Below are 117,950 nucleotides of genomic sequence, written 5' to 3' on the forward strand. Positions count from 1 at the left end.
CTGCTTCGGAGGGGGCTGCGCCTACGTCTCTCACACTTTATATTTGTGTAACCACTCGTTTCCCGCCTTCTTCTGCACGTCACCAATCAACATAAAAGGCCCTGTCTATCTTAGCGGCACAAACCCTGAACAGATGTCGTCTCTGAGCGTGTGGCCTCATGCTGTTGCAACCTTCCAAATCACACAAGTTATCTAATAAACTTAGAACATAGCAGATTCCACTATAACTGCCACTAATCTTGGTGTCTGACTCAGACTGCGCCTCTGCTTTGTGCAGTGCCACAAAATTAACCTGAACTTTTAAATATGTAGTCTGGAAACATCTCTCTCTACTATGATCTATTCTCGTGATGTGGTTCAAACTTCGTCTGTTCGCATCTTCTATCAATAACATGCACACATCTTCTAACTGCAGCTCTTCTCCCACTTTCTCATCCACACTTGTTACGTGTAATTCATGACTGACTATTTCGTTCTTGTGAACCTCATCTTGAACATCTTCTATGGACCTGCCGCTACCTACGACTGTAAGCTCAGATGCACTCTGCATGTTGTGCGTTTGAGCATCTGGTCTCTCATTAGGTTCGTCACGTTTCTCAACTGCGCTGTCAGGATTCTCTATTCTACTCTCAAATACTTACTTTTGAATATGTTCCACAGTGCAGTGGCTTCCTGCCATCAAAGATACTGAATTGCTTAACATGCCTTCAGCTTGCTCATTAATTTCCTCATGTCACTCGTCACATACCACAGATTGGTCACCACTGTTACGAGTTCCTATGAAGCAACTCCTTTTTGTTCCTGAATCATCCGTCACATTAGTGCGAGCATGTTGGTTTCCATGTGTGCCAGTATGGCCCACATCTCAATTGTACCAATCTGGGTTGGTTGACCCCACAATAACATTGTCCACTCTGGGCTCCAGACACACGTTTGTGCTTACCAGGGACGTGGAATGGGTCGTTAAACCTAAACGCCTCTCTTGTTTCGTCTGGAAGGTCGTTCGCACTACCCAGCATTGCGGTTCCTGCGAATTCTTCTGCCTGCAACTATTCACCTTCTCCTGGCTTGCTAAGCCGGCTCCACTATCTAGCACATCTCGTTCAGACACCATGTCCTGCACTTCACTAGTGATTAACAAACTCTTTGCCCTAGAATGAATAATGATAATTCCTCTTGTTTTATGAAAACTTCCTCTTGTCAAATGAACTTCCTTGAGGCATGAAACAAAGACAAGCAGTTCTGTTACTAAGTACAAAAGAAAAACCTAATGACCTGTTCAAAAATTATGAACATGATAACACCCGTTCTTTGACACATACAAGAGAACACATACACTCACACACACAGACACACACACACACACACACACACACACACACACACACACACACACATACACACACACACACACACACACACATTTCCCCAAAATAAACAGAACATTTTACAAAGCGGACACAATATTGTTGCACGCTGCCGATCCAAAACACAAAAATTGTGGAACCACTGAAAAAGTAACACTACTCAACAGCTATTTGGTATCTGGAATGTGATGTACTAATTATAGCTTATTTCTGTATGTAGAATCCGAATCTACCTTTCAAAAGTATTCTACCATAAGGTTTTTGACTGTTTGAAGGTTTTTATTGTTTATTTTCCGTATTTTGTTGTTTGCTGTTCTTTTGTTTGTGTGTCTAATTTTTAATTTTTTTATACAGGAATGCTAGGAGATCTGCAAATCATTACGAGATGGCAGACTGATAAAAATTCTAAACTTCGTTCACTTTAATGTTTCTTGTGAGAGATAGTAAAAAGTTGTGATGTTTCAAACGTAGCCGTAGCACATTTGCTCATCCTCACGTCAGGTTGGGGCTTATGAAGAATTTTGTAAAACGTATGGATGAAGAAAGAAAAATTTGCTACACTCGCCGAATCAAACCTGAAAGAAGGTATATTTGTTGAACCAAAAGTAAGAAAATTGATAAAAAGATCCAACTTTTAATACCAAACTCAAAAATATCGAATTAGCTATTTGGTCCTCTTTCAAAAGAGTTGAGACTGGGCCTTTTGGGCAACAGGAAGATGATACCTATGTTTCCATTGTGAATGATCTGTTACGTAGTTACAAGAATATGGGTGTAGAATGTCGCTTAAAATTCACTTTTTACATTCCCACCTTGATTTCTTCCCGGAAAATTTGGGAGCCGTAAGTAATGATCAGAGTGAACGCTTCTACCAAAATATCCGTGCGGTGAAGCACCGTTATCAAAGTGACTGGAACACCTCGTTGATGGGCGATGACTGCTAGGGTATTACTAGGGAGAGTGATGAAACGAATATCGGAGATTGAAGCTGTAAATATGTTGTGGACTAATTTAGACTTCCTATTGGCGTCATGTCCATATTAAGTAGTACTGAGTTCTTTATTTCTGAACGCGCATTTATTGTCCGTTTTAAGTTTATCAGTGTTCGCCAGTACTTTTTTGTGATTATACTGTGTATCTGGGAAATGTGATATGATAGAGAAAAACTGATTTTCCCAGTGAATTTAGCTCTCCAAAACTGAACATATCCACCAATTAACAAAGTACACGAAGAAAAAGTGTTTGTTTGTTGACTAGTGTAATTATCGGTAAAATATTTCTAAAAAAGTATATGGAAAATATTAAAATCTTCTCAAAAACTATTCTGTAGCTGCATTAACTGTTAGTAGTTCCCTTATTACAGGATCATACACGACCGATTTCGCGATAGATAATCACATTCTCAGATGTATACATCTATGAAAAAAATTTAATGTCAATTAGAAGTTATAAAAATGCTAAAAATAAAGCAATTAACAAGAAACACAGTCCTGCAGATACTGACATAACTAATTTAACATTGGTTCGTTGAATACACGGTCTCCCAACCGTTCGATTGCCATTCGAATTGCCAGAATCGTCTAAACTGTATGATTACAAGATGAAACATCGAAAGTTGCAGTGGGTAGCAGGCGCAGGTCATGTACATGAGCACTGTGAGCTACAAGTATGAACCTAAAAAGGAGTAGCAATAAGACTGCAGAGGAAACCGTACGGAATAAACCCGTGTTTGGGTAGAAAAATATAACGACTCACCAGTGATGAAACCTCAACAGATGCCTGAAAAGCCACATGATGGAGACGTGACTATGCCTAAAAGATTACAAAGTCACCTATGAAAATAGATAAGATTGCAACAAAACCCATTACAGTAACATATGAAGTAGAGACAATTAATCGCTCTACAGTCATAAAATAATACTAGACAAACTGAAGGTAGTTCAAATACATACGATGGTAGGCTGTGGAAGAGAACTAAAATTTCCTGTAATACAACATGAGTAATTTGAAGTCGCAGAGTGATTCATTAACCGGTTCAAACACATTAGGGCAACGGTTAAATGGAGAGAAATAACCGCTCCATAGTCATACATTAATGCTAGGCGTAGATAGTATAAATGCATATATAGCAGGGTGTCAAAGAAAACTTAAACTTCTTGTAGTGAAACATGAATAAAGGAGATTGCATAGTTATATATAGGTAAATGGTTAAACTGTAACAAAACCCATTATGGAACAATTAAATGGAGACAAGTAACCGCTCCATAGTCACACCTTAAGTCCAGACTAGGTAGTGCAATAGATACAGAGGTAGATTGACAACTGAACTAAAAACTGCAACGACTAGTATGCAAAAAGAAAAAGAAAACCGGAGGAGGGGGGAGGGCACAGGCAATCAGAGTTGAGAGCATGCTACGATGTCTGAGTTCCAACTGGTCATTCAGAGTACGTTGAAGACATTTTCTTTGTTACCGTTACATAAAATTCTTAGATTATTGGCCGGGTCGGGAATAGTACGCTCGGTTTCACCTAGGTGAATGATAAGCGATGATTTAGAACACTTAAGGCTCAAACGTTTCCCATACGGAATTCGGAAACTACGCTGTGTTTGCCCAATGTAGGGCGCCAGACAGTCATTACAAAAAACGGAATAGTTACCTGTAGAATGAAATTTATTGAGACTGAACTGAGAAACCTGTTATGTATGATCCAGTAATAAAGGATACGCTAACAGCTAATGTGGCTACCAAAAAATTTTTAGAAGATTTTAATAGTATTTTTCAAAAAATTTAAAATATTTTACCGTGTATCTAAGCTGTGGAGGACAGTCGCAAAAGTCACATAGTGTAATTAGCATTATACGCCGAAGAGCCGAAGAAACTGGTACACCTGGCTAATTCGCGTAGGGCCCACTCGAACAAGCAGAAGTGCCGCAACACTACGTGGCATGGACTCGTCTAATGTCTGAAGTAGTGCTAGAGGGAACTTACACCATGAATCCTGCAGGGCTACCCATAAATCCGTAATAGTACGAGGGAGCGGAGATCTCTTCTGCAAGGCATCCCAGACATGCTCAATCGTGCCTGGAGAGTTGGTTGCCAGCGGAAGTGTTATAAGAGCGTTCCTGGAGCCTCTCTGTAGCAATTCTGGACGTGTGGGGTGTAGCATTGTCCTGCTGAAATTTCCCAAGTCCGTCTGAATGCACAATAAACCTGAATGGATGCAGGTGATCAGCCAGCAGGTGCTTACGTACGTGTCACCTGTCATAGTCGTATCTAGACGTATCAGGGGATCCGTATCATTCCAATTGCACAAGCCCCACACCATTACAGAGCCTCCACCAGCTTCAACAGTCTCCTGCTGACATGCATGGTCCATGGATCCATTCGGTTGTTCTCATACCCGTACACGTCCATCCGCTCGATACGATTTGACACGAGAAATGTAAACAGGCAGAATACGGCAGTGCGGTCGGCAACGCCTATATAAGAGAACAAGTGTATGGCGCAGCTGTTAGCGATTACTGCTGCTACAGTGGCAGGTTATCAAGATTTAAGTGAGTTTGAATGTGGTGTTACAGTCGGGGCGCGAGCGAAGGGAAACAGCATCTACGAGGTAGCGACGAAATGGGTTCAAATGGTTCAAATGGCTATGAGCACTATGGGACTTAACATCTGAGGTCATCAGTCCCCTATAACTTAGAACTACTTAAACCTACCTAACCTAAGGACATCAAACACATCCATGCCCCAGGCAGGATACGAACCTGTGACGTAGCAGTCGTACGGTTCCGAACTGAAGCGCCTAGAACCGCTCGGCCACCGCGGCCGGCGACGAAATGGGGATTTTATCTATGACTATTTCATGAGTGTACCGTGAATATCTTGAATCCGGTAAAACATCAAATCTGCGACATCGCTGCGGCCGGAAAAATATCCTGCAAGAATGGGACCAACGACGACTGACGGGAATCTTTCAACGTGACAGAAGTGCGACCCTTCTGCAAATTGCTGCAGATTTCAATGCTAGGCCATCAACAAGTGTCAGCGTGAGAATCATTCAATGAAACATCATCGATTTGTGTACCCTTAATGAATAATGAACGTATGGCATTGGTGGCCGGGAGACCCCTCGCAGGGCGGTTGGGCAGCCGCTCCACAAGTTCTTTAACGCCACTACGGCGACTTGCAAGTGAATGAGGATGAAATGATGATGAAAGACACACAACACTCAGTCATCTCGAGGAAGAGAAAATCCCTGATCCCGGGACCTTGTGCGCGGGAAGCGAGAACGCTACCGCAAGACCACGAGCCGCGGACTGTGTACCCTTGATTATGCTTTACGCCTCGCATGGGCCTATTAACACTGACATTGGACTGTTGATAATTGGAAACATGTTGCCTGGTCGGACGAGTCTCGTTTCAAATTGTATCGAGCGGATGACAACCTCATGAATCCATGGACGCTGCATGTCAGCTGCGGACTGTTCAAGATGATGGAGGCTCTGTAACGGTGTGGGTCGTGTGCAGTTCAAGTGATGTGGAACGTCTAGATACGACTCTGACAGGTGACATGTACGTAAGCATCCTGTCTGATCACCTGCATCCATTGGCGTACCTCGTGCTTTCTGACGGACGTAGGCAATTCCAGCAGAAAAATGTTACACCCCATACGTACAGAATTGTTACAGAGTGGCTCCATAGACACCCTTCTGAGTTTAAAACACTTCCGCTGGCCACCAAACTCTCCACACACGAACGTGCAAATCTAAGATGCCTCGCAACGTGCTCTTCAGAAGAGATCTCCACTACCTCGTACTCTTACGGATTCATGGTGTCACTTACCTCCAGCACTACTTCAGACATTAATCGAGTCCACCAGTCCATACCACGTTGTGTTGCGGCACTTGTGCGTGCTCGCATATGCCCTACACGATATTAGGCAGGTGTGCCAGTTTCTTTGGATCTTCATTGTATGTGAACACGGTACATTCACTGGTCAATGTTATTATGACGCTGTACTCCTTCCCCATGTTGGTCTATCCTGGTTGCATTCGGCCCTGCCTTCATTCTTATCGATGACCGAGCGGGACCGCATCGAAATGTGCTGGTGGTGAGTCTCTTGGAACGAGACGAAATTTGACGAATGGACTAGCCTGCCCGTTACCCCGTCGTAGATCCCAACGAGCTCGTGTGGGGTATATAGGGGAGACATGTCGCAGCACGTCCAGTTGCACCAAAGACCATCCAGGAATTGTCAACCGCGCTGATGGAGGAATGGAGCGCTCTACCATAAGAACTCCCCACCAACCTTGCAGCCAGCATGGTAGCACGTTTCACAGCATGCGCTGTCGTCCTTGGTGATCACACAGGCTATTAAGAACCGTGTCCCGCCTTTTGCAATGTCCAGGGGGCAATAATAAATCACGGTGGCTTCACTGTAACTATTGTTCTTGAGTAAAAGTGTCATCCGATGTTATTCAGTCTGTATATTGAGCAAGCAGTAAAGAAAACGAAAGAACAATTCGGAATAGGAATTAAAATCCATGGAGAAGAAATCAAAACTTTGAGGTTTGCCGATGACATTGTGATTCTGTCAGAGACAGCAAATGACTTGGAAGAGCAGCTGAACGGAATGGACAGTGTCTTGAAAGGAGGGTATAAGATGAACATCAACAAAAGAAAAACGAGGATAATGGAATGTAGTCGAATTAAATCGGGTGATGCCGAGGGTATTAGATTACGAAATGAGACGCTTAAAGTAGTAAATTAGTTTTGCTGATGATGGTCGAAGTAGAGAGGATACAAAATGTAGACTGGCAATGGCAAGGAAAGAGTGTCTGAAGAAGAGAAATTTGTTAACATCGAGTATTTGTATGGAGTGTAGCCATGTATGGAAGTGAAACGTGAACGGTAAACAGTTTAGACAAAAAGAGAATAGAAGCTTTCGAAATGTGGTGCTACAGAAGAATGATGTAGATTAGATGGGTAGATCACATAACTAATGAGGAGGTATTGAATAGAATTAGGGAGAAGAGAAATTTGCGGCAGAACTTGACTAGAAGAAGGAATCGGTTGGTAGGATATATTCTGAGGCATCAAGGGATCACTAATTTAGTATTGGAGGGCAGCGCGGAGGGTAAAAATTCGTAGAGGGAGACCAAGAGATGAATACACTAAACAGATTCAGAAGGATGTAGGTTGCAGTAGGTACTGGGAGATGAAGAAGCTTGCACAGGATAGAGTAGCATGGAGAGCTGCATCAAACCAGTCTCTGGACTGAAGACCACAACAACAACAACATCTGTTCGTCGCATTGGCTACTTCTTTCAGTTACCTTCTGGATTTACTGCAGTAGTTCTTTCTGCGTATAGTCCAAATATCATCGAGTCATGTTACTTGACAGAGCCACATCACGTGAAAGATACTTTCTTCCTTAAGCTTTGCTCTCCAGCGCAGTTATGATGTTTGTCACACAGCGAGCCATTGACTCCATCGTTTACCAGTCATCAGCCTTTCAACTTCTTTGATGGCGTTCTCAATATCTTCATCTCCTACAATCACAACGAGCAACACTGGTAGCTTGTCTTCAATTTTCTAATCATCTTCTCACGCAAATAACTTTACTTCTGTGTTTACATGACCAGCCAATTTCACTATTCCTACAGAACTCTACGTTAGGATAACCGTTTTTTGCAGCAGCTTTCGTATGCTACATGTTCGTCTGCAATTAATATATCTATTATTTCCGTTCTGGAAAGCAGTTAATGTTAATGCCGATACGTTTCATCTTTTGTGTGTAAGGAATCTTTAGTGGTTTTCTCAACACTGCGCTTTCTTTTTGGTTTCATGAAATTAATTATACGGTACTTTACAAAATTTCTTATCTTAATTCATGAATAGAAATATGTAATTTATTTTATTCTGACACGCCCTGAAAATTTTTATGTATATTACAAGTACACCTGTGGTCACAGTGATAAAAATTGCCAAAGTCATCGGGACAAACACAAACATATTAACGTGATAAGATGCACTGAAATCGTCGAATCATGCTTATTCGCTTCGCGTTTCTAGAAAGTTCCCAACTTGCCTCTCCACTTCCAGCGTCATTCTTGTTACGAGGTGTCACTGATCCTATTGTTTTCCGGTCACCAACCAGTCAAATTTTTTGAATGTCCTCCATCTCTACACCGACTACCATACATTCACGCCAAGCGAAACTGATTAATTATTTTACTTTTTCTAATCATTTTCTTGCGCTCTTTCTTTGCTTCTACAATCATTTCCACGGCCAATTACACTGTTCCTAAAGAACAACTGAAACGGTACTGTTATTCTGTTTCATTGGATTTGTCACTTGGCATTAACGAGCGTGTTATTAACGTGTGAGTCACACCAATCTCACTGTTTTACTGTAGTGACGAGCCTATGGAGGAAGAATGAGGACGAAACTAATTTCTTATGTTTCATCCACTTCTCTTCCTGTGTACCCTTCTGACTGTCTGAACGAGTGAATGGAGCTGTCCATTCCAAGGGGAAAAAATGGTTTAAATGGCTCTGAGCACTATGGGACTTAACTTCTGAGGTCATCAGTCCCCTAGAACTTAGAACTACTTAAACCTAACTAACCTAAGGACATCAAACACATCCATGCCCGAGGCAGGATTCGAACCTGCGACCGTGGCGGTCGCACGGTTCCAGACTGTAGGGCCTAGAACCACGCGGCCACTCTGGCCGGCCTAAGGGGAAAAAAAGACGTACTATGCAGAAAGTATGCAAACTGGTCACGTACTGATATTCATACAGGTATCGACGGAAAATGCAAAAACGTAAACTTTGGCGGCCGATGGATGAATGTGTAACGCTTCAACGTAGTTTCACCGCATAGTAACTGTGCCTCGTAGACAGGTGCGTGAATAACATGGACTGATGTCAACGTTTTAGAGAGGACGTTTAGTTGGACCCTCTGCCAGGCACTTAATTATAAATTGCAGAGCCGTCATTTAGATGTATTTGGAAGAAGCTGAATGGAGAATTCAGCGAAGCGCCCGACATCGGAATAGGAGCGATGCCACTGTTTACGATGTTGGCAGGAATGGGTGACTCATGGCCGAAAAAAGCATCAAGAAGGGAGCGGCCGACCTAGAGGTACGACATAAACTGAGGATCGAATAATTGCCAGAGAGACACTCAGAGACCCGGATTCATTATTATCATCGATCCGACGTGCAGCTAGTGCTTCAGTTGCCTCAATAACCATTAATAGGCGACCAACAAAAAAATGTTTCAAATGGCTCTAAGCACTATGGGACTTCACATCTGAGGTCATCAGTCCCCTCGACTTAGAACTACTTAAACCTAACTAACCTATCACACACATCCATACCTGAGGCAGGATTCGAACCTGCGACCACAGCAGAAGCGCGGTTCCGGACTGAAGCGCCGAGAACCGCTCGGCCACAGCGGTCGGCGGGCGGCCCAGAGAAAGGCGGCTGAGCTCACAGTACCCCTTGCGGCGGCTACCTTTGACCTCTGTACACCAACAAGCCCGTTTGCAGTGGTATCGGGTACATTCGGCATAGAATCTCATTGAATGGAGTAGAATTGTCTCCAGTGAAGAGTCCCGCTTCGAACAGAGCTCAGATGACAAGCGAAGACGCGTCTGGAGATGTCCCGGACATCTGTGGAACATAAACCTGGCTGTCGCCAACACATACAGTCCTGCAACCAGGAATGATGGTCTGGTATACATATCATTTCATAGCAGGACCCCTTTCATTCTCATCCGCGGCACTCTTATGAAACAGTTGTAACTAGATAACAGTTTACGCCCTGTTTTATTGCCCTTCTGGGCTTACATTTCAGCAAGATAATGCTCGCCTGCAAACGGCGACAGTTTCTACTGCTTGTCTTCGTGCATTCCAATCGCTTATTTGGTCAACAAGGTCGCCGGATCTCTCCCCAATTGAGAACGTTTCGAACATTATGGGCAGGCCCTCCAACCAGTTCGGGCTTTTGACGATCTGACGCACCATTTGGACAGAATCTGGCATGATATCGCTCAGTGGGACATCCAACACCGCTACCAATCAATGTCAAGCCGAATAACTGTTTCCATTAGGGCCAGAGGAGAACCAGTGCGTTATTAGTTTGCTCAATTTGTGAAGGTGTTTCTGTTGAATAAATAATCCATTTTTTCTGAAATTTTAATCATTTGTTTGTCTGTACATGTACATCTCATCCACCTATTTCGGTTCCATTCGTATAATTCCTTCGTAGTGTGTCATTTTCTGTCTTTTTTATGAGTTCCACGCTGTGGCATAGAGGTAACCACTGTATGTGCCTGAGATTTTTGAACATAACTTATTTATGGTAGTTGGGGACAGCAATGAACGCAGGGCAAACCCACAGAGACTCCGTTTTTCCTTAAGCGCCCCTGAGCTGTGGCTGGCATTGACGAAAGATACTGTGCGCCCATCCACTCTTCCGAGAGGACGCGGACGGCCGAAATTCGCGAGTGAGGCGACAGGTTTGCTTCTGGGACAGGTGAGTATAAGACGGTGGCTCTTTTGACAATACTGGTACAGTTCGGTTTGATTCATTTCAAGACGTAACGGGTTTCCATCTATTACGATCGGAATTGTAATTGAATAGATAAATTTACGATAGTATTTCTTGGTTATTTATATTCAGATACTATGAGTAGAGTGCAGTTTCGCGTAGCAAGCTTTGTCCGTGCTGAGACGTAATTAGAAGTGCCTACAGATCTGCAAATATGGTCTCTCGTGAGCTGCTTCATTTGTAATTTAAACGCGCGTTTATTCAAATGCTTTTGGTCATTTTACTTTCGGAATTCGTTCGATTTGTAGTCATGCTACGTGGCACCACAGTCAGTCAAAGTTAATTCTGAACTAAGTAAGTGATTTGAACTAATTAAGTGAAAAGATTACACCTTCAGCGATGGAGTTCAGTGATTTCGCGCCTCTATTCCTCTGAGTTTTATATGTGGGCTAAGCTATGTTGGATACAGTCGTGGTGAACAGACTGTACCAAGTGTCCGTTGTTTTGTGGCCAGGAAGTAATGATGTATTCCATGTTGAAATACGTTAAGTTACAGGCAGAACGAGTAGCGGCACATGTTAAGAAGTTTTCGCCTTGTTCAGTTACAGCATTTAATGTTTGTTTTGTCACTATGGCGTCTTACTTGCGTTAAGAGACTGTTTAATTAAGACTGCATCATTACTCTTGTTAACAGTGTATTCATATGCTGAAGATGTTTTCCTTCTTCTTTGTGAATGTCCATGGCAACCCTGTACTTTAACTGTAAATACACTGCCATTTTCTGTGATTACCGATCCTCATCTTTATATGATACCTATATGTGCAATCCATTCCAACATAAGTTTTAGACTGGGAATGAAGTCAATTTATAATAATACCTATTGTACCGGTGCAAGTGTTTCTGCGTATCACTGAGCTTGTGCGCAAACCTTGAAGTTGTCCTTTGTGCATGGCATCCTGGTATCGACACGTCCCCTGTTTACTATCCTTGCCAACTGTGCTGCAGCGTTATACGTTCATCCATCGGCCGCCAACGTTTACAGTTTTGCATTTTCCGTCGACACCTGTATGAATATCAGTATGTGACCAATCTGCGCATCTCCTTCGTGGTGAGTCGTATTTTTTTATCTTACAGTGGAGATCCATTTATTCGTTCGGACACTCAGAAGGGTACACAGAAAGAGGTGGGGATCGAACAAGTACTTGTGGTTCGGCACACTTCCTATGCAGGTGGAACAATACTGTGAGCTATACAAAAGTCCTGGGCTACGCACGGGGCACTTCGTCCTTCTTCCAGTTTCCAGATGATTCATCCCCTTGTGAAAACATCTAAATATTGTCTCCACCCCGTGTAATGGAGAACATCACCACAGCGAATTGCAAACGCTCGCTGATTGACACACGCTGTCTTTTCCCGTTCCTTCTATTGCATCACGTTGAGAGACCAGCCCAATTTGACGCTACAGTGACGCTGACATCATGCCGTGTGACGTCCAACATGACTGCAAAACGTCTGGTAACATGCTGCCGCACTTACAATCACTTTTTTACCGAGTTCTTAATATGTTATGTAACGTCACCTATCTCGTCCTTATGTTTTGCAGAGCCTTCTAAAATGATGGTGTAAATGACGAGACAAGTTACTAACTTTCTAGAAACGTGAAGCGAGTCAGTATGAGTCGGCGGTATCGACACGTCTTATCTCGTCAGTGTGTTTTTTGTTTGCTCTCAACATGACGCAACTCCTGCAGAGTTACAAAACTGGCTGTAGCCGCCCATTCCGATACAGACACGTGCGATTCGCCCAGCAGCGTTACGCCCCGCTCATTGCGACTGTACTCCACATCTGGTATGTAATGCACCGACACTAATACTCTCTACCGCATGATATGAATAACTGTGTGCCTGGATAGCAGCTAGTCTCGGAGTTGTGGCAGATCTTTTATTTACGGGAATATCCTTGCGGGTTCAGTAACCAGAAAAGCATACTCAACTTTCAACTTTATTTTTGTTTTTTGTTTTTTTTTGGTCATCAGTCTACTGACTGGTTTGATGCGGCCCGCCACGAATTCCTTTCCTGTGCTAACCTCCTCATCTCAGAGTAGCACTTGCAACCTACGTCCTCAATTATTTGCTTGATGTATTCCAATCTCTGTCTTCCTCCACAGTTTTTCCCTCTACAGCTCTCTCTAGTACCATGGAAGTCATTCCCTCATGTCTTAGCAGATGTCCTATCATCCTGTCCCTTCTCCTTATCAGTATTTTCCACATATTCCTTTCCTCTCCGATTCTGTGTATAACCTCCTCATTCCTTCCCTTATCAGCCCTCCTAATTTTCAACATTCGTCTATAGCACCACATCTCAAATGCTTCGATTCTCTTCCGTTCCGGTTTTCCCACAGTCCATGTTTCACTACCATACAATGCTGTACTCCAGACGTACATCCTCAGAATTTTCTTCCTCAAATTAAGGCCGGTATTTGATATTAGTAGACTTCTCTTGGCCAGAAATGCCTTTTTTGCCATAGCGAGTCTGCTTTTGATGTCCTCCTTGCTCCGTCCGTCATTGGTTATTTACTACCTAGGTAGCAGAATTCCTTAACTTCATTGACTTCGTGACCATCAATCCTGATGTTAAGTTTCTCGCTGTTCTCATTTCTACTACTTCTCATTACCTTCGTCTTACTCCGATTTACTCTCAAACCATACTGTATACTCATTAGACTGTTCATTCCGTTCAGCAGATCATTTAGTTCTTCTTCACTTTCACTCTGGATAGCAATGTCATCAGCGAATCGTATCATTGATATCCTTCCACCTTGTATTTTAATTCCACTCCTGAACCTTTCTTTTATTTCCATCATTGCTTCCTCGATGTACAGATTGAAGAGTAGGGGCGAAAGGCTACAGCCTTGTCTTACGCCCTTCTTAATACGAGCACTTCGTTCTTGATCGTCCACTCTTATGATTCCCTCTTGGTTGTTGTACACATTGTATATGACCCGTCTCTTCCTATAGCTTACCCCTACTGTTTTCAGAATCTCGAACAGCTTGCACCATTTTATACTGTCGAACGCTTTTTCCAGGTCGACAAATCCTATGAAAGTGTCTTGATTTTTCTTTAGCCTTGCTTCCATTATTAGCCGTAACGTCAGAATTGCCTCTCTCGTCCCTTTACTTTTCCTAAAGCCAAACTGATCGTCACCTAGCGCATTCTCAATTTTCTTTTCCATTCTTCTGTATATTATTCTTATAAGCAGCTTCGATGCATGAGCTGTTAAGCTGATTGTGCGATAATTCTCGCACTTGTCAGCTCTTGCCGTCTTCGGAATTGTGCGGATGATGCTTTTCCGAAAGTCAGATGGTATATCTCCAGACTCATATATTCTACACACCAACGTCAATAGTCGTTTTGTTGCCACTTCCCCCAATGATTTTAGAAATTCTGATGGAATGTTATCTATCCCTTCTGCCTTATTTGACCGTAAGTCCTCCAAAGATCTTTTAAATTCCGATTCTAATACTGGATCCCCTATCTCTTCTAAATCGACTCCTGTTTCTTCTTCTATCACATCAGACAAATCTTCACCCTCATAGAGGCGTTCAATGTATTCTTTCCACCTATCTGCTCTCTCCTCTGCATTTAACAGTGGAATTTTCGTTGCACTGTTAATGTTACCACCGTTGCTTTTAATGTCACCAAAGGTTGTTTTGACTTTCCTGTATGCTGAGTTTGTCCTTCCGACAATCATATCTTTTTCGATGTCTTCACATTTTTCCTGCAGCCATTTCGTCTTAGCTTCCCTGCACTTCCTATTTATTTCATTCCTCAGTTACCTGTATTTCTGTATTCCTGATTTTCCCGGAACGTGTTTGTACTTCCTCCTTTCATCAATCAACTGAAGTATTTCTTCTGTTACCCATGTTTTCTTCGCAGCTACCTTCTTTGTACCTATGTTTTTCTTCCCAACTTCTGTGATGGCCATTTTTAGAGATGTCCATTCCTCTTCAACTGTACTGCCTACTGCGCTATTCCTTGTTGCTGTATCTATAGTGTTAGAGAACTTCAAACGTATCTCGTCATTCCTTAGTACTTCCGTATCCCACTTCTTTGCGTATTGATTCTTCCTGACTAATGTCTTTAACTTCAGCCTACTCTTCATCACTACTATATTGCGATCTGAGTCTATATCTGCTCCTGGGTACGCCTTACAATCCAGTATCTGATTTCGGAATCTCTGTCTGACCATGATGTAATCTAATTGAAATCTTCCCGTATCTCCCGGCCTTTTCCAGGTATACCTCCTCCTCCCGTGATTCTTGAACAGGGTATTCGCTATTACTAGCTGAAACTTGTTACAGAACTCAATTAGCCTTTCTCCTCTTTCATTCCTTGTCCCAAGCGCATATTCTCCTGTAACCTTTTCTTCTACTCCTTCCCCTACAACTGCATTCCAGTCACCCGTGACTATTAGATTTTCGTCCCCATGTACATACTGCATTACCCTTTCAATATCCTCATACACTTTCTCTATCTGTTCATCTTCAGCTTGCGACGTCGCCATGTATACCTGAACTATCGCTGTCGGTGTTGGTCTGCTGTCGATTCTGATTAGAACAACACGGTCACTGAACTGTTCACAGTAACACACCCTCTGCCCTACTTTCCTATTCATAACGAATCCTACACCTGTTATACCATTTTCTGCTGCTGTTGATATTACCCGATACTCATCTGACCAGAAATCCTTGTCTTCCTTCCACTTCACTTCACTGACCCCTACTATATATAGATTGAGCCTTTGCATTTCCCTTTTCAGATTTTCTAGTTTCCCTATCACGTTCAAGCTTCTTACATTCCACGCCCCGACTCGTAGAACGTTATCCTTTCGTTGATTATTCAATCTTTTTCTCATGGTAACGTCCCCCTCGGCAGTCGCCTCCCGGAGATCCGAATGGGGGACTATTCCGGAATCTTTTGCCAATGGAGAGATCATAACACTTCTTCAATTACAGGCCACATGTCCTGTGGATACACGTTACGTGTCTGTAATACAGTGGTTTCCATTGCCTTCTGCATCCTCATGTCGTTGATCATTGCTGATTCTTCCGCCTTTAGGGGCAATTTCCCACCCCAAGGACAAGAGAGTGCCCTGAACCTCTATCCGCTCCTCCGCCCTCTTTGACAAGGCCGTTGGCAGAATGAGGCTGACTTCTTATGCCGGAAGTCTTCGGCCGCCAATGCTGATTATTTATCAAAATTTAGGCAGTGGCGGGGATCCAACCCGGGACCGAAGACGTTTTGATTATGAATCAAAGACGCTACCTCTTCTTTTTTTTTTTTAATCTCATTTTGTTCGCTTTCGTTCGTTGCATCTGCTCGGTGCGGACGCCGTAAGACATCCGTTTAAGTTCGTTGCTGACCGATTAACTCAGTGTTTTTATTACAGAGGGCAACTAACCCTCTCACCGAACACGCTGAGCTACCGTGCCGGCGTCCCTAGACCACGGGTCTCATTAGAGATGGAAATATTGAGCCATCGTATTTAGGAGATCAAAAATGGTTAAATGGTTCAAATGGCTCTGAGCACTACGGGACTTAACTTCTGAGGTCATCAGTCCCCTAGAACTTAGAACTAGTTAAACCTAACTAATCTAAGGACGTCACACACATCCATGCCCGAGGCAGGATTCGAATCTGCGACCGTAGCGGTCACGCGGTTCCAGATTATAGCGCCTAGAACCGCTCGGCCACCCCGGTAGGCATTTAGGAGATCTTTTACAGAAAAATGCCCTGAATAGGAAAGAAAATCCTTGCAAAATTGAAATCGCCAGACGAAATTGTAATTCTCTCAGCAAGAGATCTAGGTAGGACTCACTTCCCAAATGACTAAATCGTCGCATTTTTATCGCTCATTGGCAGAATGTAATTCATTGCAGGTGCACTGCAGTTTGGAAGTCGAACTTCTGCAGTTATTCACTCCGGTAGAATCTTGAGAGTGGATTGACCAACTTTATTATTATTTTTTTTAAAAAAAAGAAAAGGATTTTCAGCCTAAACCTCGAGGATCTCAGTTCGTTCGATATAACAGGAGTCCGTTATCTGCGTTCCGGTAGACAAGAAATGTGTTTCTAACTCTGCGTATTACTTCTCTTCTGTGAACAAAACTTACCATCCCAATCACCCATGTGTGGACAGGCTCAGTATCCCGGACCGAGAAATGCCACCCACCCCTACGCATTATGCAATTAACCCTAGAGCTTTGATCAATGATAGCTAGTCAACTTTTGTCCAAGTGCCCATAAAAGAAGAGAAACAATTGCCATTACTTTCCCCTGTTTTCCCACTACTTCCGTATATTTTGCACGACCACCAACGACTTGACACTTTTTTCTTCTGGATGTATAACGGTGGTTCCACGAATCATCGTCACATAATAACCCCAGACGTACAACAGATTATGCTTGAACTAATAAACACTATGTAGGAATGTCCTTCTTACAGCGATTTCGGTCTGGAGTGGACAACCGCACATTCGGCTTCTTTACATGTAGATCTTCACTCCCGAAAGTGTGTGTCCGTGATTCGACTTATTACAACACAAAAATGGAAATGAGCTTATGGCGTCGTTGGCCGGGAGTTCCCAGACAGGAATTTCGGCCACCAAGTGCAATTCTTAGTGAGTGCGACTCCACAGTGGGCGACTTGCGCGTCGGTAATGGGGATGAATTGATGGGAGGACAGCACACACACAGTCCCTGAGGGGAAAAATTCTCCCCCCCCCCCCAACCGGGAATCGAACCCGGCATTCCAACGCGCTGACCATTCAGGTATCGGAGCGGACATTACAACATCCAAAAAAGAAGCTTAATACAAGAATCTCTTGATTAATTTTCTTTTTTCTTCTTTTTTGCGAGAATTTTCTGCCATTTGACTGTTAATTGTTAATTTAGTTTGCACACTCATGTTTTCGGCGTCATGACCATTCTGAAGTGCATGTTGAAAAGTTAAAATATGTCTGCGACACGTCATGGTTAAGAAAATATGTTTCCTGACGATGACGATGACATGTCAGAGACGGGTCAGATATATTTTAACTTTTCAACATGCACTTCAGAATAACTATAAAGCAGATATCATGACTGTGTAAGAAACTTCCTGGCAGATTAAAACTGTGTGCCCGCCCGAGACTCGAACTCGGGACCTTTGCCTTTCGCGGGCAAGTGCTCTACCAACTGAGCTACCGAAGCACGACTCACGCCCGGTACTCACAGCTTTACTTCTGCCAGTACCTCGTCTCCTACCTTCCAAACCAAGGTCCCGAGTTCGAGTCTCGGTCGGGCACACAGTTTTAATCTGCCAGGAAGTTTCATATCAGCGCACACTCCGCTGCAGAGTGAAAATCTCATTCTATGACTGTGTAAAATAAATGAACAATTGACAGTCAAATGGCCGAAATTTCTTTCAAAAAATTATATATGACTGTCTCGTTAACCAATGTATCATATAAAGTGAGGTAACAAAAGTCATAGGATATCGTACTGGACCTCCTTTTGTCCGGCGAAATTCAGGAATTCGACATGGCATGGATTCAGAAAGTCGTAGGAAGTCTCCTGCAGAAATATGAAGCCGTATTGCCTCTACAGCTTTGCGTAATTGGAAAGATTTTCTGCGTGGACTGACCTCTCGATTATGTCCCATGAATGTTCGATGGGATTCATGTCACTCCAATTATCCAGAACGTTCTTCAGACTAATGGCCAGCAGTTGTAGCCCGGTAACATGCCGCATTGTCCATCTATGTTTGGGAACATGAACTCCATGAATGGGTACAAGTGGTCTCCAAGAACCAGAGCATAACAATTTCCAGTCAATGATGGGTTCAGATGGACCAGAGGACCCAGACCTTTCCACGAAAAGACAGTCCACACCATTATGGAGCCACCTCCAGCTTGCACAGTGCGTTGTTGACAACTTGAATCCATTGCTTCGTGGGGTCTGCGCCACATTCAAACCCTATCTTCAGCTATTACCAACTGAAATAGGGACTCATTTGACCGTGCCAGTCCTCTAGAGTCCAACCGATGTGGTCACGAGCCCAGAAGAGGCGCTGCAGGAGATATCGTGTTGTTATCGAAGCCACTCGCGTCGCTCGTCTGCTGCTGTAGCCCATTGATGCCATCCCCGCGCTATTCTAACGGATACATTCGTCCCACATTGATTTCCACCGCTAAGAAACGCCGCTGCTCTCAGTCACTAAGTGAAGGTTGTTGGCCACTGCATTTCTGTGGTGAGATGTGATGCCTGAAATTTGGTATTCTCAGCACACTCTTGACACCGTGGACCTCGGAATATTTAATTCCCCAACGATTTCCTAAATGGAGTGTCTCATGCATCTAGTTCCATCCCGCGTTCGAAGTCTGTTAATTCCCATCGTGGGACCATAACACCTCGGAAAACTTTTCACAAGAATCACGTGACTGCTAATGGCAGCTTCACCAGTGTACTGCACTTTATACCTTAAGTACGCGATACTACCACCGTTTGTATGTGTATATATCGCTATCACACGACTATTGTCAACTCAATGCATATCATGAACGGAAATGCAGGAATACTCCTTTTACACTCCATTGGGATATGCCCTAAGCAACTTTCATATCTGAAGAGGTAACCTCACGCAGATAGACCATTTTTAATATTTTTATCAAATATAATACGTGATAATATTCTTCTCGGGTATGCAGCCGGATCATAACGTCTTCATGACACAATATTTCCGCGGTCCAACTGGCCGCCATCTTCAGTTGAGAGCGCTTGTGCACAATCTCGCCGGAACTGACTTCCCAGCGCAAGCGGCAGCCCCTATATAGGCCGCAGAAGACCCACAACGCGTGCGCGAGAAGGTGCCGTAGCTGCCCTCTAGCGCAGTAAACATGCCGCGCCGCCAGCGGTGGAAAGAGGCGAAATCGAGATATCGCTGTCAAAAATAAAAGAAAAAATTTTTTATTCCGACGATTGAAACACAGACCGTTGTTTTTTAATGTCAGATAACACCGGGTCCCAAGTCTTTCTTAAAAGATAACCCTTGTCTCTATTAATAAGATTGTCAGATAAACGAATCTCTATGGATTCTTTTAAAACACAGTCCCAATAGCGAGATGCTGGGGCAACCATTTGTGTCGCATCATATACCATTCTGTGTCCCTCGGTGAGACAGTGCTCCGCCACTGCGGATTTCTCAGGTTGAAGCAGCCGTGTGTGCCACTGATGCTCAACACATCGGTCCTGAATGGTCCGGATTGTCTGACCAATATAACCCTTCCCACAGTGGCAAGGGATCTTGTACACACCGGGCTTCCTCAAACCCAAGTCATCCTTAACAGAGCCAAGAAGCGCTCTAATCTTGGCTGGCGGACGAAAAATATTTTTGATCTGATATCTTTTTAGAATTCTTCCTATCTTCGAGGAAATGCTCCCAGCGAAAGGCAGAAAAGCCACCGATTTGCAGGTATCTTCTGGTGGTTCAGGCGATGGTCCAAACTGGAAAGCACGACGGATCTGTTTATCTGTATAGCCATTCTGCTTGAACACAACCTTAAGGTGGTCCAATTCTTGCGCTTGCACTGCGCTGGGAAGTCAGTTCCGGCGAGATTGTGCACCAGCGCTCTCACCTGAAGATGGCGGCCAGTTGGACCGCGGAAATATCGTGTCATGAAGACGTTATGATCCGGCTGCATACCCGAGAAGAATATTATCAATTATTACGCCGGGAAAGCCTTCGTAGTCACAAATATAATACGTTCTCAACGTAATACATTTTAGAGAAAAATAATAGTACAAAAGAAGTACAATACTCTGACGTGATAAAAGTTCTTGTTACTAATTTGAATTATAAAAGGCAGTATCAGAAACCTAAATTTTATTTTCGCTAACAGTCGTTGCATTTCCCCACAGCATTTGTCGCTATGAAGGCAAAAATTCTTGTACGCTTATCCCAAACACGCAGTTCCTTCGGAGGCTCAAGAAATGCCATAGCCGAGCGGGATAGCCGCACGGTTTAAGGCACCTTGTCACGGTCCATGCCGCTGCCCCCGTCGGAGGTTCGAGTCTTCCTTCATGCATGGGTGTGTTTGTTGCCCATACCCTAAGTTAGTTTAAGTTAGATTAAGTAGTGTGTAGGCTTAGAGGCCGACGACCTCAGAAGTTTGGTCCCATAAGACCTTTCCACAAATTTCCAAATTTTCCAAAATGTCATTAGTTGTCCTAATCAGATATGCGATTAAATACTTTCCTTAATCTCCTAACGCCTTTAAAGCAGAGCACGAAAATCGGGAGACGCAAAGACAGACTAGACACCCCTGACACACGTGATATTCTATAGGTTATTTATCAGGTTCAGTGGGACCATGAGAGGCAAAGTTAATTGGTAATGGAACAAGACAGTGCGCAACTTACAAAATATATATAAACAAAGATTAAAATATATATAAACAAAGATTTAAATAACCTGTCAACAACGTAGAAACAGACTATACTAATAAAAAAACCATTATAGTGAAAGGCTTTTAAGTAATGCGTTGAACTTCTGTACAGAACCGGAGTGGCTCAAATGGTTCAAATGGCTCTGACCACTATGGGACTTAACATCTATGGTCATCAGTCCCCTAGAACTTAGACCTACTTAAACCTAACTAACCTAAGGACAGCACACAACACCCAGTCATCACGAGGCAGAGAAAATCCCTGACCCCGCCGGGAATCGAACCCGGGAACCCGGGCGTGGGAAGATCCGGAGTGAGCCTCAACGAAACTTTCGACTTGGATTTGAGTATTTCCGGTTTATCACGCAGTGTTATCATTCTTACGGAAGACTATTGAACGTGAAACCTGTTGACTACTGCAAACTTTTATTCAGGAAGTGTGATCCAAGTACATATCATTTATCAGTCTAGTCTTCACGGCATGTAAGTTGCAGTTTCTTCTGAAGAGTCAATATTGTCAACAACAAATCTGGAAGATGTAATATATGTACAGGGACGGCAGCGTTAGATTTCAGAGACACTTGAACGACAGTGTACACAAAGTACACGAATTGACACCGTATATCAGTCTGAACATTCTTTTCTGGGCTAAGAATGTTCTTGGTCAATGTACAGAATTGCCCCAAAATATAAAATAAAGTCAAAGTGAGCAGAGTAAACATGTGTTTGTGTTTCAGTGTCAGAGACAGGAGAGAGCTCCCTTATACTGAAGATAGCAGCTTTCGGTTTTTGCACAAGATCTTGAATGTGATACTTCCAGGAATGCCGTCCGTCTACACTCAGTCCTAAGAATTTAAGATAACCGATTTCACTGACTGACCACATTTCGGACTACAAAATTTCGATTTTACAAGAGTTCCGTGTCCGAAACCTTATGCATTGTGTTCTGTTGCAATTAAGCGTTAATCTGTTCTCGAATGCCACGTGCAGATGTCACTGAAGTCGTATGAGCTACATCACTTATATTACGCCCCATGTCTTTCACAACAATATTTGTGTCCAGTGGCGGCTGTTGTGTAAGAGCACAAGAGCACTTACACACTCAAGCTTTTATACATTGCCGGCCGGTGTGGCTGAGCGGTTCTAGGCGCTTCAGTCTGGAACCGCGCGACTGAATCCTGCTTCGGGCATGGATGTGTGTGAAGTCCTTAGGTTAGTTAGGTTTAAGTAGTTCTAAGTTCTAGGAGACTGATGACCTCAGATGTTAAGTCCCATAGTGCTCAGAGCCATTTTTAATACATTGCGGATGTATTGGCTATTTTTCTTTGAATGCCATAAAACGTAATGCTGTTCTACATTGCTCCTGTAGACTATTTGCATAAGTGGAACTTGGCATCAGGGTCGCAAGCACATCTTCCGCTGTGAACGTTTTAAGGAGCTTCTGCCCATGCGCAACTGGTGTGACGTAATTGCCTTACAGGCCAAATACATACGGGTTTGATAAACAATGTGCACGGTTCACAGCTCAGCGTTACCACTCAACCACAAGTTTACGTCAACGCCACCAGGTGATAGCACACTGCAGCAGGCTGTTACCTACGTCTGTTTGGCATAAATCCTGCTAGGCGGCAGCACACTCCACATATACGCCGATTCACTCACTATATTGTACAATTAAATCGGATATCAGTATATGTTACAGTTAGAGTGATAGGAAAACCTGTCTTGTGCGATTGTGAATGAGATATCGTTCACTAAGATCTGAATTTACTCATACAGTCATCCAGTTGAGGCACTGAGAACCATAAAGCACATCACCATCGATTATGAGACTGTAGCGTTTATCGATGCTTCTGACATCTGTTGATCTGGCGATGGGTCAGATTTAGTGATGGGCTAAACTGCGATTTTCCGATATCAGTGATTTCTGTGAATGCTACTTTTCAGTATCTGTTATTCTTAACTGTGATTTGTCGCAGTTAAGAGTCGCAGTTAAGGAACCTAGGTCGTGTATCCCTCCGCCACTGCTATTTCTGCGATTTCTGCTACTTCCGCGATTTCTGCGACTTCTGCTACTTCTGTGATTTCTGCTACTTCTGCGACTTCTGTGATTTCTGCTACTTCTGCGATTTCTGCGACTTCTGCGATTTCTGCGACTTACCACCGTATGAAAAAGTTACATCTGTCCACACAGAAAATTGCATCTCAACAAACCTGTCATTGGTAAGTATGTTTTACGTTCGTTCTTTCGTTGGCTTTAATTTTTTATTGAAGAAACAACTGTGAAAATATTAATAGTGTAATTAATATGTAAGTGGCCATACAGTAGTGTAATAGTTCATGTTTATAAAATGAATTCTGCCATATTGTTATGTTCACAGGTACGCGAACTACATTTTAGTCACTCAGTAAAGTGATAACTCAAAATATCATTGTCAACAGAACTGGAGAAATTGCCACTGCGTCTTTAGACCGTTTTCGTCAGACGAGAGGTTAGTTTCTAAGTGTTTCGATGGACTTAATTACTCCAGTGAGATCGTTCTTGCAAATGTGAAATATACACCATTGAGTGGCATTCATTAGAGCAAATTTTAGCAATCTACTCTGTCAATTATATTACTTGTAATTAGTGACAGCAAAAATTGTTTAATAATCCTTGTGATATTGCAGACACAGTTCTGATTCTGATTACTGGTTGCTGTACGTATCTATCCACATCAAGGCTGTTGAGAGAGACTCGTGAAGATTCAAGACAGCTCTTAGAAGATTTTGCAGTTTAAAAGTGACATAATTGTGAAATAAGTGTGCAGATGAGTGATTAAACTGTGTTTTATTGAAGTTGTTGTGCGATTTTAAAGGAATAATAAATGTTAAATACAGTGAGTGAATAATGAAAATCTCATTTTCCACATGTTTAAGCCGTCCTATACCCGTAATTTTCCGCCACTTATTTACTGGTAAACACTAGTTGAAGAGTGACATGCCGCCCCCCCCCCCCCCCCTCCCCATCTCCACAATCTCGGTGTGACACTGACCTGTAACATATCCCAAAGTCTGCAATATGCATTTTGAGGCTGTTGATATGAAAGTGGGAAGTACAGATCTTCCATTTAAATCAGGAATAGGTTAAGTGCATTACTTGAAAGTAACACAGGAAAAGCTTACTTATGTAGGTGGTAGTAGTGTCGGCAAAAAGTTCTTGTGTGTGAAGTGGCCATGTAGAACACCAGGTGTAAAACTTTTATCCCGAGTCTTGAACTGTGTTGGAACAAAAGTGAGGCATTCATATGACCCAATAATACTGTTTTCATTTCACTACACTTATACAGATGTCTGAGTTCCTCTGTGTTAACATTGCAAAGTCCTGTAGGCATGTGGAGTATTAAGCAAAACTGTCATATTGGAAGCAGAATCAAACACATTTGTTACGTTACTTGATATTTTCGGGAGAAAAAGGCAATGTTGCTTCTTATTAATATAATACTTTCAGAGTCACAGCTGTGTTTGACCAACCATAACTGATGCGTAATGTGCATGTCGTCATATAATGTGAAGGGCTTATTTCAATAGTGGTACAAGTCCATTCCCTCCACTTTTCTGTCTATAATGCTTCTGAAATTAATGATCCAAACAAACATAAATAAAGGTTCATCTCTAGCAAGAAGCCATATGCTTCAATATTTCTGGTATCTCAACTGCAAATTTTTCAGCGCTCATTTAACTTTATGACTCTGTATCTCAAAATGAACAAAAATGGACTTGTACCACTAATGAAATAAGTTAGTGGTGGGCAGGAAATCGCGTATCTGTTAGAAATCACAGTGACTGAGAAGTCGCAGATATCACAATAACAACTTTACAGAATGTAACTGCGATTTCATTCACAGTTAGTAGTCGCAAGTAGTATTTCACATTCAAAGACGTGAGCCGTCTATTGGTCGAATTTTCACTGCTTTCTGCGATTTCAGTGACAAGTCGCAACTAAGGGTCGCAAGTAGCAACTGAAAAGCGCAGTTAACAGTACCACCTGTTGCCAAAAGTTCGTACTACGTCCATCTCTGCGGTACGCTATCGAGTCCAACTGCGATTTCCGTGAGAAGTCGCAACTAAGAGTCGCAAGTAGCAACTAAAAAGCGCAGTTAACAGTCCCATCTGTTGGCTAAAGTTCGTACTAGGTCTATCTCTGCATTACGATATCGAGTCTAACTGCGACAAGTCGCAACTGAGAGTCGCAAGTAGCAACTAAAAAGCGCAGTTAACATTCTTTTCCTATTGCCATCTGTTGACCGACGTACGTACTTCGTTATGAGAGCCTTATGCCTCACGAGATCTGTGTGCTGTGTGTGCATATGGAGGACTTATTTCATTAGTGGTACAAGTCCATTTTTTTTCATTTTGAGATACAGAGTCGTAAAGTTAAATGAGCGCTGAAAAATCTGCAGTTGAGATACCAGAAATATTGAAGCATATGGCTTCTTGCTAGAGATGAACCTTTATTTATGTTTGTTTGGATCATTAATTTCAGAAGAATTATAGGCAGAAAAGTGGAGGTAATGGACTTGTACCACTATTGAAATAAGCCCTTCACATTATATGACGACATGCACATTCAGCATCAGTTATGGTTGGTCAAACACAGCTGTGACTCTGAAAGTATTATATTAACAAGAAGCAACATTGCCTTTTTCTCCCGAAAATATCAAGTAACGTAACAAATGTGTTTGATTCAGCTTCCAATATGACAGTTTTGCTTAATACTCCACATGCCTACAGGACTTTGCAATGTTAACACAGAGGAACTCAGACATCTGTATAAGTGTAGTGAAATAAAAACAGTTTTATTAGGTCATATGAATGCCTCACTTTTGTTCCGACACAGTTCAAGACTCGGGATAAAAGTTTTACACCTGGTGTTCTACATGGCAACTTCACACACAAGAACTTTTTGCCGACACTACTACCACCTACATAAGTAAGCTTTTCCTGTGTTACTTTCAAGTAATGCACTTAACATATTCCTGATTTAAATGGAAGATCTGTACTTCCCACATTCATATCAACAACCTCAAAATGCATATTGTAGACTTTGGGATATGTTACAGGTCAGTGTCACACCAAGATTGTGGAGACAGGGAGGCGGGGGGGGGGGGGGGGGGCATGTCACTCTCCAACTAGTGTTTACCAGTAAATAAGTGGCGGAAAATTACGGGTATAGGACGCCTTAAACATGTGGAAAATGAGATTTTCATTATTCACTCACTGTATTTAACATTTATTATTCCTTTAAAATCGCACAACAACTTCAATAAAACACAGTTTAATCACTCATCTGCACACTTATTTCACAATTATGTCACTTTTAAACTGCAAAATCTTCTAAGAGCTGTCTTGAATCTTCACGAGTCTCTCTCAACAGCCTTGATGTGGATAGATACGTACAGCAACCAGTAATCAGAATCAGAACTGTGTCTGCAAAATCACAAGGATTATTAAACAATTTTTGCTGTCACTAATTACAAGTAATATAATTGACAGAGTAGATTGCTAAAATTTGCTCTAATGAATGCCACTCAATGGTGTATATTTCACATTTGCAAGAACGATCTCACTGAAGTAATTAAGTCCATCGAAACACTTAGAAACTAACCTCTCGTCTGACGAAAACGGTCTAAAGACGCAGTGGCAATTTCTCCAGATCTGTTGACAATGATATTTTGAGTTATCACTTTACTGAGTGACTAAAATGTAGTTCGCGTACCTGTGAACATAACAATATGGCAGAATTCATTTTATAAATACGAACTATTACACTACTGTATGGCCACTTACATATTAATTACACTATTAATATTTTCACAGTTGTTTCTTCAATACAAAATTAAAGCCAACGAAAGAACAAACGTAAAACATACTTACCAATGACAGGTTTGTTGAGATGCAATTTTCTGTGTGGACAGATGTAACTTTTTCATACGGTGGTAAGTCGCAGAAATCGCAGGAGTCACACAAATCGCAGAAGTAGCAGAAGTCGCAGAAATCGCAGAAGTCGCAGAAATCGCAGAAGTAGCAGAAATCACAGAAGTAGCAGAAATCACAGGAGTAGCAGAAGTCGCAGAAATCGCGGAAGTAGCAGAAATCGCAGAAATAGCAGTGGCGGAGGGATACACGACCTAGGTTCCTTAACTGCGACTCTTAACTGCGACAAATCACAGTTAAGAATAACAGATACTGAAAAGTAGCATTCACAGAAATCACTGATATCGGAAAATCGCAGTTTAGCCCATCACTAAAATAAGTCCTTCATATGCACACACAGCACAACGATCGCGTGAGGCACAAGGCTCTCATAACGAAGTATGTACGTCGGTCAACAGATGGCACTAGGAAAAGAATGTTAACTGCGCTTTTTAGTTGCTACTTGCGACTCTTAGTTGCGATTTGTCACAGAAATCGCAGTTTCTCGGTAGCGAATAGCGTAGTATGAACTTTGCTCAACAGATGGCACTGCTAACTGCGCTTTTTAGTTGCTACTTGCGACTCTTAGTTGCGACTTGTCACGGAAATCGCAGTTAGACTCGATATCGTAATGCAGAGATAGACCTAGTACGAACTTTAGCCAACAGATGGCACTGTTAACTGCGCTTTTTAGTTGCTACTTGCGACTCTTAGTTGCGACTTGTCACTGAAATCGCAGAAAGCAGTGCTAAATTCGACCAATAGACGCCTCACGTCTTTGAATGTGAAATACTACTTCGGACTGCTAACTATGAAATCACAAATTCTGTAAAGTTGTTATTGTGATATCTGCGACTTCTCAGTCACTGTGATTTCTAACAGATACGCGATTTCCTGCCCACCACTAGTCAGATTTATCTGTGCTGTAGGCTCGCACTGTATACGTGAACATTCACGAAAAGCTGGCTCACTGATTTCTCTGATACATGTGGGATTGAAGTCGGTGTGCTTTTGGCCCTCAGCTCCACATTTGTATTCTAGTCAAGTGACCTTGTTGGTAGATAGGACTACCTGAATTTGATAATTTCACAAAAGGCTGTTTGTGTTTGTAGTTGGTTGCCTACTGTGGCTTTGCTACGCAGTGTCAACATGAACTCTGTTGAATCTGCATTAAGCGCTAACAGGAAAGAAAATCACCGGGAAAAGTAAGCCACGAAGGAAGTAGGGCCTCCCAGACCAGATCTTTTGTCTGAGAAAGCGACGAAATCAATTAAGCGTGACTGCAAGCGAAAATGTAACCAAGAAATATATAATAAGCGTAAGCTGTCTTGTTGGTGCAAAGTAAGAATGCCTGATTTTCAGCTCAGAGGTCAATTTGTTAACTAATACATGAATATTATGGATCTTGTAAATTTGTCCAAAAAGATAAAAAAAAGCATGAGAGATCCCACTTACACAAAAATGCGGAACACAGAGTAGCGAAAGCTTAAACATTATTTCGTTCTTGCCATAAACTGTAAGTAATTATGTGCAAAACAACAAAATTTCTCAAAAACAAATCTTCTTTCTTTCAGGCAAGTTGTGCATATGATTATTATTATTATTATTATTATTGACGATGGCTGAAGTTGTATAAATAAGCTGATAAGCATAACTGTTTTACAGCAGATGCTATTAATTTCGCGCTCTTACATTTATCTGAATTTAAAAATTTTTGAACACCCATAATCATGGGGGTACCCAGCGAGGGGCAGGAGGGGGGGGGGGCTGCCCTTCCCTAGAAGAAATTCGCAGTTTTTCTCTAGTTTACTGTTTTATTTAATAAGAAATGCTGCATGTTTTCTCGGATTGTACAAGGGCATTCTTGTATTTAAAATGTTTATTAAAAGCAGTTTTTCACTGGTTTACTGTTTTATTTAATAAGAAGTGCTGTATGTTGTCTCGAGTCCTTGTTTCCTGAGACTAGTATGACCTGATTTAATCAGAATTCCTCGACCGCGCTCGGGAATGCGTTTAGATTCTTGTCGGCTTTCTGATTCTTAAAAAATAACTCGGTTTATCGTTATGGATCTCTGACTGCCAGCTTAAGAAATAGACGTCGAAACGCCAACTCCACACCCTAGCGCAAAAGGCTTGCCTCCTACATCCACACGAGGGCTACTGGTCGACGATATTTGGTTTCACGAGTTCCACGTAGCTCCACGAAATTACTTTTAACCTCTGGCTCTTTCAACCAGCCAGTCTCAGACTGAGGACGGCTCTAAGAGCGATCACTAGCAGTAGAATATTGTAGACGCCATACTCTTCCTTTACCACACTACCAGCGTAAAATTACAGTACTATACACAACCACATCATCTGTGTCTTCTTAGTCACACAAGGAGAAACTGTTCTTCCTTTACCCACTATCACACATCTGTCAAGCATATGGCTGACAGGACATATGTGGATCACGTCAACTCTTCGACTATGCCTTTAGTCTCTCTCAGCAGTAACAATGAAAAGAAGATTTAAAAATAAGGGAAGCATACGGCCAACGGGTCACTGATTTTCACAACTTTCTCACGTCTTCAGTATGCAGTTTGTTTTGTTTCAGGGCACAAAAAACAACTGGGGTCATACGCGCCCAAGTCAAAACTATAGAACACAAACACAGACACGAGAGAAACGACGATATGTCAGTCCCAATGGACGGAATGGGAGACAGCTAAAAAACACACGTGGAAAAAGGGCTAAAAAAACACCTCACAAAAATGGAGGTCCAAAACTGAAGAAAATGTTTCAAATGGCTCTGAGCACTATGAGACTTAACATCTGAGGTCATCAGTCCCCTAGAACTTAGAACTACTTAAACCTAACTAACCTAAGAACATCACACACATCCATGCCCGAGGCAGGATTCGAACCTGCGACCGTAGCGGTCGCGCGGTTCCAGACTGAAGCGCCTAGAACCTCTCGGCCACACTGGCCGGCCCAAAACTGAAAATTAAATGGCCTTCGCCATATTGCTTCGGCGGATAAAAAATAAAATGTGGTCGACAGCCCGCGCCTCATTCGCTAAAACGGTTGATGAATCAGATGGCAAACTCAAGCTGGAACGTAAATTGCTAAAAAAAGAAGGGTATTCCAGCAGGAAGTGGAGGACAGTTAAAATTTGGGCGCAATGCGTACAAGGTGGTGGGGCAGCGCCACTGAGCAAATGACTACGGTTAAAAAAGCAGTGTCCAATACGCAGCCGAGTTACAGTAATTTCCTCCCGGCGGGAGGGCCGAGAGGAGATTGTCTAAGCCTTATTCCCATGAAGGGAGGACCATTGGCGATGCCAAAATGACACCGCTTCCTGACAGATGGCAACGCAGAGATCATCGGAGGCAATAGAGGTACTCGCGGGCTGAGATACGAGGACTGCAGCCTTGGCAGCAGTGTCAGCAGCCTCGCTTCCTGGCAGACCGTCGTGACCAGGGACCCACAGAAACATGACACTGGCTCCACCAAGAGGGAGCAAGTGACAGTTTTCCTGAACCCGCTGCACTAAGGGATGAGCAACTGGATGTAACAAATGCTACAGAGTCACAGAGTCTTAATGCAGGCTTAGAACGATGTTTCTCGAGCATTTTTGGGAAACAGAGGTTCTAAGTATTATGAGCCTGTTGAATTACTTACTAGAGCACCAACCGTCGAGCCGTGGCGTTGGTATAACGGGCCAATATGCATTTCTTTCCTACCCTACCATCAAGCACTAGTGTCATTATTGTTCAATCCCCGTCGAAGGTCTCGGTAACATTTCCATTTCAAAAACACATAAACATACAGCAATGAAAGCAGGTCTTGACCGATTATGACCTATTGATTAACAACTCGATCACTTCTGCTATCGAAATTTGGCTATTTTTAACGCAGCAGATAAGAACCATGGCCCATCACACAAATAGGAAACACAGCTACTTTCTGTTAATGCTTCAAAATCAATATAATTACAATTTACATTATTTGAAGGAGGCGTAGGTCGGTATGACCTCACTGCGATGCTTGCATAAATGTCTTGATAATAAATATTCCATTCATCACGATTCGTTATCGTATCTTGCCTCATACTTAGCACTATGATTATTGTGATTATTACTATCGCTTTCTGAAGCAAGATAATTCATTGTAATGATACCAATCTTTGATGGATGATTAGAAAAAATTAATGACGAAACTTGAACGCAAAATCGTCATACATGATCTGTTGCTGACGCCACAGCTCACGCTTGACATTCAACGACTCGTAAAACTTTGAACCTAGAGTTCTCGGAAACCCTTGACAAACACATCGTACTGAGCAGCATTTTTTAAGTATGTCCAGGGTTGGGTGAGGTTGTTTTTGGGGGAGGAGACCAAACAGCGAGGTCATCGGTCTCGCTGGCCGCTGTAGCCGAGCAGTTCTAGGCGCTGCAGTCTGGAACCGCACGACCGCTACGGTCGCAGGTTCGAATCCTGCCTCGGGCATAGATGTGTGTGATGTCCTTAGGTCAGTTAGGTTTAAGTAGTTCTAAGTTCTAGGGGACTGATGACCTTAGAAGTTAAGTCCCATAGTGCTCAGAGCTATTTGAACCACTTGGTCATCGGTCTCATCGGATTGGGAAGGACGGGGAAGGAAGTCGGCCGTTCCCTTTCAAAGGGACCATTCCGGCATTAGCCTGGAACGATTTAGGGAAATCACGAAAAACCTAAATCAGGATGGCCGGACGCGGGATTGAACCATCGTCCTCCCGAATGCGAGTCCAGTTTGCTAATCACGCGCCACCTCGCTCGGTGAGTACGTCCAGGTACTACGCTCTCACGAAAGATGAGCATTAGTTAGATAGCAGTTCCTGGGAAGTTCTGCATCTCAAACATAACAACTGTTCGTTTGATTCTATTTTTTGAATTATACATCTCACAATCAGCCTTGATTAAGTAATCATATTGATCAGAGAATGTGTGTGTGTGTAGTTATTTTCCTCTTCGTTAATCCCTCGCTTACCCTTTCTCGCTATTTTTCAGTCTTCTGTTATATCACTGTTTCTTCTGTAACTCTGTTAATTCTGTCAGTTCCATTTCCATTGCAAAACCATATGCTATTTCTTTACCAGTGACTGCTGTTCCGAGACCGATATTAACTGTTAATGGCACTACTGATCGAAGCCCTCCGGGCATATGGGCCGTATTGTTCTTAAGAAGCTGTTATGGAAACGGTCACAACAGAGATAAATCGATAGGAATTCAGCTTAACGGAAGAACTTAATAAGCGCCGCAAGAGGCCATTTCTCACTTAAAGACGATAACAGCAAAGTACATCAGAACATGTGGTTGGTTTTCTGGACTCTCCTTCATCCTATCAGGCTACCCTTGGCACTCGAAGAAAAAAAGAGTTCACTAAATGTGAAGAAAATGTGGAAACAGTAAAATCGAGCAGTTAAGAGAAATCTTCCACGATGTTAAAATAATCAAAGACTTCTGGAAATCCATCAGAGGTGCGAATCGTTTAACTTCTTTAACCAGGTCAGAGGCAGTCTGCATTAAGACTCTGTGATTCTGTAGAATTAAAAGGATTACCTATAAAATATGTCTCGGCAAAGGCTAAGACGGAACACACGTTGTGAGTGGCGAATCAGTGGAGTGTAAAAAAGAATCAAGTGAGATGAGGTAGCCATATATGAGGGGAGACTGTTTCCCACTTCATGTATTTGAATCATGATTCCATGACTATAGTTATGCCCCTCAGCTGAGCATCACGACTTAACAACTGAGATCATCAGTCCCCTAGACTTAGAACTACTTAAACCTAACTAACCTAAGAACATCAAACACATCCATGCCCGAGTCAGGATTCGAACTTACAACCGTAGCAGCCGCGTGGTTCCAGACTGAAGCGCCTAGAACCGCTCGGCCACAGTGGCCGGCAACATAATGTATACTGGTACGCAAAATAAAACGTTTCTGCGCAAGATCTGCTGAAGTCAGCTGCTTTGGATACGTACTGCATCGGGAGGTCAGTGCGTTGTCTCTAAAGGGTACGTTTCTGAATAAAGCACATTCAACGAATTAAACAGATCTCTATAGGGACCGTTTGGATTAAAACACCTTCTAAGAATTAAACAGTTACATCAGAGTTTAATTGTCATATGCAAGTGCGTCTTGTTCTATTTGCGCAAATCCAATTCACACTATCCACGAAGGCTCATACGAGCGATCGTATAATATATTTTCCATTCACAGTCACTCCCATTAGTCATCATGACGAATGTCAAACTGGTTAATAATTGGGTCAATCCACATCAAGTGGGCAAATTTTAGGTATCATCAAAACTTTACTTAAAACTGAAGTTTTATAATAGTAAAACTTGGAGCTGCGCGGGATTAGCCGAGCGGTCTAAAGGCGCTACAGTCATGGACTGTGTGTGCGGCTGGTTCCGGCGGAGGTTCGAGTCATCCCTCGGCCATGGGTGTGTGTGTTTGTCCTTAGGCTAATTGAGGTTAAGTAGTGTGTAAGCTTAGGGACTGATGACCTTAGCAGTTAAGTCCCATAAGATTTCACACACATTTGAATTTGAAGTAAAACTTGGAAATTTGTTGTAAGGTCTTATGGGACCAAACTGCTGAGGTCATAGGTCCCTAAGCCCACACATTACGTAATCTAACTTAAACTAACTCACGATAAGGACGACGCATACACCCACGCCCGAGGGAGGACTCGAACCTCCGACGGGGCAAGCCGTGCGGACCGTGACTGCTGTTCCGAGACCGATATTAACTGTTAATGGCACTACTGATCGAAGCCCTCCGGGCATATGGGCCGTATTGTTCTTAAGAAGCTGTTATGGAAACGGTCACAACAGAGATAAATCGATAGGAATTCAGCTTCTAGTTATTAGTCACGGTGGTGGGTAAGAAACGTAATTAGGCTAATATACGTACGACTGATACAGATGACGATTTACTATCGAGCGTAAGAGCATACGTGAAATGCGATCGACACGTTACAAGTCATTGAGCAGACTGTTAAACCAAAGAGTTCACACAACAGTCTGCTGCCGAAAACCAGATACGTATTTTTCCGTAATGGCAGCAGGCCTAATCCAAAGGAGATCTCTGAATCTGATGCACAACTTACTGTGTGATTCACCATTTCCGTGCTTTCTTAGGTCAAAGCTGTGTATAAAATCAATTGTGACGATTTTTCAACCATTTTGTTATTGTAATAATGTTTGCACAAACGTAGTATTAGGTAGCGCCCCTTAGTAGTTCCACAGAGATGTCATTGTCGCTAGTTCTCTAGAACTGCACTTGATAAGTGTATTTTAGATGTAATGAATATGTACACATACCATCAATATTGTGCATATATTGGTGTCATGTGCTATACTTCTATCTATTTATTTTTATTTCATGAGAAAGTGCAAATTTTTTTCTCATAGAAAAGATTTTTTTTGTCTTGGAGACCCTATGGACAAGACTAAAAAATAATCTTGAAAATACTACTGCCAGAAACTCAGAAACCATCAATCAAAAAATTATATTTCGTATAACAAACTTAGTAATAGTGTTTTTGCGTGCAGCAGTGCACTTGATCGATTTCCATCACGACTAACTTCCCTTATTCTCAACAAAACACAAACCCTTCTTTCTATGCTTGCAGAAATAACTTGTTCTTCTTCCTGCCAGGCATCGCTAATTTGATGCCTTACTGTTTAAGTTTTTAGCTTGTTTTGACCATTCTGACTGAAATTGTGAAGTCAGAAGAAACCTGCGGTACCTGCCAACTTTTTGGAGCGAGTATTAATATTTTCAAATCTCAGTACTTGAAAAAACAAATATTTTTCTTTAACTCACTTAGCAGTAGGTCTTCATAATCTGCCCAGCATTGGAGTTGTTGATCATTAGAATTTTTCTGTACAGATGTTTTGTCTCAACCCCACCAGCAACTGAAAACTGTCTACAAATTTCAGGATGTACCGGACAAAACTTAAGCTTTATGTAAATTTCTGAATCTAATTTCGAAACTTTCTCTTATTTTAAAAGCGAATGGCCAAGATTTGACAAACTTGAATTAAAATTCTCTGCAATTTCCAGTTATTCATGACCATCAGCATCTGAAACCTTTGATAAGAATAACAGAATATTGAATTTCTTACGAATTTCTGACCTATTGACTACTTCTTTGAAATATTTCTAATTCAGCTGCTGTTCCTTTTTCTGGTGCATGTAAATCCTTTTTAATGCAAAATGATTCCAACAGTGATTTTGCAAATAAAAAAAACTGAGAATTAAGACTCCATGAAAACAACTAATTGTGTGATGTAGTAAATAAGGGCCAACATGTGGGTCCAACTGTCTAACTGTCTTGCAAACAATAATTTAAGGACATCATACACTACAAAGCCTTTAAGGTACCCAGTAAACAAACCAATTCCATTTTATTGCATGCTTGGGAAATAAGTTGGCAACAGATTGACCAGTATCTCCTTGGAGTTCAAGGTATATCACTGCAGTCTTGCTACACACTGAAATCCGCACTGCTGTAGCTTTTTGCTAGACGAGCCAGAATAACATGGCGCATCCCATTGATAGAGTAGAGTATCATGTAGCAATTTGTTTTCCACATATTGAGGGGGAACAATACTGGGACAATCCATGCTCAGTTGGCGAAGGTGTATTGCAACAATCCACCATCCAATGCAACAGTGCTTAGGTAGCGCAAACAATTCCAGTGTAGCAGAACAAGTCTGAATGACAAAGAACGAAGCGGCCGAGGAGGGCAAAGACCCAACCATCAATGGGCAAGGTGATGAGTGTTTGTTGTGACTGCCATTGGGGTAAAGTCTGAGTGGAGCGTACTACCAAAATCAGCTGATGAGGTTGTGGGAGGTTGCCAAGATGAAATGCAAGAAACTTTCCAACGGGGTATATTTGCTCCATGAAACATACCAGCTCATTAAACACTGGAATTCATCATACATGTTGCTTCTTTATGCTGTACAATTCTGCCTCACTTCCCTGTGTTCTTCCGACATGGCAGCCAGTGACTTCTTCCGTTTCCTTCAGATGAAGGAACCATTGCGTTCAGGCATTTCCAGAACGACAAAGAGGTGATTTTCATGCTGGAACATTTCCTGAACACGAAAGTGCAGACACCTTCAGCTGTTGGGAACAATGTGTTTCATTGGAGGATGAATTTGTAAAGAAGGGCTAACACTCACAACAATTATACCCCTAACGACCTGCCTTCGACAATTGAAACACAATGGGGGGGTCTGGAAACTAATGTGTGTGATATTTGAAGAAGTACGTCTGTACAATTATCTACGGGTGAGTGGAAGCTTGCTCTCCTTTGAGAATTGGCCGACCGGAGTGGAGGAACGGTTCTAGGCGCTACAGTCTGGAACCGCGCGACCGCTACGGTCGCAGGTTCGAATCCTACCTCGGGAATGGATGTGTGTGATATCCTCAGGTTAGTTAGGTTTAAGTAGTTCTTAGTTCTAGGGGACTGATGACCTCAGAAGTTAAGTCGCATAGTGCTCAGAGCCATTTGAACCATTTGAACCTTCGACAATTATAACCAAAATATTTGTCGCTTTTTAACCAAATAACATACTGACAGATGCTAACTTTTGGTGGGTGTAACCTACCTCTAAACTTCATGCATCCAGCCAGAGTATGTCTTGAGATATGTAATTCACTACATATGTATGTCCAGTACTTAAAGAAGTATATTTGTATAATCCTCTGTTAGTGAGTGATAGCCCGTTCTTTTTTAACTATTTCCATCCTGGATGCCCATTGCCTTAATACACTCTCCAGTCACACTAATGTCACCACTTGTCAGAAGCCTGGGTATTGTCCCCAAGGATAGATGCACACATGTGTTGATCCATTGTGGCTTCTAAAATAACGAGATCACCCAGGAAATGCCATGAAAACATTCCCCATACCATAACGCACCCATCTCCGACCTGGACCCTTGCGACGAATGTTGCAGAGGGTTTGCTTCCAGACGTTTCACGCCGTACACGACAACGGCCATCTGTCTGACGGAGCACGAAACGTGATTCGTCTGAAAATGCCACCTGTCGCGATTCAGTCGATGTCCTGTTGCTGTTGTTGAGGAGACATTGCTGGCGGTCCCAGGGCTCATATGGGCTGTCACGTCTATTCGTCCTAACGCATCGCAGTCATCATTCACCCCTGCCATCCGTGGCCCGTAGTGCATCACAGTTACTTGGCGCTGGTTTTCGATAGCGCCATTTTGCTGTGCACGGTATACTTTAACCACGGCGGCACACGAACAGTTTAAAAACTTAGCCACTTCAGACATTCTTCCACGCTTGGTCCAAAAGCCAATTATCATGCACTTTTGGACGTTGGCCACAGTATGACAACGACCTCACTGATTTACGCATCCCCCTGACACATACCCTCCACTGATAGTGCTGCCACCAGTCGTCTGTGACCGATTACTGTATGGCACACTGATGTCGAACATAGGCGACGGTCACATTAATGTGACTGGACAGTGTAATATTTTGGTTATGAACAGATGCAAATGAAAAGTAAAAATACTAGCAAACAAACAAAATTACAAAATCTAAAAACACTCGGGACCCGAGTTCGAGTCTCTGTCTGGTACACAGTTTTAATCTGCGAGGAAGTTTCGTATCAGCACACACTCCGCTGCCGAGTGAAAATCTCATTTTGGAGTATTTGACCGATTTACTTCAAATTTTTATACCATGCTCTAATAAATTGTCGGACGGACGTCAGCTACTTATTTTTTGAAGGTATATGATATTTAAATGTATATATAATAGATAAATGTGGAACACTGTCAACAAAAATCATGAAAGATTCTTGGCTAATTTACTTCGGTTTTTTTAAACCGTACTCTAATAATCGTTCAGATGGACATGGACTACATATTTTTAGGATTGCGTACCTCAGTCGGTAGAAACGGAACGCATGTAGGATCACTTTTTTGTCCGTCTGTCTGCCTGTCTGTCTGTCCTACCCTTTTTCCTAGAAATCCTTAGACGTATTACGTTCAAATTTACGTTACTTACTAAGGTCTATGGTCCCTTGGCGGTGTAAAATATTGATGCTTCTTAGTCAATGCAATAAAAAGCCAGACTATTTATGTCACGTATTATACTCGCAAACTCACTCATCAAAAACCTACAAGGTACTTCCCGTTGGCCTAGAATCATAAAATTTGGCAAGAAGCAAGGTTTCACAGTAAACTCAAAGGAAAAATCCAGAAACTGTGAATTTGTAGTTATATCGCACGGAAAATTTTTTTTGTTATTTGTTATCGTGCTGTCTGTCTGTCCGTCTGTTTGCTAAAACCCCTTTCTCTCAGGAACGATTAAAAGTATCACGTTGAAATTTGTGTCACGTACTAAGGTCTATTGGTCCCTTGGCGAAGTAAAACATTGCAGCTTCTAAGTCAATACAATCAAACGATACGGCCATGTACGTCACATATTTTGTTACTCACAAACTTACTCGTCAAAACCTGTAGGGTACTTGCCGTTGACCTACAATGATGAAGTTCGGCAAGAAGCAAGGTGTCACATCACAAGTAAAGGAAAAAAATTCGAAAATTGTTAATTTGTAAGTATATCACACGAAAAAAGTTTCTATCGTCGTTTATTATTCAGCGTCAAGCTTGAAATCTAATCAATAGTAGTTCTCCATCCAAGTTGACTGGGTCGCAGTGCTAAAAGTCAAACGTCGGGCAAGGAATGGTTTTATTGCTCATATGGCGCGTTTGGGAAATTATCCATCGTCACATAACCAGGCGCGATTAATGCACATAGATACGGCGTTTCAAGTCGTGTGTGAAACATACATTCACAGACAGCTTGAAACGCTATATCTACGTGTAGCAATCGCTCCTGTATATCTGACGATAAATAAAGTCCAAAGCGCTTCACATGAGCGATAAAGTCATTCCTTGACTGATGTTTGACTTTTGTCATTGCCATCCAGTCAGCCTGAATTCACAACTATTGATTATTATAATAAAGGTCGCCTGCGTCCTTTGTCACATTTATGTTATTGACATTAAAACATTCTCCAAAATCTTGGAATCCCTTGGACTGATATCTTGCAAGTATCAATGTCGATAACAGGCAAAAATTATCGAGGGCCTCGATTCTCGAAATGGACGAACTGTCTATATACACTGATCAGCCAGAACGTTATGACCACCGACCTACTGTCGATATAAACGCTTCTACGGGAAAGCGGCGTCACTTGTCGAGGAATGATTACTAGTCAGACACGTACAGTGCATTTTGTATCAGTGAGCGTGCTGTCCATGTGTAGAATGGGGAAGGAGCGGGATCCATTTGAGTTTGACCGAGAGCAGATTGTGAAGGCCACAGGCTCGGCATGAGCGTTTGGGAAACTGCACGATTTGTCTGGCGTTCGAGGAGTGCTGTGATGAGTGTCTTCAACACCTAGCGAAACCAAGGTGAAACCACGTCCAGACGTTGCGGGATTGGCCGGGCACCCCTCACTACAGATGTCGGACGTCGTAGGCTGGGCAGACTGGTAAAAAAGGACAGGTGGCGAACTGTGGTGGAACTAACACCGACTTTAATGCTGGGAAGAGCACGTGTGTGTACACACAGTACACCGAACACTCCTAACAATGAGCCTCCGCAGCCGACGACCCATGCGTGACAACTACGACTGAAATGAGCACGTGACCACTGGCATTGGACGTCGTCGGCGCAGTGGCAGAGCGTTGCAAGCCCTGATAAACCTCAATACTTTCTTCATAATACTGGTAGAAGGGCGCGAATCCGTTGAGGGGAACAGCTCCTTGACTCCTGTACTGCAGGAAGGACAGAAGCTGGCGGCAGCTCCATTAGGCTCTGGGAAACATTCACATGGGCATCCAATGGTCCAGTAAAGCTCCTGCAAGGCACTATGACTGACAATAAGTATTGTATACTGGTTGAAGACCGCGTACAGCCCTTCATGACGATCATGTTTTCCTATGGCAGTGGCATTTTTCAACAAGATAAAGGGCTACGTCACAAGGACAGGAGCATGATGGAGTGGTTCGAGGAGCACAGTGGCGAGTTCCAGTTGCAATGCATGTAAACCATTAGACAAATTGTTTCTCCCATATACATTCTTTCTCCTTGCATTTAATTTCAACACAGAGTGTATACAAAATAATGTTCTGTTTTGTTTTTTTCATCACCATCAGTTTTACAGAAAACGGGAAAGTTGTATTTATGGCTTATGGGCTTTTGATTAGACTTTGAAATTCTACCCATTTTTAGATTAAAACTAAGCGATATACTGTCATTGAAGTTACTATCCACTGAGAGTCATCAGCTGGCGGGGTCTCTCTCATATCCTGTATATCAGTGATCCCAACTTCTGTTCCCAATCAACAACAAACAAGGCTCATCATAGAGAGGAGAGAAGAGGAGAAGGACAAGAAGGGTCAAGGAAATGGACATGGAGGAGAAGGACAGAGAAATGTAGGGGGGAGGAGTGATAGGGTGGGGGGAGGGAAGTGGCACACAGAGAGACGGGTGGAGGAGGAGATGGAGAAATGGGGGGGGGGGGGGGGGCCGGGGGGAGGAGATGGACAGAGATTCGGAGAAGGTGTTTGGGTTGTATATCTAGTTCCCATACGTATTTAGCAATTGTGAAGCACTGTCGCGTTTGATAGCATTAAATATGGAAACAATTTGCAAGTATCTGACATTAGTATTTTATAGTTCATTTTATGAAATGGTACCCGTGGTCTAGGGGTGCTGGCACGGTAGCTCAGCGTTTTATGTCTATGGGGCGGTTGGCCTCTGTAGTAAAAAAAACAAGTGAGGTATTTAGCAATCAACTCGAATCAGTGTCATGCGACGTCTCTCCATACCAAATGCCAGCAAATACGATAAAAATGAAGGAAGAAAAAGGGGTATCGTCTTTAACTAGTAATGAAAATGTTTTTGAGACTCAGGTTCGAAACCCGCCACTGGCTAAATTCTGAATAAAAGTTATCAGCAGTGGCAGCGGAATACTTAAGAAGTTACCCTCATTCTGCCAACGGTCTTGTCAAAGAGAACGGAAGAGCAGACAGAGATTCAGGGCACTCTCTTGCCTTTGGGGTGGGAAAACTGCCCCTAAAAGGCGGAAGAATAAGCAATGATCAACGGCATGATGATGCAGAAGGCAATGGAAACCACTGCATTAAAGACACACACTATGTATCTACAGGACATGTGGAGTGAAACTGAAAAAGTGTCATGATGATCTCTCCATTGGCAAAAGATTCAAGACTAGCCCTCATTCGGTTCTCCAGGAGGATACTGCCAAGGGGAAGGTGACCTTGATAAAAAGATTGAATAACCATCAAAAGGGTAACGTTCCATGGTCCGGCGCGTGAAATGTAACGAGTTTGAACCTGATAGATAACCTAGAAAATATGAAAAGGGAAATGCAGATGCTCAATCTACATTTAGTGCGGTCAGTGAAGTGAAACGTAAAGGAGATGAGGATTTCTGGTGAGACGAATATGTGGTAACATCAATAGCAGCAGAAAATGAGGTAAGAGGAGTAGGTTTCGTTATGAATGGGAAAGTAGGCCAGAGAGCGAGTTACTGTGAACATATCAGTGATAGGGTTGTTCTCATCAGAATCGACAGCAAGCATACACTTACAATTACAGTTCAGGTATACATTCAGAGGTTGCAAGCAGAGGATGAGTAATACAGAAAATGTAGGAGGATACTGAACAGGTACTTCAGTAACTAAAGGGATATGAAAATCTTATAGTCATGAGGGCCTGGAATGTAGTTGCAGGAGAGGGAGTAGAAGAAAGAGTTCGGGAGAACATGGGCCTGGTAGAAGGAACGAGAGGGGGCTAAAACAGAGTTCTGCAACAAATATCAGTAATAGCGAATTCTCTATTCAAGAATCACAAGAGGAGGAGGTAACTTGGCAAAGGCTGGGAGATACGGGAAGATTTAATTTAGATTACATCATGGTCAGGCAGAGATTCCAAAATAAGATATTGGATTGTAAGGAATACCCAAGAGTACATATAAACTCAGATCTAAATTTAGTAATGATGAAGAGTAGGCTGAAGTTTCAGAGGAGATTCAGGAAGAATCAGTGAGCAAAGAAGTGGTATATGGAAGGACCAAGGAATGAACGGTTACGCTTGAAGTTCCCTGATACTACAGTAACGAATTGCTCAACAGGCAGTTCAGCTGCAGAGGAATGGATATCTCGAAAAATGGAAATCACAGAAGTTGGACAGAAAAACACGGGTACAAGTAGGGTAACTGCAAAGAATACATAGGTAACAGAACAAATAATTCAGCTGATCGACGAAAGAAGGAAGTAAAAAAAAAAGATGCATGGAAATTCAGGAATACAGAAATGCAAGTCACTTAGGAATGAAGTACCGGGAAATAAGAAGTGCAGGAAAGCCAAGGAAAATTGGCTGCACGAAAAATGTGAATAAATCAAAACAGAAATGGTGCTTGGAAGGACTGAATAAACATATTAAAAACTCAGAACAACCTTCGATGAAATGAAAAGCAATGGCAGTAACATTAAGAGTCCAAAGGGAATTCCACTGTTAAATGCAGAGGAGAGAGTGGATAGGTGAAAAGAGAACATTGAAGGCCTCTACGTGGGATGTCGTTACATCGTTACAGAAGAAGAAACAAGAGTCGACAGAGGAGAGAGAGGGGATCCGGTATTAGAATAAGAATTTGAAAGAGCTTTGTACAATTTAAGATCAAATAAGGCATAAAAGATAGATGAAATTCCCTCGTAATTTGTAAAACAATTGGGGGAATTGGTAATAAAATGACTATTCGCGTTGGTGTAAAATGTGTGAGACTGACGATACATCATCAGACTTTCGGAGAAACATCATACACTCAATTCCTAAGGCTGCAAAAGCCAACAAATGGGAGAATTATCGTACCGTCAAATTAAGAGCTCCTTCATCCAAGTTGATGACATGAAAAATATACAGAAAAATGGAAAAGAAAATTGAGGATCTGTTAGATTACCATCAGTTTGGCTTTAGGAAAGGTAATCGCACTAGAGAGGCAGTTCAGCCGTTGTGACTATTAGTAAAAAGGAAGACTGAAGAAAAATCAAGACAAATTCATAGAATTTCCCGACCTGGTGAAAGTATTCGACAGTGTACTCATGAAATAGTGCAAGATGGTCGAAATTATAAAAAAATAGGGGCAAGTTTTACGGAAAGATAATATACAGCACAACATGTGAAAGAACCAGGAGGAAACAGTAAGACTGGAAGAACAAGAACTAAGTGCTCAGATTCAAAGCAATGTAAGACAGGGATACAGTTTTTCGCTCCGACTATTCAAGCTATAAATCTAAGAAATAGTGACGGAAATAAAAGAAAGGTTCATTAGCCTGATTAAAATTTTAGATTAAACGATATCAATGATAAAATGTGCTGATTACATTGCTATCCTCAGTGAAAATGAAGAAGAATTACAGAATTTTTTGAATGGAATGAAGAGCCTAATGAGTACAGAATATGGATTGAGAGAAAATTAATGATAGACGAATAGTAGCAGAAATGAGAAAAGTGAGAAAGTTAACATCAGAAATGATCTTGAAGCAGATGAATTTAAGGAATTCTACTACTGAGGCAACAAAAAACACATGATGGACGGAGCAAGGAGGGAATAGTAGGCTAGCACTGGCAAAAACGGTATTCCTGGCCAATAGAAACCCTCTAGTATCAAACATGAGCCTTAATTTGAGGAAAACGTTCTGAGAATGTGGGTTTGGAGCACAGCGTAGTAATTAATCATGGACTGTGAGGAAACTGGAATGGAAAAGAAGTGAAGCATTTGTGAAGTGTGCTACAGAAGAATTTTGAAAACTGGGTGGACTGATAAGGTAAATAATGAGAAGATTCACTGCTATATATATGTATAGGGAGGTCCATTGACTTTATGCATTGAAGCAAATGGGGACAATTTTGAACAATTTCTTCGTGGCTGATTTCATTAATTAAGCACCCCAAAAGTATGATAGGCTAGGGAACTCATTCTAATGAAGAACCCCAACATGTTAAAGGCAAGGGGATTAACACTAATGAAGCACCCCAACATGTGAGATGCAAGGGGAATCACATTAATGAAGCACCCCATAGGAACATCATTCTACTGCGTCCATATCGTTGTTCCTGGGTAACGCGAAAGTGGGATACAGTAAATTTTGTACAAAAATAGCTTAATTTGGCGTAACGAAAGAATTGGTGCACATTTTGTACCATTTTGATGCGTCCGTCTCGGATCATTCTAAATAAATATGAGTTCTTCCCCAATTTTAATTTTTCTCAACTTCAACGCCACCTGTCAATCGTTTAAAAAAATGTTTCAGACACAATTTGATTTCTTTTTTTATGGAGAATCCGAATCTGCAATAAAAAATATGTGTTTCCGTTTAAGATTTAAAAGTTACTCCCCGCCCCACCCAAGGGGGCGGGCGCTAGAGGTCACATGTAGTATCATTTGATGTACCCCTCTGAGCTTACGAACTTGTCTTACCCACTATTTAGACCCAGCGTATAGTTTTCGAGATAATCTCATCCGAAACTTCAGATGAACCACCCTGTGTATGTTGTTGTTGTCTTCAGGCTAGAGACTAGTTTGATGCATCTCTCCATACTACTCTATACTGTGCAAGCTTCTTCATCTCCCACTACCTACAGCAACCTATATCCTTCTGAATCTGCTTAGTGTATTCATTCCTTGGTCTCCCTCTACGATTTTTACCCTCCACGCTGCCCTCCAATACTAAACTGGTGATCCCTTGATGCCTCAACACGTGTCCTACCAACCGATCCCTTCTTCTAGTGAAGTTGTGCCACAAATTCCTTTTCTCCCCAATTCCATTCAGTATCCCCTCATTAGTTACGTGATCTACCCGTCTAATCCTCAGCATTCTTCTATAGCACCAAATTTCGAAGGCTTCTATTCTTTTGTCGTCTAAACTATTTATCGTCCATGTTTCACTTCTATACATGGATACACTCCACAAAAATACTTTCAGAAACGACTTCCTGAGATTTAAATCTATACTCGAAGTTAACAAATTTCTCTTCTTCAGAAACGCTTTCCTTGCCATTGCCAGTCTACATTTTACATCATCTCTACGTCTCTACTTCGAACATCATTTGCTCGCCAAATAGCAAAACTCATTTACTACCTTAAGTGTCTCATTGCATAATCTAAATCCCACAGCATCACCCAATTTAATTTGACTACGTTCCATTATCGTCGTTTTGCTTTTGTTGATGTTTATCTTATATCGTCTTTTCAAGACACCGTCCATTCCGTTCAGCTGCTCTTCCAGGTCCTTTACCGTCTCTGACGTAATTACAATGTCATCGGCGAACCAAAAAAGTTTTTATTTCGTCTCCATGTATTTTAATTCCTACTACGAATTTTTCTTTTGTTTCCTTTACTGCTTGCTCAATATACAGGTTGAATAACCTCGGGGATAGGCTACAGCCCTGCCTGATTCCCTTCTCAAACAGTGCTTCCCGCTCATGCCCCTCGACTCTTATAACTGCCATCTGGTTTCTGTACGAACTGTAAATAGCCTTTCCCTCCCTGTATTTTACCCCTGCCAACTTCGAAAAAGAGTATTCCAGTCAACATTGTCAAAAGCTTTCTCTAAGTCTACAATTGCTAGAAACGTAGGTTTTCCTTTCCTTAATCTATCTTCTAACATAAGTCGTAGAGTCAGTACTGCCTCACGTGTTCCAACATTTCTATGGAATCCAAACTGATCTTCCCCGAGGTCGGTTTCTACCAGTTTTTCCATTCGTCTATAAAGAATTCGTGTTAGTATTTTGCAGCCATGATTTATTAAACTGATAGTTCGGTAATTTCCACATCTGTCAGCACCAGCTTTGATTGGGATTGGAATCATTATATTCTTCTTGAAGCCTGAGGGTATTTCGTCTGCCACATACATCTTGCTCACCAGATAGTAGAGTTTTGTCAGGGCTGGCTCTCCCAATGCTATCAGAACTTCTAATGGAATGTTGTCTACTCCCGGGGCCTTGTTTCGACTTAGATCTTTCAGTGCTCTGTCAAACTCCTCTCCCATTTCATCTTCATCTACATGCTCTTCCATTTCCATAATATTGTCCTCAAGTACATCGCTCTTGTGTAGACTCTCTATATACTGCTTCCACCTTTTTGCTTTCCCTTCTTTGCTTAAAACTGGGTTTCCATCTGAGCTCTTGATATTCATACGAGAGGTTCTCTTTTCCACGAAGGTCTTTTTAATTTTCCTGTAGGTCGTATCTATCTTACCCCTAGTGATATATGCCTCTACATCCGTAGATTTGTCCTCTAGCCATCCCTGCTTAGTCATTTTGCAGTTCCCGTTTATCTAATTTTTGAGACGCTTGTATTCCTTTTGCCAGCTTCGTTTACTGCATTTTTATATTTTCTCCTTTCATCGATTAAATTCAATATTTCGTCTGTTACCCAAGGATGTCTACTAACCCTTGTCTTTTTACCTACGTGATCCTGTGCTGCTATTACTATTTCATCTCTGAAAGCTACCCATTCTTCATCTACTGTATTTATTTTCCCCAGTCTTGTCAATCGTTCCCTAATGCTCTCCTTGAAACTCTCTACACCCTCTGGTTCTGACAGTTTATCCAAGTCCCATCTTCTTAAATTACCAACTTTTTGCAGTCTCTTCAGTTTTAATCTACAGTTTATAACCATTAGATGGTGGTCAGACTCCACATCTGCCCCTGGAAATGTCTTACAATTTAAAACCTGGTTCCTAAATCTCTGTCTCACCATTATAAAATTTATCTGAAACCCTCCAGTATCCTCAGGCCTCTGCCATGCATACAATCGTCTTTCATGATTGTTGAACCAAGTGTTAGGTATGATTTACGCTCTGTGCAAAATTCTACCAGGCAGCTTCCTCTTTCGTTCCTTACCCCTATTCCATATTCATCTACTACGTTTCCATATCTTCCTTTTCCTACTATCGAATTCCAGTTACCCATGACTATTAAATTTTCGTCTCCCTTCACTATCTGAATAATTTCTTTGATCTCATCACACATTTCATTAATATCTTCGTCATCTGCGGAGCTAGTTGGCGTATAAACTTGTACTACTGTGGTAGGGTGAGCTTCGTGTCTATCTTGGTCACAATAATGCATTCACTATGCAGTTTGTAGTAGCTTACCCGCACTACTATTTTTTTATTCGTTATTAAACCTACTCCTGCATTACCCCTATTTGATTTTGTATTTATAATCCTGTAGTCATCTGACGAGAAGTCTTGTTCCTCCTGCAATCAAACGTCACTAATTCCCACTATATCTAACTTTAACCTATCCATTTCCCTTTTTAAATTTTCTAATCGACCTGCCCGATTAAGGGATCTGACATTCCACACTCCAATCCGTAAAACACCAGTTTTATTTCTACTGATAACGATGTCCTCCTGAGTAGTCCCCACCTGGAGATCCGAATGGGGGACTATTTTGCCTCCAGAGGAAGCCATCATCATTTAACCATACAGTAAATTGTATGCCCCCGGGAAAAATTATCCCCCTTGCTTTCAGCTGTTCGCAGTACCAGCACAGTTAGGCCGTTTTGGTTAGTGTTATAAGGCCAGATCAGTCTATCATCCAGACTGTTGCCCCTGCATCTACTGAAAAGGCTGCTGCCCTTCTTCAGGAACCACACGTTTGTCTGGCCTCTCATCAGATTGTGGTTGTACATACAGTACGGTTATCTGTATCACTGAGGCATGCATACCTCCCCACCAACGGCAAGGTCCATGGTTCACAGGGGGTATATATATTATCTCTTTTAAAAAAAGTGTTGGTACCAGTTAGCAATACAACATCAAATTATGTACACATTTTATGTGGTTTTTACATTTTAATTTCTAGCATACTCATGCATACGTTTTGGCAGAATTGATAGCAAGCAGCTTTCTCTACAGAACTATTAAATAGTGCTCAATGTACGTTGTTTATTTAATAATTATGCAACCACAACATGTTTAACAAAATCGTCACAACTGCTTTACCCAAATTTTGAACTCTTGCAGCACAAAAACGGTATATGACACAAACTTGAAACTCTAACAGTGCGAAGAGCTCAAAACGTTGTCCACTTACTCCAGATATCTCGTTTACATTGCTTCTAGTTTCAGTTTTAAGCTCTCTTAAAGTTTGCCGAAAATATTATTGAGATCGCATGACCTTAACAGCCCTCCATCGAAGCCCTGAGTTAGTTGCATTTGGAACTTAAAATTTAGTTTTATAATATAGGTACCATCTATGCAAGATAACATTCAGATTTGAAATAATTGGATCCATTTGATCTGAGCTGGCCCAATAAGAATAAATGCCATACCATGTCGCATGAAATTGTTTCTAGGGGATACAACAAGTGAAGATCCTCATAAATTTTCGAGCAGGCATTAACAAAATTTATCATATTATTTTCAACCAATTTTTTACTTATTATTTATTTTATTTTCAACAATTTTTTGGACTGGAAATGTTCTTTGGAATACTGTACTTTTTATTTACATTTCGTTTTGCGTACAGTCATCAAGTGAGGAGTTTTGGAAATGTCATATTGTGCACTAAGGTTTAGCATGTATCATTGTTTCCCTCCCTTTTCAGTAACTAACTTTCTATGAAGTATTTACAAAACTGCTTTTTATTACTGACTGTGGTAATAATGAAATCTGTTACTCACAATTAATAATACGTATGATAAGGTTGTGAATAGCTGTAACTAATGGAAGGCGCCATTTGTCTTTAATCGGTTGGATATTATAAGCATTTAAAAAAATTCGTTAGCTGATAGTGGCCACATAACACAGGGAATATCTTTTATTCTACGTCTCCAAAATCAGGTCATGCTAATGGTGCCATTACAAGTTTGACTTCTTAGAAATTTATTAGCAGATTTTTAGAATATGCTATATAGTAACGCAATATTTCGGTAAACATGCAAGTCTGATTTTGGCTTTCTAAGAAGTCAAAACCAGTAATAATATAGTTTGTGTGGTCTGAGATTGGGAAGATACAATAAAATAATTTTGTTTACAAGGTGATCACTTAGGCAGTATCCTTATAGTTGAGTCAGTGTAAGAAGACGCCTTAACTGTTGGCAGTTTCAGCAGCAAACTGCAAGTTGCTGCAGGTGAAAACAGCGCACAACTATAGAGCTGCCCCCAACACTGTGGCAGTGCCATAGACACATTTACAAAATTTTGTTGCACAGCTGGTTAAGGTACATTTGCAAAGCTACCATGCCCAGCCCATTGTATTTGCCAGGGACCTTCGTGTACTGTCTTGACTACAGTCTATGTAACTGAAATATATTTTCACTTTGCTTCAGGTAACAAAATATAGTTATTGTAGAACATGAATGTCCATGATCATAAGTATGATAGTGAGTCAGTTTGAGTAATTTTTAAAAAAAGGTGTTTTAAACAATGCAAATAGGTATTCAGAAACAGCTATGATGAAGAAGAATATCAATCGTTTTTGCATATTATGTTCGTCATTGTTATGTTTTGAATTATGTCTCTCATTAAGATAGGTGAGGTAGATAGTATATGGAGAGATATGAATTATAGCCAATGTAAATAACAATAAATATTACTATGTTTTTTATTTATGTTAAATGCTCATACAATCGTCTGTTTCAGTTTTTTATTTTTAAATACGAATTAGTTCCAGATGGCACCAAAATGTAAATTAACTTACTTCAATGGCAAGGGAACTGCTGAACCAATACGTTTTCTTTTGTTCTACGGAAAGATAGAGTTTGAGGATGTCCGTATTGAATCTCCAGAGAAGTGGAGCTCTATGAAAACTTGTAAGTATGATATCTGAATTAATGCATCCATCATTTGCAACATTTCTTTTCTGTGTTCATATAGTCATACAAAGCAAACACATCCCATTTAATCAAATGTATCTAAGCAACTTACATATGCTGAAATTATTGGAGAAAGGAGAAATATTCACAATCAGAGCAAGTCATCAAGCAGCATACTGTCTCACAAAACACTCTTAATCCTTGTAACGAAGATACTGAACACACAAGATTGTGTTAGTGCATGCTCTGATGAAGAATTTTAGTTCTATGGCTCAGCTACATCCGTATTTTGATGCTCAGCATGTTGCCTGTATAGATAATGGTTACCTTTCCCATTTCTAGTTATATAAAAAGCTAAAAATAGCATTTTTATATGAAACAGATGCCTCATATGTAACAGTCGTTAAGCTGTTGATATGAGTTGTACTGTAGATTTTGGTTTTCGAGGATTAGCAGTATTGCATGAAGCAGTTCAAAGAGTCTTCTAATATTTATTGCCATATCGACTGAATAATATGGCTGAATTTTACTAACCAAAAGAGCTTTTTAAAGAAATGCCAGAACCAGAGTGAAGAAGTATTAAACCTTGCTAGTCCTTGTACTTTATATGTGTAGCTAATCTGGCTTTGTAACATCTTCATAAAAACCAGGTTAAGATCAGACTGTGTTTAACGGTGAACTACTTAATGAAATCTAGCAATATTATTTTCCTTATTTTTATCAATCTCACTCTCTTTATTTCTACTGGACCTAATGTAATGATTCCCATAGGAGCAATGTAGTAGAACAGTTGGCAGTAAACATTAATGATGATACAAACTAACTCATTTTATGTATTTATTATATAATAAATCATAGATAGCTCAGAAATCATCAATATTTGCATTTTACTTGTAGTATCACTTTTTTTCCATGGGCTTTCTTACAGAGTGTAGCCCTTTCACTGAATATTCATTATGTAATTGTATGTATTCCAATTCTTTTTCTTGCCCCAAATGTAAAGTATTCAGTTATGCCTATCATTTAACAGATAGCTAAAATGTGTGAATTGTGTCTTAGGCTTACTGAGTTGTTGATGTCTCATATTTCATGTGAGGTTCTTGCCTCAAGATGATATTTCAGTTCACGGTCTCAGCATCATCACAGATTCAATACATTTGTATCATTCGTGCATTAAAGGGGCCAAAACTACATAGAGTTTTGTTTTAGGTTTTAAGCAATGAGACGGGAGAGCTGGTTATAAATCATACATGGTACGTTGTCAACAAACCAATGAATGGCCCGCAGATCCATTTTTGAAAAGAAACAGAGTAGTAGGGGAGCTTTAATGTCGATAAAAACAAGAGTTAATCAAGTGTATGGGATTGGTGTGAGTCATTGCAACTATGTATGACTGTATCAAACAATTTAGACTTGTATTTCAATTATGAATGATTCAGTTAAACAAGTTTGACTTTTCTGTTTCTAAGTGAATTTCTCACTGTAGACACAGACAAACTAACATTCATGTAAAAGCCAAATTGGTTAGTGAATGTGACTGCATTCTGTATATACAGTCTGTTAATCCAGAAAAAATAGTTATAAACTCAGTTGGCCAGACAACAGTGGTCTAAGTAAATGCAACTGTAAAGTCAATTGTGTTGCATCCAAAATAGTCATCACCATGTCTATATAGCCAATCAAAGACAGCAGCCAGCCTTCATACTCATGTTTGTAGGTGACATAATGGTTACTGCACTGGATCTGGAAGTGATTAAACAGATCAAGAATGAGTTACACACTTGATTTTGTGTCCAGCTTGTAACAGCCAGAACGTAAAATTGTCGAAAAGAGGTCATTTAACCTCACAACAGAATAAAATCTTGGCAAATTTGTTTATCTGAGAAGCTTTGCACCAGTTCAGAATAGAAAACAGGAAGCTGATAAGGACCCCACTGGTAATTGGAAGTAAGTTTGTAGATCAGCTGCCACTGCAGATCAAAAAACTCACAAGCCATTGAAAGAACTGGTTGAAACTTTTGTCTACATTACCTTCATTTTTTGGCCCAACTTGTTAACCAAGTTGCGACTATATGGAGAACGACTGATGACAGTGAACGCAAAGCATTGGATTGTTGCAGATATCACAGCACTCATACGTATGTTGTCTGGCTTTGTCTTGCTGAAGGACAGGGTGGTCCACGTGTGGATGACTCTTTGAATTTATAACACAATTACATCATGCTGTTTCCCACCCACTGACATAGTTACATTACAGCCCATAATGTTACACATTGTTGGAGTTGTGGCAACAGGGTGCATATACCTTGACTTGAAGAACAGAAGTATTATGTTAATAGCGTTTGTTTTATGTTAAATGCTTTAACAGTTTTTATATAAAAAATTCAGAGGCATTACTTTTCAGCATGCCCTTATAACAACTCACTGTATAGTTTTATGGTTGTGCATGCATCTGTTCTCAAGAGATCTGCTGCAGAATTCATCCAAAAAGTAACTAAGTCCTTTGTCTTATTTATGTATTATCAGTGGCTCAGCACTGCAACTATTCAGTGAGTTGTTACCTCTACACGTCAGATTATTTAAATGTGAAGTGACTTTAAAAACTCTGTTACAACTTTATTTAGAGAAAAAAATATTGAGACAGGGATGCAGGACTTAATTTTGACAAAAAGTTGCATTATCATACCTTGAGGTGGCACATGTACACAAGGATTTAAGTTAAAGCTACGATGTGAATGGCTACTCTACAACAGAATTTGTGTTTCATAATCTTCAACTCTGATTACTGGAGAAATATCTACAACTATATTTATAGCATTTATGTAATTTTTCTGTGTTTATATGGAAATGGTAAACAATTGTTTCCAATTTTGCAGCTACACCATTTGGACAAGTTCCCCTCCTTGAAATTGATGGAAAGAAGATGCATCAGTCCATAGCCATATGCCGTTACTTAGGCAGAAAGCTTGGACTGGCAGGTGAAAATAATTGGGAATCTGCTCAGATTGATATGGCTGTTGATACAGTAGTAGACTTAAGAACAAGTAAGTTTTGTGTTTAGCAGTATTTGAAGCATATTTCTGAAAACAGTTATTTAGTTCTATATTTGTACAATCTACTACAACAATTCTATTACAAACAGAATTATCATGTTAAAGACCGAAAACATTTGTTTAGCTGCTATTGTTGAAGATCTAGTATGAGAAAGGGTGGATTTGCACCATTTTTTTTAGAAATAATGTACATATGAATCTCTAGATCTAAGCAAGTATTTTTTTGAACAGAGCTTTGAGGTGTCTGGCATTGAGGTAACAGCAAATAGTGCAACAGTGTCTATAGTGACAATCAAATAATTACATTATGTATAGCAAACAACAATGGCTAATTATTCAATTAGGTATATGTCCTTTTAGGCCAGGACATTTTTTCACCACTACCACCTTAGTGGAATATTGTGCTGTTCCTCTTTCTTGCTTGAGCAGGCATGCCATTGGAACTTAATGATGCAATATAATTGTACTGGATTAACTATGTTTTACTTATTTGCCACTCCAATCTTCCCACTGATAACTGAAGGATGTTGTGTAGCAACTATTGACCATTTATTTTTAGATCCAGTTATCTTCCATTATTCTCATGTAAGATTTGTAGTTACTGACCTGTTGGTTTCAAATCACAGAAGAAAAGTATTATATTACAGTATTGTAAACAATGACTAGATAACAGTGTTTAAGAGAAAATTTACAGTTAAGTGGTTTACAAAGGTAGATGAACAAATTTAGCTCTTTCTTAAAGATATTCCTACAGTGCATTCAGTCTTTTTTCCTCTACAAAAGGTGTCCAAACTCTTAGCTTACCTGGATCACACTGGAAGAGGAGATGGGGTTTTGGGCTGCATGTAATGTACTTAACATTAACACTAACACTGATCATGTGATAGATGTTCACTCCTGACAACACACTGAAATTTGCTTTTGACAATTTGGACAACATGCAGCCTGTGGGGCATAGATTGAACCCTCTGGTTCTAAAACAAACAAGGGTAAAATTAACTGAAAGCTAGGACCTAATATAGGTAATCACGGAATAAAAAACATCTTGTGCTATGAAGGGAAATTTCGTACCTAATTTAGAGACAAGGTGTAATAAATTCCAATATTGAAAAATTCTCCAGTCTGTTATTAAAAATGTGAAATAATTGCACTATAACACTGCAAAATAAACAAGAAAAATTTATTTGCACCTCTATTTGTGCCTCTGTTAATTCTTCTGATCATATATTGTACAAGTTGTACAATACAATATTGTACAAATCAGTTTTTTGAATTATAGGTCATGTGATTTGATATGTGAATTGATGGGATGGCTTGTTACAAATGATTAGGTGATGACCTTATAAAAATATAGTTTCTGGAACAAATTAAATAATGATCACATACACAGTTTAAAAATTACAATTTCCCTGAATAACATGAGCTATTGTTAGCGGAGGAGGCAGTTATCTCTCATGCTCAACCAGAATTAAATGGATACCACATCATATTCAGTAGGCTTTCATCTTTGGGGGGGCCAGGTTTTCAATCCTTGACTCACTGATTTCTGTATCACCATTTTCAAATCTGTGTGAAACACATAGGTTCACTGATCGGTTTTTATGTAGTCCCTTTTGATTACATTTAGTGCAAGAACAAATTACCTTAATATAGTGTCTTAAAATATTTAATCTACATATTACCTACAGTTTGAAGCAAAAAGTGGTGGATATGATAGTAACTTTGTGAATACATTTACATCAATATTTATTTTAGGTTTTAAAGTTACTTAAATGTTCTTTAAATCAGGTGATTATAGCACCCACATATAAAATCATACTACAAAAAGTAATTAATGTAGAGTAATGAAATTTTGGGAATCTGTTTGTCTAGGTATATTTGAGTGATGAAAACTGCAGGATCACAGGTTGATTTAAACAAAAGACATGTCATCACAAATGCTGATACATCAATAACCAATGCAGCTGTCAGAATGTTGACTACAAGCATGCAGATGTGAATGCATTGTGTTGTACAGGTGCTGGATATCTCTTTGTGGGATGGAGTTCCATGCCTGTTGCACTTGATTGGTCGATACAGGGATGGTTAATACTGTTTGTGGATGATACTATAGTTATTATCCGATAATGTCCCGTATGTGCTTGACTGGAGACAAATCTGATGATTGAGCAGGCCAAGGCAACTTATTGACACTCTGTAGAGCACGTTTGGATACAACAATTACCTGTGAGTGAGTGTTATCCTGTTGGAGAGTACCTCCTGGTCTTCTGTTCATGAATGGCAGCGCAACAGATCGAATGACCAGACTAACATACAAGTTTTCTCTCAGGGTGTATGAGATAACGACGAGAGTGATCTGCTGTCATATGAAATCACACCCTAGACCATAAATCCAGGTATAGGTCCAGTGTGTCTAGCATGCAGACAGCTTTTTGCAACCCCGTAACTGACTTCCTTCAAACAAACACAAGGTCATCACTGGCCTTCATCAGAAAACACAACTGACTTCCACCATGTCCTCCAATAAGCTCTTGCTTCATGACACTGAAGTCGCAAATAGCAGTGGTTTTGGATAGTGGAATGAACGTTGCAGGGTCGCTAGCTCAGAGCTGTCATTGAACTAACTGATTTAAAACTGCTTATTGTGTCACTGTCATGCTAGCTGCTGATCAAGTTGCTACTGCAGATGCAGTATTATGTGCCAGAGCCATATGCCAAATATGATGGTCTCTCCTCTTGGTAGCGCCACATGGTGACCTGGAGCCCACTTTTCTTGGGACCATGCGTTCTCATGACTACTGCTGCCAGCAAACACATACAGTGGCTACATTTCTGCCAAGGCTTTCTGCAGTATCACAGAAGAAACGTCCAGTTTCTCATAACCCTAATACATAACCTCGTTTAAACACAGTGAGATGTTGATAATGGGGTCTTTGTTGCCTTAAAGGCATTCTTGACTAACGTCAACTCATCATATCTATTCTCAGACTAATGCCCACGAGGTTTACAGCATGTATTTAAAGCAAACCTGGTTTGCATCCTCATAGTGGCGCTACTACGCCACTCTTACGCGACTAGTGCGAAATTGCAATGGAATTCAACTTTCAGATGTGGAAACACACCTACCAGCTTTAGTTTATTTTGCGCACCTCCTTCTTTATGTTGCGATTCTTTTTCCATCAGTGTGTAATACATACAGAAATTCACATTTAGCTGTGGTTTTATATCCAGTTATATATATTGTTTTCATACACTTCATATAAAGGTAAATGCAAAACAAACATAATAAAACATTCCCCATTATTTACATTCTAAGGTACTTTATCAGTTGAACACCTGTTTGTTGAGAAATTTTATCAACAACCCTGTCTGTGTGGTATACTTCTTAGCTGGTCTTTCTTTCTTGTGTCATGAAAATTGGCATCTGCATTTCTTCTGGTAATTTACAATCTTTTATTAATGAAACTATTGTTCTGTATATGTTAATATATGGAAATACCAGTATTTTTGGTTTTTGGAAGGCATTTCTGCAGGAGTCACTTTGGTGCTATTCAGTTTAATCCCAATGGCCTTTTTTTGCGATATAAGAATTTTTTTCCATTTATTCTGCCAGAGCTTCCCTTTAAGCAATTTCATATTGTAAGTAGAGTTGAAGAAGAATGTGACACACTGTACACTGAAGTGGCTAGTTTCATAGTGAATATTACATTGCTCAATTTACAGCAAACACTGTCTATATGTTGTCTTCATTAGAGCTAATGATCTGGCACAGTTTTCAAAAATGTTATGCAGGTAATTTCTTCCAGTCTTGTTTCATGTATAAGTACATTTATGAGATCTTCCTTTTATTTATTAGTGAAAACCATGAAAATTGCCTTTTGTAGTTTTTTAATTAGGTCATTCTGGGAGAACTACCGAACCATGTTATCTGCTAAAATGAATGTGCAAGTTTCTTTCTCTGCATTTACCACCATCATGTCACCATGATACAAAAATTTTTGTTCCTTCTCACTGACTTTGATGTAGTTTTCAAAGAGATTGGATAGTAGCGCACCATACTTAATAAAATGAAATACCTGCAGCCATTGTTTGATGTTATTTTATTATACAGCAACCAGTTCATTTCAGTATGTATGTGAACAGACCTAGTCACAGAGACCATTAGTCACAAGGATGGATGTACACAAATAGTGGACTATGTACAGATCCCTGAGGCGCATTGTATTTAATGGCCTTGCTTTCAGATATGCATCTAGATTTTGCCATCAGATATTCCTTTCTGTTGCTAACACATGATTTTATCCATTGTGTTGCATGTTGACGTAAACTGTGGCTTTCCAGTTCATCACAGTTTTCATTTTGTCATCTTTGTCTCTGGTCCCATAATAATCAACAGATACCTGGACAGGCAACTTTTGTATTAGATATGTTGGATGTACAACAAAAAGCTGATAAATGTAATAAGTATAAGATTTTCAGTAAAAGCTTATTAATTTCAGAGGAAACAGTGAGAAGCATTTTAATAACTATATCATGTAAGACCTCCTCCATTCCTCTTTATTCCCAGCCACTGCCGTCTCGAGCACCAGCTCCTCTGAATTGTACGAGAGATACACTATGTAATCAAAAGTATCCGGACACCTGGCTGAAAATGACTTACAAGTTCGTTGCGCCCTCCATCTGTAATGCTGGAATTAAATATGGTGGTAGCCCACCCTTAGTCTTGATGACAGCTTCCACTCGCAGGCATACTTTCAATAAGGTGCGTTTCTTGGGGAATGGCAGCCCATTCTTCACGGAGTGCTGCACTGAGAAGAGGTATCGATGTCGCTTGGTGAGGCCTGGCATGAAGTCGGCGCTCCAAATCTATCTATAGGATTCAGGTCAGGACTCTGTGCAGGCCAGTGCATTACAGGGATGTTATTATCGTATAGCTACTCCCTCACAGGCTGTGCATTATGAAGAGGTGCTCTATCGTGTCGATCGATGCAATCGCCATTCCCGAATTGCTCTTCAACAGTGAGAAGCAAGATGGTGGTTAAAACACGAATGTGCCCCTGTGCTGTGATAGTGCCACGCAAAACACCAAGGCGAACAAGCCCCTCCATGGAAAACGCGACCACACCATAGCACCACCGCCTCTGAATTTTGAATTTGACTGTTGGCACTACACTCGCTGACAGATGACGTTCACCGGGCATTCGCCATACTCACACCATGCCATCGGACTGCCACATTGTGTACCGTGATTCGTCACTCCAAACAACGTTTTTCCACTGATCAATCGTCCAATTGGCGAAGCGTTGTTTGGCATTTACCGGCATGATGTGTGGCTTATGGGCAGCAGATCGACCATCCAAGTTTTCTTACCTCCCGCCAAACTGTCATAGTACTTGCAGTGGATACTGATGCAGTTTGGAATTCCTGTGTGATAGTCTGGATTGATGTCACCCTATTACACATTAGGACCCTCCTCAACGTCGGCGGTCTCTGTCAGCCAACAGACGAGATCGGCCTATATGTTTTTGTGCTGTACGTGTCCCTTCACGTTTCCACTTCACTATCACATTGGAAACAGTGGACCTATGGACGTTTATGAGTGTGGAAATCTCGCGTACAGACGTATGACACAAGTGATATCCAATCACTTAGCCATGTTCGAAGTTCGTGAGTTCCGCGGAGCGATTCTGTTATCTCACGACGTCTAATGACACTGAGATCGCTGATATGGAATATCTGGCAGTGGGTGGCAGCACAATTCACCTAATATGAAAATGTATGTTTTTGGGGGTGTCTGGATACTTTTTATCACATAGTGGAGCTGTCACTCCAGTACTCCTCCATTTCTGTATTCCCTGTTACCAGCTCCTGTCTTGCCAGTTTTCTCTTGTCACTGTCCGCCTGCTTAGCTGGGTGGTAACGTGCTTGCCAGTTTTCTCTTGTCACTGTCCGCCTGCTTTGCTGGGTGGTAACGTGCTTGCTTCCCATGCACTGGGCCCGCGTTCGATTCCCGGTTGGAGATTTTCTCCGCTCGGGGACTGGGTCTTGTGTTGTTCCCATCATCCTTTCATCCTTCGCTTGTATATGGGTAGAATCGTTTACACTACAGGGAATCGAAGAGAACATGAGGTAGGGAACATTGCCTATGAAGGCTATGTTATTAGTTTTTAAGTTTTTGGAGCTAATATTCCGCATACAGGATACAACTCTATCTTGTTGGTGTCACAATGCGAAACTCTGCTAATAATTGAGGATTATTTTGCATGGAAAGAGCACTGTTCATGACGGAGTATGGAAAATGGCGCTGAGAAGGAAGAATTTAAGTGTCTCATTTTTTATGGAAGCATGACATGCGTGGAATTCGTGCACTTTACACGAAATTGCATCTCCATCTCTCCTTAGCACCAGTCCAAAATTTTCCTTGTATGTTGGCTGCCATTTATTACTGGCTTCTCATTACCATTGAGAGGAAATTTATGAACAGAATACTAATTACCGACGTCGAGCATCATCTCAAGAGATGACACAGCTAGCCAGCTAGCGTGTAAGGGATAATGGTCAGATCCTCTTTTTTTTTAAAAAAAAAAAAAAAAAAAAAAAGAGCTGCATGGTCTAATGGCAAACCGTGCGCTTCGTGCTCCAGAGAGCGCGCGATCAAATCTCGTTCAGACCGCAACTTTTTCACTTTTTCACTGAGCATTCACTTCTCACAGGTGTTGCAGTGGCCACGAAAGACATGTGGTTCGGAATCCACGTTAAACTGCACGTCTTCATTTGTCGATTAGCTAACTGGGGAAGGTTACGGAAATGTAAGCAGCTGCAGTGGCGTCCAGTTGAAACACCTGCAAGAGGCCTACCGGGTACACCAGACGGAATACTCTCTTGCTCGTGGTTGTTATCTTGTCTGCTCTGGTGAAAACCTGGCTTAAACTATACAAACATTTTTTTGAATAATTTCATATCGACAGTTCATTTCTTGCATATATAATTCCGATAACAGTGGCTAACAGAAAAAATAAAATCATAGCAGTGTTTGATGTCACAGACGACTTCCATCAATGAGGACATGTAATATGTTGAAACGAAATGTGTCTTGTAGTACTACAATTTATAACAATTCCTATAGGTCGTTCCTTATAATAATGTTGGAATGTTTTACATTCGACTGTCAATGAAACAGCTCTTAGTTTATTCCTTCACAAAAATGCGAAGTGTCTATTGAATGACAAAAAGAAACATTTCTCTTGCACCAGACACACCAGACATAAGAAAAATTGATGCAATCAGTTACTTCAGAATAACCACAGGTTTTATTTAGACAGAGCTGGGATGGAATCAGAAATGTTCCCGGCTTTTGTTCTGCATATTGAGCTGCATACCAGGCGTACTTGATCAAATTCGTAATGCGTAGCGAAGATAACTGGTAATGCACAAATGACTGGAGCGTAAGAACACAATTCCACTGATAAATCTGAATGAGGGAGAGATATCGGAAATTACGTTGTCTGATAATTTCCCGAAAAATGCTTTCCACGGTCGAAAAAATTCTTTATCGAGAGGTTGAATGGCACTAGTAGTTCCAGGCGGAATCCACATTACATTACAGATTTTTCGTGTCCTCCACAAAAACAGAGGCATCGTTATGTCCAGACCATGAATCCATCAAAAGCAATGAATTAGTTTCTGCAGCTGGTAGGAATACGTTTCGAACGTAATGCTGAAAATTATTCTTTCCCATTTTTCCAGATTTTAATACGTCGATTACAAAATTTTTGCAACTAAACAGTCCATTTTTTTAGTTTTGGTCCTAATATGCCTTGCGGTTCTTGAAGGCAGATATACAGCTGCGGTAACAGTAAACTGGCATTATCGTATGTTAATATGTCATTGCATTCATCGATTGGGCTACCGACTCCGTTCTTTTTTACACCCAGAAATCATAAAGTGCGGTGTGCACGCAGTTCTTTCACGAAACGTGACTGATCAACGTTATAAGCTGCAGCTGCGGGGATAATACCAAGTTTCGTCTTTATGTCAGCTATGAATTTCTCTATAGCATTGTCTATCACTGGTAGCTGCTGTACACGTTTACGTGACGTAAACTTGGTAATTTTGCGACTTCCTCATCTGTACGATTTCTTGAATCTGCGTAGCCAGGTCGACGAAGTCTGGAAATTAGCAATGTTCATGTCAGATGCAATTCGGAAGGCGTAGTCTCGTCGATCTCCATCGGTAACAGTGCATAGTCTCTCACGAGCAATTCTAAATGTTTCGAACAGTTTTCATTCAGATGGTTCCGGGTTTCCGTTTGACGCAAATTTCTTACTTCATGTAATTCATTCTTCCTTTTGTACAGTTCACGCCACTGTTTTACGAAACGAAAACGCCTTTGCGCACTGCGTAACGGCAAGCGTCTTTTCCCTCTTTCGTTTAACCAATATGTCACCACCTTTTCTTTGTCGCTAAAAGCTGTTGCAGTACATGTTTTTTTTTTAAGGCTTCGAAGGTATTCTTCTTTGGAACTGTTACTGGCACAACTGACGTCCCTCGAACCATAGTTCATAGAATCGTCACAGTTTTTTCCTATTTCTTCTAACGTATCCAAAATTTCAAACGAAATGTCGTTATCATTCGAATGAATGTCAAGGAAATCAACTAACGAGTGACACATATGTACGTCCTCAGGAGAAGGTGACTTCGGCTGCAAACCACGTTCTTCATATTTCATCATTGCTAAACTCAGAACGTTAACTGGGTTTCACATTACTATGAAAATGGAAGAAAAAAAGGTACTATTAGCAGCCTAGCCTTACGAACGCACAATAAATATTAATTCAGATTATCTGTATTGTCAATAGTTAGCAAAACTGCTAAAAGCAACTGATAATTTCTAATAGAAGTTACTTGAGTGACTAATTCGAGAGAATAGTAACTGTGTACTGTAGCGTCAGAAAAATTATCAACGAATGGTAGCCTGAAACGTCCTTTACAAATTACGATCGGGTTGTTTGGTTTTCCTGTTTACAAATATACCGCCGACCTCGGCTGTGTGTGTGTGTGTGTGTGTGTGTGTGTGTACCTAGTTGCACACTCGCAGTTGCTACACCGCCAATAGGGGAGTTCATTTCTACCGCCGCCTGGCGCGCTGTGAATTTGGCAATTTTCAGCTTTTTTTTTTTTAATGAGATGTCAGTAAGATCATGCTTTCTGATAAATTTTTGTGAAATGATTTATGTAATAGAAATGAATGGATCAGAGAAACATTCTACGTGACTTTGAATGACACTCGAAATCATGAATAGTAAATGAAGGGCTTCAAATGCTTCTCTAATACTTTTTATTTCGTACTTCTAGTCAAATCAATTCGCAAAACGTTTGACTTCCTTTTCAAAACTTTTGTCTGCTTACAGACTATTTAGATTAACTGAAAAGCTTGGGGTTAACACTGACTGCTGATGAATTACGTTCTCAACATCAAATTTCAGTAAAATTTCGTGATTGTTCAGTGTATTTTATTAGGAATTTAATATGTGTGATATACGAGGTAGGTGTGTATACATTTAAAGATGAAGTACTTTGGCAAGACTAATTAGCAGCTAAAATTTTGACAGTGCATTTCTTTCGTTGTGTTCTTCCTGAGTAAAAACTTTAAGGGTAGGTTTAGACATGTCTTATGGGACCATTCCCTTGCGAGTTACATGGCTGCACCAAATTTTTAAGAATTTGGAGAGGTAAAATCACACTGCGGCGACTCTCTGTATTATTCGTTCTAGGCGATACATTATTGCGTATGAAATGTAACCGATATATCTAAACTGTATTTAAAACTGAGAGCGGAATGGCATCTCTTTTCATTCTTAAGATAATGCTTGTTATATCCGCGGACAGGTCGCTCGCGGCGCGTCCGAATCCTTTCCTGAGCTTCGGGAATCAAGTGGTCGTAAAAATCGTCGTATCTCATAAACGGTTCAAGATATCGAAATGACGTTTTTTCGCAAATGACAACACGCAGAAAGAACTTTTTTTTATCGTATGATTAACACTCGATACGTGTTTGTCAAACGTGTGAGCAGAGCGAAAAGAAAGCAAGACTTCCTATAGATTACACCATGAGTTTTGTCCGAATTTTCATAGCCAAACAAAGAGAGAAAAACAGACAAACGGCGTATCAAGGTGATCAACGTAAGATCTAAAAGGTGTACAACTTTGCTTGCGCCGTTTTTCCCCAGCATTTGAGGCTTTAGTGAAACAAATTCGTTACACATGTATCATTCAAAGTATTTCCATCGCTGTCCACTACTTTCTCCCATCTTTCGGGCAGTGTACAAATCCCGAGTCGAAAAAATTGTTCATCTTTTGAAGCGATCCACGAATTGATCCAATTTGTGACTTCTTCATGAAATCAGAAGTGTTGGTGAGCCAGGCCCTGCGCCATTGATCTACACAGGTGATAGTCAGAGGGAGCAATGTCTGCAGAATATGGCGGGTGGGGCAGGGCTTCAAATTTTAATGTTTCCAAATACGTTTTCACTTCTTTTAGAGCGTGGGGTTGAGCGTCGTCGTGCTGCAAAATCACTTTATCGTGCCTCTCGCTGTATTGCAGCCGTTTGTCTTTTAATGCTCTGTTCAAACGCATTAATTGCGTTCGATAACGAGCACCTATGATTGTTTCACTTGGTTTTAACACCTCATAGTAAACGACGCTGAGCTGGTCCAGCCAATGCAGAGCATGATGTTGGAGCCGTGAATATTCGGTTTGGCTGTCGACGTCGAAGCATGGCCGGAATATCCCCATAATTTTTTGCGTTTAGGGTTATCCTAATGAACTCATTTTTCGTCCCCAGTCACAATGTGATGCAGAAATCCCTTCTGTTTTTGTCTCTGAAGCAACTGTTCACAAACACACAAACGCCGTTCAACGTCTCTTGGTTTCAGATCACACGGGACCCAAGTTCCTTCTTTCTGAATCATCCCCATAGCCTTGAGGTGTTTTGAAATGGCTTACTGTCTCACTCCCACTAATCGTGCCGATTCTTCTTGAGTTTAACTCGAGTCTTCACCCAGCGATGTCTCCAATTCTGCATCTTCGCAAACATTCTCTCTTCCACCACTATGCCGGTCTATGACGTTAAAATCACCGTTCTTGAATCGTTGAAACCACTCACGACACGTTCTCACACTAATAGGGTTCTTACCATACGTACTTAAGAGCATTCGATGAGACTCAGCAGCGTTCTAGAGGGTTGGATCCCCTCCTTCGAAAGCGTCAGATTGCAAAGCCTGGGCTACTCTCAGGGTGGAATCTCCGTCTTCGAAGATTGTGTGTGTGTGTTTGTTTGTCTGTCTGTCTGTGTGTCTGCCCGCTGCTGTCGCTGTTCGTCCGCCTGCTGGCTGTCCATCGCCGTCGTCGTAACCGTTGCCGCCGCCGCCGCCGCCGCCTGCTGTTCGTCAGTCTGTTCGCCGCCGACGCCGACGCCGCCTGCTGTTCGTCCGACGCTGCCCATCGCCGACGCCGACGCCGCCTGCTGCACGTCCGTCTGTCCGTCGCCGTTCGTCTGCAATGAGTACTCCCACCTCCACCGTCATCTACACCTCCCCCTCCCCCTCTCCCACAGTCACTTCCTGGAGTGCCGCCTCTGGCCTCCCTCCTTCCACCTCCCCCTCCCTTCCCCCACTTACACCCCCCCCTATCTCCTCCCCTGCTGTATACCCACACCTCTACACCCTTCCTCCAGCCTCCGCACCCTCAACTGCTCCCACTCCTACCCCCGCCCTCACGTACGCATCTGTTGCCGCCTCTGCTGCCGCCCCTCAGGTGGTTGGCTTCCCCTCTCTCACCGACCCCGTCGCTTCGTCTTCTGCATCTCCCGCACGCTTCACGTTGCGCCGAGCCACCATCGCCGCCACTGAACCAGCTGCTTCTCCCGGTGCCTCCACTACGCCACAGGGATCTGCCACCCGCCACCTCCCTCTCCTCCCCGTCCCTCTCCCCTCCTCCCAGCCTCCAGTCTCCAAAAAACCCCAAAAGCGCGTCCTCACCAACTCTGCTCCCGCCACTTCCCACAAAAAATCAACGCCACCTCCCCCTCCCCCTGCCGTCACCATGGACACCACCCCTCCTCCTGCCACCCCTACCTTGGCCCCCACCCTCCACACCTTTGTCCTGTCCACTCCCGATCCTAAGTTCCTCGACGCTCGTACCCTCACCAAGGAAATACGAAAGTACTTACCTGGTGCTCCCATCTCCCAACTCATTCCCCGCAGGGACTCAGTCCTTATCAAGTCCCCGTCCCCATCATTTCACACAGACCTCCTGCGAAAACTCCCACGAGTTATGTTTGGCCCCCACGCCTCTCTGACACCCTTCCTTTCTGCTTCCACTCCTCGTCAGCCCCAGCATCCCCGTCGCCCCCCCACCTACACCGCTGTGATCACCAAGCTCAGCCCGGTGATCACAGAGGATGAAGTGTTGGTAGAACTGAACTCCCACCCGGACTTGGAAATCCGCTCTGCCCGCCGTATCCACAATGCCTCTGGTCCCACCTACCTCATGCGGGTATTCTCCGAGTCTGCCCCGTCCATAGACCATCTCCTCACCCAGGGTGCCCTGGTATACCACCGTCGCCACCCTGTTGAATCCTCCAAATCCCCTCCCCAATCCTACCGTTGCCAACGGTGCCTGATGTACAATGACCACCTGACTCCCAACTGCAAAAACCCCCCCACCTGTCCCCATTGCAAGGCCTCCCACTTTCTCAAGAACTGCCCCAACCTCGCTGCTCCTCCTTCCTGTAATACCTGCAATGGCCCCCATCCCACATACTCCCACAAGTGTAAAGCTAAACCCCCTCCAGCCACCCCTGAACTTACAGTCCCAGTTCGTCCCGTCGATCCTCCTGTCCATCCTAACAATTCCCTCCGTCCACCCCCCACGGCCGAGGACATCATCCGGTTCATTACCGTTGTCCTCCAAAACATTCACCCTTTTCAGCGCCCGCACACCTTCCAACAAATATCCCTTGCTGCTCGCTCTGTTTTCCACCTGAACACTTTCGCCACTTACTCCCACAACCAGGCCCACTTCACCTTCACCCACCTCGACACCCTAGTTTAAGTCTCTTCCCTTCCCTCTCTTCCCCCCCCTCCTTCCCGTCATGGCGCGGCACGAGTCTCGCATCCTCTTCCAGAACATACGCTCCTTCCGCTCCAACAAATACCTCCTCATGCACACCCTCTCCCACCACCAGGTCGACACCTTCCTCTTGAACGCAACCTTTCTCCAGCCCCACCATTCTATCCGCACCTCCCCCTATATCCTCCACCGCACTGATGCTCCTGGTCCTCGTGCGCAGGGTGGAGTCGCGATTGGTCACCTTAAGCATATCCCCGTCCGGCCACAACCTCTCCTCAATGACCCCACTGAACACCTTATCCTTAGCGTCTTCTTCCCCTCCATCACCATTACCTGTGCCACCATCTATGTCCGCTCCACTGCTCCTCTTCCTTATGACTTCATCTCACACATTGACCACACCTTCTCCACCTATGTGATTGCCGCCGACCTCAACGTCCATAGCCGCACTCCTGCTGCCCTTCGGCGGTGGCATCAGTTCCTCTCCACAATCCAGGGTGACCTTGTTCCCATTCCCCAGCACACCCGACCCGAAAGTAACACCACCCCCGATGTTGTCATTGCCTCCGCCAACCTCCTTGGGCGTATCACTGTCGCCGTCCTTGACCCCACAGGTAGCGATCACCTCCCTGTCCTTCTCACCATAACGTCTGCCAACCGCCCCCCTCCGGCTCCGCAACCTGCACCCCCTCCCAAGGTCGTCCATGACTATCGCCGTGCCAACTGGGATGCCTACCGGGACTCCATCTCCACCCAGGTCGAAAGTCACCCTCTTACCTATCGCCATCCTGACGACATCATCCGCGCCTCGTCCTTCCTTCAGACGGTAATTACTGACGCCGTGGAGGCCCATGTTCCTACTAAAACCATCCACCCACACCGTCCCACTCTCCCTCCGCGGGCTGTCCTCCTCCTCCGTGAATCCCGCCGCCTCTATCGCTCCTTCCTCCGCACTCATGACAGGGATACACTCCAACGCCACCGGCAAATACAGCAACACGTACGGAACCTTATTACAGCAACGAAACGCCGGGACTGGCGCCAGACCTGCACACGACTCAATGCCACCCTCCCTATCAACTCCTCCAAGTCCTGGTCTGCCTTCCATCGTCTTACTGGTTCCCTTTCCGCTCCCCACTACCCCCTTCTCCATAACGATCGCCCCCTTCCAGACAACCTCAGTAAGGCCAACCACTTCGCTTCCCACCTTTCCGAGGTCTTCTCCATCCCCGATGATCCCCACTTTGATTATTCTCTTTTCCCCACCGTCATGGCACGTGCTGATACCTCAGTCGCTCCACTTGCTCCTAGTCTCCAGTACTTGGGGCAGTTGCCCCCCTCCGACGTCAACACTCCCATCACAGCACAAGACATTAAACTTCTCCTCCAGTCCAAACGCAACACGGCCCCTGGTCACGACTGTGTCACCTACCGTCACCTTCGAGAAAGCCCCTATTCCTTCCTAACTGTCCTCGCCCATCTCTATAATGTCATCCTCTCTACTGGCTTCTACCCTGACCTGTGGAAGACCTCCCGCGTCCTCCTCTTCCTCAAACCCAACAAACCCCCTTCTGCCGCCTCTTCCTATCGTCCCATCTGCCTCACCTCCGTCTTCAGTAAGGTCCTTGAATCCATCCTCTCCCACCGTATCCATCGGCACCTTGCTCAACACCACCTCCTCCCCCTTACCCAGTGTGGCTTCCGACCCTCCTTCTCTGCTGACGACCAACTCCTCAACCTTGTTCACCTTCTGTCCCTCCAGCTCAACTCACGTCGCTCCGCCATTTTTGTTTCCCTTGACCTCCAAAATGCCTATGACCGTGTATGGCATCCCGGTCTCCTCTTTAAACTCCAAACCTACGCCCTGCCTATCAATTTTGTCCGTCTGGTCGCTTCCTTCCTCTCGCACCGTCCTTCCTATGTCACCCTCCACAACACCAACTCCCGTATCTTTTATCCCACGGCTGGCGTCCACCAGGGTTCTGTCCTCTCCCCTCTCCTTTATCTCTTGTATACAGCTGATATGCCCAAGCCACCCCCACCAGTTCACCTTCTCCAATATGCTGATGACACCGCCTTCCTGGCTCTCTATCCTACACTTCAACGGTCTCAACGTACCCTCCAAACCCACCTTAACCAGTTCACCACTTGGTGTAATCAGTGGCTCCTCCGTCTCAACCCCTCCAAAACCCAGGCAATCATCATAGGCCGTACCACTCGCTCCTTTCGCCTCCAAGATTTCTACCTCACCCTTTATGGTCGTCCTATCCAACTCACCCCCACCCTGAAATACCTTGGCCTCACCCTTGACCGACACCTCACCTGGACCCCTCATCTCCTGACCATCCAGCAGAAAGCCCATTCCCGCCTCCGCTTGCTGAAACTCCTGTCCGGCCGGACATGGGGATTGCATCCTTCTACCATCCTCCACACCTACAAATCCCTCATCCGTCCTATCCTCTGTTATGCCAGCGTCGCCTGGATCTCCGCCCCCACCCGCTTTTACAAGGCTCTCCAAATCCTTGAACGCCATGCGCTCCGCCTTGCCTTCCGTATCCGCCTTCCTTCCCCCACACGGCTCCTGTATGAACTGATCCCCTTCCCCCACCTCCTCTTGTTCCTCCAACATCTCCGCATCCTTTACATTGTTCGCAGGCTTGATCCCCCCCACCCTCTGGTTTCCTCCTTCCTCTCCACCCCCCGCCCGTTGCCGCGCCTCTATCACTGTATCCCTCCCTCTCTCCACCTCCACACCCTCCATCTCCTTCATCAGGGCAATTTCCAACGCCTCCCCCTCCCAGATGACGAACTTCGCCGTGACATATACCCTTCCTTCCAACTATAACCCGGCCTTGTTCCCCCCCCCCTCCCCAGGGCCCCCTTCTCCTCTTTCTTCCTTCTCCCAGAGCGGATTTTCCTCCATCCCCCCCTCCCCTGAGACCCTGCACCCCATACTTGCCTCTCTCCTCCCCACATCCCTCCCTACCTGGCCCTCTTCCGAGCGCCCCCCATTCCCCTCCCCCATCTCTTCCCCTCCCTCCCTTCTTCAGGTCTCCCTCATCTCCTTGAACCTGGCAGATCCTCTGTATTGCTCATCATCAATGTGCCACGTCAGTGTTGTGTTTCGTGCTGTTTCTCGTGTGCGTCAAGAGGTGTGATTTTAATTGTGTACTGCCTTGAGGTTCGCCGTCAGTGTTACGCTGTGTGCTATGCCATCCGTCAACACCTTTATGCTCCAGTCATACTGTGCCTTGTGTTCTTTTAATCGTCGCAGTGTGTGGCTTTTTGTGTGTGCTACTTTTAAACAGTTTTTTATCTCCATTTTACAGTCACCCCGTTTTTTGTATATTGCCTTCCATGATGTTCTCCCTTTTTATATCTATGTTCGCCTTCTTCTCTCCTTTGCTGTTTTTAAATGTCTTCTATTGTTTTGTTCTATGTCTTTCGGCTGAAGAGCAGCGCATATGCTGCTGCCAGCCCGCCCCGATGGGGAATTGAAATACAATAAAGAAAAAAAAAAAAAAAAAAAAAAGACTCAGCAGCTGTTTTCTTCATATTGAAACAAAATAGTAACACCTCCCGCAAATGACGAGAATTAGGCTCGTAAACTGACATTTTCAATCAAGAACAACTTTATGATGCAGACACAAATCGACTAATATTTAAATGAGGTTATGCTGACCGAGGTCCAAGCTAACTGTCTGACTTCTGCCACCTGTTTCTTTCGACCGCTACTTACCGTTGTCACCACCTATCGGCAAACGGCGGAAGCAAAGTTGTACACCTTGTAGTTTTGCAGGAAAATATTTAATTGCTTGAAAGTTATCAGGGTATATATATTTCACGAAAAGCTGCTGCAAAGCTATGTAAACGAAGTCTTAAAAAGTTCCTCTGTTCAAGGCCTAGCTATTTTGCGCATGAAAAGATACATTGGTGCGGTATTTAAATGTCCGGAAAGGCTTTCTTCGAATTAAGTGCTAATATAAGAATTTTTGAGAACTGAAGACGTTAGGAAGGCAAATGAGATGTCAGTAAGATCATGCTTTCTGAATAAATATTTGTGAAATGATTTATGTAATAGAAATAAATGGATCAGAGAAACATTCTAAGTGCCTTTGAATGATGCTCAAAATCATGAATAGTAAATGAGGGGCTCCAAATGCTTCTCTTATATTTTTTATTTCGTATTTATAGACAAATCAATTCGCAAAACGTTTGACTTGCTTTTCAAAACTCTTGCGTGCTTTACTTTTACAGACTATTTAGATTAACTGAAAAGCTAGGGCTTAACACTGACAGCTTATGAATTACGTTCTCAACATCAAATATCAGTTAAAATTTCGTGATTGTTCCGTGTATTTTATTGGGAATTTAATATGTGTGATATACGAGATAGGTTTGTATACATTTAAAGATGAAGTACTTTGGCAAGACCTTAAAAATATACTTATAGTTTACGTAAAACTTAGTATACAGAACTGTAGCTGAGTAGTCAGTTAAAACATAAGTAACAGTCGACACCGAACCCACGAACTTTCATTAGATGCTGTGGCAAACTTACGCTCGTTCTTTTGTATTTCCGATACTCTGTCATTCTTCCGCATTTATCGGCTGTTAAAAGTTCTTAATCATGTAAAAAACATTCGTCTTTAATTTATTGATGAGATGTTTAATGCTCCTCAGCTCATTCACATGTATTCGAAGAATTTGTCTGGTGATCTTCCTAACTGATGATATAAATTATGAAATTCTCCATAAAGCTTCCTCCCTTTGTAAATTTCATCCACGGCATTCCTTTTCGCTTTATTTTCTCAAGTAAAGCTAATTTTGTAGTCTTACTCTCCAGCTACAGTATTCTACAGTTTAGGGGCGCCGTTCTATAGAAATAGGTGGTCGACACTAAGCAGAGAGATGGTCGCTCTCACGCAGGACATCCGAGCTTGCCGCCCGATGCTGCTGCTTGTTGGTGGAGTGTCGCGTATCCAGATGCCGCTCGATGTCGGTCGCTTCTGACGCTTATGTAGGATACGGCTTAAGACGTTGGTGTGAAGACTGGTGATCAAGGACTTTATGCCACCACCCCTACCATGAAGACAAAGGGAAGATAACATGCATAGTTACCCATGCAAGTGTTGGTCATGCCCAATGATGCTTAAGTCTGGTGATAGGATGGGAAATGGTTTATCCACCATGCCACGGCCACTGGGCTTCAAATTAAGTAATTAATGCATGTGGTAATATTATCTCATCGAAAAAAAAAGTTTCACACTATACATTTATATCACATCGCTGATAACTGCCACATTATACAGGGTGGTCCATTGATAGTGACCGGGCCAAATATCTCACGAAATAAGCGTCAAACGAAAAAACTACAAAGAACGAAACTCGCCTTGCTTGAAGGGGGAAACCAGATAGCGCTATAGATTGGCCAGCTAGATGGTGCTGCCACAGGTCAAACGGATTTCAACTGCGGTTTTTTTTTTAAATAGGAACCCCCACTTTTATTACATATTCGTGTAGTATGTAAAGAAATATAAATGTTTTAGTTGGACCACTTTTTGCGCTTTGTGATAGATGGCGCTGTAACAGTCACAAACGTATAAGTACAAGGTATCACGTAACCTTCCGCCAGTGCGAACGAAATTTGCTTCGTGATACACTACCCGTGTTAAAATGGACCGTTTACCAATTGCGGTATAGGTCTATATCGTGCTGATGTACGGCTATTGTGATCAAAATGCCCAACGGGCTTGTGCTATGTATGCTGCTCGGTATCCTGGACGACATCATCCAAGTGTCCGGACCGTTCGCGGGTAGTTACGTTATTTAAGGAAACAGGAAGTGTTCAGCCATGTGTGAAACGTCAACCACGACCTGCAACAAACGATGATGCCCAAGTAGGTGTTTTAGCTGCTGTCGCGGCTAATCCACACGTCAGTAGCAGACAAATTGCACGAGAACCGGGAATCTCAAAAACGTCGGTGTTGAGAATGCTACATCAACATCGATTGGACCAGTACCATATTTCTATGTACCAGGAATTGCATGGCGACGACTTTGAACGTCGTGTATAATTCTACCACTAGGCACAACAGAAATAACGGAACGATGACAGATTTTTTGCACGCGTTCTATTTAGGGACGAAGCGTCATTTAGCAACAGCGGTAACGTAAACCGGCATAATATGCGCTATTGGGCAACGGAAAATCCGCGATGGCTGCCACAAGTGGAACATCAGCGACCTTGGCGAGTTAATGAATGTTGCAGCATTATGGGAGGATGGATAATTGGCCCCCATTTTATCGATGGCAATCTAAATGGCGCATTGTATGCTGATTTCCTACGTAATGTTTTACCTACGTCACTACAAGATGTTTCACTGCATGACAGGATGGCGATGTACTTCCAACATGATGGATGTCCGGCACATAGCTAGCGTGCGGTTGAAGCGGTATTGAATAGCATATTTCATGACAGGTGGATTGGTCGTCGAAGCACCATACGATGGCCCGCACGTTCACCGGATCTGACGTCCTCGGATTTCTTTCTGTGGGGAAAGTTGAATGATATTTGCTATCGTGATCCACCGACATCGCCTGACAACATGCGTCAGCGCATTGTCAATGCATGTGCGAACATTACGGAAGGCGAACTGCTCGCTGTTGAACGGAATGTCGGAATGTCGTTACATGTATTGCCAAATGCATTGAGGTTGACGGACACAATTTTGAGCATTTATTGCATTAATGTGGTATTTACAGGTAATCACGCTGTAACAGCATGCGTTCTCAGAAATGATAAGTTCACAAAGGTAACTGTATCACATTGGAACAACCGAAATAAAATGTTCAAACGTACCTACGTTCTGTATTTTAATTTAAAAAAACCTACCAGTTACCAACTGTTCGTCTAAAATTGTGAACCAAATGTTTGTGACTATTACAGCGCCATCTATCACAAAGCGAAAAAATTGGTCCAACTAAAACATTCATATTTCTTTACATACTACACGAGTATGTAATAAAAATGGGGGTTCCTATTTTAAAAAAAAACACAGTTGATATCCGTTTGACCTATGGCAGCGCCATGTAGCAGGACAACCATAGCGCCATCTGGTTTCCCCCTTTGAGCTAGACAAATTTCGTTGTTTGTAGTTTTTTCGTTTGACGCTTATTTCGTGAGATATTTGGCTTGGTCACGATCAATAGACCACCCTGTGCACACACACACACACACACACACACACACACACACACACACACACACACACACACTACATTGCGCAGCACTTTTGGTTGGCATCACGACCTTTATCATACTGCCACAATTCTATCAGATTCTTCACGATGTCCCCTTGTCCCAAATCGAAAATCTGAGTCAGCACCACACAATAGTTAATGAGATGTTGAGTTCATGGAAATGGAAAGAGGTTAGAATTTTCGTCACAGATCCTGGGCATAGGATTTTACAGTAAGAGTCATTTAGGTATGATGGTTTACAGTGAAATGACAGCTGTTTACCATTATATACTCAGTATTGCCTAAATAATCATTCACTTGTAGTACCAGAATGAGTTATTTAAGAGGTATGGTTCAAATGATTTTTAAATATTTGGATTTTAGTTGTCTCTTTCATCTCCTTAGGAAGTCATTGTACAATTTTATTCCCTTGTATAAAATGCTGTTGTTTACTTGTTTTCTTGGTTTACTTTACCTGGTAAAAGTACGTTTAGTCTGGATCTTTTCTGATGATCATGAATGCTGTGGTTTCTGATGTAACTACTGACTTTTTCCTTGATGTGCCTAACAGATTAATATGTGCACTCACATAGTGTAGTTAGGATATCCAACTGTCTAAATATACCCTTATAGGGAGCTCAGGTAATGTTTTGTTTAATATTCTGAGGACCCTATTCTGTAGTTTCACGACTGCGTCCCCCCCCCCCCCCCCCCCGCCCATGAGAAATGATTCCACAGTTAAAAATTGAGTGCATGTACGATGTAACTGGGATGCATTATGTGCTACACACTGATGACAAGACTCTAGGGTATAGCATGCTGATGACATTTTCTTTGCTAGTGCAAATGTGATTCATTCCTCTTAGGTGACAGTCAATATTAATTCTTAAAATTTTTGTGTTGCTATACAATCTACGACATTTTCTTACAAATTAAATTTTACAGATTTATTTTCCTCCTTGAAGCAGAAATTCAAGCTATTTGTTTTCTTTTGGTTGGTGTAAGTTTATTGTGTGATGACTACAAACATTCTTCATAGTTTTTTGCTTCTTCTTCAAGGAATTCTCACGTTTTATGTGTAACTACAGTGTTGCTGTCATACGCAAATGGAATTTTTCCCATGACTAACAATGTCTAGAAGGTCATTAATGAACATCCTAAACAATGTAGATCCTAAGATGCTGCCCTGAGGGACTCCTATGTAAGTGTAGTTGTGAACTGTCTAATGTGTCCCAAAAATGTTTTCTTTATTTGAAGCCTTTGTAACCTTTACACTTTGTACCTTTTTTTCCTGATACAGTCAGAACCAGCCATTTACAATTCCTCTTATTCCTAATGATTCAAGTCTTTTAAGTAGAGTTTTATGGTCAAAAGTGCATATGTTTGACACATTCATCCTCGTCTAGTGCGCCTAATAATACTTCTGTAAACTCTACTATGCCTGCTTCTTCCATTCTCAAACCCAAAATTTGCTTTGCAGAGGAAGTTACATTTATCCAGTTAACTCATTAGTTTGTCATTCAAAAAAGATGCCAATATTTTTTTAGAGTGATGACAGCAGATAAATGGGCTTGTAGTTTATGTATCTCGTGCATCACCATTTTTTCTTTAGCAGAGGCACATCTAATGCCTGTTTCAGATACTCTGGGGCCTTTTACTGCCTAAGCATTCTTTAAATACGCAGGTTGGCTCTTCATCTGTGCCTGCTCCCTTATTATTCTTTAATTTTTGTACTCGTTTCCTGACTTTGTTCTCTATGGCGGGTAGAAACATCATTGCACTCGCTGCATAAGTTTGACTGGAACAAAATTTTAGTTTTTGCAATTTTTGTTGTATTTTCTCTGCTATACATAAAAATATTTCTTCTCAGAAATTGCTAGTTTCTGTGGATCAATAATCGACCTACCCGTGTCTTTTTTCTGTAATTTATTGTCATTCTGTTTCTGTTTTCCTGCTTTTTCCTATACAACCCTCCAGGCTGCTTTCCTTTCACTTTCTGCTTTAAGAATTGTTTAGCCATTGCTGACATTTTTGTGGCAAACAACATCTTCCTGCAAATCTTTTTGTACATCTGACAATAGTTTTTGAACTCTGATGCACTATGGGTTTTTCTTATGGAATTCTGATATTTCAATGTTTGGGAGGTCTTTCTTGTACCTGCTGTTATCTACCTGACTTTATTGGGCTTTGCTACAGATGTGGATACTTTTTGAAAATGACTGTTCAAAGTTTAGTTTAAATATTGTATGGAACATAGAGAATTTTGTAACTATATTGTTTTCTGTATACACTTCACCCCAGATTTGGTTTAACAATGTCCTTGAAAACTATTGAGTTTAGTGTTTTGAAAGAGACCATTAGATCTGGAGTCTGATGGGCTTATACAACACAGTTTTTACTTTTGTTATTTGCTAGAAATGACTCGAGAGTCCGAGAATTTCTACTTGTAGAAGGCAATGTTTTGTGACTGTATTTGCAAAAAAACATGATTGATTACTGAAGATAAAGATTTTGTTATCCTTGTTGTTCTGTTGACCAACTGTTACATGTCAAAACTGTGAAGAATGTTTATGACACTGCTACTGGTTTCATCTATGGTATCTGTGTTTTTAGTTATGTCTGCTTATAAGATTATACTACACTTGGGCACTGAAACTTTGTTCAGAACCTTTATTAATTTATTAAAAAATGATATCTCTGTTTCCATCAGTGGTCACTACACACAAAGAATAATTACTCTTTCTTTTATAAAAATTTGATTACCTGTTAGTTCAATCCTGATATTTCAAAATGTTGACTGTGATAAGGTCATGTCTCAGTTTAAATTTTATTCTCTTTTTAATATGTATACATTATCTTGTCCCCTTTAAAGAAGCCCTACAACAATAGCTTTCTCTCTCATGTGAGGATAATGTTTGTGAGTTGGATTTCTGTATCTCTACACAAGTGTAGAGCCACATTGTTGTACAGTTTAATACTAAACTGATACAATGCACTTCATCAATCCCATAATCAAGCAAAATCTCCAGGGATTTGTAATGGATCACGGCATTGCCTAAACACCTATGGAAAATTACTTCAAAAAATATTACCAACAATTACTCATCAATAATATAAATTTTCTTGTCTCTAATTGGGCATACAGTTGGTTATAAAGTGGTGTGCACAATCAGCAGCAGAACTACAACAGTTATTGTTTATTCAGCCACATTCCTCTCTGGTATTCTTACTATTATATAGTCATTATGTGTAATATTGCCATGATTACTGTAAGTTGATAAAAGTTATGTGAGTATACAGGCAAGCATATTTATTTACAAATAAGCTTTGTAGTTGTTGTATTAATAGTAGTAATCATCCAGGAGATTTTAATCATCTGTCATTCAATTGGGACAGTTACAGTTTTGTTAATGGTAAGTATGAAAAGACACCTTGTGAAAACGTACTGAGTGCCTTGTCTAAAATCTACCTAGAACATGTAGTTCAGAACCCTACTTGTGATGGAACTATATCATATCTACTGGTAATGAAGGAACCCTATCTTTTTGAGGATGTCTACACTGAAATCGGTTTCAGTGACCATAAGGCAATGGCACCACGAATGATTAACAAAGCAGAAAGGGCAACTAAAAGAGGTAGAAATATTTATATTTTCAGTAACCTAGGCAAAGAAGCAGTATTACCTTATCTCAATGTGTTAATTGAAACATTTAGTTCAGGGCAGGAGCATGTAGAGAATGATGGTTCAAGTTTAATGAAATAGTTGACCATCCAGTGGATAGATATGTACCCAGTAGAACACCTTGCTGTGATGGGAGATATCCCCTAAGGTATAAGGTCATCGTAAATAAACTTCTAAAGAAACAGAGAATACTGCTTGACATGTAAAACAAAGCATAAGAATATAGACAGAAGATGCTGAATGAGATGCATTTGGCTGTCAAGAAGACAATTCGTAAAATCTTCAATAAGTTCCATAGCAGAAAATTTTTGGAAGTTCTCTCACAAAACGTGAAGAAATTCTGGTGATACGTGAAGGCTGTTAGCGGCATCAGTGTTAGGGTCCAGACTTTCATAGACAGGAACAGAAATTGAAATTGAGGGTGATAGAGAATAAGCAGAAATGCTAAACTCTATTTCCAAAATTTCCTTTACAGAGGAAAATCCAGGAGTATTGTCTCCACCTAATGTTCATACTGCTGTAGAGATGAGTAAAAATGATGTCAGCATTAGTGGCATTCAGAAACAGCTAAAACTGTTAAAAATTAAGAAAGATCCAGGATCAATGCAATCTCTATCAGATTCTATACTGACTTTGGGGCTGAGTTTGCCCCTCTTTAACCTTAATATGCCACAGACATCAAACAAAAAACTATGGCTAGGCATTGGAAGAAAACACAGGTTACATCCATCTACAAGAAGGGCAGCAGGAGTGATCCACAAAACAACAGTGCAGTGTTCTTGACATCATGTCCTTGCCTTCCTATCTAAAGCAGTAACATTCATCGTAAAATCTTCAAAAATTTTCTGAGCTAAAACGTAATGAGGTATCTCAAGCGTACTGAGCAATTGGGTTCCTAAAGCACTGATCATGTATAACTCAACTCGTACTGTCCTCACATGACATGGTGAAAGCTGTGGTTCAAGGCAGTCAGGCAGCTGCAGTGTTTCTTGACTCCCAAATTGCTTTTTACATGGTGTCACATATGCACTTATTCTTGAAAGTACACTCTTATCAGTTACATAGCGAGATTTGTGAAAGGATCGAAATTTTCTTGGTGAGGAGAACAAAGTGTGTTGCAACCTAATCTCATACTTCTTGCATATGATGTCGTTATCTATAATGCTGTACTTTCTGAAAAACGCTGCACAGTCAGATCTTGAAAGATTTAAAAACGGTGTAAAGACTAGCAATATGCTTTAAATATTCCAAAGTGTAAAATTTTCCACTTTGAAAAACAAAAAATATAGCAATACCCTATAACTACAATGTCAGTGAGCCACATTTGTAAGTCAACTCACCCGAATACTTGGATGTAACCATTTGTAGGGATAGACAATGGAGCAATCTCATAGACTCAGTCATAGGTAAAGAAGGTGGGACACTGCATTTCATTGCTAGAATACTAGCAAAATGCAACCAGTCTACAAAAGAGACTGCATACAAAACACTCATGCAATCCATATTAGAATATTGCTCAAGTGTTTATTTACTTTTTAGGTATTCATTTGTCTACATAAATCTCTTTTTCAGTACATATATCACACACAGGATATTGGACAGAAAACCTTTTTATCCACTGGTTTTTCAAACATCAAACATACAGTATTTAAATTTTTATAACAAATTTGATCTATGCAGTTAATAATTACAATTTATGAATACTGTGTATTTTTAAGTTATTTCTAAAATTAAAGATACAAATTACATTTTTTCTTGCATGAGATACTGTGAGGTCAAATAGTAGCAGTTTTTCAGAAGGAAGGCTGTCACAGACTTTTTAAAGCTGTGTAGTTGGTAACCTGTTGTGTAGTTTTTTTTCCTGCATGGTATACATCTTTTTGGCATAGTGTGGTGTTACAATGATTAACATGTATTTCACTGTGTGATGTGTGTTACTCTCATTTGAAGTAGGACTAACAGGGTATATTGAATATCTATGGTGAAGGGTAATGTAAATGATCACAGATTTGTGTGACCCATGAGAGAGAATTATCAGTGAAGGGTAACATAAATGTTAACAGATTTTTGTGACCCATGAGAAAGTATTATGGACATGCTTAACAAAATGAACTGGTAGACACTTGAAGACAGACACAAACTATACAGTGAAAGACAAGTTAGAAACTTTCCAGAACCAACTTAGATGATGACTCTAGCGTGATTGCAATATCATTCAAGAAGATAGAATTCAACTAAATGCAGTACATACAGAGGAATTCCAGCAATTGTCCTTCTTGCATACTATATAAGAATGGAATGAAGAAAAACCCCTAATAACTGATACACCAGGATTTACCCTCCCTATGCTCTTCACAGTGGTTCATAGAGTGTAGCTTTAGAGGTAAATTTGCATCCTCTGAATACATAATAATTCTGCCAATAATTTTCTTCTGAAACAGTAGTATGACCATTTTGTTGCTATGTGTGTACATTTTACAGATGCTTATTTAAAGAATTTTTTATTTGGTAGTCACTAATTGACATAATAATTAGCATATTATTTCTTCTGAGTTGTGTTTGTTGCTGTATACTACGTTTATGTTACCTTACTATTGGCAGAACTTGCTGTATTTCAATAATGTTAAATTTCTACCAACTTTATGAAATGTCCCACATACCTGAATCAAATTACTTGGAAATGTAAGTTCCTAGACTAATAGATCACAATTTACAAACATCCACAATTTCACTGTTGGTGGTAAATAATGAGTTTTATTTTCAAGAGTCTGTATTTTCATTTTGAAATGGTTAGTAAAAGAAAATTATTTTCTAATCTTGATGCAGAGTTATCTGAGTTTTACTGGGAACCTGATGAAGCTGTAAAGCGGAGAAAAAAAACAACTGCCTTAAACGAAACACTTCCCTTCTTTCTTGGAAGGCTTGATGCATTGGTGAAGGAAAATGGAGGTTACCTTGCTGCAGGAAAGGTATGTAACAGTGTGTGCTCTACAAAGTGTAGAATAATTCTATCCTGATTATAATTCCATGCTGTGGTAAACCTAAACTCTGGGAAGAATGTCTTTTCTTAAAAATCCTAGCCCTCCATTACAATGGACGATCGTCTACAAGATTTAGAATGTACTGAAGGAGCCTGTAACTAGTTACCTCTTTAATCAGTTCTTGGTGTTGCTTGAGTAGTTTTGTATATGCACTCACAGAAAAGGCAGAAACTTGGATTTATATTCCAGTATGATATATAGTTCTAGCTTGTCAGATATAATCAATACATGGTATATTACCCAAAATATAGAGGAATTCCATCTCAAATATGATATCACACAGCAGTCATCTGCAAATATTGGTGCACACATATTTTTATGAACCCAAAAAACGAAAAGTGACTATTTTAAACTGGTTGTGGTTTGTTGGCATACGTGAGAGATTTCAGATTCTCCAAAGAAAGAAGGCACACTAAAAACACTTGTAAGCTTAAAAGAATAATTGACCAGCACTGAATAGATATGTACTCAGCAGAACAGGTCATAATGTGAGGGAACGTCCATAATACATAGTCACAATAAACCAACTTATAGAGAAGGAGACAGTACTGCATAATAGGTGTAAAGTAAAGCATAGGGCTATAGATAGAGAGATGCTGAATGAAATGCAATTTACTGTCAAGAGAGAAATGCTCATTGCCTTCAGTACTGCTGTAGCAGAATATCGTCAAATGATATTTCAAAAAACCAAAAGCAATTCTGGCCATATATAAAGGCTGTTAGTGATACCAAAGTTAATGTCCAGTCCCAAGAAATGACACAGAAACTGAAGTTGAGGGTGACAAAGCAAAAACTGAAATGCTTAACTTCGTTCTCAAATGTTCCTTTACAAAGGAACACCCAGGAGAACTGCCCCAATTTAATCCTTATACAATTGAAAAGATGAAGGAAATAAGTATTAATATCAGTGAGAAACAGCTGAAATTGTTAAAATTGAACAAAGCTCCGGGCCCTGAAGGAGTCCCTGTCAGAGTCAATTCTGAATTTGCGGTGGAGTTTGCCCATCTACAATCTATCGTAGATCCCTCGAACAAAAAACCGTGACCAGTTCTTAGAAAAGAGCACAGGTCACACTCATCTCCAGGAAGGATAGTAGAAGTCATCCACAAAATTGTTATCCAATATACTTGACATCAGTTTTTAGTAATCTTATAACATATTCTAAGCTCAAAGATAATGAGGTACCTTGAACAGAACAACCACCTCGGTGCCAACCAACATGGTTTCCAAAACATTATTTATGTAGAACCCAACTCACACTTTTCTCACATGACGTACTGAAAGCTTTGTATGAGGGCAGTCAGGTAGATGCAGCATTTCCTGATTTCCGAAAAGCATTTGCCTCAGTACAACACCTATGCTTATTGTCAAAAGCACAATGATATGGATATGGAGTGAAATTTGTGACTGGACTGACGACTTTATAGTAGGGAGGGCACAGTGTGTTATCCTGGATGGAGAGACATCGTCAGATGTGGAAGTAACATCAGGTGTGCCCCAGGGAAGTGTGTTGGGACCATTGCTGTTCATGTTGTATATTAACGACCTTCCAGACAAAATAAATAGTAACCTCATATTTTTGCAGATAATGCAATTATCTGTAATGAAGTACTATCTGAAATAAGATACATATATATTCAGTCAGATTTTGATAAGATTCCAAAGTCGATCAAAGATTAGCAGCTTGCTTCAAATGTTCAGAGTTGTAATATTATGCACTTCACAAAACAAAATAAAACATAGTATCCTATGACTACAATTGTGACTGTTGGAATTGGCCAGCTCGCACAAATACCTGGGTGTAACACTTTGTAAGGATATGAAATGGTATGATCACATAGGTTCGGTTGGGGGTAAAGCAGTTGGTAGACTTCGGTTTATTTGTAGAATACTGGGGAAGTGCAGTCTACAAAAGATATTGCTCACAAATCACTCGTGCGTCCCATCCTAGAATATTGCTCAAGTTTATGGGACGAGTACCAGATAGGACAAACAGGGGATTTTGAGCATATACAGAGGACAACACGAATGGTCACAAGTTTGTTTGATCCATGGGAGAGTGTCACAGAGATACTGAAGGCACTGAACTAGAAGGCTCCTGAAGATGGAGGTAAACTATCCTGTTAGTAGAGTTTCAAGAACCGGCTTTATTTGATAGCTCTAGGAATATACTACAACCCCCGACGTTTTGCTCACACACAGATCGTGAGGATAAGATCAGAATAATTACAGCACGCACAGCGGCATTCAATCATTCTTCCTGCAATCCGTACGTGAAAGGAATGGGAAGAAAACCTAATAACTGGTAGGATGGGACGTACCCTCTGCCATGCACCTCATGGTGGTTTACAGAGTAGAGATGTAGACTTAGATGTAGAACAAGTATCGTATAAAATTTTCTGTGCGTTCAGATGAACTTTATCCTACCTCATGGTTTACACTTCTCTTGATAGAGTATCTAAATTGATCCTTCTAATTCTCACCTTAGCTCTGCAAATACTGCTTTCTTTGACAATACCACACTTCCTACAATACAAGATGAGACTCCCCATCTGTCCATTGCTGCTGGTAGCGTTTATTTGTAAGTCACTGGCAAAACAAGAACAATGGCTGATTATCAGAATAGCTGACAAAATCTCCCTACCTAGCTGCATTGTTAGCTGCGACAGGCAGAAGACGTGATTTGTTGGTGCTGCACATTTTAGCGACTCTGATCGAGATAAATTTACACAACAATGTTCTTCTGCAAGCCAGTATAGAAGTGTGCGCAGAATCAATTAAGTGAAAATTCCGCGAAGTACGCATGTTAATTTATATACATAAAAGCTGTCTTTGGAATTTTCCCTTGGGTGTGAAAGCCTGTACAAGATCGTGTGTCGATTTAAAGTTCTAGATTCACATAATTCACTGTTCGCCCGCTTCTTCTGCGTAATCTTTCATTGATTGTATGAACACCTGTTTGTATTGTGATAGACTATATCGTAAAATTTCCAACATTAGCGAGTGCCGCGATAAACTAGTACTGTTATCGTCAAATGTAGGGTTAAACTAAATTGTTCTCTTTTAAAATTTTTGAGGACCGTAAGCATATCCCCGTTCAAAACAGTCTTTCTCTAATTTAATTGTACAATTAGGTGAGAAACAAGCTAGCTTAACGATCTTCGGGCGCTTATAAAACTATATTTTCTTAAGTTAGCAGCACAAGTGTTTAGAATACGTAATTTAATTCGTAGCATATCAGCGTGTGTGGTTCATAATTCAGCCAAAGTATAAATCACCCTTGAATTTCATGTATATTAAAGCAAATAAACGTCCGTTTTGAGTATTTTTCGAAGCTATCATTGTCCTTTGCATAATCTACGAGCAATTTGTAGCAAATCGGCGCATGTGATTTAGTTACTGTAGCAGATTTTATAACTAACATATTGTGTTATATCTAGTTTTCCCTTAAAGAGGAGTAGCTCTATATATTATATGCATTTGTCGTAAATTAACTCTGTTTTTTTTTAATTTGCTAACAACTGTAATTAACATCGAAACGTTTTAGGAAACCAGTAATTTTTATCATAGGTTTTTGTGTTGCTTCATTCTTACAGGTAATTCACAACTTTTTACCTCAACAGATTAAAAATTAATCAGCATATTTTATTTAAATTTGTTTGTTCACTGCCGTGTAATACATTGCACCAGCCAAAATGCAGCCGCATTGTGAATGCTGTTCTCAAACACGGGAGTTGGTTGACGTCCACAGGCTACTGCGAGTCGGTGTTTTGGAAGAGCTCCCAAGAGTCGTGTACCTGTGTTTCCTGTATCTAGAGGTACCTCAAGTACTATCTTCTCCTGTGGATCCTGTCTCCTCTGCAGGAAGTGCAGGATCTGTTATTACCTGTCCACTTGACTGAGAGTGGCGCATCAATAGTAGATCTAGGCGTCCTGTACAGGGAGGACGGGAAACAGGGTGTTGAACCGATCCCCCTAACAAAGAAGTTTGAGGTGCTGTCTTTCACTGAAACTGAAACAGAGCCAGTGAGACTAACTTCACCTGTTTTGGGGAAACCTATTTTGTCCGGTGTAAGGAGGAGGCAAACACAAAAGAGTAGGAGACCTATTAATTGTGGGCAGTTCAAACATTCAGCGAATGATGGTACCTCGAAGGGGAAATGGCAGCAAGGGACAAGAAAGGACACAGGTGCTCTCAGTGATTTTCCGTGGGTGCCTCATTCAACATGTTTCAGAGGCTATTCCGACAGCCATTAAGGGAACAGGGTGCAGCATACTGCAGACTGTGGCGCACGCTGAAAGAAATGATGCCTGTCGTCTGGGCTCTGAGGTCATTCTTGCGTTATTCCAGAGACTGGCAGAGAAGGTTGAGAACGTCAGTCTTGCGTGTTGAGTTTCAATGAAGCTCACAGTTTACGGCATCGTACCCAGAACTGATCGTGGCCCTCTGATTCTGAGTACAGTGAAACGACTGAACCAGTGACTTCGAAGGTTCTGTGACAAGCTAGGCCTGTAACTTGTGGATTTGGGCCTAGGGCTGAGAACTGTAGAGTCCCCATAAATTAAGACACCAGAGGCTGCTACTCATGTAGCTGACTGTGTTTGGACTGCATACAAGGCTTTTGTTTTAGACTAGGCGACTCTCCATCCGGTCCAGATAATAGTTGTAGGAAACCCAGAAGTATCAGTATAAGTTCGAAAGAAATGCCTCCCACAGGTGACAATATTAAAATCCTAATGGTAAACTACCAAAGCATTCACAACAAATTGCCAGAGTTTGAAGTGCTCATAAAACGCAGTGGAGCTCACATGATTTCAGGTACAGAAATCTGCTTGAAATGTGAAACTGATAGCAGTGAGATTCTGTGGGAGAATTGAAGTGTATATTAAAAGGGCAGGCAAATGGTAAATGGAGGTGGTGTATTTGTCACAGTAGACAAGAAACTCAAATCCACGGGGATAGAAATTGAAGCTGCATGTAAGATTGTTTGGGCAAGACTAAGCATCAGATGTGGGCATAAAATGATAACTGGATCCTTCTATTGCCCACCAGACTCATCTCCTGAAGTAACAGAAAACTGTAGAGAAAGCCTCAGTTCATTTGTCTGTAAGTTCCCCAATCATACTGTAATCATCGGTGGAGACTTTAATCATCCAACAATTAATTTGGAAAGTTTCAGTTTTGTTAGTGATGGGCATGTTAAGACATTCTGCAAAAAATTACTAAATGCCTCCTCTGAAGACTACCTACAACAGATAGTTTGGAAACCCACTCATGATGTAAAGGATCTAATAGCAACAAATAGACCTGACGTCTTTGAGGATGTTCACTGATATCAGTGACCATGGCGCAGTTGTGTCAACAATGATTACCAAAATACAAACGACGACTAAAACAAGCAGAAAGATGTAGATGTTCACTAAACCAGATAAAAAAATCAATAGTGTATCTCAGTGATGAACTTGAAACTTTCAGCACTGGTTAGGATCAGGTAGAAGAACTCTGGTTCAAGTTTAAAAGAATAGTTGACCAGGCACTGGGTAGATATGCGTCCAGTATAAAAGTTCATATTTGGAAGGAACCTCCATGGTATACATTCACTGTAAAGAAACTTCTACAGAAACAGATATAACTGCATAATAGGTGTATAACGAAGTATAGGGCTGTAGATACGGAGATGCTGAAGAAACGTGTTTGACTTTCCAAAGAGCAATGCGTGATGCCTTCAATGACCACTGTAGCAGAATACTGTCAAATGACATTTCACAACATCCAAAGAATTCTGGCCATATGTGAAGGGTGTTGGTAGGATCAAAGTTAGTATCCAGTCCCTAGTGAATGAGACAGGAACTGAAATCGAGGGGAGCAAAGCAAAAGCTGAAATACTTAACTCCGTTTTCAAATGTTCCTTTGCAAAGGAGAACTGACCCAATTTCATCATTGTACCACTGAAAAGATGAATGAAATAAGTGTTAATGTCAGTGAGAAACAGCTGAAATCGTTAAAATTGAACAAAGCTCCAGGCCCTGAAGGACTCCCTATCAGAGTCTATACTGAATCTGCAGTGGTGTTAGCCCCTCTTCTAACTAAAATCTAACATAGATCTTGGAAAATGTCACAAGTCACGCCGATCTACAAGAAGGGTGGTAAAGGTGATCCACAGAACTATTGTCCAGTATCCTTGACATCGATTTGCTCTAGAATCTTAGAACGTATTCTGAGCTCAAACATAACGAGTTATCTTGAACAGGACGACCTCCTCAGTGCCAACCAGCATGGATATCCAAAACATCAACCATGTAAAACCCAACTTGCGCTTTTCTCACATGGAATACTGAAAAGCTTCGCATCAAGGAAACCACGTACATGCAGTATTTCTCGATTTCCGAAAAGCATTTGACTCACCTACATTTATTGTCAAAAATACGATCATATAAGGTATCAGGTGAAGTTTTTGACTGGTCTGAGGACTTTTTGTTTGGGAGGACACAGCATGCCATCTTTGACCAAGAGTCATCGTCAGATGTAGAAGTAACTTCGGGTATGCTGCAGGGACGTGTGTTGGGACCACTGTTGTTCAAGTTGTATATTAATGACCTTGCAGACAATATTAATAGTAAAATATCTGATAGGATAGTTGTCCTAACCGAAAGAAGCTACATAAATATTCAGTCAGACCTTGATAAAGTTTCAATGTGGTGCAAAGATTGGCAAATTGCTCTAAACGTTCAGAAATGTAAAAGTTAGCACTTCACGAAACAAAAAACCGTGTTATGCCATGACAATAAATCTGTGTCGTCCGAACAAAACACAGTCAAGGCAAAAGCACTAAAGGCGCAAAGATATGACCTTGTGCCAGTGCCATAGATACTCGCCACTTGCGAAGTTCCGACAGCGCCATGGGCGGTGCTGAGGATGGAGATATTGACTTCGCCTCGACCAGTTGCCGGCCGAGTATAATCCGCCAATGACGGGAGGACAACGGACAGAAGCCTACTCAGAAGATAGAAGAGCAGCTCTTGTTCATTTTCTTACAAATCATCGTTCAAGGCTGACTTAGACAGGGAACGTGGTTAGTGAAGTCTCAGAAGTGAACAGACACTTGTTGTAAATTGCACTTGCCATTTTCTGTGTAGTTTACCTATGTTTGCACCTAGCCATTGAACGCTTTTTTTGTGTTATTTATATGTAGTGTTGAAGATTTCATTATTCAACTAGTCACAAAAATAAGTAAATCTTTTAACACATTTTTGTGACTTTGTTACTGATTTGTTGGTATGCTGTAGAGTCTCCGTTCTCCTATCCTGTTACTTGACCCTAGAACATAGCTGTGTAATAGTGACAGGGAGAAATTGTCTTAGCGGTGTTCTGCACCAGAAGCCGTTTCACAAACTCACAACTCAGCCTGCCATTACAGCAGTGGCATCTAGACCTCCACAGCAGAAACGACGAGTCATTTACAAAACTGACGACGGAGGTTTACAAAAAATAATATCAATGAATCTCTTTTGGAATCCGCCAACTCATATAAATACCTGGATGTAACAATTTGTAGGGACATGAAAATGGAATTATCACTTTGGTTCGATCGTGGGTAAAGCAGTTGGTAGACTTCGGTTTATTGGTAGAATACTGGGGAATATTGCTCAAGTGTATGGGACCGGTACCAAACAGGACTAACAAGGGATATTGAACATGTGCAGAAAAGGCCAACACGAATGGTCACATGCTTGTTTGATGAGTGGGAGAGTGTCACAGAGATACTGAAGGAACTGAACTGGCAGACTCTTGAAGACAGACACAAACTGTCCCGAGAAAGTCCATTAGCAAAGTTTTAAGATCTGGTTTTAAATGATTATTCTAGGGATATATTATAACTTCCTATGTATCACTCACGTGGAAGTGTGAGGATAAGATTAGAATAATTACTGTACACTGAGAGGCATTCGAACTATCATTCTTTCTGTGCTCCATACGTGAAAGGAAAGGGAAGAAACCCTAATAACTGGTGCAATGGAACGTACCCTCTGCCATACACTTCGCAGTGGTCTGCAGAGTATAGATGTAGATGTGCCAACGCCTCCCCCCTGCCTCCCAAGAAAAAGAGAGAAATTCATAACTGATGACGCATTTCAAGATATTCAAACCACAGCTGTCTCTATGCCTTTCTGTTCTTTTTTGGTAAGCTAGTTATGTTTGCTTACGTGCAGATTTCAGATGAAATTGCAGATGCTAATGTTGTTATGTCTCAACTTATAAGTGGCAGCCTGTGATCTTCGTAGTAATTAAATGCTAGTGATACTGAAACTCATACATTCATTTGTTGGATATGTCATTTTTGCATCAGTAATTACTCAGAAACTTTAGTAATTAAAAATCTAATATAATTTTAAATGTTAAAGACTAAGGTATTTTAACATGTGTAAATATCCAATCGTTTCAACAGAAAGTAGTATGATCTTTTTTCATGTTGATTATGGTATCAGTTATCAGGTGATATAGTTGGTACATCAACCAAGAATATTACCATATGCTACTGTTTAATGACATATTGTTAGATAAGAATGCGTGTGTGTGATTCGGATGGGGGGTTTAGGAGTTTCCCTACCAACTAGGGTGGTTACGTGCCAGAGAAGGTAAATATTGGTCAGTAGATTTGTGTACTCATGGAGAAACAATTTTCATGTAAAAAGAAAGAGTTTTGTTGGTTGAGTTCTTTTTTGCGATTTAAGTACTAAAGTTTATAATAAGGAAATAAGAAATAGTTCTTCATGAAAACTGGAACAATTTCTCCTATAAATTTTTCTTGCTCACCAGCGATCAACTGAACGAGTAACAACGCAGCTTCACGCCTAGTCTATGACATTTACAATGAGCTTTCCTGAGCGTCGTTTTGCCTGCGACAATGTAGCATTATGTAATTGTGTTTATTTTGGTTCTGCGATGAGGATTCACACTGTAACGACAGTTATCAGTAGCAAACTGATGCAAGGGGAAATTTTAAACGTGACAAAAAGAGAAAAAGCTGACAAAAAAAGGAAGAAGGAAGAAATCTAGAAATAGCAACGTTAATTGAAATCAAGAGAGTAAATAAAATAATAACTTCCTCGGCAGTTAAACCTTTAAATCTTTATGTAAGTTAATTTTTGGAATAGTTTCAGATGACAGAAGAAATACGAAATGCTTGAGAGAATTTTCTGGTTTTGCTTTTCAACTTTTTTTATTAGTATTCTGACTTGTTTTATACGGCCCACCATGAATTTTTCTCCTGTGCCAACCTCTTCATCTCACAAGTAGCACTTGCAACCTACGTCCTCAATTGTCTGGTGGATGTGTTCTAGTCTCTGTCTTCCTCTACTGTTTTTGCCCTCCACAGCTCCCTCTAGTACCATGGAAGTCAGCCCCTGATGTCTTAACATATGTTCTATCATCCTGTCCCTTCTCCTTGTTAGTGTTTTCCGTATATTCTTTCCCTCTCCAATTCTGCGCAGAGCGTCCTCATTCCTTACCTTATCAGTCCACCTAATTTTCAACATTCATCTGTAGCACCACATCTCAAATGCTTCGATTCTCTTCTGTTCCGGGTTTCCCATAGTCCATGTTTCACTACCATACAATGCTATGCTCCAAAGGTATGTTCTAGAAATCCCATCCTCAAATTAAGGCCTATGTTTTATGGTAGTAGACTTCTCTCGGCCAGTAATGCCTTTTTTTCCAGTTCTAGTTTGGTTTTGATGTCCTCCTTGCTCCATCCATCATTGGTTATTTTGTTGCCTGGGTAGCAAAACTCCTTAACTTAATCTAATTGGTGACCATCAAGCCTGATGTTAGGTTTCCCGCTGTTCTAATTTCTGCTACTTCTCATTACTTTCCTCTTTCTTCGATTTACTCTCAATCCATATTCTGCACTCATTAGATTGTCCATTCCATTCAGCCGATCACGTAATTCATCTTCACTTTCACTCAGGATAGAAATGTCATCAGCAAATCGTATTATTGATAGCCTTACACATTGAATTTTAATTCCAATTCTGAACCTTCCTTTTATTTCCATCATTGGTTCTTCGCTGTACAGGTTGAACAGTAATAGCGAAAGACCAATTCGAGCACTTCGTTCTTGGTCATCCACTCTTATTGTTCCCTCTTGGGTCTTGTACATGTTGTATATTACTGTCTCTCCCTATAACTTACCCCTATTTTTTTCAGATTTTCGAACATCTTGCCCCATTTTACATTGTTGAATGCTCTTTCTAGATAGACAAATCCTGTGACGGTGTCTTGATTTTTCTTTGGTCTTGCTTCCATTATCAACTGCAACGTCAGAATTGCTTCTCTGGTGCCTTTACCTTTCTTAAAGCCAAACTGATCGTCATCTAACAAGTCTTCAGTTTTCTTTTCCATTCTTCTGCATATTACACTCCTGGAAATTGAAATAAGAACACCGTGAATTCATTGTCCCAGGAAGGGGAAACTTTATTGACACATACCTGGGGTCAGATACATTACATGATCACACTGACAGAACCACAGGCACATAGACACAGGCAACAGAGCATGCACAATGTCGGCACTAGTACAGTGTATATCCACCTTTCGCAGCAATGCAGGCTGCTATTCTCCCATGGAGACGATCATAGACATGCTGGATGTAGTCCTGTGGAACGGCTTGCCATGCCATTTCCTCCTGGCGCCTCAGTTGGACCAGCGTTCGTGCTGGACGTGCAGACCGCGTGAGACGACGCTTCATCCAGTCCCAAACATGCTCAATGGGGGACAGATCCGGAGATCTTGCTGGCCAGGGTAGTTGACTTACACCTTCTAGAGCACGTTGGGTGGCACGGGATACATGCGGACGTGCATTGTCCTGTTGGAACAGCAAGTTCCCTTGCCGGTCTAGGAATGGTAGAACGATGGGTTCGATGACGGTTTGGATGTACCGTGCACTATTCGGTGTCCCCTCGACGATCACCAGTGGTGTACGGCCAGTGTAGGAGATCGCTCCCCACACCATGATGCCAGGTGTTGGCCCTGTGTGCCTCGGTCGTATGCAGTCCTGATTGTGGCGCTCACCTGCACGGCGCCAAACACGCATACGACCATCATTGGCACCAAGGCAGATGCGACTCTCATCGCTGAAGACGACGCGTCTCCATTCGTCCCTCCATTCACGCCTGTCGCGACACCACTGGAGGCGGGCTGCACGATGTTGGGGCGTGAGCGGAAGACGGCCTAATGGTGTGCGGGACCGTAGCCCAGCTTCATGGAGACGGTTGCGAATGGTCCTCGCCGATACCCCAGGAGCAACAGTGTCCCTAATTTGGTGGGAAGTGGCGGTGCGGTCCCCTACGGCACTGCGTAGGATCCTACGGTCTTGGCGTGCATCCGTGCGTCGCTGCGGTCCGGTCCCAGGTCGACGGGCACGTGCACCTTCCGCCGACCACTGGCGACAACATCGATGTACTGTGGAGACCTCACGCCCCACGTGTTGAGCAATTCGGCGGTACGTCCACCCGGCCTCCCGCATGCCCACTATACGCCCTCGCTCAAAGTCCGTCAACTGCACATACGGTTCACGTCCACGCTGTCGCGGCATGCTACCAGTGTTAAAGACTGCGAGGGAGCTCCGTATGCCACGGCAAACTGGCTGACACTGACGGCGGCGGTGCACAAATGCTGCGCAGCTAGCGCCATTCGACGGCCAACACCGCGGTTCCTGGTGTGTCCGCTGTGCCGTGCGTGTGATCATTGCTTGTACAGCCCTCTCGCAGTGTCCGGAGCAAGTATGGTGGGTCTGACACACCGGTGTCAATGTGTTCTTTTTTCCATTTCCAGGAGTGTATTATTTTCAGCAACTTGGATGCATGAGCTGTTAAGCTGATTGTGCGATAATTCTCGCACTTGTCAGCTCTTGCAGTCTTCGGAAATGTGTGGATAGATTTTTTCCGAAATTCAAAAGGTATATTGCCAGATTCATACATTCTACTCACCAACGTAAATAGTAGTTTTGTTGCCAGTCCCTCTAATGATCTTAGAACTTCTTATGGAATGTTACCGATCCCTTCAGCCTTATTTGATCTTAAGTAATCCAAAGCTCTCTTCAATTCTAATTCTAATACTGGATCCCCTGTATCTTATAAATCGACTCCTGTTTCTTATTTTTATCATATCAGACAAATCTTCACCCTGATGCCTTCAATGTACTATTTTCACCTATCCGCTCTGTCTTCTGCATTTAAAAAAGGAATTCCGGTTACACTCTTTCAATCCTTCTTTTTAATTTCACCAAAGGTTGTTTTGACTTTCCTATATGCTGAGTCAGTCCTTCTGACTATCATTTCTGTTTCGATTTCTTCACATTTTTCATGCAGCCATTTCATCATAGCTTCCCTGCACCTGCTGTTTATTTCATTCCTCACAGACTTGTATTTCTGTATTCCTAAATTTCCCTGAACATTTTTGTACTTCCTTCTTTTATCGATCAGCTGCAGTTTTTCTTCCGTTACCCATGGTTTCCTTGTCGTTACCTCCTTTGTACCTATTTTTTCCATTCCAGCTTCTGTGATTGCCCATTTTAGAGATGTTCATTCCTCTTCACCTGCACTGCCTACTGGAATAGTCTTTATTGCTGTATTTACAGCCTTAGAAAACTTCAAGCGTATCTCGTCATTCCTTAGTAATTCCATATCCCACTTCTTTGCGTATTGATTCTTCCTAACTAATCTCTTAAACTTCAGCCTACTCTTCACAGCTACTACATTGTGATTTGAGTCTATATCTGTTCCTGGATACGCCTTACAATGCAGAGTGTGTTTTCGGAATCTCTGTCTGACCATGATGTAATCTGAATGAACTCTTCTCGTATCACCCGCCCTTTCCCAAGTATATCTTCTCCTCTTGTGATTCTTCAACAGAGTATTCTCTATTACTAGCTGAAATTTATTACACAACTCAGTCTGTCTGCTCTCTCATTCCATGTCCCAAGCCAACATCCTCCTCTAACCTTTTTTTCTCCTCCTTCCCTTGCAACTGCATTCCAGTCCCCCATGACTATTAGATTTTCATCTCCTTTTGCGTATTGTATTACCCTTTCAATGTCCTCATATACCGTACTTTCTCTGTCTCTTCATCTTCAGCTTGCGACGTCGACATGTATACCGGAACTATCGTTGTCGGTGTTGGTCTGCTGTCGATTCTGATAAGAATAATCCTATCACTGAACTATTAACAGTAACACACTCTCTGCCCTACCGTCCTATTGATAGTGAATCCTACTACCGTTATATCATTTTCTGCAGCTGTTGATATTACCCTATACTCTTCTCACCAGAAATCCTTGTCTTCTTTCCTCGTCACTTCAATGACACCTACCATATCTAGACTGAGCCTTTGCATTTTCCTTTTCAGATTTTCTAGCTTCCCTACCACATGAAAGGTTATGACATTCCACACCTCGACTCATAGAACGTTATCCTTTCGTTGATTATTCAGTCATTTCTAATGGTCACCTCTCCCTTGGCATTCCTCTCCCGGAGATCAGAATGGGGGGCTATTCTGGAATCTTTTGCCAGTGGAGAGATCGTCATGCCACTTTTCCAATTACAGGTCCCATGTCCTGCGGATACACGGATGTGTCTTTAATGCAGTGGTTTCTATTGCCTTCTGCATCACCATGATGCACGAATTTACGTGGAATCCAGTAATATCTTATTGAATGTTTACTTATTTTCTCCGATAGTAATTGCTAATGAATCGTACAATATGCTGTTGTTAGCTAAATACCAGTAGCATAGCAAGGGGGGGGGGGGGATATGAGGAGGTCTATCATCTCCCACACACCACTTCCAAAGTGGCAAAAAATAATCTCCACTAAAAACAAGAATATATGGAAAATATGTTATTATTAAATTCTATATGTTAAATTACTATATGTGTTTCTGGAGGGAGAAGGACACCAGTGAAGGGTAGTGCTGAGGTTTTTGCTAAAGATTATTTTTTTATTTTTCTCAAAGAAAAGTATTGTGCCCCGAGGTACCAATGTGAGAAAAGTGGCAGGGGTGGGGGGAGGAAGGCACCAATAAAGTGTCATACCTTGGGCACCAGCAGTGTTTGCTATGCCACTGCTAACTGCTAAACAAATACGAGTACAATGGAGAGTGAATGTTCTCAAATGTTCAGGGAAGTTAGCAAGTGTCAAATTTTGTAAAAATATATCTATTGTGTTTCGTGTCACCTGGATCCTTCTTAATCAAACTTTTCATTGATCAGAAAACTTAACTCATTTCTGTCTCTCTAAGTGGCAGCAAAGATACATGTATATCTTCTAGCTACATATATCACACCCTAGCAGTGAAATAATGAAAGATACATTTAAATATTTTGGATGTTGATAGCTCTATATAAGTAAAATTCAAAGGATGAAGCTGTGAATTAATTAATAGATTGCTGGAATATTTGGATGGGGATATTATTTTGAAGAGTAGAAACTATACTATTATAACATATGAATCTGATTTGTTTCTAGACCTATGGTGCTTGCCATGCTGTGCTGCAGTCCTGTTGAGATTAATATGAAATCTGAAATACCACTTAATACATGTTTTTCTTTTGTTACAGTTGTCTTGGGGAGACTTCTTCTTTGCTGGAATCTCTGAATATATGAACTGTGTAGCTCAGTTTGATATTACAAAAGATTATCCAAATCTAGCTGCTCTTAAGAAGAAGATATGTGAACTTCCAGCCATAAAAGACTGGATCAGCAGGAGACCAGCATCAGGCCTTTGAGGTCATGCTTGTTTCTTGAAGTTGAAGGAAAAAGAGAACAAACTATATTTTCAAATAAGTAGATTTATTTTAATTCAAATCTATCATTTCATCTTTTCATTCTGTAGCAAAAAAATAAACTCCTGCAGCAAATTTATATGTTCATATGAATAGTGAATCTTTGAAATATATGCTAAAGGCTATTTTACTTTTTTTTTCTCCAAAAATGTCAGTTATATTATTGTGAAACTGTGTTCAATTTTCAAGTTTTTACTCTCATTATAAAATCCCATTGTCAACTGGTATGTTCTTATACAAGACTGTGAAATATAAACCTTTCTTGTATTGTGTATAGTTATACGTTCGTACTACACAATGGTTAAGTTGTAAGACCACAACAAAGGAATGTAAGATACAGGATGGTAAATGAAACACTAGTTAATTTATCACATATTTTCTGCTTGTACTACTACAAAGCAAACTTTTGTAACTAGTAAATAGTATGTGGGATGTCCTTTGATTCAGTATGTAAAGCAGACTGGCAAAGGATGACACTGACTGAACTGTGATTCTGTGACTAAAGTTAGTGTTGTTTTTTGAAGAAAATAAGAATACAATTGTTTTACAGTGACTGTTTACTGTGAATTAATACAATATGAGCTTGTGAGCTCCCCCTAAAAGAATTACCCAGAAATTGTTTGTAACATCTGAAAAATGTTATAGTCATAGAGCAAACACAGTTCTTAGGACTGCTCATGCTACATTATAAATGTTCCGAGTCATAGAATCTAATATAAGAAAGAAGAGCATTAGTTGATCTCAAACTCTGTTTTCACAGTCTCTGAAAATTATTTATGTTAATCTTCACTCATTTTTATATGTAACAACAATACTACAGTTTTCATTGGTTGGTGAGGGAAATGTGATTGTGAAATTTTACAGGTAGGGTACAGAATGGGGTTTGTGTATCATAATGACAAAATGAGGAAAGTAGAACTCTTTATGTATTTCTTGTAAGCTTCCATACAAAGTTCGATCAAGTAATATACAACAGGAAACGACAAGTTGGGCAACTAATCATGCAGACTTTATCTGAAAATTAACTAAAGAACACATGAATTTTCATCCAATAACTAAAATTATTTTGCCTGATGTAGCAATTCATGATTACAAAAAGTACCTCATTTGAGTAATCAAATTTCAAAACTTTTGGCTCTAGGAAAACCTCAGATGATATATGTACATCAATTGCATACATCAAACTCACTGCACACACTACACACATCACTTCAGCTGACATTAGGACCATGATGATGTCCCTGTGTCTCCATTATATCCTTTTTGCGCTACCATTTGTCTGTTTGAAACACAGTCAACAGCCACCATAATGAAAGAAATGCTGATATCAGAATGATGAAAGAAGATTAAAATTTTAGATGACATACACTGTCCCAGTAACATGTAATTTACTTTAAAAGCATCTCTGGGAAATGGCAGTTAAGAAGACTCACTAGACACATTAGGATATAATAGACAAATGAACACATGACACATTCACACACGTGCATGCACACACACACACACACACACACACACACACACACAAGCCTTAATTGGATTCATGTCCCATCATCACTTCTCCCACTCATAATACTGCAGTTAGAAGTCACACCATGGCAAAAAAAAATGGAACTTCCATTACTTAAATAGAGTACATTCAACACTTATTGGTATGCTGTGAATGCTACACCCAATGTGATCGCTCTAAGCTTGTTGACACCAGTGCCTACCAATTTAAATTGTATATTACAGCACTGAGGATGGTCACTAAGTGACTGAAAATCGATTTTGCAGTTAATAAAACAAAAAAATACGACCAATGCTGTCTCTCCTTCTAAGTATATTTATGATGATGTCCCACAGAAGCCCATTCCCCCCCCCCCCCCCCCCGCCTCCTACCTCCTCTGGAGTGCAAGCATTGGAGGGTGTGCTATGATATCAGCGAGCAGCAAGCACTATCAATACTTGTTGATGGCTCTCACCTGAATATTGAGTACAGATGGTAGACCATGAACTGCAGGGGGAGACTTTTGGGAGGGTCATAGCATGAGGTACTGGGAGCAATCTGTATCTGCCATCGATGGTGATGGACACGTTGTCAGTGGTGGCAATAGCAGTGGTGCAGCCGTGGGTGGCGAGAGATGCAGAAAGTTAGCTGGCAGGGTGATAGTGAGCTTACCTGCTGGAGAATGCTGGGAGAATACAGCAACAAAATCCACAGCTGGTGACAGGTGGAAGGTTTGGGTCAGTCAGATAGTGATTAGCATGGATGGAGACTCTGTAGCCTCATGACTAACTTTAAACAAAAGTTCTGTGTTGGCCACTTTGACCTTGACTTTCTCCAGTCAAAGCTGTGGACATGGAGTGCATTAGTCACTGGTTCTGTGAGTCACGAGCTGAGTGTGGGTGAGTTGTCACAACTGTTATTACCCTGAAAATCAGTTAGGTCATCCAAGGTGCAGAAGATACACGCAGGTTTCAATCTGTTGATGGAGACAATCGTAGAAATAATCTGTACCTCACAACCTCACTTCAATATCCGGAACAGCCCATTATAGGGAGGTTGTAAGACTACCTATATACTGGCATCATAGAGCATGACATATGCACAATTACGCAGCCTGTGAACTTCCTGTGGATGAATGCCGTTGGGGCAAAGTGAACAGACGGGAGAGGCACTAGCGAATTATGGATGTGATTTTTGACATGAAGAGTTGTGTCGAGTAAGTCATAGGAGTTGGTAGCGTGAGGGTTCTGTCGCACAATATTTCTTCGAGTATGGCATGTAAGTCATCTTTGAATGCTGAACAGACGCTGAGGAATACACAGGGAAGGGCTTCAGCCCATGCATTCCTGTGGCACATGAGTGCCATCTTCATAGTAAGATGCCACCATTCCACGAGACTGGTGCTCTGTGGATGTTACGTTGTGGTATGATGATTCACTCTGCAGCGGAGTGTGACTGATATGAAACTTCCTGGCAGATTAAAACTGCGTGCCAGATTGAGACTCGAACTCAGGACCTTTGCCTTTCGCGGGCAAGTGCTCTACCAACTGAGCTACCCAAGCACGACTCACGCCCCGTCCTCACAGCTTTACTTCTACCAGTACCTTGTCTCGTACCTTCCAAACTTTACAGAAGCTCTCCTGCGAACCTAGGTCCCGAGTTCAAGTCTCGGTCCGGCACACAGTTTTAACCTGCCAGGAAGTTTGATATCTATACTAGTCTGACTCCAGCAGACATCCAACACGAGCGAAATGTATGTAAGAAAAGTGTCCATGTGATACATGATGCTGCCAAGGGTCGCTTGCACATGGCGACACATCTTACTGAATTGGCTATCGAAGCATGCCTACTTCCACACATGGCAGTCGCACCTGACACTTGGTCAAACAAAACTCTCGGTGGCAAGCCGGATCGTCTGTCGAACTCCCAGACGAGCCAGGTTCTGGAGACGGCCAAAGATTGGCCTTTGCATCAACGTAGGGAGGAGCAGTCGAAGTCTGTGCTGGGACACATCACAGAGGACTCTACGGACACTTTGCAAAGGATGCTGTCATCCAAACTGGGAACTGATTGGCACTCAGGCTTGAGATTCGAGAATTGTTGTCGAGAAAGAATCGTCAGGTTCAGTTCTTGTTCCTTAGCCAGTCTGCTGTGATTGAGAGTGAGGCAGATCATGTTCACATGTGAGAGGTAATCAGCGACAATGTTGTCCACTTGACACAGATGACTGACATTGGTGGAGTGCTGGGCAATGAGATCTAAATTGCAAAACTGTCGTGCGTTCACAGTCATAGAGAGGTGACATATGGCTTCCGCCAGTCGTTTGTGGTCACTGTACATGAAAATGTGGCGACCTTCACTGTTTTACCAAAAGTAGTGCATAGCCTCTTGTAAGGCGAGCATCTCATGGTCGAATGCAGGCCATTTTGTTTGAGAGGCAGTTAGTTTCTTGTAGAAGAAAAAGAGGGATTGTGTGTCGCTTCTTGCTGAGGACTGCCCCAATGGCTGAATCACTTAGTTCATGGTGATGGTAGGCTGGACATCTGGTATAGGATAGTAAGGTTCATAGCTGTCGCAAGACACTTCTTGGAGTAGCTGAACGCTGTTTGCATATCCATAGTCCAGACGAGATTGCATTTCAAGTGTTTGTGTGGGGTGAGAGGTGCTTGAGCCTCCACCGAAGGTAATGGCGGGTTCAAGGTGGTGGCAGCTGTTGAACAACGTCGGCACAGTCTGATGTTGGTTTGATCCCATTAGCGTTGATGGTGTGTCCGAGAAATGTTGTCTCTGGCTTCTGTAACAGCGACTTTTCCTCATTGATGGTAACACCTGCGTCTCAGAAGCCAGTGAGAAATAATTGGAGGTGTCGTTTGTGGTTTTGACCTCCAGTAGAGAAAATTAAGATATCATCTAGGAACACGTAACAGCAGTCGAGCTTGAAAAGTACCCATCAATAAAACATTACCACGTTTCAGCTGCATTCTTCAGTCCATAGTGCTACTCAGACAGGCCAAAACACGTAATAACAGCCGTCTTGGTGAAATCGTCCAGAAGCATGTGGATTTGACATTAGGCTTTGTGGGCAATCGATCTCTCTAGGAGTAGTAATTCCACCATGAGCGGACACATGAAGTCTTGGATGTTCACCACAGGGTAGCTAGCATGAGCTGTGCGAGAGTTAAGAGTTCTGTAGGCACCACAGAGCTGGAAAGAACCATCTTTCTTAGGATCCAACTTTATGGGAGTGGCCCAAGCACTGTCTGAAGATTAAATGATGTCTGCTGCAGAGTGAAAAATTCATCTTGGAAATATCCTCCATGCTGTGGGTGAGTAAGTACGAGACTGCAGGTATGCTCAGTTGTTGTCAAGTCTTCGAAGAAAAAACTGCAAAGATAAACTCAAGGAATCCATATACTGATGGCTCCATTACGCAAGTATCGATATATCTGACCGTCTGTATGTGGATTGCATATAGGACTGAAGATGTCATTATTGAAGTGCCAAAACTGTTTGTCTATATAAAATAACTATTGAAAACGTGCGGGTGTTTGGTGATTTCCCTTGGTAGATATCTGACTGGCCGCCGTTCACATTCCACAATGTATCAAGAGAGGCTCAGCAGTGTTACCCCTGGAGTTTGTGTCATCTAAAAAATTTGGACGATTGTGCACAGCCCCTGTGAAACAAACGTTCCACCTCTGCACTGCATGTTGCTGTTCGCAGCTAGCCCACTGCTGAAGGTTGTAGGAGAAACTGGTGGTACTGTCATTCTCTAACACAAGTATTCCATAGGCTATCAAAATAGTTCTCACATAAACATCAGAGATGCTACACATTTGGTAAGACACGAGGTACCTCTGGGTTATGGGCTACTACATAATGCCAGATGTTGTGAGATATGGTACATATTACGTCATATGAGTGTGTAGCCAACATGTGTTACCACTGGGCAGAGTCTATGATGTAATCGATCGACTTTTGTATGAGTAGGAAGGGAAAGTTCTATTACGTAAAACTATGTGTATGTACGTAAAAGTATGTGTACAATAGCATTGTGCCACGCATTATGCCGTGTTCAAAGTCTCGCCTTCTTGCTGGACGTGCCCAAAGATATACTGTGACAAGAGTCTTGGGATACCATCCTATATCATGTTGGATCTCCTTCCGCGCCGCTCGGGATTAGCCAAGCGCTCTAAGGCGCTGCAGTCATGGACTGTGCGGCTGGTCCCGAAGGAGGTTAGAGTCCTCCCTCGGGCATGGGTGTTTGTGTTTGTCCTTAGGATAATTTAGGTTAAGTAGTGTGTAAGCTTAGGGACTGATGACGTTAGCAGTTAAGTCCCAAAAGATTTCACACACATTTTAACATCTCCTCCAACCTGCACTCGCTGTTGCTTGGACTCAACAAGTCGTTGGAAGTCCCCTATAGAATAATGAGCGATACTGTATCTATAGGCATCCATATTTGCGAGAGTGTTGCCACAGCAGGATTTTGGGCATGAACTGACCTCTCGATTGTGTCCCATAAATGTTCGATGGGATTTAATAGGGGAATTTAGGTAGTCAAATCATTCGATCGATTTGTCTAGAATGTTCTTAAACCAGTCGCGAACATTGTGGCCTGGTCACGTGGTGCATCATCATCCATAAAAATTCCATCGTTGTTTGGGAACAAGAAGTTCATGGAGACGGAGAAGATTAGTGTTTAACATCCCATTGACAACGAGGTCATTAGAGGCGGAGCACAAGCTCAGATGAGGGATGGATGGGCAAGAAAATCAGCCGTGCCCTTACAAAGGGACCATGGCAGCACTTGCCAGAAGCGATTTAGGGAAATCACCGAAAACCTAAATCATAATGGCCAGTATCATCGATGTATCTCCAAAAACAGTTGGTTTACAAACCGCTGATTCAAGTACTCTTACTTTCATAGTGTGGCCCCACGGAGAAGGAAAGCTAATGGAGTTTTTTCATCATCTTAACTCCATCTACGAGAATATTCGATTTACTATGGAACTAGAGGAAGATGGTTGCCTTCCATTCCTGGATGTTTTGATTAAACGGAAAAGTGACGGCTCGGTGGGACATTCTGTTTATCGTAAGCCCGCTCACACTGATTTTTACTTGCATTCTAAAAATTGCCATCACCCATCCCAAACCATGAGTGTGCTTAAAACCCCTGTGCACAGGGCACATACGGTGTCGGATGCAGAGAATTTGTCTAAGGAGCTTTCACATTTAAGGACGGTGTTCAGAGACAATGTATACTCGACCCGGCAAATTAATAGGGCCTTCTCAACTAAAGCCAGGAACCGGAAAGTGGATAAAGAGGACAACGCGCCAGTTAAGTCCCTAGCTTTTCGTCCCTTCGTTGGAAACATGCCCTTCAAAACAGCGAGGATTCTTAATAATTTTCATGTGAAAGTGGTGCAGGCCTCGGCAGCTGCACGTGAACAGTAGTTCGCGGTGTTTTACGACGAATATCATTCCAGCACATATAAATCATGATCTGATGATGACAGTGTGGCACTTATTGCCGGGATGACCCATCCGCGGAAGTTCGGCCGCCGGTTGCGATTCTTATTGCAGGTGACACCACATTGGGAGACTCGTGGGTCGATGATGATGAATGACAATGCGAACAACACAACACCCAGTCCAAAAGCGAAAAAAATCCTCCAACCCGGCCGGGAATCGAACCCAACTGCTGCGTAGTAGGCAAACACGTTTACCACTCAGCTACGCAGGCGGACATCATCTGTAAAATAATAGAAGAATTAACTTCTTGTTTACGACTTACAATGTCTTCCTGGGTATTTACGTGCAATTACACCATTTCCTTTGCTTTTTCTTTCTATGCCTTTTATGAAAATATTAATAAGTACAATACCAGGTGTATCAAAAAAAATCGTCCGGTTTGTCATGTCCATATTTCTGAAACTAATAAAGATATACAATGCATTTTGTTTTTTGATGAACGGGAAACTCAAAAATATTTTTTATATTGTTTCATAGGTGTTTAATATGCCCCCCTTGAGATGCACGGCATATGTCAATGCGGTATTAAAATTGTTCCAACACTACAGCGAGAATGTCTTGAGTTAGTTTCCACAGATGCTGCTATGCTATGTCTCAGTCCATTCATTGTTGTTTGTAACGGACGCACACAAACAGAGTCTTTTACAAACACCAACAAGAAATAATCACATACAGTCAGGTTTGGTGATCTTGGAGGCTAGTTATGTAAGGCCGAATCATTTGGTGCAGTGCGACAGATCTATTGTTCAGTAATCCTTTGATTTAAAAAAATCCCGCACTTACAGATGCCAGTGTGGCGGTGCCCCATCCTGTTGGTAAATGAAGCCTTTCCAATCGGTCTCCATCTGTGGAAAAAGAAAGGTCTCAAGCATATCGAGATACGTGCCTCCTGTATTAGTGTTTTCGGCAAAGAAAAATTGGACCATACAGGTTTTTCCGTGAAACAGCACAAAAACACATTAAAATTTGAAGAGTCCCTCTCATGTTGTACAAGTTAATATGGTTGTTCCGTACCCCATATTCTCGCCCTGTTACGGGTCACATTTTCATTTAAATTGAATGTTGCCTCGTCACTAAACACTGAGCGTGGAAGAAAACCGTCATCCTCCATCTGGCCAAGAACGAAACTACAGAACTCCACACGTTGTTGTTTGTCACCTTCACGAAAAGCTTGCAGTAGCTGAATTTTATATGGTTTCATGTGTAAACGTCGACGCAACACACGCCAGACGGACATAGAGGGCATGGTGAGCTGTCGAACTGCACAGCGAACGGATTTCTGCGGGCTCCTTGTAAAACTATGTCGGACGCGTTCAATGTCTGTGTCAGGTACACGGGGACGGCCTGGCGATTTGCCTTTACACAAACAGCCTGTTTGTCGGAATTATTCATGCCATCGCCTAATGGTCTGGGCTGCAGGAGGATCTCCACCACAGCTAGTTCGAAAGTCACGCTGAGCAGTTATTACTCACCCGCACTGCGCAAAACGTAAAACACAAAACGCTTTCTGTTGTTCCGACACCATTTTTACTAGAACTGAAGTGGACACACACTGCTGCTACCTAGCGGGAACCATGTAAAGCTCGAGAGTTTGCTCTTTCCAACAGTACATTGTTCACACACATATCTCAGTTAACATAATAGTTATGATTTTTTTTAAATCAGGTGATTGTTTTTGATACAACTTGTATATTGAACATTATTTCTATGTATTTGCAACGCAAGTAATGTAAAACCCGAAAATTAAAAAAAAGGAAAGAGTTTCCACATATGCACTCGATGTATTTGCGATGCAGGTAACGTAAAAACCGAAAACTAAAAATAAAGAAGGAATCCATGACTAGTCCCGTGGCAACTGGAATGCCTACCTGGGTACCCTCACCACCCAGATCGACAGCCACCCTCTCGCCCACCACCACCCGGATGACGTTACCCATGCCGTTTCCTTTCTCCATCAGACCTTGTCTGAGGCCACGGAGGCCCACATCCCTACCGTCGCCATCCACCCACACCATCCCACTTTACCCCCACAGGCCATCCTCCTCCTCCTCCTCCGTGAATCCCGCCGTCTATACCGTGCCTTCCTTCACACACGTGACCGGGACACATTACGACGCCACCGACAACTCCAACGACACGTCCGAAACTTGCTCGCTGCCAAGAAACGCCGGGACTGGCGACAGACATGCACCCGCCTTAATGCTACCCTACCTATCAACTCGTCTAAGTACTGGTCAGCCTTCCGCCAACTTACCGCACCTAAACCTCCCCTACTACCCTCTCCTTCATGATGACCACCTCTTTCCTGATAACCTTAGTAAGGCCAACCATTTTGCTTCTTACCCCTCTCATATCTTTACCCTCCCTGACGATCCCTAGTTCGATCACTCCTTCTTCCCTGATGTCCGCGATCGAATTGACACCTCTGCCCCTCCACTCGCTCCTGGCTTCCAGTATGTGGACAACATTACACACACCGAACTCATTGCCCCGATCACTACTCAAGATATCATATCTACACTCCACACGAAACGCAACACCGCTCCCGGTCACGACCGTGTTACTTATCGTCACCTCTGTGAAGCTCCCGCCTTCTTCCTCTCCAGCCTGGACAGGCTTTATAGTCCGCAGCTCGTGGTCGTGTGGTAGCGTTCTCGCTTCCCGCGCCCGGGTTCCCGGGTTCGATTCCCGGCGGGGTCAGGGATTTTCTCTGCCTCGTGATGACTGGGTGTTGTGTGCTGTCCTTAGGTTAGTTAGGTTTAAGTAGATCTAAGTTCTAGGGGACTGATGACCATAGATGTTAAGTCCCATATTGCTCAGAGCCATTTTGAACAGGCTTTATAATGTGGTCTTGTCCAAGACCTTCTACCCCGACCTGTGGAAAACCTCTTGGATCCTGATGTTCCTCAAACCCGAAAAACCGCCATCCACTGTCTCCTCCTACCGTCCCATCAGCCTTACCTCAGTCTTCGGCAAGGTCCTGGAATCCATCCTCACCCAAAACATCCACCAGCATCTCCACCAGCACCGCCTCCTTCCCGCTATCGAATGTGGCTTTTGGCTATCCTTCTCTGCCGATGACCTTCTCCTTCACCTCACTCACCTCCTCTCTGAACAACTCAACTCCCGTCACTCTGCCATCTTCCTCTCCCTCGACCTTGAACGTGCCTACGACCGTGTATGCAATACCAGTCTCCTCTTTAAGCTCCAAATCTTCGCCCTTCCTATTAACTACGTCCGTGTGATCGCCTCCTTTCTTTCCCACCGTCCTTCCTATGTCACCATCCATAACACGGATTCCTACGCCTTCTACCCCTCTGCCAGTGTGCCCTAAGGTTCCGTCCTCTCCCCTCTTCTCTACCTTCTTTACAGGGCGAACATGCCGCCACCTTCACCTCCCTTACACCTTCTCCAGAACGCCAATGACACCGCCTTCCTTGCCCTCGCCCCCCACCCTGCAGCGCTCCTAGCACCTTCTCCAATCCCATCCTGACCGGTTCACCACTTGGTGTAACCAATGGCTGCTCGAGATCAATCCTTCCAAGACACAGGCACTCATTGTAGGCAAAACCACCCATTCCTTCCGTCTCCTCGATTTCTATCTCACTATCTATGGCCGTCCTATCAATCTCACCCCCACCCTCAAGCACCTAGGCGTCACCTTGACCGTCTTCTCTCATGGACCCCCCATCTCCAGACAATCCAAGCCAAGGCACGCTCCTGACTCTGCCTCCTCAAGCTCCTTTCTGGCCGCACATGGGGTCTGGAACCCTCCACCGTCCTCGACACCTACAAATCCCTCATCCACCCTATCCTCTGCTATGCCCATCCTGCCTGGATCGTCGCCCTCCTACCTCCTACAAATCCCTTCAAATTCTGAAACGCCATGCGCTCCACCTCGCCTATTGCATCCGCCTCCCCTCCGCCATTTGGATCTTCTAGGACTTAATTCCATTCTCACATCTCCTCATTTTCCTCGAACGGATACAAATCCCTTACACTTTCCGCAAACTTGATCCTCCTCACCCACTTGTCTCTCCCATCCTTTCCCAACCCCCCGTCCACTGCTGCACCTGTACTCCTACATCCCACCTGCTCTCCATCTCTCCACACTCCATACCCTTGCCCAAGGTGTCTTCTGCCAACTCCCCGTCCCTGATGATGCCCTCAACCCCTCCATTTACCCCTCCTACCAACTTTGATCCTACCCTTCCTCCCCCCGTGTTTTTCCGCCAGAGTACCCTCTTTCGCTGCTCTCCCTCCCCTCTTCCTCCCTCCCTCCCCTCCTCTCTGCCCCGGGCTTCCACACACACACACACCCTCCCTTCTCCTCTTCCACTGGCATCAACACCCTCCCCCTCTCCCTCCTACCTTCACCTCTTCCCTTTGGCAGGTCCCCAGTTTTTTCGTGTGAACAGTGCATCTTCGTACGCCGGAGATCGTCGCCAGAGCTCATGTGTGTCTTCACGTCAGTGCTTCAGTGTCTCTCCGTTTGTGCTCCTCCGTTCACGTGTGTAAACTCTGTCTTCCCCGTCGTGTACAGTGAAGAACGTTTTTATCCAAACAGTGCGCCCGTGTAAGGCTTCATTTATTTTACTATGTCTGTCTCCCGTTTTTATCCACCATGTTTGTTTGTTTTTCTGTCTTTCTGTTTCCTGTATGGGTTCTCTGTGGCCGAAAAGCGGCTTAGATAGGCCACTGCCGGCATAGCTTTATTATAAAGGTTTCAAAATAACAATACCTAAGCTGAATGGTCAGAGCGTTTGATTACTATGCAGGGGGCCCGGGTTCGATTCCCGGCCGTGTCGGTGATTTTCTCTGCTCGGGGACTGGGTGTTGTGTTGTCCTGTTGTTCTCATCATAATTTCATCATCAACGACCCGCAAGTCGCCTAATGTAACATCACCTGAAAACAGTGGCAACTCGGAGGCCGAACCTCCCTGGGTAGGGACTCGCGGCCATCAACACCAAACTGCCATTCCATTTTCTCCGATCTACACTCTTGCCACTGCGCCATCCGCTGCCTGGAACCTACGGTAACACAAATAGCACATGCCTCGCCCGACCCGCGGCAGAAGTGGTTTTTTTGTTTTTTATTTATCTTCTTTTTTTTTCAAGGGTTCGATGCCGCAGTTTGTAAAAGCGGAACCCTCATATGAGCGCTGTGCTGTCCGTCTGTCTGACAGTATAGAAATCTTTTGCTCAGGAACGCGTAGACGCACCAAGTTCAAATTTATGTAGTGTATTAAGGTTTATAGTCCCTTGTCGGGGAAAGATCTTAAGCTTCAAGTCAATGCTGTCAAAACACACTTCCATTTATGTGACATATTTTGACACTCCTGAAGTCATTCATCAGAACTTACAGGGTGCTTCCCGTTGACCTAGAAACATGAAGTGCGACTGGAAGCTAGGTGTCATAGTACAAGTAAAGGGGAACATCCGAAAGCGTTAATTTGTATTTGTTGTTGTTGTTGTCTTCAGTCCTGAGACTGGTTTGATGCAGCTCTCCATGCTACTCTATCCTGTGCAAGCTTCTTCATCTCCCAGTACTTACTGCAACCTACATCCTTCTGAATCTGCTTAGTGAATTCATCTCTTGATCTCCCTCTACGATTTTTACTCTCCACGCTGCCCTCCAATGCTAAATTTGTGATCCCTTCATGCCTCAGAACATGTCCTACCAACCGGTCCCTTCTTCTAGTCAAGTTGTGCCACAAGCTCCTCTTCTCCCCAATTCTGTTCAAAACCTCCTCATTAGTTATGTGATCCACCCATCTAATCTTCAGCATTCTTCTGTAGCACCACATTTCAAAAGTTTCTATTCTCTTCTTGTCCAAACTAGTTATCGTCCATGTTTCACTTCCATACCTCCATACAAATACTTTCAGAAACGACTTTCTGACACTTAAATCTATACTTGATGTTAACAAATTTCTCTTTCCTTGCCATTGCCAGTCTACATTTTATATCCTCTCTACTTCGACCATCATCAGTTATTTTGCTCCCCAAATAGCAAAACTGCTTTACCACTTTAAGTGTCTCATTTCCTAATCCAATTCCCTCAGCATCACCCGACTTAATTCGACTACATTCCATCATCTTCGTTTTGCTTTTGTTGACGTTCATTTTATATCCTCCTTTCAAGACACTGTCCATTCTGTTCAACTGCTCTTCCAAGTCCTTTGCTGTCTCTGACAGAATTACAATGTCATCGGCGAACCTCAACGTTTTTATTTCTTCTCCATGGATTTTAATACCTACTCCGAACTTTTCTTTTGTTTCCTTTACTGCTTGCTCAATATACAGATCGAACAACATCGGGGACAGGCTACAACCCTGTCTCACTCCCTTCCCAACCGCTGCTTCCCTTTCATGCCCCTTGACTCTTATAACTGCCATCTGGTTTCTGTACAAATTGTAAATAGCCTTTCGCTCCCTGTATTTTACCCCTGCCATCTTTAGAATTTGAAAGAGATTATTCCAGTCAAAATTGTCGAAAGCTTTCTCTAAGTCTACAAATGCTAGAAACGTAGGTTTGCCGTTCCTTAATATATTTTCTAAGATAAGTCGTAGGGTCAGTATTGCCTCACGTGTTCCAACATTTCTACGGAATCCAAACTGATCTTCCCTGAGGTCGGCTACTACCAGTTTTTCCATTCGTCTGTAAAGAATTCGCGTTAGTATTTTGCAGCTGTGACTTATGAAACTGATAGTTTAGTAATTTTCACATCTGTCAACACCTGCTTTCTTTGGGATTGGAATTATTATATTCTTCTTGAAGTCTGAGGGAATTTCGCCTGTCTCGTACATCTTATTCACCAGATGGTAGAGTTTTGTCAGGACTGGCTCTCCCAAGGCTGTCAGTAGGTTCTAATGGAATGTTGTCTACTCCAGGGGCCTTGTTTCGACTCAGGTCTTTCAGTGCTTTGTCAAATTCTTCACGCAGTATCATATCTCCCATTTCATCTTCATCTACATCCTCTTCCATTTCCATAATATTGTCCTCAAGTACATCGCCCTTCTATAGACCCTCTATATACTCCTTCCACCTTTCTGCTTTCCTTTCTTTTCTTAGAACTGGGTTTCCATCTGAGCTCTTGATATTCATACAAGTGGTTCTCTTTTCTCGAAAGGTCCCTTTAATTTTCCTGTAGGCAGTATCTATCTTACCCCTAGTGAGATAAGCCACTACATCTTTACATTTGTCCTCTAGCCATCCCTGCTTAGCCATTTTGCACTTCCTATGGATCTCATTTTTGAGACGTTTGTATTCCTTTTTGTCTGCTTCATTTACTGCGTTTTTGTATTTTCCCCTTTCATCAATTAAATTCAATATTTCTTCTGTTACCAAAGGATTTGTACTAGCCCTTTTCTTTTTACCTACTTGATCTTCTGCTGCCTTCACTACTTCATCCCTCAGAGCTACCCATTCTTCTTCTACTGTATTTCATTCCCCCATTCTTCAGTTTTAATCTACAGTTCATAACCAATAGATTGTGGCCAGAGTCCACATCTGCCCCTGGAAATGTCTTACAATTTAAAACCTGATTCCTAAATCTCTGTCTTACCATTATATAATCCATCTGATACCTTCTAGTATCTCCAGGGTTCTTCCGTGTATACAACCTTCTTTTATGATTCTTGAACCAAGTGTTAGCTATGATTAAGTTATGCTCTGTGCAAAGTTCTACCAGACGGTTTCCTCTTTCATTTCTCTCCCCCAATCCATATTCACCCACTATGTTTCCTTCTCTCCCTTTTCCTACTCTCGAATTCCAGTCACCCATGACTATTAAATTTTCATCTCCCTTCACTACGTGAATAATTTCTTTTATCCCATCATACATTTCATCAATTTCTTCATCATCTGCAGAGCCAGTTGGCATATAAACTTGAACTACCGTAGTAGGCATGGGCTTCTTGTCTATCTTGGCCACAATAATGCGTTCACTATGCTGTTTGTAGTAGCTTACCCGCACTCCTATTTTTTTATTCATTATTAAACCTACTCCTGCATTACCCCTATTTGATTTTGTATTTGTAACCCTGTATTCACCTGACGAAAAGTCTGGTTCCTCCTGCCACCGAACTTCACTAATTCCCACTATATCTAACTTTAACCTATCCATTTCCCTTTTTAAATTTTCTAACCTACCTGCCCGATTAAGGTATCTGACATTCCACGCTCCGATCCGTAGAACGCCAGTTTTCTTTCTCCTGACAACAACGTCCTCTTGAGTAGTCCCCGACCAGAGATCCGAATGGGGGACTATTTTACCTTCGGAATATTTTACCCAAGAGGACGCCATCATTATTTAACCATACAGTAAATCTGCATGCCCTCGGGAAAAATTACGGCTGTAGTTTCCCCCTGCTTTCAGCCGTTCGCAGTATCAGCATAGCAAGGCCGTTTTGGTTAGTGTTACAAGGCCAGATCAGTCAATCATCCAGACTGTTGCCCCTGCAACTACTGAAAAGGCTGCTGCCCCTCTTCAGGAACCACACGTTTGTCTGGCCTCTCAACAGATACCCCTCCGTTGTGGTTGCACCTACGGTATGGCCATCTGTATCGTTGAGGCACGCAAGCCTACCCACCAACGGCAAGGTTCATGGTATTTATGTCACACGAAAAAATTGTTCTTCTGTCATCTGTTATCCGACTTCAGACTTGAAATTAACCGTTATGTTGCCAGTAGCGCTGTCGATAACAGGCTAAAATCGCCAATATCCTCGAGTATCTGAATGGATAAATTTGGCTATAGACCCCACATAATTAAGTTTGCAAAGAATCCTCATTGCGCAAATCCTACCCACACCTAGTCACTTTTTCATTTGCGACCCAGCCCAGCATATACCACAAATTTGGATGAAATCTTTGATGATGAGCACGTACGGTCCCCTTGTAAGTGGTCTTGCGGACAGAAAGTGCTGTTCCAAGTGCCGCGTATCCCACAATCTTGGCCAACCACGCAGTCTGGCGTCTGCAATGGAGAGGCCAGATTATAAATATCGAGATGTGAGGCCAGGTATCTATCGGCGCATCAAACTTGGCTGGCAAGCATATGGGAGGAATTCAACAGTATTCAGATCGAAAATGCCAGTAAATCTGAAGACTACAGTATTTGATCAATGCATCCTTCATGTGCTGACGTGTGGTTGCGCGACATGGACACTGAACTATTTTACAAAAGAGAAACGTAGGTCAGCACAGAGAGACATGGAAAGATCAATGCTGGGCTGTACAAGAAAGGATAGAAAAAGGGCAGATGCCATCTGGTCTGTGACGAAGGATAAGGACATCTTAGAGACAGTAGGCTGGCCACGTCGCGAGAAGAAAAGACAGCATTTGGACGAAGCTAGTACTGGAGTGGAGTCCGAGAGAGCATCGGAGGCCTAGAGGAAGACCACTGGACTGATGGGACAAAGATACCAAGAATATCGCTGATAGCACCTGGCAGAGAATTCCACTTGGAGAGGACTGCTGAAAACCTAACTGAATCCACGACTCGAAGAGGACATATCATTTAATGATCGGATTGGCTGATGGTAATGATGATGATGATGATGATGATGAAGATGATGATGATGATGATGATATACCAAACCTGCAGAGAATTGCAAATGGGAAGAGCACAAATACAGAGAGATCAGTCAACGCACATTGCAGTTTTGCAGCTATTGCAAACTGATATTGGTGAGGAATGTTTTTGCAAACAAATCCCTAACACTCTTCCGTAACACACCGTCCAATCACTGTTAGTTCACCGGTGCCTACGCAGCGGCGAATTCTATTTTACATTACGTTTTAAAATACGTGTACTACTTTCAGTCTCCGGTGAGGACTTGGTCCACTCGGTTAAAAAAAATAATCTTCCCTCGATCAGCCAATCTATGTAGTGATCATTCGTGTTGGGCTGCAGTATCAGTTATGCCGTGTATGTTTTATTGTTGTTACTATTGCTTTTTTGAGCGCTAAATTGAATTTCTAATATTACTAGACAGATGAGGAACGTTTTCCTGACACATTGTCTATCACTTTCTCAATGTCTCAAGGGCACCTAACAGGATCCTATAAGTTTAATAAGTAGCGTATTTTAAATGTCAGTCTTCTATTACTCATGAAATATTGTATAAGAACCGGCTTACTTTAGTGTCATATTCTTTGGTAGAATAATGAACCATTTAATAATATCAAAGACTCTGCAAAGAAAGTGATTCCACGAAATACCACTTGTATTGCAGGGGGAAAATGTTGTGCGTGTGTGTTTTGCTTGCACTAAATAAGATGGCGCAAATTAGGCCTATTTATTTCACTCCTTCCACCGCACCGTTGTTTATCCACCTTCTGCACCTCGCACCCATCACACCGCAGCGATCTTAAGACTGAACAATAAAATATGGCCGCTGTGACGTTGCACGTCATCATGGAGGCCAATGAAACAATTTGGGATCGCCAAGCTTGGTATAACGATTAATTTAAAAAATAAAAGATTTGTTTAATCAACATTTTTAACCCTACAGTTTTGAGTAATCTACAAAAATTCTCAATAGTAATTTTACTTCAATTTATTTTTAGATTCTTCTGGAAAAACTTGCCTACCAGAGGTTCGGAAAATAAAAGAAACCCATGCCGAAGATCTTAATAAGTCTGAAGAGTTTCATAATATATCTTCGTCAGATACAGGAAATTATGGTGACAGCCTTACTGAATGTGTACGAAAAATAATTTTTGAATTGGGCCCATTTAAACCACAAGGACCGTTTCCAAAGGATCCAGAAGCAAGGCGATGTTGTTCAGCCTATCATTACTTATATTTCAAAAAGGCTGGTATAAATATTTCAAGGCCATTGCTATGTTATTCTAATATTTCAAACAAACCGAATTTTCAGTTATAGATGTTGTTTGCAGATGGTCAAAGCAAATCATGCTCCTCCGCATTGGTTACCGGTGTTTTTAACGGTGTTTCAGTTAGAAGCAATTTTACACAATGTTTATCTGACCATGAAAACTCACAGCAGCATATTAACGCTGCTGTATCTTGTAAGAATTGGTTACAAGATAATACCATCGATACTTTACTGCAAAGTGAAATCAATAGTAAAATTACTTGCTGGCGAGATGTACTGCTTCGTGTTATTAATGTTACAATTACTATAGCTTCACGTAATTTCCCATTAAGAGGCTATAATTCTGAATCTGGAAATATCATGTCAATTTTACGTTCACTATCGAATTATGATCCTATTATAAAAGAACTTCTTTTAAAACCAAAAGGTAAAATAAATTACTTGATCCCACGATTCAAAATGAGATCATTAGTTTACTTGCTACTGTAGATAAAGAAAATATTCTTTTAGAAATTAAAAAAGCTCCATTTATGCTGATTATTTCGGATACAACTAAAGACCTGTCAAAAACTGACCAACTTTCTGTATTTTTTCGATATATCTCGATAGTAGAAAATGATGATCGTGTGTCTAAAGAAATAAAAATGTACTAGTCCTTTTTGGGATTTATATCAGTAGCTGATTGTAGTGCAGAAAGGCTTAAAAGTGAAATTTTTAATACCATAAAAGAATATGGAATGGATTCGTCAAAATGCAGAGGGCAGAGTTACGATGGAGCAAATGTTATGTCGGGTGTGTATGGACGATTACAAGCCCTTATAAAAGAACATGCGCCAAATGCCGATTATATTCATTGTACAGCACATGCATTAAATTTAATTTTAAATGATGTTGCAAAAGGTACTCGTGAAGTGTCAATTTTTTTCGATAAATTGGAAAAAATATATACCTCTTTTGGCAATAGTACAAAACGCTAGTCAATGCTGAGTAACGATAAATATTTAAAACATAAAATTACTCTTAAGAAGGTATGCCCTGCTAGATGGTCTTCAAGATACGACGCTGTATCAGCTATAAGGGAAATTATTCATTAATAATGAAAACCTTGTACCATATAAATTTAATTTCCACTAAAAAAGACGAGCGTGACGAAAGTAAAGCTATAATTAATATTTTACAGAACTACGATTTTATAGTGCTTGTCGCCTTTTTTAATTCATTATTTGAAATCATTCTCCAATTTCTAAGGCTCTACAGCATGAAAATAATGACTGACAGGAAACTAATATTTTACTAAGTAACGTTTTGAATAGACTGAGCTGATTAAGGATTCATAATTCATTCAAGGGTTTGCTAACCGAGTCCAGAGACTTAGCAAAAGAGTGGGCGGTAACAGCTGTTTTCAAAAATAAAAGACGGAAGAGGATGAAGCGATGTTTTGATGAGTTATCAGAAGATGAAAGAATTTCAGGCCCAGGACCGTACCTCAAAGTAAGTGTGTATTGCTGTTTAGATATATTAATTTCTCAAACTAAACAAAGATTTCAAAGCCTCTGTGACCTTAGTAATACATTCGAAGTATTACAACCGATGACACTCTTCTCATTTGCAAATGAAGTAATACAAACTGGAGAGGGAAAACTGACTGCTAAATACAGTAAAGACATGTCATTTTATCTGTATGAACAAATAATTTCTTTGAAAGTGTGCTTCAGAACTGAAATTCAGAAAATCCATTCCATTAATGAACTCACGGAGTTATTACTGGCTAAATTCAACTGCCTCGCATCCAGTTTTTCGGAGGTAATAACAGAATGTTTCCTATTTTTTACCCTTCCGGTAACAACTGCAACCGCTGAAAGAAGTTTTTCGAAATTAAAACTGATTGAAGCTATCTTAGAACTTCTATGTGTTAAGAACGGCTTTCGGACTTGTAGGTGCTGTCTATAGAGACAGAAAATCTCCAAAAACTAAAATCGTCTTCAGCTATGGATGATATAACAAGTAAGTTTGCCGAAAATAGGCGAGAACAGCATATATTTGAATTTTTTGGCTAACTTAACTCCTAGGAGCATGTATTGTGAATAATTGCTTACCTATGTAATTTATACTTACTCAGTAAATATTTATTTTATTCACAATGAGAGGGGTTTTTTTTTGTGGAAAATCTTTGCCCTCCATTTGAGCTTCGCCACTGTTGGGTAAAAGGGCCCCGTGACAAATTTTTATATAGGGCACGTCTAAGGCAAGCTACGCCACCCAGTTGTAAAATGGTTCAAATGCCTCTGAGCACTATGGGACTTAACATCTGAGGTCATCAGTCCCCTAGTACTTAGAACTACTTAAACCTAACTAACCTAAGGATATCATACACATCCATGCCCGAGACCGGATTCGAACCTGCGACCGTAGCGGTCGCGCGGTTCCAGACTGAAGCGCCTAGAGCGGCTCGTCCACACCGGCCGGCCACTCTGCTGTAGGGCCCGTCTAAGGCAAGCTACACCAGCCAGTTGACGACATGTGGCCAACCAATATTCCATGAAGTGACGAATCAGATTTTGCGCTGCAGGGTTCAGTGAATACACAGAACTACCTAATTCGCCGTACCTGCTCGTGTGATGCGTATTCACAAGCATCTTTATCTCGGTCTGTTCTTCTGTGAAGGCAATACACCCTAAGGGCCTTCCAGGTGTACCGTGACGTATGCGCGCTATCAAAACTCCTTGTACGGCAAGTGCTTCCTGCTTTCGAAGAGCGCAGATTTGTGGAAACCACTATTTTCATGAAATGGGGCAAAATGTCACGTCGCTCGAGCAGTGAAATATCTGTTTAACGCAACCTTCCACGAACGTGTTATCTCCAGTGGTTTCTCAGACGCATGGCTTGTAAGATTACCTGATCTGAATCGTTGTGACTCTTCGCTCTGGTGATATCTAAAAGAACGCTTTTACCAGAGACACGTTCAGTTTCTACCTCATCTGAAGGCCAGTATACGGGAACACGTCGCTCAGATTCCATCGGAACTGCTGCGAGCAATTGTTGATCAAGTCGTTTTACGAGTGCACCATCTCGTCGACGTCTCCGATGCTCCTATTGAACAAATTTTGTTCAGTGCGGTTACTAATAAAATCAACATTATGCCTTTCTCACTTGTTTGATCTTTTCTGTCCATGTCCCGTTCCTAATTCGTCACCTATGGAAGCATTTCTATACGTCTTCCTTGAATTCGCAGCGCTAGATTTGCACCTGGTGGCCAAAATTCGAACTATTTTTTTCAGTGTAAGTCGGTTCCCCATTAACGCATTAGAATATCACCAAGTTTCACAGCCATACGACAATTACAGCCCACACTGACCCTCTGTGAGCAGCTACCTATTAGTTATAACCACCTGGCACAGATTTAATGTAAGATATACTGTCTCTTTTTCTAAAGCGATATTTGGTTTATGATTTTATCAAGTGATGTTCAGGGAATTTGTGCGCAAATGTTTTGTCTGTAATTGATTCTGAAGCGCTCTGATTTATGGTTGTCATTAATAAATTATAACAAAGTCTGTAAGTGTTTATCCCTGTAGCTACTTACCACTACCTGCCTTTGCTGCTCCACACACGTTGTGTTAAGCCTAGTGTTAAGCATTGGCTTTCCATACGTCCGGAATTAGCCCGTACAGGCCTGGTTTTTTAAGGTGTCGAGGGTGGCAAAAGTGTCTGGGGCGTGAACGTTTTATGACTGGCGAGGATTTTTTTTTTTTTTAATTTTAGACCTGTGTGTTCGACATCACGTATTTAAACTCTCTCTTACGGCCGTACCTCTGTTAGCCGACCTTGGCTCTGGCTCTGAGCACTATGGGACTTAACATCTATGGTCATGTTCCCTAGAACTTAGAACTACTTAAACCTAACTAACCTAAGGACATCACACAACACCCAGTCATCACGAGGCAGAGAAGATCCCTGACCCCGCCGGGAATCGAACCCGGGAACCCGGGCGCGGGAAGCGAGAACGCTACCGCACGACCACCAGCTGCGAACCCGACCTTGGAGTGATCGCCGGTATCTTACCGGTTCCCTCAGAACTTTTCGCTTAGCGTTAGTCATTTGGCAACACAGCAAGAGCAATGTGTTTACGTTGTTTCCGTGTATCAAATAACCCTACTATTGGTTTCTTTTAGCAGTGGGCAAAATAAACTTTGTGTTTAATATACACCCGCAACAGGAATACAAATGTTTGAAATTTCGTAAGGACAGTAACAATGAACGCGTTTATTGCACACTATGTACTGTACAATTTTCTGTTGCACACAAAGGAAAGGCTGATATTAAACGCTAGGTGAAAAGAGCTAAACATAAGAGTACTATTAATGCTACTGCTTCACCAAACTTAAGATTTTTTTTAAAGACGAAGCTGGCGTTAACGATGATTTCCTCCACTTGGGAGACGTTTTTCAATCGTGGGGAGCATCGGGTCTGCAGAAAGCGATGTACTTTCAGCATCTACTGTTAAACAGCTGCCGAGCGTTATATTTAATTCAGAACTTTCTTGTTGTGAATTTTATGATGTTATTAAAACAAACCACTTCAGAGAAAAGTCATGTGCTGTATAAAATACAACAACATAAATAAAATTTAGTATTTGAGTAAATTGTTTAGACTTCCAAGTAATTTAAAAAATATGCCCCAGGTTGGACAAAAAATATGGTTATATGTCCTGGGTTGCACACAAAAAATATGTTAACCCCAGTATAACAGTTCTTTCAAATTTATGTTTGCGCGACTGTGA

At 41.8% G+C, this 117,950-nt stretch overlaps 1 protein-coding gene across 1 annotated transcript; it reads left to right on the top strand.

Annotated features, from left to right (window-relative positions):
• Window positions 1–12,705: 12,705 nt before the first annotated feature.
• Window positions 12,706–95,377, top strand: LOC126455517 (glutathione S-transferase-like). The gene is made up of 5 exons (XM_050091268.1): window positions 12,706–12,779; window positions 50,162–50,306; window positions 53,186–53,353; window positions 80,245–80,387; window positions 95,074–95,377. Exons 2-5 carry the CDS (start codon window positions 50,168–50,170, stop codon window positions 95,239–95,241), a joined length of 618 nt encoding a protein of 205 aa, XP_049947225.1. The 5' UTR covers window positions 12,706–12,779; window positions 50,162–50,167; the 3' UTR covers window positions 95,242–95,377.
• Window positions 95,378–117,950: the final 22,573 nt, after the last annotated feature.

The sequence above is a fragment of the Schistocerca serialis genome, chromosome 2 (genome assembly GCF_023864345.2).
Source record: "Schistocerca serialis cubense isolate TAMUIC-IGC-003099 chromosome 2, iqSchSeri2.2, whole genome shotgun sequence".
NCBI lineage: Eukaryota > Metazoa > Arthropoda > Insecta > Orthoptera > Acrididae > Schistocerca > Schistocerca serialis.

Coding starts and splice junctions, on each gene's coding strand:
- LOC126455517 (XM_050091268.1), top strand. CDS start 50,168: ATGGCACCAAAATGTAAATTAACTTACTTCAATGGCAAGGGAACTGCT. Junction 50,307..53,185: donor GTGGAGCTCTATGAAAACTT/GTAAGTATGATA, acceptor CCAATTTTGCAG/CTACACCATTTGGACAAGTT. Junction 53,354..80,244: donor AGTAGTAGACTTAAGAACAA/GTAAGTTTTGTG, acceptor ATCTTGATGCAG/AGTTATCTGAGTTTTACTGG.